Source organism: Perca flavescens, chromosome 1 (assembly GCF_004354835.1).
Source record: "Perca flavescens isolate YP-PL-M2 chromosome 1, PFLA_1.0, whole genome shotgun sequence".
Taxonomy (NCBI): Eukaryota; Metazoa; Chordata; class Actinopteri; order Perciformes; family Percidae; genus Perca; species Perca flavescens.
In genome coordinates, this window is record NC_041331.1 from 39158259 (window position 1) to 39293921 (window position 135663).

At 41.1% G+C, this 135663-nt stretch overlaps 3 protein-coding genes across 8 annotated transcripts in view; 1 reads left to right on the top strand and 2 right to left on the bottom strand.

The window, feature by feature from the left end:
• The window catches only part of crtc3 (CREB regulated transcription coactivator 3), a 46958-nt gene extending 26107 nt beyond the window's left edge, over positions 1–20851 (bottom strand). Inside the window, exons 1-5 of the mRNA XM_028577718.1 lie at positions 19650–20851; positions 15546–15653; positions 11948–12070; positions 6536–6597; positions 919–981 (exon numbers count right to left, since the gene is read on the bottom strand). Coding sequence (XP_028433519.1) covers positions 919–981; positions 6536–6597; positions 11948–12070; positions 15546–15653; positions 19650–19781 — 488 coding nt within the window. The 5' untranslated portion in view covers positions 19782–20851. The remainder of the gene's footprint in view (positions 1–918; positions 982–6535; positions 6598–11947; positions 12071–15545; positions 15654–19649) is intronic.
• Positions 20852–26117: 5266 nt separating this feature from the next.
• iqgap1 (IQ motif containing GTPase activating protein 1) lies at positions 26118–103711 on the bottom strand. The gene is made up of 37 exons (XM_028573165.1): positions 103428–103711; positions 100675–100777; positions 72195–72351; positions 71178–71255; positions 69654–69730; positions 66697–66764; positions 65297–65410; positions 64207–64385; positions 63129–63216; positions 62209–62366; positions 62015–62099; positions 61451–61614; positions 60146–60306; positions 59747–59871; positions 56620–56783; positions 51057–51147; positions 50747–50914; positions 49937–50079; positions 47128–47298; positions 46940–47023; positions 46772–46843; positions 46338–46407; positions 44618–44982; positions 42403–42566; positions 41954–42178; positions 39776–39916; positions 39559–39643; positions 36408–36640; positions 35302–35434; positions 35018–35120; positions 33479–33614; positions 32846–32933; positions 32192–32401; positions 29865–30031; positions 29230–29352; positions 27577–27685; positions 26118–27433 (listed from the first exon to the last, which is right to left on the bottom strand). Exons 1-37 carry the CDS (start codon positions 103471–103473, stop codon positions 27320–27322), a joined length of 4962 nt encoding a protein of 1653 aa, XP_028428966.1. The 5' UTR covers positions 103474–103711; the 3' UTR covers positions 26118–27319.
• Positions 102324–112767, top strand: cartl (cocaine- and amphetamine-regulated transcript-like). Of its 6 annotated transcripts, none has more exons than XM_028573197.1 (4): positions 102324–102399; positions 108443–108856; positions 110510–110587; positions 112373–112767. In XM_028573197.1, exons 2-4 carry the CDS (start codon positions 108713–108715, stop codon positions 112478–112480), a joined length of 330 nt encoding a protein of 109 aa, XP_028428998.1. In that variant the 5' UTR covers positions 102324–102399; positions 108443–108712; the 3' UTR covers positions 112481–112767. The 6 variants fall into 6 exon arrangements, with proteins under 6 accessions (XP_028428998.1, XP_028429006.1, XP_028429025.1 ...); XM_028573205.1 differs by having other exon boundaries at positions 102330–102399; positions 108513–108856; XM_028573224.1 differs by having other exon boundaries at positions 102351–102399; positions 108638–108856.
• Positions 112768–135663: the final 22896 nt, after the last annotated feature.

A 135663-nucleotide genomic window follows, 5' to 3' on the forward strand; every position in this document is an offset into this window, starting at 1 on the left:
ACACATTCGATTAGCATGAAAATGATTAACCCCTAGGTTCATTTTGGGCCGTAATTGTCCTTTAAGTGGGTCTTGACTACAGCACGGCTGCCAGCAGACAGTTTAATACAAAGCTAGTATAAACATGTTCTAGAGCTAACTCTGTATTGAACCCAGAGAGGTAACATATGCACATAACCCATTTTGATAATTTTCTCATCTAACTCTTGGTGAGACAGCAAATAAGCACATTCTCCACAATGTTAAAGTACACGCTTACAAATAAATTTCTCCAATAACCCATAGTGAAACTAATTCAATAAGCACTGTTGCTATTTCAAAACAAAATAAATACAATTTTGAACAATTAAGTTTGGGGATGTACTCTGAACTCCTCTCTGTGTTGGTCCCATAGCACTGCCCATGCCCTCTCAGTGATCAACACAAACTGGATTTGCATTGAATCCAGAAAACAGTAACTCAATTGGTTTCAAAAACAGTACTGAAATAAGGATGTAAAAAGGCTGAAAGTAAGAAAATGTGAATAATAAGCCTTGATGTTAAGAGTGCGAAGGAGACACGAGACCTAAAGCTGGGTTAGTAAGAGGAATTATTGATTAATGTTTCAGAAATACCAAACTGGAAACATGAGTGGAGAACTACAAGGAGAAAAATAAATAATAATGAATCAACCATAAGTCTTTAGTGGAGATTTGTGGCCTTCTATTTCAGTGCTTCAAAGGAAGAAAGGAGTGGATTATTCAGATGTTACAAATCAGGCGGAGATTTACAAAGGATTGAAACCAGGACGCAACGTAGCCAAGAGAGATTGCAAAAAGACAAAGAACAGAATTGTTGGTCTGTGTGAGCAAGGGATAAAGACAGACTGAGGGAATGAGAGAGAGAGAGAGAAAGAGAGAGAGAGGGGTCAAGGGTCACCTGTTGAGTTGTGATATTAATCTAAACCCAGGCCGTTTTTCCTCAGTCCATGGCTGCTGTTCCCTTCAAAAGAGAGACAGAGGAAAAAGATGAAAGAAATTTACTGGATGAAAGTAGAGACCCCTGGCTCCTGCCTTAAGGTTTGTGAAGAAGAGGAAATATACTGGTAAAAAGTATGATCAGCCTGTGCTGGCACATGTAAGGAAGGAAGAAAGACCCTGGAAAATACAGCGGAATCCACCCTACATGTGAGGAAAATGGAAAGACAAAATAACTTAAAAGCAAAGTGAAAACTCCAAGGTTTAATAAACCTGCGGCTGGGATTTAATGGGGAGAGAAAACAAGCTCTCTGGGAAATGGCTGCCCAAAGAAAGAAACAACATAAAACACTTGAAGTGAAGGGTCATTGTCAAAGCCTGATAAACGATGGAGTGGGAACAGTGACTAAGCGGATTTTTCTGAAGCATTCAGCAAAAAGGGGTCTTGACTCTTCCTTAGGCTGAAAGGACACAGAAGCAACCACTGCCCGCATACCAGAATGTATCAACAGACTTGTATTAATTGTCTTGTTTTTCAGCTTCAATTTAAGAAGTACATGCTGGTTTCTTTGTCTAAAAGGTTCTATGGCATTTAGGCTTAAAAGTATAATTTCAGTTTATTACAACTTGGGTTGTTATGTCATAGTTTGGGTCATTATTTCTTTTGGTTATGATAACACTGTACTCAAAACAATTGCAGAGATTTGGGAACACAATGACATTTCTAGAATGAAGTCAGATGGGGGAAAAAACACAAGAGGTCAGAAGTAGAGGAGAGCTTGTTGAAAAGCCAACAGTCCAGATTATCTAAAACACTTGATGTGTATGAAGATAAATAACAAAAATGTGAGAGCTTGTAGAACACGATGTGAGAACTTGCAGAACAAAAAAATCTGACCTTGTAGGTTAAAATTTGCACTTGTTAAAAATGATCACACACAGTCGTATTCTGAATGTGAAGTCACAGAAAAAATATTGACAAATGTGTAGATTGATATTTACATGAACACAATGACAGCTGCAAACTTATAATGCAACACTTACTCATATTAGTTTTTCTGTTGTTCAGGTCCACTTTCCATCACAACCACAACTCAGTGATTACGACCTCTCGAATCAGTCACTGCAACTTCACATATGTGCTTTCTCGTATCACAAAGTGGCAAATCTGCGCGCGTCTGATATTTTTTACAAGTGCAAATTTTAACGTACAAGTTCAGATTTTTTGTTCTGCCAGTTCTCACATCGTTTTCTACGCGCTCTCACATTTTGCACCATATTTACCTTCATAGATGTGGAGGGTAAACTTAAAGTGCGTGCAAGTTCTTCTAGTCGTGACACATTTTTTTTGTGATGTTCCCACATTACCAGATGCTATTATTACTAATAGGAATTTAGGACAACAAACTGGGGGCCCTGATGCAAAAATCTCTGTGCATATGCGCATATGTGTATGTATCCTGTTGCCTTTAATTACCCATAAGGTATATACAGCGCAATACGGATATGTGCGGCACCAGCACCACGGAACCAGCAGGGGGGCGCAACCTTATTTAATTTGCATTTTATTTCTAACACGCAGGAGTTGTGTGCTAAAACAACCCCCAGGTAGCACCTGTAAGCGAGGTGCAGCCAGTGCCAATTTGCGTCTTTGCATTGACTTTGTACGTAATTGCGCCGCCCTAAATTCACATCGCGTTTGGTGTGAACATACCTGCATACACTACATTTTACAATTTACCATTATTCCATTTTTGTCAGTTGTGGCCACGGTTGCGGTTTATCAGTAAAAGCTAAACAGTTTTGCTTTTCATAAACCTTTGAAACACTTTTGTAAACTGAGACATGCTGGATGGTCATTGGACATTTCATGAGCAGTAGACTAACTATACTACCTCCACATGTGTCACATCACCTGGTGTAGCCTCTAAGCTTGTCACTGTTGGGTGTGATAGCCCATACTTATATTTAGAGATATGGAATGCAGATGAGCTGTGGCACTCCTCCCATCCAACAACCCTCTGACACAATGACATGTTGATTTTGGCATCTGTTACTGTACATGTTTTCCTGCAGGAGTCTATCATGTTGAGAAAAGTGTAATTATGTTGAAATAAACACAAGAAATTAACTTAGGATATTGGCTACCAAGCACATAGTATAAATCTAGAAACAAGGCTTGGCTACTTTAACCAGGCAAAATAGTGCAGCGTTAAAGATGAAACAAACAGACCGACCAACGGTCTACTGAGGTAAACCAGCCTAACATTATGAAAGAATCAAAAATTTGTGATGTGATTTTAGAGTGAGAAAAAAGATGGTCTTGATGAGCAGTAACTTGGGCAGCGATCAGACCACCTATATGGATGTTAGAAGCCCTCGGCGAATCATCGCACCACATCTTCTAAAAACGGCCTTTTTAAGATCCCTCCTCTGGAGGGCCCTTCTACAGAGCAATCTCCAGGGAGCTCGGTCTGAGATTTCATCCCGAGAGAGGCTGGTGAAGGAATAGCAAGCCAAAGATGGGTGAATGGAAGAGGAGGAGGGCGTGGGACTGGATCGAGGCTCTGACCCTGAAACAGATGGTCTCCGAAGGGACACATACGGGGCTGTCCTCAGGTCTGATGCCTGAGGACTCCAGGAACCAATCCCCTTCGCTTCCCAGCGTACAGTCATATTCTTTGACGTGCCACATTTCCACACAAGCACTATACTTTGATTAAACTCTAGAGGACAGATGTTGAATATGTATATATAAAAAAAAAAAAAAAAGAAATCATGGTTTGACACACTGCAGATGGACAAAGTTGGGAAATCACCACTTCTTTTCCTGTAGAAAGAAAAAGAAAAAAAATGACTTCACAAAATCCAGAGTGATGATAAAATCTGTTGGCCAAGACTTCTGGTCATGGAGCGGTTAAAGGCTATGTGAACAGCTCTGTTCCCCTGCATTTCTGTCGTGCCTACGATCCCTGAGCACTGGCCTACTGCCTCCAAGTTGTGATCTATCAGAGGCTGGGAAGCTTGGCACTAGTCATCTCAATACAAACATGCAGCCGTAAAGTAAAAATATAATGTAATTGTAGTTGGTGCTTTTCAAAAAGATCCCTCTCTCGGTCCCCGTGTTCTCAGATGTTTGCTCTAAGGTGGTTGCTGGTTGGACAGCAGATCGCTGATCACTGTTGTGGTAATTAAAGGACTGTAAGAGCTCTGTGGCTTTTCTCCAGAGCGGACTGCCTGTAATGTAATGCAGATGTGGTTGGCATTGTAAACACTTACCGCCCCACTCTCCCCTGAGACGTACAAGCAGGAGGAACACCACAAGAGCCTACAGCATCCATGGATGGATATTAAGCTTAAGCACTGATCTGTGCTTTGGACAACAGGGAAAAAGAAAACATTTTCTTCAATGGGATTTCCCAGCAGGCTACTGGAAGAAGAGCCTCCCTAGACATCAGTCTAGAGTCTGATATATCATTTCCCCTCCGACAGTGCTTTACGTCTTTAATTTAAAAAAACTGTAGTCTCAGTAGTCTAAAAGTAAAAACACTGCTTGTGCAAAAGCAAGCTTATGTACTGTTCATTCATTTTTCCCACGTATACAGCTCACATGAACAAGGAAATTCTTGCAAAATATTTGTGTTGAAATGACATGAATCATGATAAAATTGTGAAATAAAGAAAAGCTGTATCCTACTACGTCTGTGCAACATTAATCTCCACCTTCTTTATCCATTCTACTCTTTCACATGCTCTGTGAAACTCAGTTTGTAAGTTTGTAAATCAACCATAAATCATAAAAGTGTAATTCACTCATGACATTCTGCCAGATCCCTAAATTTCAGGAGGGTTTAATGGCCAGTTTTTTTTTTTTTTTTTTTTTTTTTTTTTTGTACATAGCAGAATAACATTGAGCTACTAGAAATAAGAACGAGTAGCAAAGAGCACCCATGTTTGTCTTGGCTAAACCTTTAGGAAAAAGATGCAAGCAAAAAAGATCTAGATCAAATCAAAACGTTGTTTTAAAAGTGAGCTAGTCACACCCCTAAAGTAGGATCAATACATATTCAACACTCAGAATCAACGGAAAAGACAATAAAAACTAAAGCTTGTGTTAAATTCTCTTATGGTAAGATTGGTGGACATTCAGCGGCTCTCCAAGCATTCAGACTCTTGTCTGTTTGGACACAGCCAGCTTAATGTTGTATATCTCTGCCTGCGACAGTGAAGTGGGCCAAAATCCACTGCTGATATCCCTGTTTCACACTGTGACAACAATCTGCTGCAGGTTGAAGCAGGAGGCTAGGCTTGGCCTGCAGAGACTTGACAGAGCTGATGCCAATCACATATACAGTGTGGAATGGTTAAAAGACAAGAAACAATCAAAGGGGACAGATGAGTAGAATACAGTCGAGATAAATGCTGTGTGCCATTTCACAAGGTTACTTGGACATATTCTTTTCACAATTCTATGAAAAGCAGGGAGATTCTGATTGTAGCTGTTAAATCACAAACAGGGGAGGGCTGTCTACAGAGACCATGTATGGCAATCAATGGAAAACAATTGCCACAAATTGCTGTTGTCCATCACTTTACAGCATTTAACAAATAGGTTTACGCTACAGGCAGATTAGTTTCATCAATACAGAGGTACAAGCAGTTTGCGACAAAGCAGAATTAAAGATGAAAGTCTGCATTCGTTGCTTTGTGCCACATGGCTTTCCCAGAAACACACGTTCTGAGAACACTGACGTCTGGTTGCTCTGTGAGGACGTTTGTCAGCAAACCTGTTTTGTGCCGTCCACAATGATGAGAGGGTGTGGGCTTTATTCACTTCTACAGTACAAGCTGTTACAGTACGCTCCACACAGAGCCTGGCAAATGTCTGTGTCTGCGCTGTGGAAGAAGACGAGGCAGGGTGATTGGCAGCCGGCCCAAGCCAGCATACAAAACACAAGTGTGGAGACGGAGCAAGAGTGAAAGAGAGCGAGTGAGGGAGGAGCTTGGCTGAGCTTTTTATCACAGGGCCATAATTCACTCCCTCGTAAACACTGAAGGAAAAGCTGTCTACCGATACACTGACGGCTTTACGAAGTCACAACCAGAGCTCAAAAAAAATCAAGGCCAGCGAGTGTACCATTGTTTTCCTGCAGGTACGGCTATTGAATTCCTGCTGGAGATTCTTTACCATGGGGCAGTGGTACTGTAACAACATAAAATCCCTAAACAGTAGGACAACTGCTGTTGGGCATGACCTTTAAAAAGGAAAAGGCTATCTGTCAAACACCTTTAGGTAGACACAGCCTTCCCAGGGCTAACACAGCACTTGAAACATTTGTGCACAAACAATGAAGGTCAACAACTCCACCCGTCACCCTGCCTCAGTTCTGCCCTGGACACCCACTTAGTGCTGTATACATTTGTGATTTGTGTTTGATCGAGATGGCTGGTGCCTAGATATAGAAAGACTAAAGACTATAGAAAGACTAGTAGGCACGGAGAGGGTTGATACAGGAAACTCTGGTAGAAGAAGATGACAATAACCATTTTGTCAGCAGCTCAACAGATGTGCTACTCACCTTCTCCAGTTGTTGTCCAGAGGTGGGGACAGGTACACGGCTCCATACGGAGAGCTCTCTATGTAGGTTTTAGTCAAGGGAATTATTGGCAGAAACACAGAAACATCACTGTGATATTAAGTTCATTTTTTATAAAGATTGCATGCATGCATTTTGTTATTAGATTCACCACACAGAAAGAAATGGAAGTAGAATACAGCATAGTTACAATCTTAAAGCGGTTTTCTCATATGAACTCCGGACAGTGCCAGGAGAATCAGGTCCCGACATTGTCCCGAGTTTCTCTTTCACACAAGTAGCTCACAACAGGAGATTATCTGTGTCAGACGAGTTCTCGCTTACTGGAAATACTTTGTTTGGTTTGGACGAGAGGTAGCGCCTGGGTGGAGCGAGCACGAGGCAGGACATGGCGCCGTTTACACCGCGTCATAGCTAGTTCGTAACCTGGTTATAAACAACAGTCTCTTGCCGTTCCTTGAATCTGTCTGATGATTTCAGTGTCGGCCCTTACCGACAGAAGTTCCCAAACCTTTTTTTTTTTTTTTTTTTTTCTCCTTTCATTGGCATCTTTGTTTAAATCACCCTTCTTCTTCACCCTCAGATTTTAGTTTTCTTCCGGTTTTGCAAGCGCAAAATAGAAACGTCATAAACACGCCCACTCACTTGTCGTGAATACTCCGCACAAACACTTATTGGGCTCTGTTCACACATCGGCTCAATCGGAGATTACATACTCGTATTTGTACGAGGGAGCCGTCAAGGGTCAACTCTGTTTGATGTCCGATTAAACTAATTCAGACATTTGCGTTCTCGCGTACAGCTCCGCCGGCGTAATGTTGGGTAATTTCAGGTTTGCAGTACATGTGTGAAAGGGGCTTAAGTATAAAGTGTCCATGGTCCCTACTTCATCATGACCATGACTAACTATAGCTCTAAGCTCTAAATGCCTGACATTAAATCTTAAGAGGATGAGAGTTTAACAGGTTTTAAGACAAAATTCTCATTAAAGCCCTATAGCGGTGAAACACAAATGTGAACAATGGAGCTGCCTTTTTCAAATACGTAGTGAAACAATGACAGCATTATCTGATTTACTACTGAAGGCAGAGGCAAAGTTCCTGGCTTTGTCTGTGGAAGGGCAGGACTTCAGAAGGGTGGCATTTCGTCTTGCCGACAGTCACTACTTGCTACTAAGTGCAGCTCCTCTGCTATGGAAACAAGCTCCTCTCTGGGTAGTTGTTTAGGGAGGGAGGGGTGTTGAAAATGTTGACCGATCACCAAAATAAATTAAAGCAGAGAGTGGTTGCCAGACAAGGACAATCACTATTCTATACAGCATCTGTTTAGAACAAATGATTATGAGTGTGGGGACAGATTTACAGAGACTAGAGCCATGCTATGACCACTCACACAAAACACAGGATAAGCCCCTTTTCAAATATACACAAATACAACTAAATGAAAAGGACAACATTATGGTTCTCCAGATGCAGAGGAGGAACAATCCTGTCAAACTGGTTATTTGACAGCTTCATTTGCTCTTGCCTCACACCATTCATCAACTATAATAGTAAACTAAACTGTAGATGGCAAACTTAAGTTGTGTGTCCAGTATGAAGAAACTGCACATTACTACACAAGCACGGATTGTAAAATTGGGACTTAATTCAAAAATCCCTCCTCTATTTCTTTAACCAATCACAGGCAGAAACCACTTCTCCACTTTCAAAATATGGCATCATGATTGGATAAGCCAGAGCCACAGACCTACACATATTCATTTTCAAGATGCTGCGCCGCTTCCTGTTATCATCATTTAAACTGCAGATAATTGTCTAGTTTGCAGCTGCCAGACTAAATGAATTCTCAGTAGATGAAGCGAACTACAGAACTTACCTGCCAAGAATTCTGCTTTGATTATGTTGCTGCCTTGATCGGTTACCCACACTTTTCGCCTGAGGGAGCTAGGGTGGAGGTTTTTTTTTTTTTAACGTTTCTTCATTCGGATCCATTTGCGATCCATTCCATTCTGAATAAACAAACAACGCAGTTTACAAGCTTCGTCCTTGTTGCATTATTCATTAAAATAATTCACACAGATTTCTGTATTTCAAACAACTCGGAATTGTACGGCCAACGTATTAAAAACTTTTAGGGGTTACAAATCGGGCTCGGGCTCATAATTACAGTTAATGCATCGGGCTGGGCTCGGACACAACGTGCACGGGGTCGGGTAGGGTCAGGTTTGATTTTTTTTGGGCCCGATCTAAGCTCTAATACCCAGCTGTACTTAATAGCATTATTTTGGCGAAAGACAATTACAGCCTTAAGAGTGGGTTTGATTGTCGAAAATATGAGCAATGACTGGGGGATATAATCTCTCCACCTAGTCCTGGGTCTTGACAGTGACTTGAGACTTGATATTTGCAAAATATTTCAATCTGAATTTTTTGTCATGTGTCAGTCTCTGCAGGTTTTGTGTTTCTGATCTCGCTTTTAAAAAAATCATCAGCTATAGGTCGCTTCATAAATGGATTGTTTTCATTACTACGCCGCTACTTACACGCACATCACGCGCTGTGTGTAGGGCGCCAAGTGCCGACGGGGACACCGATGATAATGATCATCAAGCAGTCGCAAGAATACCACCACGTGAAATTTTAACTCGCACGCTCACAAAAAATGTTTGCATATGCAGGAACCCTGCCTAAAGTGGAGGCTGGCCCTCAGTGAATGTTGTCCTTGCACAATTTGTTGTTTGTTGTTCTGAGAACAGCAGAAACAGAGACCACTAGCATTGAAGTCTACTGGCTTCTGCAATCATTTCCCTACAGGCATTATTAAATAAATACAGTATCACATTGTTTTAACTGGGCAGCCTTGAAGTAAGTATTTATAGTTTGGAATGGGTTTTTAAATCCTCTTTCATACTTAGAGTATAGATAATGTCAAGAAAGACTTTAAGAACTCTGAAGCTGCTCGTTCACCTATTCCAATGTGAATATTTTAATACAGAACAGCTGATGTACAGAGCTGAGCTCATCCAAGATTTATTTTGACCAATTTATAAAGTATCTCAAAGTTGCTAAATATACTGTAGGCAAATACAGAGTCTATACAGCAAAAACTTTCATGAGTTTTTTTTTCTCTCTTCTGGAACAGAAAAGGTGACTAAGTAACCACCTTAGAACTCTTTGGGTCTTGTGTGGGCCTGGTTTTTCTGTGTAAATTTGACACTGGCTACTCCCACTACCATGACTTCTGACCTAATCTGTCACACACATGCCTGCTCTAGCAAATGCAAGTTTTCTCAAAGGATACAAACACAAACAATTAATTGCTCATTAGGGCTGGGCAATATATCATTGAGCAGACTTTTAAACAAGTGCCTCCACCCATGCTGTGTACATTACAGTGTGTTCTACATTACAACTAATATTCACAATAAACAGGAAAAGTAAGACAAACCACAGAGCTTGCTTATATTGACTACATTAGTTTAAATTACACTGTTAATCAATCAGGAACCCTTTGAAACAGTCAGGTATGTTTAGAGCTAGGCTATACCGGTTGAACTTTGTTAATGTAAACAGTCAAAACATCCTCCTCAATGTAGGTCACCCAAATATCTATATTACACATCAACCCTGCCCACACATGACAAACACGCATGACTCTATACAAACTTTAGAACAGGGGGTTTTCCTGCATAGAGATGTTTTGGCACCCCCAAAAGAGGTTTTAGTCAGCCCCAAAGGAAAATCACCAGCACTAAAATGTTAAGAACTGAGAATAAAAATAGCAATTCAAATCCTCTCCAAACAGGTTTAAGAGTAATTTACCCAACAAGCGTTGAACAAGCAGAACATACAGTAAACTTGAATATGAGAGTCAGGCTGTACCGGACTCTCCCGGTTATTTATTAAAATATTATAATCCTTTTTTTTGTTAACTGGGGTTTAACTTACTCAAGCATAATATACATTTGTGTTTATCATATTGTCAGACATAACCGGTACAGTAAATGCATAGATTTCTGTCTGATAAGGTAACACAGACTCATCCTTTACTGCAAGCAGACTGGAAATGCTGTACCTTTAAAAAAAGAAAAACTACATGTAATTCATATAGAACCGTTTCTAAACAATATTTACAAAATGTTTTACAGAATAAAATGACTAAGTAATACTATATATATCCCCTTCTCCCCCTCAGACAAGCATGTGTGGGGAGACTCGACTCCTGACCAGAGAGAAATCCTTTTTTTAAAGTCTCGGTGTTCAGCTCTCAGTACCTTTGAAGCTTCTTACTGGATCTCTGTGGTTTGAAGTTTAGTTTCTCTTCTGCGTCCCCGTTTGTTACTTCCAGATGTCTACTTTATCTTACTGTCTCACGATCGCTTTCAGCAGACGTAAACCCAACATTTCCTGATTTTGCGGCTTCGTAATAAAAGCTTTTAAAATAAAAGAATTTATAGAAAATGAAATGTGTGTATTTACAGCCGCTCCTTTGACCACTAGTCCAGGAGTTTTTTAAAGCCAAGGCCAGAACAATTCCAGGCACTTGAGTTGTGGGAAGACATCCGGGACCTTGTCTTCCAGCCCTACAAATCAAATCCGTAATGATTCCTGCTTAATAATTCAACTTCCTAAGTGCAGCTCAAACTACACGACTAATATGAAAGTAGTGCTTTGATTGTTATTTTTCCAAGACAGTATTTCCAAGCTACAACCCATTTAAAAAATCCATTATTTTATAACTTAAAATGGCTGCTAATCACTCTGCGTCTAAATTCATCCACTGATTAACGTGTCTCTATTTTGTGCTACATGAGATACCTACGCAGCTGTGATGAATTTTGACACACACACACACAGCGCCAGAAAAAGATTTCTTTGCTCTTACTCACTCCAACTTGGAGGAGACTCTGGGGAAATAATAATAAAGGGTGTAGCTGAGAGCTTATGTGCAAACACTAACCCTTATGTTCCTCACTCTGTGTTTTATCACCGTTACAATTAGACCCTTCTGCAACCTCATAAAAAAATCACATCTGCCGCTAAAATACACACATGCATACACAACCGGAGTATGCTGAGAATCCCCCTACTGTCGATGTCCATAACGCACAAGTAAAACGCACCGTCTCCGCGTCACATTTCAAATTAGCATAATGACTAATTCTGTTCCTGAGGGTGCAAAACAGCTGCCTGCACTGGTAAGTGTGGTCGCGCTTGAAACCAAAGACACACACACACACACACACACACACACACACACACACAAACGCCAACCACAATTTAAAAAGAAAACAATAAAGACTAACAACCTGGAAGCCACAACACCCACTGCCACACCGCTGATCACCCTTTGAGATCTCCCACGGTCAATGATTTAGGCTTGGAAGGATATCTGCCGTCCGTGCTTGTCGATGGGTCGTCGATGGGGGGAATTGATGCGGTTGCGGTGGACCCTCTCCACCAGCCCATGGTGGCGGGTCCCTCTCAACGAGTCCAATCCGGACGGTAAGCCGCCCTGAAAAGAGACACATCAGACACTGCAGTTTCACACACTTTGTCAAATTTTAGTTGCATTGCAGTTGTATCTGAATGCAGTACTGTGCTCCAATTTCACTCATTTAGCCAAAACCAATATTTCATTTGTATTCTTGCCTCAACTTAAGTCTACAGCCTCAGGGACAGATGTACGTACATTTGCGAATGTAGCGTTATCAGCGCCATGGCCAACCCGCACAAAGCACACGCTGGGATACTTTAGGTTACGTCGTATTTACCAAACCTGCAGTTCATCGGGTAATCAGCACCTTTCTCCGCCCACTATACCACAAATTGCGCTGTAGCAAAGCGTTAAGTACTGGTGCTATGATACGGCTGAGTGCAGACTGCGATATTCCAACTGCTGATGTTTGAAATGATCCCGATGCCAATATTTGTAATGTAGCGAGGAGTTTAACAACTGCTGGAACGGAATGTGAACGCTGAGTCAGAGATTCAATGTCATCTTTGATTTCTTCCAGGAACTGTAATATTGCACGGCTGCTTAACCTGTAACGCTTAATGATTTCATGTTCACTCAACTAAAAAAGTGTCATCCTTGAGGCAAAAATCCTTTCAGCTCGTCTCCTTGGCCTATGTCTTCTTGCTCGGATTACTGCTGCCATTTCACCAGGAGGTATATGCCAGGAAACCCTCCTCCAGGTTTACACCTGCTTTTAAGAGGCGGAGAATTTTCACCTCAAAATAAGAGGCGCGCTTTCACGGGCAGTTTTTGTACATACCGCGGAATACATAATTAGGCGTACTTTACGCTTCCCCTCCCATCTCTTTATGGGAAACTCCCACTTTCCCCTCGACCCTCCCGTGAATGCATATGCATGACACGCTTTTACGCGCACGTAGCAAAACAAACACGCCTGAAGTGGGCGCAAAAGCGTTCGTACATCTGGCCCTCAGGGTTTTATAAACCGTTTTACAACATCATATTGAAACAATCACCGACTATTATATTGGTCATGTAATGAAAAATGTGTTATTGGTCATGCTGGCTCTTCAAACACAAAAGGACTGCACAAAGGTGCTGTCTATTGTGTTTAGAAATAACAAACTATAGTACATGAGTCATGATCACATAAAGAGGTTTCACACTTTCAACACTTTCTTCAAAAATGCCAGCACTGAATACCACATTGGTGCATCATAGCTTTTTAGTCCCTTGCCTTTTATTGTAAAATAACTGAAATGGAAGCCCCAATCCTTTCTTGCCCTGTATGCACCAACTTTCAGAGACCACACAAATTTGACTATATGATCCACTTTTGATAACTGATCATGTGCACCCTGCACACCAATTGCAGACTGGGATTTCAAGTAAAATTGTTTCTGTGAGTTTTAGTAGGCTCAGCGCCGGCTACATTAAGTACTCTGCCTTCATTTAATTGAATTTAGGCTAACAAATGGTTATCATCAAGTGGCATCTTTCCGAGTTTTGTTCCCAGAAGTGAACGTGAATGGACTCCGTAAGTGAGAGTTTTCTCCCTCCATGTGGGGATTGATTTCCGGACGTGACCACAGTGTTGCAATTACTGCGCTCCCTCAAAGGGCCATTATTTCAAGTAACAAGGGCACTTTCACCTGGACCCTCCGTATCTAAGCATAGCCCAATCCTTGGGGAGCTGACACAGATACAGGCCTGGTGCTGCGGAGAAGCAGTTGGATCACAGACAGAACTGTTCTGCTTAAAGGGGTACTGAGAACGACTGCACTGATCTTTTATTCCATCTATTTTCCAGTCTGCAGCTGAATTATTTAACGCTCTCGAGAGAAGCTTGTTTGCACTACTGAAGGTGCAGTACAGTATTTAGCTGTTTTTTCCAGTTTAGGCCAGTGGTTTTCAACCCTGAGGACGGGTTAAGAGAGATGCAAGATTTATCATATCATTGTTCATTTATTTATGCATTTTAATAACCTTTCACCACATCTAAAAGAAAATCAGCGACATTAACATGACTTTTGTCATATATTATGTTATGATACACATTAAAACCGAAGAAAAAAAAGCAATAATAGATGTTACATATTAGCGTATTTAGATGTATTCATTATTTTTTGTTTCATATTTATCTGTAAAATCTGACTAAATAGGGATGATATAATATGGTTTGATATAACAATAATTACACAATTAATGTGATTATTGTGGGTTGGGTGGCTGAGGGTGCCATCACTTTGAAAAGGGTGCTGTGGCCTTAAAGGTTTGTGGACCACTGAACTAGACACCATTAGAACTGAGGGCTGTTGTGCTCAGGCCTTGAAAACCCCCTGAATGAGAACAAGACCTTGAATTTTGTAGCGCCCAAGGGAAGCACGGTTTTAAAAGAAAATATTCATGTTTAGTTTTTACATCAAACATCCTTTTGCTTGGAGTAGATTCACACTTACAGCACCACTAGTACACATACTACAGAGATGCAGAGCAAACTTTTGTTGCAACTCTACGGGACACCATGGATGCAAAGCGCAACCTGGTAACAAAGACAACTGTAATTGTTAGGGATGTTCCGATTAGAGATGATCCGATACCGATACCAGTATCGGTATTGGCTCCGATACTGCCTAAAACGCTGGTATCGGTATCGGGAAGTACTGGAGTTAATGCACGGATCCGATACCGCGTAATAAAGCCCTAAAGAAAATCTATGTTATAATAGATTATTTATGTTCTTTTTCGGTTATAACTGACTGTCAAAGTGGACAGTAAAAGAAAGTTCTGTGGCGTTCATGGTTTGTGTTTGTTCATGTTTCACAAAGATAGAAATCATATCACATCCATACAGGGATAGTAGTATACAGCTGTTAAAACATAATAAAATATATGACACACTGGTATCGGATCGGTACTCCGTATCGGGCAATATACAAGTTCAGGTATCGGAATCGGTATCGGGAAGCAAAAAATGGTATCGTGCCATCAGATTTTTTAAATATTGAATATCGGCAGATACAGAGCTCCGATCCGATACTTGTATAGACAATATAGACAACAGAGCTGCAGACTGTTTTTTGTTTTGTTTACAACAATAACAAAGTAACTAAAAGATCTTCAGCTTAATACATTTATCTGAGTGCCGCTAGCATTTTTGTAAAACTTGCATATAAAATCAACTTACGTTCTGCCGCAAATTGTGCTCAGCTGACGTAAATGATAGGAGTAAAAAGTGATCGGGGTGACTGTCGATCCCTGATGAGTTAAAAAATGCCCATACTCCTCCGATCTGGCCCTTTGATCGGGACATAGAACTTTAGCGACGGCATGATTTTCAACGGAAAGACGCAAATTCACCCGAGACGGTGCGAACTGACGCTAAGACGAGTTGAAAATGTTTCTACCGGGGTGAAGAATGTCTCTCTCGACTGTCAAAGAGAGGTGTTAACGCAGTTTGAATTCCTAGTATGCAGTGGCGCTGTGTATTTTGACTGTGATGAGCTCTCACTTGGAATTCGGTGCTGGTGTTGCCGATCTGATTGACGTTTGGCAGAGAGCCGTAGTACTGCGCCCGTGATTGAGTCAAACGAAGCTGCTGGACCTTCTGAAACTGCACCTGTCAGTCAAAAGGGGGACAAAAGAAACACAACTGTAAGCGCTTATGAATTCTGGACATGGAGCCTTTATGTCTAAAGAACATTTAGCTTTCGATGAAGGCTTTTCTTTCCCAATGTTGTCAATGTTTCTCAAATAAGAAAAACAAACTCAGATATATGCTTTGTGTCTAATATCTCACTACTGTTTTCAATTGTCAACGTATGCCTCTTCGAAGCATTCAAAGTAGAGGGTGGATACCCGAACCGAGCCGGGTCCGGACAGATATTTAGAAATGATGTTCGGGTCGGGCTCAGTCACATCAGCACGATAAGTTATACATTTAACAAAAGCTTATTATGTCGGTGTGCGCCTGTGTTAACGTGCGCTTGTTGCCCCGTGTGCGCTGATGAGCTCATCTGTTGGCATTTCTGAATGCCTTCCAACAGTTGCTTAATAAAGCTTTCCACACAAACAAACGTACATGTGTCATTAGTATGAGAAAAAAAAAATTTGATTTTAACTGTGTCGGACGCGGGCTGGGCTCGGACAGAAGAATGCAGCCCCCGATCCGCACACTAATTCAAAGCAACCTGAATGTACAGAATTCAAATGTTAAGTCATATTGTGAGGCAAGAGGCTACTATAGAGCCGACCTGTCAATCAATACGAGTACTACAGCGGTGTAACGGTACACAGAAGTCATGGCTCGGTTCATACCCTGGTTTAGGAGTCATGGTTTGGTGAAAAAAAAATGCATTGGGATAATGGTTCTTTGCATTTATCTTGAACAGACAGTGGTGCAAAGGTCAAAAACAGACAAAATCCTCTTGTTGGGGACTGAGGTAACATTTTGCCCAGTGGCAACTTCTGGAAACTATTTCCATTATAACATTACATGTCATTTATCGGACGCTTTCATCCAAAGTGACTTCCAATTAAGCTTGCTTTCAACCTTGAAGGTACAAACTCCAGACAACAAGAAGTAAGTGCAAGTGCATTAACTCTAAATAAGCCAAACTACAAAGAGCCAAAATAAAGTGCAACTCTAAGTTGTTGTTTTTTTATTAACCTAATTATGAAAATAAGGAACATTTCAAACACTAAACAAACACTTTTCCAAACAGGTCACAATAGGCTATAAAACTAAAAAGCATGTCCTCTGCTGTGAAATTGAAAATACCAAAATAACAAGAATGATAAAAAATAAAACTTTTGCATTAGAAGAACGAAGTCTTCCAATTAGTTCCATGCCAATTGCTTCTGTTATTGTTTTATCCCGTCATGCTTTTGCGTCTAAAGGCTGCTTAAAAAGCAGCAAGAAAAAGAATTTGGGCTCCGGATAGTTTTTTTTCCTCGCCCTGGTGATCGGCACATCTGATTGATGCCGTTGAATGTTGGATGTGGTTCCAATTTACACACACACACACACACACACACACACACACACACACACACACACACACACACACACACACACACACACACACACACACACACACACACACACACACACACACACACACACACACACAGTTTCTGGGTGGAACTCTTGCTTGTGAAATTTGGTTCCGAATTACATCAATCAATCTACATAAAGAATATTCTTTTTGGCCGTTACACTGTTACAGCCATACTATTCATGTACATTTAAGCCTGTATACCAGTGAATCAATGAATGAATCAAATGCTTTGCTGTAAGCAGACAAAAACAATTGATAAAAATGCAGCAACATTTGCAATGTAAGGGACACAAGTTAAAGGGACACATTCTAGGAAATGGGCAGCTTGGCTACACTCTACCAGGAGATGCCACAACGAAAACAGAAGGCGGCTTGTTCTACCAAAGTAAGGTAAACAGAGCTAATCATTAACGGTTATCAGGAAAAGGCAAACCAGAGGGGCATTTCTTCCTTAGACTTCTGAAAGGGCAAAATTTGAATCTCAAAGACTGACCTAACTGATTTTATCAATGGATTTCCAGCGAATGGACAGAGCTCTCTCAAAGAGATTGTGAAGAAAGACTTTAGGGATGGGCTTCAAAAGTGGGAGTAAAAACCTTATCCTTTGGTGCAACATTTGTCAGTTTACGTGTAGCAACTACAGACACATTCTGTTCCTTTATATAGCGGTGAGCGCATTTTTCTTGTTTGCTAGCAACTCATTTTTGTCTTTTTGTCTTTTCAATTCATCAGCACACATGGGCATCATAACCGGTAGACAGAAACAGACAAACAATCGTTTCTTGCCCTGAAGGAAGTAAAAGCAACCCTGACAGTCGTGCTGTGGGCATTTTCCCTCGTCTCTGCAATTACACCATGATGAGATCCTAGTAAAAATGTCTTACTGTGAGCGTCTCTAATTCTGAGTAAATACTTGAACCTTGAAAGCTGCACTCACACCTGACAACTGATAAGGAGGCACATTTCACACCTTCAAATACAAAATGTAGCAGGGACCCAAAATGCGTTAACTGTGGCCAATAAAAATCTGATTACAACTGTCACTGCTGCCCTAAACAGAGTGAGGGACATACAAACAAACATAATTTAAGACATTATTGTGATTCATTTTGATGTCCCACCAGCAACATTCAATTTTCCATCTAGGACAAATGAAAAAAATACAAACATATTTAAAAAAAAACGAATCCCCATTTAATCCCTTATTCCACTGGTGTTAGCTATTACGTAACAGACTTTACACATTCATGGTTCACAGGGATGCCCTCTCCATGCAGCAGAGCTGAGAGAAGGTTGAAGTCTGTTTGTGCACTCGGGTCCTACCGGTATGTACATTTATTCAGAGCCCTGCAGGGGCTTTACACTCTGTCCTTTGGTCACTGTAGTAAATGTTAAAGCAGCTACTTCTAATTCCAGCTGTTTGCTGGCAGTGTGTCCTGTACCCTGGCGTGCCTCAGCCTCGCTGAGTGGGCTGTTCTGTCTCACACGGGTCACTAACAGTTCATACCTTATGGCAAACTTCATTCACCGTCACCTCAAAACCACATCCTCTTTGGCTGGCCATTCATGACTCTCCCTTTCATAGAAAGGGCATATTATAAAGCCCATGGTATGAGAATAATTTAAAAAGGGCTTTTATGTCCTTCCAGGGGTTACCGTTTTTATACTTAGAATGTGTAGTGTATGTTTGAAATTGTCATGAGATGGAGAAATAAAATTTCAAAAGCTCCTTCGAAAAAGGATTTTGAATCTGTTAATTCTGAACGTGAAATTCAGGGAGCTGCTACAATTGCAGATTGAGATCCACATATATGTGACTGTAAAGGTTCTGAATCATCCAGGATATCTAGAGGCACTTGGTAAAAGGCAATTCTTAAAATATCAATGCAAGTCTACAAATGGGGCACCTAAGCATCTGTGCCGCAAATGAATAGTAGCACTGCCTAATACATGGGAGTGTATATGCCCAAATTATGAACCATCCTCTTGAGCTGATCCCACTCTCACTTGTCTGTACAGTCTGTCCACTGAGCCCAGGATGCAGGGGTGCACATCACGTCTTTTTTATTTTTGTAAATAGACTAACAAGGTGCAAACACAGTAGGGTCTGAAGACATGCATACAACAGACAACACTGCTTCCTTTGGGCATGCATCACAGTGCAAGCAGGGGAACTTTAGGCGGGTGGTTCTGATTCATATCCTGTTTCATTGCTGCTTGCAATTAAAAACAGGTATTGTACGGTTTATGTTAATTACTGCACTCCAAATGGACTGTTTTATAGTATACTGTTACCATTTTCACCGTTTGACAGTTTAAGCCGTGGTTCTTCAAGTGTTTGCTGTTGTGTTTTTTTAAATTGCCATCGATATGGTGTGCTGATTAAATGCATGAACAGAAACAATAAGTACAGGTTGAATACAGAAAACCTCAGTCATCAGACAGCTTACTCCAGCTGAGGCTGTGTAAAAGAGGGAGCTTTTTCCCTGAATGCATTAATGCCAAAAAAGGGCCAATAAATAAATGACAAGTACATGTAAATTAAGAGTATTTACCCTTGAAACGGTCAGGTCTGTCATCAGCTGTTCAAAGGCCCGCGTCTCCTCTGCTTGCTTCTGGTTGTGCAGCGCAATCTTTTCGCTGAATTTCCTGGGGTTTGAGCCACCTGTACCCGGGGAGCCGGACATTGTGCGGGCCGCAGTTTTACAACTTCAGCTACTTGGGGGTGAAAAAAGTGGTAGACGGTGCTGGGAGTCTATTGTCCAGAATCTTTCAGTGAGCCAGTCCGAGTTTTAAAACCATAACGAACATTACTGGTTGGACAAAGTTAATTCAGAGTCAACTCTGCTGGCTGCAGCAACTGAGTGTTATTGTAAGCCGAGCTAGTAGCTAACGTAGCTAAGCTCCCGTTAATAAAAGTTGCCTTACTATGCCAAGAGAGCAGAGTAAACAAAGCCTTTGCAAATTATGTGTGTACAATTCAACTCTTAAGAACTTCCATAAAGAATGACGTGCTAATTAAAAAAAGTTAATGTTACAATATGACTTCATATTTCCAGCGAACCACTTGTTTGAATGTAACGTTAACATAACGTTAGCTGTCATTGCTAACGGGAGAGCAGAGTAACAGCTGCAGCTAGCTACGTTAGCTAAGCTGCTGTCAGTGTCATCTCAACAATTTTAACAAACGCACTTTGACAACTTGCCGACACTCGGTCAACATCGAACAGGCACGTATGTGAAGGGATTTGTAGCAGATTTAGCGCTGGTGTTAGAGAAAGTTGTTAGCCTTGATAGCTTAATCTCGCTACTAACGTTAGCAAAGCTGCCGAGCAGTTGTAAATTGTATTTCAACAAGTGTCCGCTGCTGGTTTTGTCCAGATTTAAAACTGAATTTCGAGTCGATGTTACCGCCACAAAATGCAGAAACCTCCAAAACACAAATATTCACTAGTGAAGCAGGAACATAATCCACAATTTTACACTTATATTGCTATCACAGCGCTTCTTCTTTGGGTCTTCTTGAGCGTTAATCCACGGACAGCAGAGCTATTTCAGACAAACTCCAACCCAACGACTCCAATGAAAAATAAACAAACAACGCCAAAAGAAAAGCTCGTCTCCTTCGTCGCTGCTAAACCCGAATTCTTCTAGAGACAATGCTGCCAATGTTTTCAGCTTATTATAGCCGTCGGTTGGCAGGGCTGGTAACCGCAACTCTGATCCGCTGGCTTGTTATTCTACATACTACTGCGAGAAAAACATTACCTCGTTAAACGCCGTCAGTACCTGTGATGTCCACAGGGCGGCGACAAAGGGACTACATTATCCTGTGTCTCTATCTCTCTCTGTCTGTCTCTCTGCTAATACCATCATCATCAGAGCTGAGAGAAGTAAGCAGGTTATTTACCACACTGCCGTTTAAAAGTTTGGAATCATCTGTTATATTAGTTTCTTCTTCTTCCCATCCAATATTTTTTTTTGTAAATATGTTCTTTGTAAATTATAGAGTGTGGTCTAAGACCTACTTTATCTGTAAAGTGTCTCGAGATAACTCGTTATGATTTGATACTATAAATAAAATTGGATTCAATTCAATGTCTTGATATTATGTCTTATTTGTATTTTTGTATATTATGTTGATATGTTCCTATATGTATATTGTTGTCTGTATAGTACAGTATGTGTCTATATTACTATTTGTCTACTGAATATTACTATTACTTGAATGTATGTTTGAATGTTTAACACCTAGCAAAGTCAAATTCCTTGTGTATGTAAGTATACTTGGCCAATAAAACGGATTCTGATAATAACTTTTAACAGAGATAAAAAAAACTGCATAATTCAGACACCAGCTCTATTCTTTAGATTTGAAATGTATGTGTATACAAAATGAGATTTAAAAGTTCTTTAATGTCAAAAAGATTTTGAATCAAATAATCTGGATTTTGTCTTTTTTGCCATCATCTATAGCAGCATAAATCATACAAAAAATATGATAAGTAGCCTTCATGTGATTACCCAAGTCCATATTTATATCCAGAATTAACAAATCTGCACACTTTTCTTTCGTTTACCATTGACTGCTTAATTATTCTCTTCTTATTCAACTGTTGCTCAGAGGAATCTTTGTCTCTTTCTGCCCTTTCAATTAAACCATTGTACAACGTTTTGTCAACGTAAAAAAACAACTTTTCATTCAATCATACATCTATTTGTAGACCTAACCTAAAAGTATCAAAGATCATTCAAACATAAAGAGTAGTCTATCTAAAAGAAGAAATACCACAGTGTAAAAACCAGTAAACAAGTAAAAGTTCTGAATTCAAAATGTTACTTAAGTTAAACTACAGAGTTATTATCAGCAAAATGCACTCTAAAGTATCAAAAGTCAAAGTACAAATAATGAAAAATGGCTCCTTTCAGTTACATTATTATAGGATGTTATATTATTCTGTTTGTATCATGAACAAAAACGTATACTTCATCCACATGGAACCAATTTGAGATATTTGTGTATACTAGGTAGGTAGGTAGGTATTAGTAATATAGTACTGCATGATATCATATAAGTGTATCATTAATGTAAAAAGGATCTAGTAACCAAGTGTGTGGAGTAAAAAGTATACTATTTGCCTCTGGAATGTAGTGGAGTAGCAGTATGAAGTAGAACAAGATGGAAATACTCAGTAAAGTACATGTATGCACATTAAAGCAGTGTTTTACGGTTGGAGCTGTTGAGAGGGAGAGGATTGTAAGTGCGTTATACAATGTTGGATAAAGATGGACGAAGTACTCAAAGTCTTAAGTACTGCATTTAAAAACTTGCTTAAGTAAAAGTACAGTATAAAAATATAAAGTACCAGAAGTTGTTTTTAATTTTTTATTCTTCTCTATTAGAACTTTTTTATTGTTTATTCTCACTTATTGTTTAATCGTTGTGCGTGGTGCAAGCTGTCTTCACTGTGCATATGACAATACACATCTTGCATTTAGAATCTAAAAGTATTCATTGTGCAGAATGGCACATTTCAGAATATATATATATATATATATATATATATATATATATATATATATATATATATATGATTAGGGGACCACTAAGGCCTATATAAAAGAGACTTCAGATACAGTATTAGGGGACCACTAAGGTCTATATAAAAGAGACTTCAGATACAGTATTAGGGGACCACTAAGGTCTATATTAAATATACTTCAGATACAGTATTAAGGGACCACTAAGGTCTATATTAAATATACTTCAGATACAGTATTAGGGGACCACTAAGGTCTATATAAAAGAGACTTCAGATACAGTATTAGGGGACCACTAAGGTCTATATAAAAGAGACTTCAGATACAGTATTAGGGCACCACTAAGGCCTATATAAAAGAGACTTCAGATACAGTATTAGGGGACCACTAAGGTCTATATTAAATATACTTCAGATACAGTATTAGGGGACCACTAAGGTCTATATTAAATATACTTCAGATACAGTATTAGGGGACCACTAAGGTCTATATAAAAGAGACTTCAGATACAGTATTAGGGGACCACTAAGGTCTATATAAAAGAGACTTCAGATACAGTATTAGGGGACCACTAAGGCCTATATAAAAGAGACTTCAGATACAGTATTAGGGGACCACTAAGGCCTATATAAAAGAGACTTCAGATACAGTATTAAGGGACCACTAAGGTCTATATAAAAGAGACTTCAGATACAGTATTAGGGGACCACTAAGGCCTATATAAAAGAGACTTCAGATACAGTATTAAGGGACCACTAAGCATCCAAAGAGCACCATGTCACGGGACCTTTAAGTCGTAGTTCTCTCTCTCTCTCTCTCTCTCTCATAAATGAGGTAAACTTAAACCCCAGCACACTGCCTGCACAACAACTGGCAGATGAGGGAAGACACATTGCATCTGTAGACCTTTATTCTAAAACAGGTGAACTACATTTAATGGACTGTAAATGAGAGAACACGACCTCCTGCATTTCAAATAACAGTGTCAACGTTACATGAGACAGAAAATCTGTTCAACGTTCAACGAATCTCAATTCAAGGCTTCTAGAAATAAAGAAAAAAAAAAAGGTAAACTCTGATCCAATAAACTATAAATCAAATGTCGCAGAGTGACAACTGCTGGATCCAAGAGTTGAGTTACTGTAATACTACCATGGGCGTAAATTTCATCTAGCAGTTTAAAGCAGTTGAAATAAACATGACATTTCTCTAGAGCAATTTTTGAAGGGGACACAAATAATACAGCCAAAATTGCACTTGTACAGGATATGTCTATCGCTAGCTGTGGAACTCCAGTAAGAAGGCTGGCAAGTGATTTTATTCACTTTAAACATCGAATGAAGTGATTCTTTTCTCTAATACAGATTATGCTGAACTGAGAACTGAACCCCCTAGCAAGCAAGCTAACTAACTAACTAGCATTTCCTGTAACCAGTGAAAGCATGTTGGGTGGAATTAGCAAGCTAGCTAACGTCTTGTTGTTCTTATTGACGCTAAAAGTCTCCTTTAGTGCTTTAAGTAAACGCGTTTGGTCGGGACTATTGCCGTCGCTTTTCACGCCGTTATGTTAAGAAAAGGTTGTGGGTGGGCCTACGGTTCAGGGACACGCGGGAAGAACGGGTCGGTTAAAGAAAAAAAACGACTATAGCAAGCGTGACAAGCTGGACGCAAACCCCGGTCTCCTGGGTGAAAGTCCTGTGTTTGACCCATCCAAGGGACCACAATGGAAATAAGTCTTTGGGCTTTATTGTGTCATCCCTGACTATTTATGTATTTTTAATGTATGACACAGAGTGCTGTTTCATATATGTTTTTATATTTAAGTGGTCAAATAAAATCAATCAATCAACCTCGTTACGCGGAATTTCGCCCTTACATACTACCCTTCTTACATTCTTCCCGGTGCGTTATACAAACACACTGAAGGACGCCTTTTTCATCGCATCAGACGCTGACAGCCACTGTCCAAACGTCCTGTCTCTCTCTCTGACGCACAAACCCGATGGCCGACCATCGGCACAAAAGCACCGACTGCCTCCCCGAGTTGGTCCAAAAAGTGCCTCAGAACGCACCGAAGCGACGCAGACTTGAGCGTACGTCCTGCGCGTGCGCGAGACGTAATACATCTCCATAACAGCAGGCGCCGCTAATCTGTATTGTCACCCAAAAAATGAAAACCGGCAGCTGATTGGACGAACTAGTCACGTGGGTCTGGCTTCTCCCGAAATTTCAAAACCGACCATTAATGGCGGCTCGTTCGGAACACGAGCTTGTATTTTACAAAAATAGTTCACTGAAACGGGTTTCTGAAAACATTTTAAGCGAGAAATAGGCCGTGCAGTTGCTGAATCCGTCTTCATGTCAGATCGACAAAGGTCAGTTTAAAAGATTTTCGTCAGATTGAGAGGCGTTAGTCACGCTCACCCCGCTCGTCATTTCCGGGTTAGCACTCGACCAATCAGATTGGTCATCGACTGACTGCCCGCCCTCTGATTCAACAAGTCAAATCGGACGAAATTAAAGCAGACAGCTCCTCAGACTGACGACGGCACGGAACACACCAAACAGACTCAAGTCGATAATCGGGTTGGTGTTTCAGGGCCTTTAAAGGCCGGGACACACAGGGCCGAAATGGTGAGCGGAATGAGGTGACTAGAGTCTCTCAAAATCTGACAAAAATCTTTTAAACTGACCTTTGTTGAGCTGAAATGAAGGTAGATTCAGCAACTGCACGGCTTATTTCTCACTTAAAATGTTTTCAGAAACACGTTTCAGTGAACTATTTTAGTCCAATATGAGATCGTATTCTGAACGAGCCGCCATGACAGTCTGGCTTTGAATTTCCGGAGAAAACAAACCCATGTGACGAATTCGTCCAATCAGCTGCCGTGTTCATTTCTTGGGCAACAATACAGAGTAGCGCCGCCTGCTGTTATGGAGACGTATTACGTTTCTCAAGTCTGTGTCTCCTCAGTGTGTCCCGAGGCAGTTTTTTGGACCTCGGGGACCCGACTGATCATCTCGACTGGCTTTTCTGCCAAGGGTCGGCCGTCTGGCTGGTGTGTCCCGGCTATGACCAACGCAGCTCAAACCGAACGGACCAAACCACTGTGAGGTAAGGAAGGGGGGCTCCAGATGTTTTTAAATTTAAAAGGCAATTTTTGCTTACACGCTTATTTTAATTATATATATTATTAGATTTTTAGAATACACAGCATGCTTTTTAATGATTTTTTTTTTTAGGGGGACAACCCTCAGATTGGGTAGGTCCTGACCCCCCTGCGATTTACGCCTATACTGCACATCCTCAAGCTCACTTACGTGATCTGTTTAAGGGGTTTGCAAACCTCAACTACAGTAGAATGTGGACTGACAACATATAAAATATAAATAAGGGAAACTCTTGTCAAATTATTTTCCAACAAGACATTATAAAAATCTCTGTACTCAATGTCCATATTACACTTCTAGATCCCATCCTATGTTTTTCCAGATCAACAGACATGATGTTGTGTTTACTAAATGGATTCAGGAATGTAACAATCTTGTTTCAGTTGTACGACATAACCAGCCCATGAGAGATATTAAGAAAAAAATATATCGTTCCCAGTAAATCAACTGAGAAAGCCAATGATTGAGCACATCTGCACAGTGCCACGTCACATCCTGGTTATGAACGTCGGAGCCATAAGTGGCAGCTTAGTTCCGAGCACCAGGGCTGTAGTCATGGCCAGCTCAGTCCAGTCCAAAACAAACCAACTTCCGGAGCCAGATTAGTGCCAGGACAGACTGGACGTGGTGTAATGGGAATTCTTCATGCCCATGCAACAAATTAGAAGTTCGTTCTAGAAGTTTAAAAAAAAAACATCAAGTTTTGAGATTAACAGCTCAATATGAGCATGCCAATTATTTTTTTTTCAAATAGTATGTGTGATGCCACTTTCTCTTTGCGTAGATATGACATGTGTGTGTGTTAAGGATGGGTTGAGGTGGGTCCAATCAAAATCAAGAGAGAGTTGAATCTTATTCAAACCATAATATGTATACATTTAAAAAAAACAAAAACTTAGGACAGTGATTTTAAAATAAAATACGGCGAAGGAGAAAGAATGAATGTTGTTTTTGTGACTGTTTCAGTTTTTTTCTTTCCCATTTGTCTCAAGCAGCAACAGAAAATCCAACGCGAAAATGGTGAAAACTTTGGTATTTGCAGAGGAGATGTTTAACAGACCTTTTATCAGGTGAGCATATAAAACTAACCGCTAAGAAAGACACAAAACGTGATCTCTTTACATGTAACATACATCTTTTTTTATATTAACCAGGGCCCATGCAGAAGATATTCATATAATATTTAAAGCAAAACATACAAATCTTAAACCTCTGACCTAGCTGCAGTTACAGACAATAAAAGACAGTAAAAAAAAAAAAAAAAAAGACTCGAGCAAGCTTTCTGTGGTGTGATGGCTCGAGTCGCACAATGGAGTGTTCCATTAAGAATAAAGCACATATGGTGATCCACATAATAAAAAAATAATGCACATAAATTTGCATAGGCACTTAATAGAAGTGCAGTAGGGAATGTGTAGGAAAGCCAGGGGTGGGTCAGGTCAGGGCTTTCTGCAACCCTCAAAAGGAGGGTTTTGTGGTTTTAAATCAGAGTCTGTCGCCCCTTTTTCTTTTTCTATTTTCCATAAAATTTCTTGTTTAGCAGGAAAATGAGCAGGTTGACATTGATGGTGGCTTTATCAAAGAGCTTCATCACCGCCACGCCTTCGTACTGCAGCTGGAGGAGATCCTGAGAAACAAACACATGAAAGGGTCAGCCGCACGCAATAAATCAATCCCAGCTGACTGTCACCATAACGCACAAATATTCGCTGTCCGTCGACTGTAGGAAAAAAATAAATAAATAAAAAGATATGAAAAGAGAAATCGTACCTGATATTCTAACTGTAATGTCTCCAAGTGCACGCCCATGAACTTGGCCTTCACCTCAAAAACTCCGACAGTCTCTGCTGGGGAAATCTCAAAAATGGCATTCTTGAACCTGTGAAGAGAGAAGAGTAAACCCAGAGGGAAGACTCGTTAATGTGGTGAAAGGAGTAACCATGTGACAAAAAACTGATCAATAACAGCCCGTTGGTTAAAGGAACATGCCGACTTATTGGGAGTTTCTTATTCCCTGTATCCCCCAGAGTTAGAGAAGTCCATACATACCCTTCTCATCTCTGTGCGTGTTCTAACTCTGTCTGACGCCCCCACCGCTAGCCTAGCTTAGCACAGATCCTGGAGGTAACCGGCTCCATCTAGCCTAGCTTAGCACAGATCCTGGAGGTAATCGGCTCCATCTAGCCTAGCTTAGCACAGATCCTGGAGGTAACCGGTTCCATCTAGGCTAGCTTAGCACAGATCCTGGAGGTAACTGGCTCCATCTAGCCTAGTTTAGCACAGATCCTGGAGGTAACCGGCTCCATCTAGCCTAGCTTAGCACAGATCCTGGAGGTAACCGGCTCCATCTAGCCTAGCTTAGAACAGATCCTGGAGGTAACCGGCTCCATCTAGCCTAGCTTAGCACAGATCCTGGAGGTAACCGGCTCCATCTAGCCTAGCTTAGCACAGATCCTGGAGGTAATCGGCTCCATCTAGCCTATTGCTCCCAATAAGTGACAAAATAACACCAACATGTTCCTATTTACATGTTGTGATTTGTATAGTCACAGGGTGTACAAATAACAAGGTCACATGAGACACAGCCATCTTCTAACCGTATTAGGGCTTTGACTCCAAACTTTGTTATTCAAATTTAATTTGAATATTTAAAAAAATAACGATATTCCAACGAATATTAGGCAGCCCTTAATATTCGAACCGGTTATGGGCATTATTTTTTGTAAATGGGTTTGCTTGTAAACGTTTTCAATTCAGATTCTGAGACTTTTTCACGCATTTCAAAATGTAACTACACGTTGCGGCGACACACGTCGCTCGGCCGTGGCTTGCATCTCCCCCCGACTAATTTCCTGGATCTCCTTCTCCATAAAAAATGGGAAACCAAGGAAGGGGTTAACTTTTCCTGCCACAGATGTCTCACCGTGATCAGAAAGAACAGGAGAGACACTTTGTTCCTTTCGCTATGACAGCCCTAGTCCCCACAGCATTCCAGGGATGTGAGAAAAAAAAACGTGCTCTGCTTTTTATTGGCATTTCTTTAAACCAATCACAATCGTCTTGGGTGGTGCTAAGCTCCGGACGGAGCCCTGGTGCCTCTGCCAAATAGCCTCTGGAAGGAACTTGTTTTGGTGGAACATGTGTAGGTTCAAAAGTTGTTTTAGTCATGCAACAGAAAACTAGGTTGGACAGATAGTCTAGCTCGCTGTCTGGATTTCCCCTGCAGAGATCTGAGGAGCAGTTAACCATAGTCCTCACAAATCCACCGGAGGTTAGAACGCCAACACAAAGGAAGAGGAAGGTAAGGTATATCTGGCCGTAAAGAGTGACATTCGGCGGAATTTCCGGCGGCAACGAACCAATCCCGGAAGTGGAACGCTGTGGATATAACCTACGTTGCACCACTAAACAAGCAGGACTCACTGGTTGGGCTGCAGATCCTCTATGGCGATCAGCACGCCCTTCTCATGGAGGCGAGAGGCGGTGTATTTCTGCGAAACCTGTTTACTCTTCTTGGTCTTGTTGTCGCCTGGTTTCTTTGACAACCTGAGGAGAGACAGAAAGACAGCGTACAGTACAGAATGACAGCTCTCAGATCGCTTCTGCTGTTTGGAAAATCAGAGGTCAGGAGGTTGGTTGTCGAGAATGGGGTTTGTATTTGACACTAAAAAAGGAAAATGACCAAACCATGTATTCTGGCCTTCATCGGCTATTCATCTTCGCGGTCTGCTGATACACGCCATAGTTTTTTGATAAATACACTGACTTGATGCCAGTCAGCGATATGTATTAGAGATGTTACAATTCCAAGTGTTGCTGTACAATTAATTGTCTCAGAAATTATGGCGATTAACATTACAACTGTCTCTTTCAGTCAAATTTTTTTATATTTATTCATTACTTTTTTAAAGTTTTGAATGAATTCCAGGATACATTTTTTGGCTATATATCACTGTTATGTGACCCAGATAATGTAATAACAGTGTTGTAATGTAACAAATACTTTGTTACTGTATACGACAGCTGTGAACTGTTAAATCAAATGAAAGATCACTTACTTCCCCTTGCTGGCCAGGTTGTCCATGCACGTCTTGATGTACTGATTGTACGAATCGATCTGAACTTCGTAGAAATTGGTCTTTGAATTCAGGGCGGTGTTGGTCTGCTGAAGTCTCACCAGCTCAGCTTTCCTACGCTGACGATACCGCCTCTGATTTCTGATGTCCTGTAATACACAACCACATTGTATTTAAATCAGACACTGCTTGTTTTAACGGTCCACTTTAGCCCTATTGCACGGGATCAGCATTACCTGGGGACCTCTCGTAAGTTGTAATAATTGCAGAGTACGTCTGTGATCTTAGTCCCGTGTGAATCTGCCATGTCAAGATAGCCTGGTTGACACCAGAACCTTCTCAGCTGTAACTGAGAGTGGGTCTGGGAAAGGTTCATTGACAATTCATTTCCAGAGGGGCGTCACCAACGGACGCCACTCAAATGCCTCTGGGCTCATTGGATAGTCCTTCAACCAATCAGAGCAACGATCCGGGTGACGCTTTTCACATCCACTAAAAAAAAAAATGTGATTTTGGTTTTTGGTGTCGTCCCTCCAAACCCTACTGTCTCCTTGCAGGTGTTGCATATTGCTAACTTGTTATCTTCTGCACACGCGCTGAAGAATTCCCAAACAGCTGACGTGTTGCAGGTTAATTCACGACGTTCCCGACATGTGGGAGAATCGGGGGAGAATAGCGCGGAGACGCGATTCACACCGCGAGCGGGTACGCGCCACACACGGCGGAAAAGTTGAGAGAAAGGAAAAAGAGACTGTGCTGTGTGCGTGCGTCTTTGAAAATTGTAACTCGTATAACTTATGGTGTCAGTTAATTGTAGAGTTGACCGGCATGAAATCGGCATATGTCACACTGACCTGCAGTTCGCTGAGCACGTGAAGCACGGCTTCGGTAGCCGTCATGTTGAATGTAAACAAAAAGCTGCTCGCCGTCGCTGCGCTATCGTCGTCACGTAAAGCCCGCCTCAGCGGTTGTGATTGGTGTAAAGCCCGTCTCAGCGGTTGTGATTGGTGTAAAGCCCGCCTCAGCGGTTGTGATTGGTGTAAAGCCCGCCTCAGCGGTTGTGATTGGTGTAAAGCCCGCCTCAGCGGTTGTGATTGGTGCCTCAATTGTGAGGACATTGGAAATGGGTTTGAATGGGCTCTTCACCAGACTGACTTGCAGAGCAAATCTCAAATTTGCCGGAAGTTCGTCAGGGTTTACCCAGGCTAATGTCAAGAGTTTGTCAACTCAAATGTCTAACGCGAATGACCTGCCGTATTTCACCAAACACATATGTGGTGTGATATTTGTCCTGTGTGAAAAGGCATCCCTGTGATTTGGCGTCATTATTGGCTGCGTTGCCAATTATAAATGAAAATTTTGACATCATGCGTGGGGGATAACGTCAGAAAATCTGAGTAAAATACAGACTTAAAATGTGCTCTAAGCGATGTTGGGTGACGTCACGTCTAGTTGACATTCAAAGTATTTTCAAACAAAACTGAGGCTATCTCGCCCCTCCCTCCTCCTCATCCCTTCCCCTCTCCCTCCTTTCCGTGCACTATCCCCCCCAACGCCCACCCCCAAATCCTTCTTGTCGGTAATTGGCTGGAACACGGTTTGTTATGTTTGGTGGTGCAGGTTGGCACAGTTTGTTTTTGTTGCCGTTTGTGGAGCCTGGGCTGTCTACAGAGACCGCATTTTTTTACAGTGTGTTCAGGGGACAGGCAGCTGGCGGATAGTGAGGAGATCTTCGCTAAAAAAAATTTTGTAGCCTAAAAAAGTGTGACATCAATCATCAGAGTACCTTTAACTTATCCTGCGTGATTGCGCCGCGCGCAACACAGACGTTGGGAGGGGGGGTATTTAAGGGCGTAAATCACACGTTTTATCACGATACATTATATCAATCCTTTGGACGATACATTTACTGATATCACAAAGTCTGCCACTATACACTTCGATTCAACTCAACAGATATGAGACAATACATAAGCCTATTTAACACAATCAGTTACAGTTACAGTATATATAGTTACAAAAAGCAACTTAAATATTATTTGACAGTTTTATTTCTAAGCTTTTCCAGACATTTCAATTAAAAACAACTACTCTTTTTAATAAAAAGAACAAATATAAAGTGGGAATTTCAAAATAAAGCATCTTAAAGATGTTGACATGTATCAATATTTTCACTTTGTATCGATTATATTTCTCCGTTAAGGATTGAATCAATATATATTAACACCCCAAGTAGTTTCTAAATCGCATGATGTCCTCTGGTAATACCAGTCCCGTGCCAATAGGGCTTTTCAGACATTTTTATTTACCTTGGCTATGTCGTTGATGAGGTCCTGGAAGCGGTTCTCGGGGTGAACCTTCCCCAGCTCTGCCAGCCTCTGAAGGTTGCTCTTGATCTTGTCCTTCTTGCCCTGCAGCGTCAGGCTGTCGTCCACCACCGGTTTTACCTGCTTCATCTTCTCGGGAGTCTTGGCGTCTCGGATGGCTCTCCTCTGCATGGCCCGCTGGTACTCGGCTTCCTGTCACGCAGGGAAACAAGAGGATCATAGTTACAAGTGTCAGTTAAACAATGTTTCTATGGACCACTTCACAGTTGTAAACATAAACATTCTAAAAAGGCCCCAAGATTATTTCCTTTATACATTATTTAATGTATGTAGTCTCGCTTTGCCAGACCTTCCTCCACAGCGCTGCGGAGGAGGGTCTGCCTAGTCCACAAAGCATCCCCGGATGGGAGAAAAACACGCTCTGGTTTTTATTGGCATTTCTTTAAACCAATCACCATCGTCACACTACATTAACACTGTGAGATAGGTCATGCCTTGGCGGAGGTCTGCGCGCTCATAGTGCCCTTCTAGGATACATAGTAGCAGAACGTTCTTTTTTTTATTTGTTAAATTGTAGGTCCATGACATCAGCGGTGTACTGTAGTGGCTGTGTTGGCCCTAAATCTTATTTCTGACCTGTTCTGTGCTTGCTGATGAGTCCAGGATCTCAGTCAGAGTCTCCCCGGGTTGGAACCTGATCACATCCACAATGAGCCTCTTGGTGCTGAAAAAAACAAACATTTAAGAAACCACTGAGTTTTTGGAAACAACCATATGAATCTACTTTGTTAGCCATGAACTAGGGCTGGGCTATATATTTATATTATATTAACATGGATATATGAGGCTAGATATCGTCTTAAATTGTGTGTCCTTATATCGTGATATGACACTGTTGTTGTCTTCTCCTGGTTTTAAAGCCTGCATTACAGTAAAGTGATGTCATTTTCTGAACTTACCAGACTTACTAGCTGTTCGATTTGCCCTTACCCACTTAGTCATATGCACCACCTGTCTATATTTGAATATCAAATTGCATTTTTCTGCTTTTTTTGCAATTAGCATTTTGTAGTCTTTGTACTCTGCACAATGACAATCAAGTTGAATCTAATCTAAAAAGATTTTTTATCAAAACTCTCATTGTGTTAATATTTTGTGAAAGCATCAATTGTCAACCCTACAATATCGCCTCAATATCGACATTGATTTATTTGGTTAATTCTCTCCATTATCGCCCAGTTGTACCACGAAACTACAGAATGAACTCACTTGAGCAGGAGAGTCCGGGCATCCATCTCAGCATTGGCCTCACCAGGGACATCAAATTTGTTAGTGAGTGTGAGTGAAACCTCGGTCTTCCCCATCAGCTCTTTGTTGGGGTCGTCAGGAGGAAGAGGATTTTCACCTGAAAGAGACCGATGAAGGTAATCAGATGAAGGGACAGTGGGCTCAAAAGGATCAGATGATAATATACTGGGTGCTTAATAATTGTTAATGATTGCTTGGCCTCCGGTATTGACGTTTTTTCAGCTTTCTCAAGAACTGCTCATCCGAACAACTTCACACTCGACTATTCATCAATACATCTGCCATGACGCACTTGTGTCCCTCGTAATGCTTGCTAACAGCTGGCTATTTGGGACTAGGGGTGGGAAAAAATATCGATACGCCAATGTACCGTTATCCTTCGTGCGACACCATAATCGATACGCTGGCGCCACATATCCATATTTTAATTAATAAAATAAGGCGCTATGGAATAGATTTCCCTGCTTCCATCGTCGCTGATTCATGGCTCCTCGAGGTGGCGCTCAACACAAACGAGGGAAAGAGGTTTTCAACGGGACACAAGAAGAACAGGACAGCAATTTGAGGAAAATATCAGATACCCCAGCCACGTTTAAGTCCAAAGTTCTTTTATTTTAACTTACAGACTGAAAAATGTGTGGTGCAGAATTGTGCCGTTTGCAGTTTGGACTGAAAAGAGAAAACCTGCACTTAACCTTTTCACGGGCATTTTGTATTAATAGTTAGACCGGTATCATGATGTATCATTATAGGATTGTCTAGCAATGTATTGATTATTGCAGAATTGCTGTATCGTGATATTATCGGTATCGTGAGCCATGTATGGTGTATCGTATCGAATTGCGAGGTACCCTGTGATTCCCACCCCTATTTGGGACCGGGCTATTTCTGGAAACAAAAGCGTTCATTTGGAAAGTTACATTGCTGATGTTTGAAAGGTTTGAGTTTGCTACAACGTAACATCGTTCCTGAATGTACTGTAGCGAGCGACAAAGAGCGAGTTGTACCCAGCATGCCGTTTGACGCTATAATAGTAAATAGTGGTCCCCTCTTAATACACTATACAGTGTGTACATAGAGCACTACTAATACATATCAAGAGCTCGCACTCGACACTGCATTTCCTCGGGTCCTCCGCAAAACACCGAACACGTGTGAAGTCGATAGGATGTCGGAGAAAATGGACCGACCGACCGACCGACCGACCGACCGACCGACCGACCGACCGACCCTCCCACTATTTTAGTTTAGTTCTTGTATAGCTATTTTTTTGTTTGTTTAGTCTAATTCGCACTCGACACTGCACTTGCTCGGGTCCTCTGCAAAACACCCAGCAAGTGTGAAGTCGATCAGATGTCGAAATAAAATGGACTGACCGACCGAACGACTGACCGAACGACCGACCCTCCTATTTTAGTTTAGTTCTTGTATAGTATGTATTTTTTTTTGCTGGACTGGAACCACACAGACAAAGAAAGCCTTCTGCTTCACTCCACTCACCGATGAGGGACTCTACGGTGGGAACCTCGCCCAGGTCCTCCAGCAGCTCGTGGATGGGGTCATTGTGCTCTGGAGCAATGGCGTCCTGGTGGTCCAGCAGCAGCTAACAGGACAGAAGAGCCCAGGCAGTGTGTGTTAGTCATACTGTAGAAGACAAAATCTCTCAAAAACATCTGGAAATCAACAATTTAGGTACAGACCGACAGGAATACATGTGTGGCAGTGGGAATGATATTGAGGCAGAAAAGAGCGAGAGTGTGGGGAGGGGTGGGGTCCAAACTCACTGTGTGAGTGTTGATAATCTCTCCAATGGAGATGTAGATGACAGGTTTGGTGACGGTGACCAAGTCAGAGTACTGATCCACGTTGAACTTCTCTTCAAGTGAGGGAACGTCACACGCCGCCAGGAAGAAACGCCTTTTGATGGAAGAAGAAGGGATAAAGTCAGAATACGAAAAAACAAAGAGACAGCATGAGAGCATCACTGAGGAGAAACTACACATTTACTAACATCATCCTGAAGTAACTGAATTCCCCCCTTTTTTTGTTATTGAGTTTTATTGACATACAAGAAAGTACGTTCATACATCCCAAGTTTCTAACACATTTCAATATCAAACCCCCTCCCCTCCACCCTCCAGCAGGTTGTTAATACATACACAGACAGAGCATCCCTATCTCAACAAAAGATCTTTTAAATCAACTTCTCCCATATTAAAATTGTATGTGGCTGAGCATCATTTATTCTTGCTGAAGACAATTCTAGGTAAGAAATATCCAAAAACGACCGGAGCCAGTGAACCCTAGAGATATCATGAGATTTCCAGCGCTGAACTACTATCTTCTTAGCTGCAGTTAAGCCTGTTAGTCAAACTTTTCCGAATTTTCTCAGGAAGACCAAGACGGGAATCATCGTTTAAGAGATGCACAGCAGGATCCATTGGGAACTGAACCCCTGTTAAGTCGGCAATACCGATCACCTCCCTCCACAAACTAGATACCCCTGGACATTCCCACATAACATGCATAAAGGAGCCAGTTGTTCTCCGGGGGCAGAATGAACGATATGGATCAGAGACCAGATCCATTTGGTGTCTTATTCTCGGTGTTAGGCAGAATTTAAAATGTATATATATGTGGTTTGGGTTTTTTGAGGCACCAGCCACATTACCCCAAATAGCCTCCCAGTCTAAGTCCTGTCCCACTTCTGATGTATCCCTATCCCAGGCTTTCATTCCTGGCGTGGGCATATATTTCTGGGAATTTAATTTATCATATTAGATCCCTTTTTGAAAAGTTGTAGCTTCCACACACCCTATAAAAAAACACTGCTAGTTATTGCTAGTTATAGCATATCTGCCTCAGCTTTCTATAACGATAAACATCTGACCTGAACTTCTGGTGGGAGGAACTGAGATATTCATTGATGGGATTGAGATGGGCGTTGTCTCCCAGGAACATCTTATTGGAGGCGGCGTGCTGCAGCATCTTGGCGACAGAGCCCAGGTTTCGCCGCTGCTCGGTGGTCAGCTGGCCACCCGCCGACACCTCGATGATGTCAAAGGCATCGGGTGCCACGATGGCCGGGTTCATGTAGCGGTAATACAAGAGGTTCCCCACAATCTGAAACGTCAAAATCAAATGACTCAGTTAGTCAAAATTATTATCATGGGAAAAGGTGACATTTTTTTTTTGTAATGGCATATAAAAAGCTCTTAAAATTGGAATACTTAGCAAAACACATATGACTTTTTGTATGACCATTGATCAAACTCTTCAGAAATACATGTTAGTGAAGTTCTATTCAAGGTGTGCTGCGTGATCAGCCATCAACAGAAATACTAGTATTCACAGTACAGAATTAAATCAGCATACAGAAAAATAACAAGCAGGCATTAACCTAGGATTGTTTTCATTTAACATAAAGGAGCAGTGTGTAGGATTTAGGGGGATCTATCGGATAAATCTAATATAATATTGTACTGTATTGTATTGTGTATAACTATGTTTTCATTAGTGTAAATCACTAATGAATCTAAGAATCATTGTGTTTTCGTTAGCTTAGAATGATCCCTTCATATCTACACGGAGTTTTTGTTTTATTATACAGAGCCCACCATGTCGCCCGCCATGTTTTTACCAGGGGCTGATGCATGGACTGTAAAAGTGAAGCCAAAGCATCTGGATTGCCCCCTGGTGGCTGGCAGCAGTATAGGTTATAAATCCTCCATGTTAGCAATTAGGACATGGCCAAACCAAAAATTTAAGATTCTGTCATTTAAGGTAGTTCTTATCACACTGAAGTTGTTCAAGTGTTCATTTTTCTGATAAGTCTTGTTTTTATTAGTTATTTGATGATGATGGGGGGGGACGTCATGAATGACCGCTGTAAATGACTCGCGATTGGCCAGGAGGGTGTATGGGCGGGACTTTGATACCTCCACCGCCCCGATCACTAATGCGCAGACTCTGGCTCCGAAATCACAAGATGTCAGCGCTCGAATCCTGGGTATTTTGGCTTCACTTTTGTGCCCTAGAGAGGGTCTATCACGTTTTTAAGTTACCTGAAGGCCACCATAGGTTCTACTTCACACTTGGAAAGGCAGAGGTGAGAGGTATTCAGATGGTTGCAATCTGCAACCTCACCGCTAGATGGCACTAAATCCTACACTCTGCTAGTTTAAGCTATTTAGGGACTGCATTCGTTGTCATACCAAAAAAGCTGCAATTTACTAGGGATGCACCGAATCCAGATTTTTGGGGGGCAAATACCGAATCCACTGGTTAAGATTCTGCCGAATCCGAATCCTACTCCCATCCTCAGTCCATTAACACAGTACACACATTAATGTATGTAATGTACCTGAAGTTGCTGCATTGTGGCTGCTGTCTGTAGATTCCTTCATGCACATCTCGTATTCTTTCGGATGTTGTTGGTTGTGTATTGTTTAGGGTCCTCGCCACCACGAGACAAATCGGCATTGCAAATTGAACATGTAGCTGGACTTGAATCACCTTTTTTTGACTGAAAGTACTGCCAAACTACACTTTTTCTGCTCACGAGTTCCATTTTCACTTTCTCACAGCCTACTGCACTGAACGCTCCACCTACGTAAAACACCTTCCCGTAATCAACGGCGGCGTCATTAGATGAAAAACATTCTAAGGTTTGGCAGAAACCGAACCCCTTCAAAAAGCCCAATATTCGGCCGAATCCGAACCCAAATCCTGGATTCAGTGCATCCCTGCAAATTACATCCTTGTTGCCATCTTTCTATTTTTAGGACTATTCAGATTAACCATGAGGGGAATGAGTTGAGAGCCGAGGGTTTGGTAGGTGCTAGTGCAAAAAGAGGAAAAGGCTCTTGACCCTGTCAGCGTGTGCAGGTAGAGGAGGAGAGCCAGAAGAGGGTCACGGGCCACCTTAATGTCAGCAGACAGAGAGAGGGAGGACACCACCACCCCGACACAGAGGCTGCAGCTGGTCGGCAAGGCGAGGAAGAGCAGAGCAACAGCAGGAAAAGAAGAAGAAAAGAAAATGGAAAGAAACATGTAAGAAACGGGGAAGAGAGAGCCAGGCAGAAGACGATCACTGAAGAGGCCAGAGAAGAGGAGCTATGGTGGTCAGTTCACCCAGTTTTCAAAAGAGCTTTCTATCTCACAATGACTGCAAACTATCTGTATGCAGAAGGAGGGGGTGGTGGTCAAATCTGTCTGTGTGACCTGCTTCGGAATTTAATTTTTAGTAGGGCTGTCCTCGACTAAAGAAATTCTTAGTCGACTAACACTTATACGATTTTGTCGACTAATCGATTAGTTGATTTAATTGACAGAGTTCTGCGCTTTGAGATGTGGTTAAGACTAGAAAAGCACAATATAAATGTAGTTAATTAACCATCTGTAAAACTGAGTTTCTCCACAATTAATCCTGAAAAAGCACCACTTTAAATCTTGTGTTTACCATAAATGTGCTCAGAAGTTTCTTGGAAATAAGTAATTAAGCATGAATAAGCATAAAAAATGACTAATCGACTACCACAGTTGTTTTAGGTTTGTAACATAACCCCCATTTTCCCACCAGGCGCGTCTCCGCTGCGTTCCAGAGGTGCCGCGACACCCGTGAAACGACGCCAGAAAAGAGAAGGCATGGAGTTTAACTGTAGGAGTGCCTGGCGTGGATGGTAGATACTAGCTAAATGAACACGTGATTGTTCTTTCAAGTACTTGTAGAGAAAATAAAAACTGCGAGTCGGGCTGCAAGACGCTCCGCTTCTGAGACGCTCCCGGTGTGGTACGGCGTGTGGCGCGGGACGGAACAAAACCGGAACGCCGCACAGATGCGCCTGGTATAATATCAGTGTCAGAGACCTCACACTCATTTGCTCCATCATACTGAAGTGATCTGCATGGTTAGAGAAAACTGTGGTAAGTGGGAACCGGGGAAATATATTTTGCTTTTGTGGTTTGGTAGAACTGACCCTTTAAAAAGACTGGGAAGCACAGAGTGACAAACATTACGCTTACAAATTAAAGATGCAAACCTTGAGCAGCTCATCCTCCGTAGCATCTGGGAACTTCTCATGGAGGGTGTCCTTCAGCACCTTGGAGATGAAACGCATCCCATATCTGACGGACAAAAAGCCACGCAGACAGCGTGAGACAGGCAGCGGAAACTATTTCACTATTAATTGTTGGTTCGAAGCAGCGGACTTGTGTCTGTAAAAATGCAGACAGCGGTGCTGTGAGTGAGGAACGTACGGGATTTTATCCACCGAGACGATGATGGCGGACAGGAATTTGTCAGTGATGGTCTTCATGTTCTTGATGGAGGCTTCCAGTCTCGTCCTCACCTCCTCGTGGGACATGGCCTGCTCTGGAGTCACGTCATAAGGCAGCTTACTGTTGAGGACGGGACAGAAAGAGACGGAGAAAAGGAACAACCGTTAAGTTCATATCATATCCTCCTAAAGCCTTTTTTAGCTTCACTAGTGTGCAGTACTGTAGCCATGCTTTCATCACTGCAATTCTTCTGTAATTCAAAAAATTGTGCTAATACCAACAAAGAAATCTGTCAATGGGGTAAGCAATAACGAATTTATAAGATTTCTTAAACTAGCATAAACATCAGGCCACTATAAAACCCCATCTGATCTTAAAACCAAAATGAAAAAGACAGCTTATATTTTTTATATATTTATAACTGTACTTAGTTACCCCATAACTCTTTTTTTACTACATTCTATAGTATAGTGTCTATCCAGTGGCACTACAAACTAAAAATGTCCTGGCTCCCATAAAGTTAGGCTTAAAAGTCTGGAATTGTAGACAGTTGTGGCTGACAATATGTAGAATGAATGTGGTGATTTTCATAGTTCTGGCATTGTTATTCAAATATGACTTTTTACAGACGAGTACCAAAAATACTTTGTCCTGATGTAGTTTAGGCTGGGCTTTAGGCGCATGCTAAAGCCCATTTCCAGAAACTAGAAGATGTTACCGTTCAAATGATGCCTCACATATTGTACATGGATTTTGCCCCTACAATTCTACTGTTATAAGCTTTTCCATTTGGGTATGCCAAATAGACAAAAATGTAAAAACATAATTATGCTAACATTATGTAGGCCTTAGTGGTCCCCTAATACTGTATCTGAAGTCTCTTTTATGTAGGCCTTAGTGGTCCCCTAATACTGTATCTGAAGTCTCTTTTATATAGACCTTAGTGGTCCTCTAATACTGTATCTGAAGTCTCTTTTATGTAGGCCTTAGTGGTCCCCTAATACTGTATCTGAAGTCTCTTTTATATAGACCTTAGTGGTCCCCTAATACTGTATCTGAAGTCTCTTTTATATAGACCTCAGTGGTCCCCTAATACTGTATCTGAAGTCTCTTTTATGTAGGCCTTAGTGGTCCCCTAATACTGTATCTGAAGTCTCTTTTATATAGACCTTAGTGGTCCCCTAATACTGTATCTGAAGTCTCTTTTATATAGACCTTAGTGGTCCCCTAATACTGTATCTGAAGTCTCTTTTATATAGACCTTAGTGGTCCCCTAATACTGTCTCTTTTATATAGACCTTGGGGGGGTGGCCTTGACCAACTGCCATGCTTTGCTTATTTGAAAGCCAAGCTGTCTCTCTCTCACTCATGGGTGGGCCAAATTCTCTGGGCGGGCAAAGCAGAGAAAGGGGAGGTAACCTTGCTTGTTATGACTTCATATCAAGCAGATTTCAAAACGGCCCATCTGAGCTTTCATTTTCTCAAAGGCAGAGCAGGATACCCAGGGCTCGGTTTACACCTATCACCATTTCTAGCCACTGGGGGACTATAGGCAGGCTGGGGGAACTCATATTAATGTTAAAAAAAAAACTCATAAAATTAAATTTTCATGACATGGGACCTTTAATAATAGTGTGCGATATACAGTAAGTGGGATTATCATGCAATTTGGTTTTTTTAAATAGATATTTTACTTGTCAAGCCTAGCAGAATAAGAAATTAAATTTCTTACTCAGAATTATTTTTAATGGTAAATGAACGAATTTAAATGGTGATTGACCAAAGTATTTAACATTGATACATAGAAATATTAAGTTTTAATTGGCCGTAAAATAAGTGATATGACTTTCTTGGTTTGCCGTTTTTGCAGTGATGTTGCATTATGATTTTGCTGTATAAGAAAAAATGTGGACAGCCACCCTCTTGTCAAGTAGCCGAGACACACTTAACCGATTATCATCTGTTAGACGGTCAGTGACACGAGTCTGTTCAGTGTGTCCTGTGCTGTCATCAGTCTGGGGGGCTGTCGGCGTTCATTTTGGCCGACCTGACATGTTCAGTCGGAGGCAGGGCATTCGGGACTCACCCGGAAATGGGGAACGGGATGAGGTGACTAGAGTCTCTCAAAATCTGACAAAAATCTTCTAAACTGCTCACCTGGCCTCTCCAGTCTGCGTCTCCATCTGGTTGACCCAGCCCTTGTAGATGTCCACCGGGTCGGTCTTGATGTTTAGCGATTTGTCATCCATGATCTCCTTGACGACCGGAGCCAGGATCTGCCGCAGCGCGTTCTGTCCCCGCGCACCGCGGTGGAAGCTCACCACCATCTTGATGACTGTCGGGTTTCCTGTGACGATCTCCTTCATCTGGTCCACTTTTGACCTGCGGACAGTTGTTGGAACATTTTCTGAACTGTGTATTTATGGACATCGGATATCTTATGTCTGTATGTATGTATGTCTAGGTCCACTTTTTTATATGAGCTACCCAGGGACGCAAAGAGAATTTGAGCCCTGGCTGACAATAAAGTTGTATAGTATCATATTGTCTCGTATCGCATCTTAAAACTGTGCTCATAAATGATTGTTGCCGTGTCTGGTTCTCACTTGATCTCCTCCTGCAGGGCCGTTTTGAAGAGCTTGGCCAGCAGGTACTCCTCTCTCTGGTTGGACGCGTAGTTGTACAGCGTGAAGATGACAGAGTCCATGAACTTTGTGGATTTATTCTGTGGCATCTGGAAGATCAGCTTGGCCAGATACGTGGGGTTGGTCTATAAAAGATGAAGCAGACATTGGGTTAATTATTATTAGAGAGATGCAAGTAAGTAAGTCAGTTACATTTATTCATAGAGCGCTTATCATGGATAAACAAATCACTAGTGTTTTACATAAAAACATACAAGATGATACATGTTACAAACACAAGGCACAATTCAAATTATAAAGTAATAGAAAAGAAATAAAGTGAATATAGGTCAACCAGATCCCTGTTTAATAAGGGTAGGTCTTCATCTGATTTTTTTAAAGAGTCTACAGAAACAGCAGACCGTAAGGGTGGAGGCAGCTGCTATGGACTCAAAAGATCGATGACCAAGGGTCTTAAGCCAGGAGCATGGAACATACAGTAAATATGACATATTAGACATAAGAGAGCAGAGCAGACAAATATTGTTGAAGTAGCTCGGCCATGTGTGCAGGTTTATCATCCTTGTTCACTGACATCAACATTTTCCAGCTAAATATTTGTACGTTTTCTCCCTCTTTTACTCACCCACGTACCTGTGTGTTCCTCTTGGTATATGTGTTTACTGGCGTCTGTGTTGCATTTCAAATTGTATTTTATGTCATTAAATTGTATGTATTTCTAATGACTTGCCTGACAAAATAAAGGTGAAATAAAACAAAAATAAAAAGGTGCCTGACTGTACAACACTCTTAGCCTAGAAATCTAGACCCCCCTAGCGGCAGCAAATGTAATTTGCAGCCAAGGGGGTCTAGGCACTCTCCGTTGGTATGCGAGCTGGAAAAGCCAAACTCTAACTGAGCCAATCACATTGTGTATAGAGTCGGTGGGCGGGCTTAACATAATGAAGGCAGAGTAGCAACGGTTCCGCGCGAATTCCCTGCTACTTGAAAACAAGATGGCTGCTGCTGCTGGCGAACAGCTGTCTTTGGAATCAGCTTTTGGCCGCGACTCTGGAAGACTCGGAGTTCAGCTTTTCTTTGAGAAAAGAACAAAGAACGGCACTGAAGTCATTCTTAATAAAGGAAGATATATTCAGAGTTTTGCCGACCGGATACGGCAAAAGTTTAATCTATCAACTAGCTCTGCTACCTTCTTCGTTGCTCTGCCTGGTTGTAGCGCTATCCTATCGCGTGCAGAGGGAATTTGAAAGACAACCGTTTATCCCGCCCCTCGGATTGAGCCCCGTCAATGGTGAGTTCCCAGACCCAACCTCTGGATGTGGGTCTGGCTTGTCAGGCTACGACACTCTGTATTGATCACGTTAAAAAAAAAAAAAAAAAGTAGGCAAGGTCTTTATAAAGCTACTCATTTGTTAAAGTCTTACGCAAGAAGGAGGCCTCTTTTTTTTCTTAAATCACGTGTGTCAGGAGGAACCGGAGCAAACCACTGGATCCTCGACAGGAAGCAGTGACAGCGGAGGGAAAAAAAAGGTGCCTTAAGCCTCTTTCCGACCAAGTAGTTACAGGAACGTAGTTATAGGAACAGTCCACTTCTAAACAGTTCTACTAACTACTCTCCCCCAAAACTGGTTTTGCCATGTGCATTCACACTGGCCAAGTGGCCATAGGAACTGACCTTTTGTTATTACAACACAGCCATCTAACCACCACTATGCGGAAAAGGGAAAAGACCCTGCCCTGAAGTAGAAGCTGAAAGAGTTACAGGAACTGTGGCCAGAGGAACTTCATAATCCCCAAATTGGTCCAGTCGGAACACGTCATGTTCAAAGAACTGCAAAAATCCCTCCGGTCGGAAAGCGGATTAAATAAGAGTGAGAACTTATCCTCTCTGCAACAGGGAGCCAGTGAAGAGACTTAAGAACAGGGGTGATGTGAGACCATCTTTTAGTCCCACTCACACAAGTCCACACATCCTCATATCTATATTGTTTTCATTTATTTTATGCCTTTGTTGTTTCGTGTAGCCAACCTTATGCTAGGGCAATCATATTTTAGGGGGGGCGGTGCCACCCCGTGCCCCCCTTGTAGCCCCCGCCCCTGATGAGTAGCCTTGAGGCAGACGCCGTTTATCAGCATTTAGAGACAAAGCAATCAAAGAGCAGAGCTGTAACGTCACCTGTAACAGGTAGAAGAGGTACTGGTAGGCTTCCAGTTTGACCCTCTTCTCCTTGCTGAGGGCCTTCAGGCCCCCCCGCTGCTTGTTCATCATCATCATGTCGGACAGCTGGCCCTTGTTCTTCTTGGTCAGCTTCTTGCTATGCGACACCACCTCCTGCAGCGTGATCTTGTTCTTGACCAGCAGGCCGATCTTGATGTCCATCAGGTTCAGGTCGTTCTCCAGCTGCTGGTTGGAGCGGATGTTGGTGACCACCTCCTCGCGGAGCTGCATCAGTTCCAGCTCCTCCTGGAAGTCCTGGTCGCTGTGGTCCAGCAGGTGGACAAACTTCCTCACCACCGCCATCGGGGGATCGTCTGCGCTGACTGGGGGGGACATGTTGACAGTCAAGTAGGGGCGGGGGAAAAAATGGATACAGCATAGTGTGGATAAATTCTCCGTGGCATGAATGAATCGATACACGGATGCCAAATATCGTTCTTTTAACTTTTCGGTATTAGAATAATAAAATCAATCCCATTTTGCAGGTTATGCTCTACCACACACTCCCCACGCACCCACGCATGCCTGCCCTGCTATTCTGTTAAAAAGGAACACACCGACTTATTGGGAATTTAGCTTATTCACCGTAACCCCCAGAGTTAGACAAGTCCATACATACCCTTCTCATCTCCGTGCGTGCTGTAATGCTGTCGGACGGCTCCAGCGGCATCAGGCCAGCACAGAACATGCCGGTGAATGGTTCCAGTAATCGTACTGCTCCGAATAAGTGACAAAATAACGCCAACATGTTCCTATTTACATGTTGTGATTTGTAGAGTCACAGCGTGTACAAAAAACAAAGTAACATGAGACACAGCCATCTTCGAACTCTAAACAAACCGGGAACTATATTCTCAGGCGGAAGAATATAGTACTTGGGCGGAATGATTTGATTTGCAGCAACCTGCCTGAGAATATAGTTCCCGGTTTGTTTTACTGTTAGAAGATGGCTGTGTCTCATGTTACGTGGTTTTTTTGTACACACTGTGACTATACAAATCACAACATGTAAATAGGAACACGTTGGTGTCATATTTTGTCACTTATTTCACAATTCGGAGCAGTAGGCTAGTTGGAACCATTCACCTGCATGTTCTGTGCTGGGCTAAGCTACCGGTGGAGCCGTCAGACAGCATTACAGCACGCACAGAGATGAGAAGGGTATGTATGGACTTATCTAACTCTGGGGGTTACGGTGAATAAGCTAAATTCCCAATAAGTCGGCGTGTTCCTTTAAAGAGATTGACGCACACATAGGGTTAGGTACCCAAACCCGGTTCCACTATGGAACAGATAGGAATTGGACCGGATCAGAACGCAAATTTCGGTTCCTCACTTCGGTTCCACTTAATGCGTCAACTGGTATATTTTTCCTCTGTCGCTCCGAAACAAACGTAAATATAATCACACTTTTTCTTTCTTATTATATATTTAAGTACTTTACGTTAATATATTGTTAAATTTAAATAATTTTCTATTTAAAAAACAAAACAAAAAAAACATACCCAAAACATACATTTCTGTTTTATACCCAACCCTACGCACACACCAATGCACAAGTGTAAACATCAGGCCACCTATGTAGTCTACAGCAAAAGCTCTGCGCGGAAGCCCCCCCGCGGGACCATGAATCAGCCTTTATTTATAGCAATCAAAGTTGGTTTGGGATCCTACTCACTCAGCGTCTTGTAGTCATCTCTGGCCTTGTTGGCTCGAATGAAAGCCTGAATCTTCACCACTTGATTGATCTGCAGTGGAAAACAGCAATCACTTGTCTGACCTTTTATTATTATTATTTTAAACAGTACCACAGGAATCCACCGTGAGCTGAAGTGGAAATGACACTCGCGTCAGAGTGATAATGATCCGTCTGCCTCCCTCAAAGCCCACAGGACACCGACTAAATGTCAGCGATGTGTCACAGGAAATGAACGCACAGTGATTTTAATTAGAAGCTTTTATTAGACAACACTGCAATCTGTCTACTTAAAACCCTCACTTCTGTGACAGACCATTTACAACCCCATTGTCTTGGTTCTTACTTCAAATTGTCTCAAAAACTCAATTTTCGGCTAATTTTATTCAACGAGGTTTGAGGCTATGAACACTCACGTGATCATGGAAGTACTTTAGACGATCCTTGTATTTTTTACGCGCTTGGTGCATCCGAACCATGGATTGGATCTGAGGAAGACAAAAAAAAAAAATCCTTTCAGTCTTAACTGTATTCGTACGTCCGATAAGAATATTTAGTTTACGGACAATGCATAATAACGTTACCTTGACGGCCTCTTCACTGTGGTCTTTCAGATACTGCTTACGGTCTTTGAACTTCTTCCTCTGCTGGTGGCCTTTCCAGTGGGCCTGAGAACGAAACGATAGTCAGTAAAGCAACAAGTCTTCACAGCAGACCGCCATTTCCAATGCGTGCCCTCAGGAGGCTAGCTGTGGTTTCAGGTGTATCTCACCTGTATGCATGACACCGCTGGGTCTTGGGACTTCAGGAAGCTCATCCGCTCCTTTTGCCTTTTTCTCACCAGGAAGCCGCGGCAACGAGCTTGCAGCTTGGCGATCAGAGACTCATTGGCCAGCCACAGCTGCTCTCGATTGTAGGCTGTGGTTACCCCGGACACCACCGACTGACAGGAAGCATAATCAATCAATCAATCAATCAATCAATCAACATTTATTTATATAGCACTTTACAGTAACCAGCAGGTATCCAAAGTGCTTTGCATCAGAAACCAAGAATAAAACACATATCATACAACATATACAATAAAAAAGAATGAAAGGAAAAGGTTACATAGAAACAGGAGAGGGAAATTGTCACACCACTACTACGTATTCAAAGCCATTCTAAACAGGTTTTGAGTTTAGATCTAAAAATAGCTACATCTGTAATCGTCCGAATATCTGGGGGTAACTTGTTCCAGAGTCTCGAGGCAGCAACTACAAAAGCCTGATCACCCCCACCGTTTATACCTTGACCTCGGGACTTCTAAAACCAGATGATTTGAGGGCCGCAAGGACCGGTTGTGCTCCCGCAGGGTTAAGATCTCCAGACCGTTTAAGGCCTTGAAAACAAACAATAAAATCTTAAAATTCTAAAAACGCACAATGTAGGGTGTAGAGAATGATGTGTGCACGTCTAGATGTATTTGTCAAAAAGCGAGCAGCAGCATTTTGTACGAGTTGAAGTCGTGAGATTGAGGTCTGATTCAGACCAACATGAAGAGCATTACAGTAATCCAACCTTGAACTAATAAAAAGCATGAATCGTCTTTACCTGTTAAGAAAAGGCTTAGCTTTAGCCAGGAGACGAAGCTGGAAAAAGCTCATTTTAACAACATTTATCAAATTTCAGGTCGCAATCATAAAGCAACCAGTTTAACGCAGTGTTAAAGGTCCCATGACACGGTGCTCTTTGGATGCTTTTATATAGGCCTTAGTGGTCCCCTAATACTGTATCTGAAGTCTCTTTTATATAGACCTTAGTGGTTCCCTAATACTGTATCTGAAGTCTCTTTTATATAGACCTTAGTGGTCCCCTAATACTGTATCTGAAGTCTCTTTTATATAGACCTTAGTGGTCCCCTAATACTGTATCTGAAGTCTCTTTTATATAGACCTTAGTGGTCCCCTAATACTGTATCTGAAGTCTCTTTTATATAGACCTTAGTGGTCCCCTAATACTGTATCTGAAGTCTCTATCCCAAAATTCAGCCGTGGTGCAGAGGAGCACCAAGAGCAGCCACTAGAGCCAGTCCCGCAATGAGCTTTCCTTAGGATGTGCCATTTCTGTGTCTTTAGCTATTGAGGAAGAGAGAGGGGGGGCAAGGTGGAGGGTGGGGGTGTGGCCTTGACCAACTGCCACTTTTCTCGTTTGAAAGCCATGATGTCTCTCTCTCATGGGTGGGCCAAATTCTCTGGGCGGGCAAAGCAGAGAAAGGGGAGGTAACCTTGCTTGTTATGACTTCATAACAAGCAGATTTCAAAACGGCTCATCTGAGCTTTCATTTTCTCAAAGGCAGAGCAGGATACCCAGGGCTCGGTTTACACCTATCACCATTTCTAGCCACTGGGGGACCATAGACAGGTCATAAAGTGACATTTTCATGCCATGGGACCTTTAAAAAATAGCTACGGCCATGCAGTGCTGCACGAGCACAGTTGTCCGAATCAACGGTAGTTCTGTGTGTTGCCGTTCTCAAAATCCCGTCGCTTCGGGAAACAAAAATAAACCTTGAGCATGTGAAAAAGGCAAGTTTTGAAGGATATTTGGATCGTGCAACAAGTAGGCCTGCTTGGTTCTTTAGGGGAAATGACTGTAAAGATTTACAAAGAATACGTTTACGGCATTTTGTCCCTAACTGGGACTTTTTGGGAACGATTGGTGGGATTGCTGTGGACAAAGTGCACACGGCTATTAGCCTGGATGCCAGCCGAACTTAGCCCCGCCCACAACATTTGAGGTCTGGAAGTTCGGTCTGGACTTGATCCGTTGTGGAGCAACTATGCTCCAACCAGAGCTGTTCGGACCAATCAAATCGTCAGGGCGGGCTTTATACGATGATGGACAGATGATCAACAGTAACGGAATCAACCACCGCGCCAAAGAGCGCTTGGGTTGAATTTGTTTACAACAAAGATGGCTGCCGATGGAGAACTGAGACGTGTAGATTCCGCCATCGCGTCTGTTATAGAAGATATCGACAGCGCGTTCATTTTAAAAAGAGGAACAGAGAACCACGATCAAGGCAAAGATGTTTTTGCCGTCCTTCCTACAGGATTCGTCAACGTCACATACTCCGTTGCTCTGATTGGTTGTTGGTCTATCCAATTGAGTGCAGAGGCAATTTTCTTTGAAACACGCCCCCCTAATCGCAGCCCAATGGAGCAGTATCAGACTCATATTCTGACTAGAACCGGAGTATGACCACGTCAGGCTACACGGCTATATACTGGTAAGAGCAAATTATGTTTAACCGTGTATCTAGCTAATTTAAATAGCTCATGTTACTGTACTGTGTCAACAGTTCATTTCACTTAATATTGTAGGTTTTCTTTTGCGGGGTGCAAATGTTCCACCAAAACAAGTTCCTTCCTGAGACTATTTTGCCAAGCCACCGTGCTGCATTCGGTTTAAAGAAAACAGACCCGGAGCAATTTTTCCTTCTATCCTGGAATGTATGTGTGGTGAAGCCAGACCTTACTCCTTACACAGCGCTGTGGAGATAGGTCCAGTAATGGGAGACTACAGGCACAGTGACCCACCTGGATGTCCTCCTTGTTGAGCTGGGTGTTGTTCTGTACGAAGCCCTCCGGCTCCACCCAGGTGCCCTCGTTGGTCCCCAGGTTATAATAGTAGTTGTGTCCTCCCTTCACCCAGTGCTTCACCCAGTCACTGCCATTATCACCTGGACAGACAGCATTACAGAACCCAAGTGAACAAGATGGAGGCAATGGAGCTAATTAGCAAGTAGCCTCATCCCTCCATTTTACATTTATTTCAGTAATGCAGTGCAGCAGTCAAAAGTCTTCATAGCTTGAAATATGATTTTTAATTACAATGTTAGACCATTCAAAGTCCCCTCATCATGCACTAGTCCATACAGCCCTATTTTTTTTTTTTTTAACCTTTATTTATCCAGGTAAGTTGATTGAGAACAACTTCTCATTTACAACGACAACCTGTCACATTCACACAGTTCCTCATTCATACCTGGAAGCTGCCCGGTACAACCACAGTCTGATCTGCTGGCCACTGAGCAGCTCCACTGGAGCCGTTGGGGGGGGTTAAGGGCCTTGCTCAAGGGCACCTCAGTGGTGGTAATGAGGGAGGGACAAGCGCTGCTCTTTCACTTTCCCCACCCAGATTTTTATCCTGTCGGTCTGGGGATTGAACCGGCGACCTCCAGGGTCACAAGCTCGCTTCACTAACCTTTTAAGTGCCCATTTAAAAACACTGGAAACCACTGAAAACATGCATCATTCCTCCAAATGTAATCAGAATTGTAGTTTTTTTTTTTTCGACACATACAGTGGCTGTCCTTCGCCACATTCATCCCAACATTTTCTCCTCACCTTCTGCCTTTTTCTCATCTCTTATCTTGGACAGGTCATCCTGGTAGGTCTGAGCGCACTCGGAGGTGACTCCGTACAGTCCTGACCCGGGGTTACGCAGAGCAGCGAGAGTCTGAGCTGGATCGCCGGTGTCCACCGCCTCGTTGACAGCCTGGATGGAGCGCGAGACTGCAAACACAAACGCAAAGCATCAGCCCTTCGCTGCTCTTCACGCTGTCCTAACGTCAAGAACTCTCGGCAGAATGCGGGTAGTCAATGTTCTACGGTCTCATATAGGACACAGGTTCAGTGACATGAAGTGTGCGCTTACACTGCAAGGCCTCCTGTGTGTCCTGGTTTGCCTTCAGAATGGAATCCTGGATCTCATCCAGCCACAGCACAGCAGAGGGGTCCTGGGTCTCCTGGAAGGACACGGCAACATAAGTTCAGAAACTAACATAAAAAAAAAAGTGTAAACTAGACACCGACTGTAGCAAAAGGCTTATAACTCTAAATTAGGGCTGCAAGTAACGTCTATTTTCATTGTCGATTGATCTGTCGATTATTTTCTCGATTAATTAATTTGTTCCTTGATCTATAAAATGTCAGAAAATGGTGGAAAAAAATGTGGATCAGTGTTTCCCCAAAGCCCAAGATGACGTCCTCAAATGTCTTATTTTGTCCACAACTCAAATATGTTCAGTTTACTGTCACAGAGGAGAGAAGAAACTAGAAAAATATAGAGATAGAGATACTTTATTTATCCCAAAGGAAATTAAGGTGTCCGATAGCTTAGACACAATATGCGTACACAACTGCACACAGACATATGATATCCACACACACATGCTACAAAAATGCAAAAGGAAGATATCAATAGTGTGCCCTTACAGTAAAGTTTGCATGTAGCGTGTTTAAAGGAGCGGTGTGGGAAAAAAAATGCAGAAAGGCGAAATGGTATCATAGTGCAAGATACTGTCAGTGCAAATTCTATATTTACAACTACAACTCATCGATTAATCTTTGCAGCTCTACTAAATTCAACACTCATTATGGACTGTAGTTAAAGCTAACTGCATCCAGATGGCGCACTCTGTCTCTGTAGAAGGCATGAGGCAGCTGTTTGCTCCTTGTGCTTGTTGAAACAGGCAACTCATTTGGTTTTGGTTTCAGCCTCCCCCTCCATGTGTCCCGCCCCTTCACGTTGTGCTTTAGGGTAGATGAGAGGAGGTGTGTGTGTGTGCGCGTGTGTGTGTGTGTGTGTGTGCGCAGGGACGTAGCACAACATTCTGGGCCCTGTAGAAAGGCATTTTCTATGGGCCGCACACAGCTATTCATTCTAGAATCTTTTTGGGCCCTGTCCTCACATGAGGGCTCTGGGTACTCAGTCCCCTTTTCCCCCCCCAGTCCGACGCCCCATGTGTGTGTGTGTGTGTGTGTGTGTGTGTGTGTCTGTTTGTGTGTGTGTGTAAGGAGGAGGGCAGGTCTGACTGACCTATATCAGATCTTGGGGGGAAGATTTCTGTTGCAAAGGGAGAGGAGTTGGCATGTGCAGCAGCATGCACCAGAAGGACTGGAATGAGTGCATCTTTACAGTAAACAGCGCGCTACCTGGGCGAGCGCTTGATTAGCGCTTGTGTGTTTGCACTCGGCGCGGTAATAGGCATTTGTGTGCGGGTGATGATGAGTCCCTGCAGCTGGCGGGAGACAGGGTGCGGTGCCAGAGTGGGCGGAGGGACTGGAGGAGAACTTGGGCGTAGCCTGATGTAGTTCATCACACGTTTCAAGCCCATCGTGCAAATAAGTAAGGAAGTGAAAGCTGAGCGGGTTGGGTAGATTATTATTCATCTTTCTAAACTTCTGTGCATTTTTTTTTTTTTTTTGTACTTCCTTTGAAACCATGAGGTCATTCATGTGACACACACACACACACACACACACACACACACACACACACACACACACACACACACACACACACACACACACACACACACACACACGACTAGACTTCGACTTATACATTCGCAGTTGTGATTGTTGCAGTTACAAAGTGAGGAGATAACCATCTGAAGAGGCGTACAGTAGTAGACTATATTGGGCTTGTTAGTCAGAGTCTGGGCAGGACTTCCTGCTGTTTGTCTAGGCACAGCCCTCAGCCCAGTCAAAGCTTAACTTCTGCCTGACTGTCTCTGACTAACCGTTCTAATACTGCGGAGTTAATGAGACGCGACACAAAGAAGCCAGTCACAAACTGAACCGCAGGAGAAAAATTTCTTTTTTTTAAAAAGCTTTGCTGTTCGCTTCTTATCCAAACTTTTTTTTTTTAAATGGAAAAAAAGGTTAACATTCTCTGATGTCAGCTTCTTAAATGTGAATATTTTCTGGTTTCTTCTCTCCTCTGTGACAGTCAACGGAATATCTTTTGAGTTGTGAATAAAAAAACAAGACCTTTGCGGACATCATCTTGGGCTTTGGGAAACACTGATAGATGTTTCACCATTTTCTGACATTACACACACACACACACACACACACACACACACAGAGTATATATTTAACCTTTCTTTATACAGGTAATCTCATTGAAAGACAGAGTCTCATTCACAAGAGAGACCTAATTGGGACAATACACAACATCAGTTATTTATTTTATTAGTTTATTTGTTCGGGACCATGCACAGTTCAGGCCCTGTACCAGAGTTAGCTATACATCTAATTTACATATGTGGTCCCTGACAGACAAACAGACTACAACAGTATTAATTAGTGCTGTCAGTTCAATGCGTTATTAACAGCGTTAATGCAAACCCATTTTAACGGCGTACATTTTTTTTTTTTTTTTTTTTTTTAATCGCGAGATTAACGTTCTTTTCGGCCTAGCAAACTTTGTAGTTCTTTTCACATGCTGTTGCAACAACTAGTAACGTTAGAAAAACTACAACACCACACCGGATCTAGCTAGACCAGAAACTAAACAACAGGCACGCCGCACACACTTGTTTGGGTTCGCAGAGTAGTAGGCTAACGTTACGTTTTGAGTGGATGGCGAGCGCGAGACGCCGAAATGGATGCCAATAAGATTCTGAATGGAAAGTTTACTTTTTAAAAAGTCGCCAAATGGTTCCATTGACAAGACCAAAGTGATCTGTGTGTTTTGTGGTTGTGAACTGAGCTATCATCGCAACACGTCCAGTCTGAAATACCACTTGATGGCCGAGCACACAGCTGATGGCCGAGCACACAGCTGATGGCCGAGCACACAGCTGATGGCCGAGCACACAGCTGATGGCCGAGCACACAGCTGATGGCCGAGCACACAGCTGATGGCCGAGCACACAGCTGATGCCAATTCACCGCCCCCTCGTCAAAGCCAGGCGACAAAAGCACAAAGCAAGCCGATTCACTTTTCCATGCTGATAAGAGCATTAAAATGAAGAGAAAAAAAAATCAAGGGACATTTAGAATAGATAAAAAGAGATTAATTGCGAGTTAACTATGACATTAATGCGATTAAATATTGTAAGCACTAGCATTAATATGATTTCCTAAATGGTACATACAATATTTAGACAAAAGTACCAAGCAGACTTAAAACACTAAAGTACTAAAAACAACAACAAGATTCCAAAGATCAAACAACTAATCAATTGATAATCGATAATGAAAACAATCATTAGTTTCAGCCCTACATATAGGCCACGTCTCGTTAGTCAACCCCCGCCACCTAAGATCTTTCCCTCTCAGCTGGGGGAACATTTCGTTGCCACCTATCCTTTGAAACCCAACAGGAAGCTCACACTGCTCTAACTACTTCCTCCGTCTTCAGCTAATCGCCTCAAACAGCCACAGCCACATTCACCAATCAACAACCAGAGGATGTGTGTGTGTGTGTGTGTGTGTGTGTGCCCGTGAGTCCGGCCCATTTAATATAGTGGTCAGCTTTCTGCCCTTTTATGGAAGCAAAACACGACTGAGGCCTGCCTTGTTATTTCCTATGCCTGTGAAATCGGCAGGAAAATAGTTTGCTTTTTTTTCCCCTCTCCTGTTTTGTCGCTTGTAATTTTTTTTCTGGTTCCCGTTATGAACGTGTGACGAGTTCCCACACGATGTAGTCAAGGGTTTCGATGTTGACATTTGAAACAGTGTGGGCAGCGGCCAAGTATTTTGGAGTCTAAGCTTGATAAGGGACTTCATTTATCTGTATTTAAAAACAGACTCTGTACTAAAATGGATACACTGATGGTTGTTCTATTTACAGACCTTCTTCTTAAGAAACCGAGAGCGGACATGTAGCTCTTTTGTGGTAACCCTTTGCTTCTCCTACGACAGGAAAAAAAACAAAAAACATGTCTTTCCTGTGACATCACATGCAAATGTGCTGCACAAACGCACACACGTACAAAAACCACATTCATCAGCTCGCCTCACATGAAGATAGCAGGCAAATGAGTGCGAGAGAGCAGCAGAAAGACCAAAGTCCAATGTGTGTCCTTCTCTGGACTCAGAGATGCACGAGTCAAAGTCCAACGAGTGGTTATGAAAACGGAGAAGATGGGTCAAAGTGAGGGACACAGAGAGCAAGGAGGCAGACCGAGATACGACAGGAAGTGAGTGGGCGGGGAGGGGGGGGATAGATGATCACATCATGACATCAGCAGTCCGAGTGTGTCATGTGGGGCCCAGAGACCTGAGTCACATGGAGCCATGTGCAAACACAAGGGGTCTGGGATCCCATTGAGCTTTGGGTATTAGGGTGACTTAACATATGAAATACTGCATTTTGTCTTTAAACGTTTGAGGCTTTCAGGTGATGTAATGCACCCTGCCTAGACCTCTTTGGCATTGGTGGATGAATGAATGGCTCCCCCAAAATGTTCAAGTTAAACTGGTCCAAACAACTAAGAAAATAATGAGAAAATAAATTGACAGATTAATCGACAATGAATATAACACCACCACTAAGCTTTATGCATGTGACTCGTGATGACGTCGACATCTGGCCACTTTTAGTGACTTTTGGAGCTAGTGCTAGCTATTTACATTGAAAAACCAGCAGCCTGCATAGAATGAACATGTGCTACTTAGGGACATAGGGTCCCACAATTTGAGCGTATGAAAGACTACTTTGTAATACAAAATCCTGAATGTAATTCCGGTGCATTGCCCTGATACCTTGCTGGGCAGCATTTTGGGAGACAGAAGCAGACATCTGAGCTCTTATCCGACAGGTTGCTGCCTGAACTAAACCAAATATTGAACCTCAAACAGCTGCACATTTGTTGCGCCTCACAGCTAGTTTAAGCAGGAAACTGGCCTCTTTTTACATTTACAACAATTAAGTTCATTGGAATCGTTAAAAATACACCTAAAGGGGCGCCCGGGTAGCTCAGTTGGTAGAGCGGGCGCCCATATGTAGGAGGTTTACTCCTCGACGCAGCGGGCCCCGGTTCGACTCCGACCTGCGGCCCTTTGCTGCAAGTCATTCCCCCCCTCTCTCTCCCCTTTCATTTCTTCAGCTGTCCTGTCAATAAAGGCCTAAAAATGCCCCAAAAATTATCTTTAAAAACACCAATATGTGTCATACTTTATATAGCTCACACAGCTTCCAACTGTATGTATGAGCTGCAGTAAAATGCTTGTCAAAAGTCTGGATGTAACTGTGGCCAGGTTGTTTGCATGGAGAGTTTGCATAATGCTCACCTGAATACAAGACACAAACGATGCGACAGGACACCCTCTCATGACATGGTAGCCGTGGTGAAGTTCATAATCATCCAAAACCTCATACTTATCTACGGACGATAACCTGAACATCTATTTTCTACACCCACCTCTCTACAACCAGAAAGGCTCTTCCCAGAAAGCTGTGCATGTTGCGTTTTGTGTCTTACGTGAGCCTTCTCTCTGCGGGCCTCCAACAGTTTGTCATGGTAGTGCTGAGCCACAGACGGGTCCACGTCTGTGAGCTTGGCGGAGGGGTTCTGCAGCATGGCCAGGGTCTTCGTGGGTTCCCCTTCATCCAGGGCCTCATTGATCAGTCCGATGGCGGCAATACCTGCACAAATTAGGGATGTTTTTTAGTTTTTCTTTTTTTAAAGAGGGCGGTTTAGGCCTTTATTTGGGACAAGACAGCTTAGATATGAAAGGGGTGAGAGAGACAGGGGTACCGAGGACCGAGCCTCTGCACGCCTTACTGGGTGAGCTACCCAGGAGCCCACAAATTAGGGATGTTAATGATTAACCGTTTAACCAATTACCGGTTTAACCAATTCATCAGTCGCAATAAAAATTGCGACAGATTAATATTATTACAGTTAAACTGTTACAATTGAGTAGAATACATGTTTTTTTTTTTGCTTTGTAAAAGAAAAGTGTTAGCGTTAACTTTCCACTAACAAGCTGCGTCATAAGCTCTTTTCGTCTGTTAACAGTTAATGATCAAGGGTCGGCTATCGGTCAGGAAAAAAAAAAAAAAAAAATCAAATTAACATCCCTGGCACATATACACAAGCAGACCTACAGAAAACTCTGTGATCACAAAATGACATGAGAGAATGAGTTGGAAGATATGACGTCTGTAATATCAGTCAAGACCTGGCATCGTCTGACAATTACAGGCTTTCTGCAGGTTTCACCAAGTCAAATTTAAGACTTTTTAAGACCTTTTTAAGACCTTTATAAGACCTTTTTAGGACCATAATGAATGAAATTTAATGGTGCTTTCTTTTTGTCCACCGAAGTCGATTTACGAGTTGTTTTCCGGAGTTACGAATCGGAAGTTGCAAAAAGAACGCCACCGAGGTTGTATATATACGACTCGTCAAGTCGTCTGAACTCAGAGGACCCCGAGTTCACTTTCAAAGATGGCTACGTTGTGCATCACACGTAGTAAACATTGTGGTTTTCTACAATTTTAAGCACTTTTGTCTTTGTTGTAACCAAATGAAGAAGTGGTACACATAGCACTGTATACTGCTACCTATAGACATGTCTCTACAGTCTTATTAGGAGTTAAACATAGTGCTGTATACTGCTACCTATAGACATGTCTCTACAGTCTTATTAGGAGTTAAACATAGTGCTGTATACTGCTACCTATAGGCATGTCTCTACAGTCTTATTAGGAGTTAAACATAGTGCTGTATACTGCTACCTATAGGCATGTCTCTACAGTCTTATTAGGAGTTAAACATAGTGCTGTATACTGCTACCTATAGGCATGTCTCTACAGTCTTATTAGGAGTTAAACATAGTGCTGTATACTGCTACCTATAGGCATGTCTCTACAGTCTTATTAGGAGTTAAACATAGTGCTGTATACTGCTACCTATAGACATGTCTCTACAGTCTTATTAGGAGTTAAACATAGTCTTATTAGACATGTCTCTACAGTCTTATTAGGAGTTAAACATAGTGCTGTATACTGCTACCTATAGACATGTCTCTACAGTCTTATTAGGAGTTAAACATAGTGCTGTATACTGCTACCTATAGGCATGTCTCTACAGTCTTATTAGGAGTTAAATACCGCCTGATTAGTTATTTTGTAGCTTGTGCAGCTGAAATTGGCTAGAGACGCTCGGTTGCTATATGACAACAACGGCTTCGAGCCTTGAGCAGAAAGCAGAGCAGTAGCCGAACGTTAATGTTAATCAAAACGTAATTTTCATGTATCAAACTGTGTAATATGTCAATAACTGGGTCATCTTTTCTCCGACTCGTAGTATTGTGTGACAAAAAGAACGCAACAACCCCGCGGTTATTCGTTTTTCGACACGGATGTGACGTCACACTCAAGCTACTAGTCGCGATTACAAGACAAAAAGAACACACCATAAGACCTATATCACGACATCAAAAAAGTCCGATGTCAGAGTGGGGAAACATATGGTGCGTTCTTTTTGTCCACCGAAGTTGATCTACGAGTCGTTTTTCGGAGTTAAGAACCGGAAGCTGCAAAAAGAACGCCACCGAGGTCGTATGTACGACTCGTCAAGTCGTCTGAACTCAGAGGACCCCGAGTTCGTTTCTCGTTTTTCGACACGGATGTGACGTCACACTCGAGCTACTAGTCGCAGCTACAAGACAAAAAGAACTGAAGTCTGGATCAATTCTAGGGCTGCAACAACGAATCGATAAAATCGATAAAATTTGATTACTAAAAAAGTTGGCAACGAATTTAATTATCGATTCGTTGTGTCGCGCAACTATTAGGCCACCTAGTCGCGGGGATAAAAAAAAAAAATTGAGTTGAGCGCAGAGGAGCAGCGTGGAGCGGAGCAGCGTGGAGCGGAGCAGCGCGGAGCGGAGCAGCGTGGAGCGGAGCAGCGCGGAGCGGAGCAGCTTGAGGTTCAGCTCTTCTGGTGCTGCGGTTTACTCGTTATCCAGCTGACTAGCATGACAAGCTAGCGTTAGCTCGGTAATAACAGTAATAAAGCAGGGGTGGTATACTTTGCAAGACTAAAGACACTGTTTTATTCACTCGCCTTTTTTGGCCCATTAATTTTTTTATCTGTTATGTATATATTATGTGCTTTGTCCCATATCAGTTATTGTTGACAAATATAACAGTGTGAATAAACGAACTTAACTTGCACTTACTACAATGATGGTAATAATTTAATGAATAATGTGTGTGTGTGTGTGTGTGTGTCTGTCTTTCTGTCTGTCTGTCTGTATCTGCTATTTGGGTTACTTACCTTTACACAACTATTAACTAAAACAATAAGTATGCATGTATTGAGTTGATGTAAATGAATGCTTTTTTTTAACAGATTCATCGATTAATCGAAAAAATAATCGACAGATTAATCAATTATTAAAATAATCGTTAGTTGCAGCCCTAAACAATTCCTTGCTTTCCTCATTGGGATTATAGGACTGGTGTCTGGATTGGCTTTTTTGGACTTTTTGAGACCCGGTGGAAACTCTGAATTAAGGATTACATTTAACTAAAAACAAAGCAGCGTAAAATTTCTTTGCGAGTTTGACACATTTGGGTGCGAGTGGGTCTCTTACGTTCATGTTCCTCATGCACAGTCTGGTTGACTTGGTCGATGCAGGCTTGAATGTCGTTCCAGGTCAGATATTTGGAGCCCTCATCTCTGGCTGCTGCTTTAAGACGCAGCAGTTCGTCCATGTACCTGAGGAGCGCGCACACACACACACACACACACACACACACACACACACACACACACACACACACACACACACACACACACACACACACACACACACACACACACACACACACACACACACACACACACACACACATCAACAGCCTGCCTCAGTCCGTTCAAGAAACACACAAAAACCTCAAAACCACACTAAGACGTGTCACTGACTCCTGGTTGTGTGTGTGTGTGTGTGTGTGTGTGTGTGTGTGTGTGTGTGTGTGTGTCGTGTGTGTACCTCTGTGCGTATTCATTCTCCACATTACTGAGTCCAGTGACAATGCTGGACAGTTGTTTCCAGAGGGCGTCGCGGTTTCCAGCGTCCATCGCCTCGTTCATCAACACCACCGATGACAGCATCTCCACGGCAACCAGCAGCTCGGGGTGGGACAGCGAGCCCTGTGGGACACGGGACACAAATTGACCTCATCTGTCAAACTGCCAACGAAGACTACCAGAGGCAATCAGCACGTTGATGGGGTCTTGATTTGTTCTTCCAGAGTTAAATTGGATATTAGGTACGAGAAATAAAGAGACGTCACGGTTTTAAAAGTGGAAATGTTATGTACTGTATGGATTACAGGCAGACTGTGTAGTATGTTCTTACTACTACTACTACTACTACTACTACTACTACTACTACTACTACTACTACTACTACTACTACTACTACTACTACTACTACTACTACTGTGCTGCCTTCCAAGAAGTAAAATAATGTCCTTGTGCTGCAACTAACATTTATTTGCCTCGAGAGGCCGTTAAGACTAGAACAGCGCTATATAAATGCAAATTTGCAAGCCATGATGTCCAAAGTCTCTGGGACGGCAAAGCAGAGAAACGGGAGGTAACCTTCCCTCTTATGACGTCATAAAGGGAAGATTCCTGATCGGCCCATCTGAGCTTTCATTTTCTCAAAGGCAGAGCAGGATACCCAGGGCTCGGTTTACACCTATCACCATTTCTAGCCACTGGGGGACCATAGGCAGGCTGGGGGAACTCATATTAATGTTAAAAAAACCTCAAAGTGAAATTTTCATCCCATGGGACCTTAAAACCTCATCTTTACCAGGGGTGTGCTCATAATGTTCTTGGAAATAAATCATTCAGCATGAAAAAGCATTTTAAAAAATGACATGATAGACTAAAGAAATCTTAGTTGACTAAGACAACTTTAGGGCTGCCCCGTCCTAGTCGATTAGTCGTGAAAACAACCGATTTCAGGACGGGGCAGCCCTAAAGTTATCATTATCAGGAAGGAGGTAAATTAGGTTTTATTTATCAGTTTATCAAATAAAATCTGCTATCAACAGCGAGGGCTAGATAACCCTACCACACCTGTCGTAGTATAAACTGTATGAACGCCCGTGTGGTACCGACTGATGGCGAGGTAGGTCATTTCTATTTTCAGGTCAATTCATCCTGTAAGTTAGCCTCAAAAGCTACATGTCTTCTGTAAATAATATGTGATGGGTTCTACGTATGTACATCTGTGTATTTCACTTTGTGTGTGTGTGTGTGTGTGTGTCTCTCTGTTGGGTACCTCTGGGCTTTGCTGCTGCAGGCTGACTAACTCTCTCTGGTAGAGGTCTGCAGCGCTGGGGTAGACTTCAGGCAGCTGAGCGTCGGGGCTCATCAGCTCTTCCACCGTCTTCTCTGGAACCCCCGCCCGAATGGCACTGTTGATGCGTTCCACTGCCTTCAACACTAAACACACACACACACACACACACACACACACACACACACACACACACACACACACACACACACACACACACACACACACACACACACACACACACACACACACACACACACACACACACACACACACACACAATCAACAATCGTGAGTGAATTACAAGAACTATTGCAGCAAAGACTAAAGGATTAGTTGTCCAACCATTAAATGAAATCGTCAACTATTTTGATAATGAAATAATAGGTTTGATTCTAAAGGAAAAATTCAGATTCCAGCTTCTTAAATGTGAATATTTTGTAGCGTCACAGTGACAGATTTATCGACAATGAGAGTAATAGTTATTTGCAGCTGTAGATACAGATGTAGAAAGGGGGAAGATAGATGTATGAGTTATGTGCATACTCTTTAGGTAGCCTTCTGCAATCTCATTGGCCACGTGTACGCCGCTCTGCAACTCATCCTTAGTCAGGGCTTCTCCCGGAGACACCTAATAAGGAAGAGATCAAGTTGAGGTTACACTTAGGAGACAGAGAAGCAGACTGTTCGACTGCTTTCTTGACATAAATGCACAGCTTGGTTTGCACACTGCTCCCTACCTGGTCTTTGTTCTCCCGGTCAGCCTGCAGCTGTTTGAGATACCAGCCTTTGTTCTGGGCCTGCAGGTTCTGAGTGCCCACGGCTTTAAGGGCCTCATATAACTTTGCCTCGTCGCCACTCAGTAGCGCCTGCTCAGCCGCACTCAGGGCTTTGCTCACTGTAGGAGAAAGGTTGACATGTCACTGCGGCAACAGTGTGTTTGTTTGCGTGTGTGTGTGTGTGTGTGTGTGTGTGTGTTCTCGTTTAAATATATTCGTGTAATACAGTATACTTGTGGGGTCCGGACACCCCACAACTTTAAAGGGCTGTTTAATGGTTGGTTTCAGGACTAGGGTTAGAATTAGGTTATGGTTAGGGTGAGGGTGAGGGTAAGGGTTAAGGTTAGGCATTTAGTTGTGATGGTTAAGGTTAGGGTAATGGGCTAGGGAATGCAATATGTCAATGACGGGTCCCCACAAAGATAGTGAAACGCACTGTGTGTGTGTTTGTGTGTGTGTGTGTGTGTGTGTGTGTGTGTGTTCTTGTTTAACTATATTCGTGTAATACAGTATGGTAGTGTGTAGGTAAAGTTTATTTATATAGCCCTTATCACAGACAGAGTCACAAAGTGCTTCACAGTACAACTAAATAGTACATTAAAACAAACCAATAATCATAAAAAAAAAACAATAAATCGTAGTAAAACACAAAAGCATAAATACAAAAATAATAAAGTCAACAATGAGGCTAAATGAAAGCCTGACTAAAGAGATGTGTCTTTAGCTGCTTTTTAAAGATTTCAACAGATGCAGTCCCTCTTAAAACATGTGGCAAAGTGTTCCACAGTCTAGGAGTGATTGTTTCAAAAGCTGTAACGTACTGTGTGTGTGTGTGTGTGTGTGTGTGTGTGTGTGTGTGTGTGTGTGTGTGTGTGTCTCACCATTGACTTGGTTGACGTTGCCCTGGATTTCAGCCTGGGTGAGGAGCTCGTCGTAGATATCTCTCTCTGCTTCGGCGTTCTCCATTTGCTGTTAAACATAACAGCATTACACATTAGCAACACTTATTACACCTACACCCCCCCCTGCAGTAGGTAAGTAAGATAGATATAGAGCACTTATTACAGATACAAATCATAAAGTGCTTTCCATAAAAAAATCGCAGGCATGGAACAGACAAATTGAACATATTAGACCTAAAAAGAGCAAGCTCACAAATATGGTTGAAGATGCAACAAGGGAGCCAGTGAAGAGACTTCAGAACAGGGGTGATGTGAGAGACCGTCTATTTACTAGTGAGTAGGACATCAAAGTAAAACCAAAGTCAAATGTATTTATTATAATTATTTATTTTGGTGTATTTCTGGTGTTTAATTCTGGGTGGTGATGGCGCAGTGGATATGACACATGCCTTTGGCGTGGGGAGATCAGGGTTCAATTCCCACTGCGATACATCAACCAATGTGTCCCTGAACAAGACCCTTAACCCCTAGTTGCTCCAGAGTGCGTGGGACCACTGACATATATGGCAATTGTAAGTCGCTTTGGATGAAAGCGTCAGCTAAATTACATGTAATGTAAAGTATTTGCTTAGCCTATTGGCAAAACAAACCTTTTATATTTCTAGAACATAAATCTGACATGTATCTCTCACTGCAAGAAACTGCTGGTAAATCTGTCAAGAGGCGAGAGGATTTTATCCCTCTCTCTCTGTCCCAAGTCCATCTTCCAGCCGCCATTCTTGACTATATTGGCTGTTTTCGTTTCTGTTGCCCGAGTGGTTTGAAGCCTCAGCATTTCATTCTGTCTGATGTCCAAATTTTCTTCTGCTTCGGGCTGTATGTTTAATTACGTCCTAATCAAAAAGTGGATAAATGGCTTGCCACAGTTTTTATTACAGGGCCATTTTATGGCCTCTTAGGGATAATTCACCCAGGGCCACCATTCGTCTCTGGCCATCTGAGAACTGGGCACACTACAGCATTCATCTGTGATCCTCGTGGTTTAAAAACTGCGTACCCGTTTGCGCGAGTTGGCCACCTTCTTTCCCTTGGCCTGGTACAGTGTGTCGTGGTACTGGTGGGCGGACTGGGCGTCCAGGTTGACCAGCATGGCGTTGGGGTTCTGCATGGCTGCCACCGTGCCCTCTGGTACGCCGTGGTCGATGGCCTCGTTGATGGCGATCACAGCAGCGTGTACTGAGGAGGGAAGAGGAGATGGGGGGACGTTATCTGGATGTTTTACCTTATAGTAGGGCTGGGTGATATATCGATATTTGAGACTAGATATGGTCTTAAACTCTGGATATCGTATTATCGTGATAGGACATAAATGTTGGTCTTTTCCTGGTTTTAAAGGCTGCATTACACCAACGTGATGTCATTTTCAGACTGTTCTAGCTGTTCTATTATTTGCCCATACCCACTTAGTCACTGTCTCCACATTATTGATGATTACTTATCAAAAATCTCATTGTGTAAATCAATGTTAATTCAAAGTCATTAGAGAAATCAGTAAGTAAGTAAAGCCATTATCTTGGACATTTGTAGAAAATTTGTGTTCAACATCTTGGATCATTTTAGTAATTGTGTCTTGTCACCGACATGGAAATATATAATAAGCCTTTTATTTGTAGACTTTCGACTAGGGTTCAAAATAGGCACCACCTAGCAGCCAAATGCTGGTAAAATATGCAAGTGGCTGGTAGATTTGCTTCACTCAGCAGCCAAAAAATAAGCCAATGGTAATCTATTGAGTGGCTGGTCAGATTTGAACATTCACTAGCCATTTGGCTGGTGGACAAAAAAGTTAATTTTGAACCCTGCTTTCGACTGATTCAGAAAACACAACAATGATTGATTAGAATTGGAACTATGTCGAGAAAAACAGACCTTTAGTTGAATGTGTGCTTAAAAACCTGCTGCAGTAAAATAGAGCCGAAAGGGTTTCTTAGGTAAACAACTGACAGATCCAAAAAATGTCTGAATGACAGAAGTTCGAGGAGATTAGTATTTGTTTCATTATGAGAGTCTGAATCGACTGAACTCTATGTAGTCTGCAGCATTGCAGTTCCCGCCCCCTCTACCCATGACACCCAAGCCCCTCTCACATGCAGCTTCATCCACCGAGAGCTCATTGGCCAGGATGCCCCCAATCTTGCTGAAGGCGGGCATCTGGATTCCGTACTTTTCCAGCTCACTCTTCATGTTGTTGATCTCCTCCTCTGGGAGAGAAAGACAGAGCAGAAGGAACAGATGAATGGACGGAGGGAAGTGAGAGGCTGTGGACACAGGGTTACAGACTGTTCCTGGCTCATGTTGCTTAATCAGATTTCGGACTCTGGCTTTGGGACAGGGGGGCCAATCGGGAAGTCAACGGACAGGAAAAGCTCTCACAATTACTAATGACTTTCACATTTCCTGCAGCTCCTGAACACTGCGGCCTGCTGCTGTGCTACCCTTCTCAGGCTACATCTACACAACTTACTTGGTTTGAAAACGAGTAGGGCTGGCTACCGAATTTGATACTTTGCAGGCACCGACCGAATTGCCTCCTTAGTATTGAGTATCAAAAAATGCCTCGTCATTCAATACCAAATTCCAATACCTACTGTAAGTAATTCTCATCACCGTCAGTGAGCCAATAAGTATGCAGCATGCCTCTACCGAAATCTAATAATGCTGCTAACTGGCTGTCTAGCGTTACACGTTGTAGATACACGCAGGAAAAACTCTACGTTACGCACAGAGATGGGGGCTCACGTAGTAGGAGCTGAAATATAAATAAATAGATTGGGCAGTAATGTGTAATGTTGTAATTTCTTTTGGTGAAAATGGATTTGGAATTGGTTTTGAAAAAAGTATCGTTCAGGAACCGATATCAAAGTCACGGTATCGGTATGGGATTTTTTTAACAATATCCAGCCCTAAAATTTTGTTTCTTTTGGTATGCTTACGACACGCGTTTCCGAGGCATTTGGAAACACTGCTGCCCCCATTTTGGTTTGAAAACTCTGGGAGTGCTCCGTGGTACCCTTGGCATTGCGTACCGTACGGCCGCCGTGAGCTTGTTCGCCATTGTTGTTCTTTCTTTTAAACTATATTCAACTATACTACATACATACGTCCTTGACTTTCAACCGCAGAGTAACCTCATACAATCCACTTCCTGTTTACCCCGGCATGTGCGTGCCCAGCGTATGTGAATATGTGAATGGTCATGTGAGATGCCTTGTCAGACATGTTAACCTGGACAAAGATCAGTTCTGCTACTGGAGCTCGAACTCTTGTGTGGACATGGATCGTTTTTGTCTCAAAGCCGCCACTTCAAAACGAAAATGTACAGCCTCAGTGCTGCTTTCAGGGTGCAGAGAACTTCAACACATTTTAAACGTTACGTTCACTTTGGCAACATGGTGACATTTGTAATGCTCTGGATTTGATATGTCATAATTGGGAAAACAGGTACAGAATGAGGAAAACAGACGTACGGACTCGTGTTCAGGCTTACCAGTGAAATCTACTTTTCCATACAGATCCTGGATCTGGGGGGCCAGGCCGAGCTTAAACAGGTACAGGCTGTACAAGAGGACAGGGACATAATAAATAAAGAAACATGACAGAGTACACATTAGCAGAGGTGAAATGTCACACAAGAACAGGAACAATACAGAACTAAGTACACGGAAAGCCATTTCATGCTTGCTCACAACTTCAGTACAACCTAACTGCCACAGCAAACCGAGGGGAGTAAAGGGGGTTCAAAGACAGACAGTCGGACACAGAAAATACCAGAACACTGCCCTATCGTTTTAGGGCAAGGAAACAGATGTTTGAACACCCCACCTCTGCCACTCGTGTCACTTTGAGAAGCTGTGAAATCAATGTGATTCAACCATATGCAGATGATTCTTTTCTAACATAACAGACAGTACAATGTTGCTGTTTTTATTGATATGGACAACAGATAGCAAAGTTAACTTCAGATTGAAGAAGATGATGAAGACAAAGGAGGAGGATAAGAGGGAGAAGTAGAAAAAAGTAGAAGAGGAGGACAAGGAAGAACTCGAGCAGGGACAAGGAAGAGAAAATGAAGTAGAAGATGAGGAAGAGGAAGAAGAAGAGTAGGGACAAGGAAGAGAAAAAGTACAAGAAGAGGAAGTGGAAGTGGAAGAAGAAGAAGCAGCAGGAGAAGAATGAGAAGAAAACAAAGAGGAAGATGAAGGAAAAGGATAAAGAAGAAGAAACAGGAGAAAAAGGAGAGGGAGAAGGAGGAGAAAAATAAAAAGAGGAATAAGAAGCAAAAGGACAAGAAGAACGAGAGGGAGAAGAAAAAGAATAGCAAGATGATGAATAAGAAGCAAGAGAAGGATAAAGAAGAAAAAGGACAAGAAGGAGAGGGAGAAGAAAAAGAATAGGAAGATGAAGAAGGAAGAGAAGAAGAAGAGGATAAAGAAGAAAAAGGACAAGAAGAACGAGAAGAAGAGGGCAGAGGAGGACAAGAAGAAAAAGGAGGAATCATGTTTGCTTCTATGCTGTGTCTTGTGCCAAGTTTGGCTCTGCTTGTGTTGCCTTTCTTTATTGTTTCTTTGTATTTTAAAAAGCCTTTAACATCGAGGCCAGGGGACTACAGACAAAAATAGCCTTTTAGCTAAACCTGGCATTCATAATTCATGTAAAATCATGGGATTTATTAGTTTGCGCTGTCCACCCTCTTAAATAAACTGAATGGAATTGAAAGATTTAGTCTGGCTCTTGATATCAGAACATCATGTCTGGACCTGTGTTGTTCTTGATACACTGTCATCAAGTCATCCGTGCTCTATGCTGCTACACAGCCCCCCCAAGATAAACTATTTGTTGTAGTTCTGCAGTAGATTTAAATTTTTTAGAGCTAAAACGTGATCCTGTCAAATTTGAGCATCAATATCGACAGCAGTTGAACCAACGGTGTCAGCGTTGTAGTACTTGAGATAGGTTTTAAGACCACATTTAGAAGGTCTTGTCTCGGAATTGGCCACATTTTTTTACTTGGTCTTGTCTCAGTCTTGGATGAGGAATAATTGGGATTTGATTTCAAGACCACAACTGCCTTTTGATTATTTGATCAAGGCATTTCTCATGATACACCTCTGGCAATAAAAGAGATGAATTAAGAAGGATCTTAATTTTTTTTCTGTGGGTGTTTATTTATTTATTTATAATTTTTTTTAAATGGCAATGTGGCTCTTTTAGACCATTTTGAGGAGTGGGTGGTTAGCATTTTCCACATGTTATCACGGCATGCAGTGTGGGACTCGCACTGGTCTGGTCTTCACTCGGTCTCAACCCCTCAAAGTCTTGGTCTTGACTCTGTCTCAACCCCCTCAAAGTCTTGGTCTTGACTCTGTCTCAACCCCCTCAAAGTCTTGGTCTTGACTTGTCTCAACCCCCTCAAAGTCTTGGTCTTGACTCTGTCTCAACCCCTCAAAGTCTTGGTCTTGACTCGGTCTCAACCCCTCAAAGTCTTGGTCTTGACTCGGTCTCAACCCCTCAAAGTCTTGGTCTTGACTCTGTCTCAACCCCCTCAAAGTCTTGGTCTTGACTCTGTCTCAACCCCTCAAAGTCTTGGACTTGACTCGTCTCAACCCCCTCAAAGTCTTGGTCTTGACTCGTCTCAACCCCTCAAAGTCTTGGACTTCACTCGTCTCAACCCCTCAAAGTCTTGGTCTTGACTCGTCTCAACCCCCTCAAAGTCTTGGTCTTGACTCTGTCTCAACCCCCTCAAAGTCTTGGTCTTGACTCTGTCTCAACCCCTCAAAGTCTTGGACTTGACTCGTCTCAACCCCTCAAAGTCTTGGTCTTGACTCGTCTCAACCCCCTCAAAGTATTGGTCTTGACTCGTCTCAACCCCTCAAAGTCTTGGTCTTAACTCGTCTCAACCCCTCAAAGTCTTGGTCTTGACTTGGTCTCGATACACTCTGGTCTTGCCGATGACTTGGTCTCAGGTCAGGTGGTCTTGACTACAACACTGCTGTGTTTGGGCCAGTCATAGAACCTGCAGCGTGCACACATACACCAACAGCGTGCCTCTGCTGCGTTGGTTTGCTTCCTGACTCCCCTGCATCCTCTTTACCTTTGGTGGAATGCTCTATTAAAACAAACCGCTCCACAGCTTGTACCACTGAATGCCTTTTGGCTGAGAAACGGCCCCGTTCACCTCGTAAAAATGTCACAGGCTTGAAACATGCTCAGACCACAGGGAACACACAGCTTGTCGAGGAAGCCGGAATTGTTTGAGCACCTGCAATCCAATAAATGAAAAACACACAATTTCTACAGAACAATATCTGATTGTTGACCTCGAAAAGGTGTGTTTCTTTGTGGTTTCCTGATCCAATTGTGTTTGACTTCAGCCCTTCACCACTGAAACGTCATGCTGCAAAGCCCCCACAGACAAAGAAAGTGAGACACAAACTGAGAGAGTACCTGAGTGCGTGTATACAGTAGATGCAGCGTGGCATGTTCTTTCTGTCATAGATGTCTGTAGTTTCAGGGTAGAAGATCTGAAACACAGGACGGGGACAATATGAGTCGACCAGAGCGGCACTTTCAGCACAGTCCATGAAAGCATGCCAGCGTGTCGCAGCATGTGTGCAGGAGTGATGAGGAGATTACACAACGTAGATGTGCATTCACACGCCCTGGCATCGTCTTTGTGACGCAACTGAAATAGAAGTTTTGAAGGCAGCTACTTGTATTTTCTGTTGAAGCTGCCAATCGGTGATATTCTGGGCCGTTTCTCAATTTTCTGTTCTTGCCAACATAATGACAAATATTCAAGAGTTTCCACAGAGTTGACCGAGCAGAAACTTCTCAGAAAATCACTTTGAATATAACAGGCAACAGGCAAAATCATTTCAACCGACTAACTACAAAACTCAGTTTACAAATCTACTGACATTTCTCCTCTCCAGTGAGTTCATTTCACTACAGTATAAGTAAGTAAAAGATAGATTATAATGGCCGTGCAACCAGTAACATAGCTCAACCACGGCGTTCGTCGTTCGACTGGTCATGACTGTTTTCCTAAGATGTGCCCTGCCTGTATACGCGAACGCTACGGTCTTTATAAACTATCTTTTTAATAAACTGTCTGTACACTTACAAAGTTCTCAATGCTTGTGTTTCCATGTAGGGACCCTCATTATGCTACAGTGGAAGTGTGGTGCTATTTTGAGCCTTGTTAGTGGTATAGAAATAGCGGTATCTTTTTACTTTACCCGTGCCCCGACAACTAGCTTTATAAGCGAATTAGCGGTTTGTGCTAAAACTGGTCACATTTGATTAGCATGAAAACATATCCCAGAGAAGTGTTGACTCGGTACACATGTGTTATTAACCCCTAGGTTCATTTTGCGACGGATTTGTCCTTTAAGACTAACTGGATGTAGACTGTGTGGGTATAAGCCTGCCAATGGCTGCAGAATGCAATTCATGTACTGCAGATTTCATAGTTAGGGTTCAGACATATTGAAAATCTCACATACTGTTGCAGTTTACTAAATAGCTTGTTAGTATGGAATTTCAGACGCAAGCAGAGTCTTCAAAACATTTCTTCATCACAGCTACATTATTACGTGACAACCATTTACTGCATCTCGAGCAATATTCTACTTTCTACAAGTTGATTTTCACACGGCGTTGAAAATAACGGGCACCAACTGATGCCTTGAAGGCAGGAAACAGTCAGTTAAACTGTGTATGAACTGCAGTCAATGACCTAAATCATGCAAAACTGATAAAGTCCTTCCAGGCAGGGACACCTGTACCACATAAATTTAGTGGCTGGAATTAAATACAAAAAAACATTTTTACACAGAATCTTAATTGAAGGGTTTACTGACTGGTCCGGGAGAAACCCCTTGCTATAAAATAAAGTTAAACAACCACTCAATTGTAGGAACATTTGCATGTGAGAGATAGTATTGGAAGGATGCGAGCCATGCTGACCTTTGGCAGGCCCTTCTCGGCCATGGCGTTGAGCCACTGGATGACATTGTCTGTGTGTCTGAAATGGAGACCCGTCGCCTGTAAGAGAGAAACCAAACTTCAGGACACAAGAAACTCAGATCCCAGCCTCATTCACACTGGCAACAAGAGCTAGGAACTGAAGTCCCATTCATCCAACAGCAACCGCTTCAGCCGGGTTACAACACAAAGCAGCGAAATACAATTAACTATACTTACAAACAATATCATGTCGGTAAAGACTCAACGGAGGTTTGTATGACCTCAAATATCTCACAGTTAGATGATGAAAATGATGGAGAGTAACATGTTCCTTCTTTACACACATGAAACCAGTTTTTTGGTCAAACGACAGCAACGTGGTTCCAAAGCTAAGTTCAAAACACTTTGGTGTAATTTACAAAAGCTATAAAAAAAATGACAAGCTCTGGTAGCATCCCCAGGCAAGAAGATAGTAGGACTAGCAGCACAGAGGGGCATGCTGTTCCTTTTTTTAACCATCCATTTAAAAAAGGCCAACACGCTCCATTTTATTGTTACCTTTTGATCCATCATGTATTTTTTTTTATTATTGGTGATTCTTGTTGTATTTATTGTGATTTTATCTTGATTCTTTTGCATTTTAGAGAACCAGCCGTGACAGTTTTTGACCTGCTAATGGAAATATCAAAAAGAATTGCAGGTAGGTGTGACACTTTAATACTCATCGATGGTTTCAAGAGGAGGATCTTTTCAACAGCATAACCATCAGCTTTGGTCTTTTACTTTAGGACTTGCTGCCCTGGAAGATTAGACTTAACTACGTCAGACTCCAAGCAGGTGATGTTTTTAACAGGATTTGAAATCTTTCCAGTTTAATCTCCTTAACAAGTTCTTTTAAAAGCACATTACTTGGCCCTAGAAATGCATGCAACTATATTGTTCATACCTCTGACTGCCATCCTCAATGGCTGACATTTATCTCTCTCTGATGGATAAATACATTATATATGTTTTCACCTTGTAACGCGTCTGCTCGCGGTCGTAGATCTTCTTTATGGAAACGGTTTTTGGGGCGAAGAAGTTGCCCAGTTTGGCCAGATAGACGCCGTTCCTCAGCCCCTCCTCCAGCTCCGTGGTAGGAGGCAACTCCTCGTCCAGACAGGCCTCCATCCATCTGTGATGAGAGGGGGGGAAAAAAAGCAGAGGGGGGGGGATGTTTTTTGATCATGCACAACAAAACATGCAAGAATTAAATCCTCAATTGCAATTCCATGGTTATACAGTAGTGGCACTCGGCAAGGCATATCAAACACTTAAATATGAACTTCAATATTTAATGGAAAAAACAGCGCTTTCAAGCCAGAGAGTTCACTTTGCAGCGAAAAAAAAATGATTTCACCCAGGAAGCTCATTCGTTCCTCGGGAACGCCTTGATCCAAACCACAATCTTTTTCTTAAACCTGACTAGTCCTTTTGGTGCCTGAACTTAATAGTCATTGCCGCATGACGCTCGCCTTTTCTGGCTAAACTCCACTAGCACGGCCCCTGAAAGGACCGGCTCACAGTCACCTGTTGGCGGCTAAACAACTACTACAACGGCGAACGCCGTGCAACCAGTAACCAGCAACGTAGCTCAAGCACGGCGTTCGCCGTTCGACTGGTCGTGACTGTTTTCCCAAGATGGCGCGTGCCTGTATACGTGAACGCTACTATCTTTTTAATAAACTGTCTGTACACTTACTAAGTTCTCAATGCTTCGGTTTACATGTAGTATGCTACCGTGGAAGTGTGGTGCTATTTTGAGCCTTGTTAAGCGTTGAGCCTTTTGACTAGCGTTACAAGCTAATTAGCGGTTTTTGATAAAACTTGGTCACATTCGATTAGCATGAAAACATATCTCAGAGAACGGTCGACTCAGTACACATGTGTTATTAACCCCTAGGTTCATTTTGTGCCGGATTTGGCCTTTAAATAAACAGCTTAGCTTCCCTACCGGGATAATTACTGTTGTTGAGACTTTTTCATCTTTTATCAAAGCCACGAGGCAATCAAGAAGCACTTCAAACTGTTTTTTTATTTAAACAAGTGTGTCTTCTTGGCACTTGAAATAGAAAGCGATTTTCAATAAAAATGTCCTCTTATAGTTGATAGTACCCAGGGCTGTGCAATTAATCGAACTTTGATCGCAATTTAGATTTTGGCTCCTAACGATCACAACAACAGAGTAATCGAGAAAAAACGATTATTTTGCACATTACGTTTTGCAAGTAAACTAATTATTTTGTCTTGTTCTGAATGAAAAAAAAAGTTCCAAATGGGAAAAGCATAAAGGCAAATTTCACAGTTCAAGGTGTTTTCACTGTTGACTTGTTGAACTGTTTCACCGTTGTTGAAGTTCAATAAATGCAACATCTTTCAAAAAGTCAATGAGTAATTGTGTTAAATAATCGTGATCAGGATTTTTTTCCATAACCGAGCTGCCTTAATAGTAACTGAGGAAAGATACTGCACAAAGACTCACGGAAGTGTAGTCAAATAGAAACAGCAGTGGCTGTATGACCGCTGTATGAAACTGAAAATGAAAATACTGTTTTGAATTGTGGTATAATTTCAGTTACATGAGGAGCAAAAAGAGTCTGTATGTTGAGGTGTGCTCAAGTTACATAAAACATTTTTTTATATTATAGCTGAACAATTTTGGGGGAAAAAAACTAATTGCAATTTTACCAGCCAGATTGTGATTTATTTATTTTTTATGTTAAATAAAGTAATAAAAAATAAATTAAAAAGCCATTGAAAATAAGACATTTCTGTAAACAATCTGTGATATGTAATATTATTCCAGCATTTATCTTATGAAAAAACAGTCAATATAATAATGAAAAGAGAAATAAAAAATGTTAAACCAAATATTACACCAAACTTTCAACTACATATTTCACAGTCGATTGATCGCGGTCTTCCCGATTAGCTAATTGCATTCTTTCAAATCGCGATTTCGAAAACGATTTATCGTTCAGCCCTACTTGATATTCATTCAAAGTGATGCATGCTTAGATTAACAATATCCTATTGAAGAAGCACCTCCCTTAATTAAGTCAACTGATTGCCTGTTAATGAGTTCATGCATCTTGTTGGTCAAACGTCAACGAGATGTGCAAAAAGTGGGGGAAAAAACGTATGTGAAGTCTCTCCCAAGCAATTGTCTTTATCATTTGAATCCTAATTACTTTTGTGATACACTGACTTTTCATCCAGCCAACCCACAGGTTTAAATTTCCACTTGTCCAACACTTCAGTTCATGACAGGATATCTTTAAACGTAATGCCCAAATTCCTGTAAGCCTCCGCTGTACGCTGAGATCAATGCTAGTATACTAAACATTAAACATGATCTTTCAAATATACAGTATGATGCATGCTACTGTTGGCAAGTACAGCCAAGACTAAAAAAGTGTAGTTTAGACTGATGAAAGTTGAACCAGGTCTGACAATGTAGAGCCGAGCCTGAGATGAAATATTCTTAGAGGCTTAGGCCTGGTGGGGGGGGGGAACTTAGGCCCGGTGGGCCACCGCGTTTGCAATACAATGGGGGAAACACTGACGCAGAACTATCTCTTAAAAGTTTGGATTGCAGACATACATAACAACTCCTACACAGTCCCTCCTGTTTTTTTTCTCCATAAAACACAGTGGCATCTCATGAATTTCTCTGCACCGATGCAGAACTAGTCTGGCTGAGGGCTGACGGCTCTGCAGCCCCAAGACAACACACACCCAACCTGGCCTGTGGTAACCTCTCCTCCTGAACACAGAGTTCCCAGCATTCCTCACGTGTGACATTTCATTTCTTTTAGGTCATATTGTGGAGTCACATTCCTGCTGTGTGCCCGTGTCAGCTCGGAGCCACATGAGGAGACATGCTGAGCTCCCATACTGGGACGGCCCTGGTGGACTGGATTCCACCATCTCATGTCATCGCTGCCCAGTAACATACGGAGACACCAGTCCAAGTCAATGCAAAAGAGTTGCCTCGGCAAGTACTAACTGAGAAGTGCGGAAAATGTACATCTTTATCTACAACTTTATTTGTTCTTTATTTTACTTTGTTTTAGGGCTGCAACTAGGGCTGGGCGATATATCGATATTATATTGATATCGTTATATGAGACTAGATATCGTCTTAGATCTTGGATATAGTAATATCGTAATATGGTAAGGGTTGTCATTTCCTGGTTTTAAAGGCTACATTACAGTAAAGTGATGATATTTTCTTAACTTACCAGACTGTTCTAGGCCTTTACCCACTTAGTCATTTTATCCACATTACTGATGATTATTTATCTAATTTTATTTTAATTCTTTTATCTAGTATTTTGTAAAAGCACCAATTGCCAACCCTACCATATTGTTGCAATATCGATATCGAGGTATTTGGTCAAGAATATCACAATATCGGATTTTCTCCATATCGCCCAGCACTAGCTGCAACGATTATTTTCATTATTGATTAATCTGTTGATTATTTTCTCGATTAGTTGTTTGGTCTATAAAATGGTGAAAAATGTTGATCAGGGTTTTCCAAAACCCAAAATTATTTTTAGATTATTATGTCTTGTTTTGTCCACAACTCAAATATATTCAGTTTATGGTCACAGTGGAGTGAAGAAACCAGAAAATATTCACATTGATTTTTTATTTCATGAAAAAATGTCTCAAACCGATTAAATCGATTATCAAAATAGTTAATAGTTGCCAAATAATCGAATCATCTTTGCAGCTCTACTTTATTTTATTACAGAGAAAAGATCTGAAATTAATTAAGTATGTGGCCCTGCTCTTCTCTATTTGAACCAACTGTTAAATGTATAGTACTGCAGTTGCCTTCCCCACCTCAAAGTAATACATCTTTTATTACAGATTACGCATCGTTTCCTCCCCAGTAACGGCCCAATGGTGTCTGCCCTGCTTTCTTAAGAATTTCAAATATCAGCTCCTATTATAAAAACCTTGAGTTTATCATCGGCTGTGAGGAATTTCACAGAGTGAGGCCAAACCCGGCCTTTTCAAAATGCAAACACTCCCACTCGTCTGTAACTAAGGTCTTTGTCATGCAGCAACAAGGTTAACTTTATCCTGAATGAGATTAAAAGATTCATTTCCTCCTACAGACAACAACCCCTCCCACCCCATCCCCCCCCACCACACACACACACGGCCCTCAAACAAACACATAAAAGTGCACTCACTCACACCCACACACTGCAGAGCACAGGCCAGCTAACAAGCAGCTGAAACAACTTCCCTCCCAGAAAGTCCTGACATTGGGTCTCCACACAGGCCTGCTATTGAGGCAGAGGTGGCCGACCCATGGCGCAAGGCCTGGGCCTGCCAGCCGGGAACAACCCCCTTCTGTCACTCCCCGCTGGAGCAGTGAAAGGCTCCATAAAGACTGCTAACTAATGGCTCTTTTATCAGGGCTAAACACACCCTTTCCAGGCGAGCACAAACACAGACACACCCCTCCACTTCACCAGTAAGAACAGCAGCTATGAAAGGGATTCATGCATGTCGACAACTGGATTCCTGCTGCAAGGGGAGCCAAAATATGTCATGCTGTGATTATTGTTATTATCAAAAGGCATGTCTACAATCACAAATATAACCACAAATATGAGAAAATGCCCCGAAACCGAATCCAGAGGCATTATCAAGAGCAGTTAAAGCTTTAGTGCGTAACTCTTTTATAATAATGAACATCCGTTACATTCAAGCCATTGCCAAATTGTAGTTGCTACAAAGATAATTAAGACTCCTCACAACTCTCTCTGGATTTTTCAGCGTGGCTGTGTTTAGAAATTGGTGGCGTCTGGCGACTTTCGCTCGCAGAAACTCGAGTCGAGTGAAGACATTGACCTCTTCTGAAGAGTCCATGTTTTTTTAATCCTCCGTGTCCTCCTTGGCTACTAGCAACTGCGTGGAGGAGGGGTGGGGGGTAGTGAAGCGCAATCACGGAAGGCTTGTATCATGTGAACGCACCGACAGTGTTTATGTCATTACTTAGAATTCCTCATGGGGGAGACAGAAACTACGCACTATAGCTTTAATCTTAGAATTAATGAAGCCAATGAAAAGGGTAACTGTTTAGCCATCACAGTTCATTCATATCTGGTGTAACTTGTTAATGAACTGCTACAAATATGTAATATAAAAAAAAAAAAAATAGCGAGTTTATGATACATTTCCATGTGTGTAGTGTGACTAAGGCGCTAATGGGGTTAACAGTCTTTGAAAAAAATGTGTGAACGTTCCTAAATTGCAACAATGGAGCATTTACCCCACTCTGTGAAAGAAGAATAAGGGAATTTTATTATTTTTTTATATTATTTTAAATCTGGTCGGAAATCAATAAACGTCTGTGTGAAATAGTGGGCTGTTGTTCAGAAATGGATGATTTCAGAAGGCTTTTGGTCAATTATACTGTATGAAACCAAAATGAAACAAAAAGGTGTGGAATATAACATGATCACAATCTGGAAAATAATAGCACATTTTGTGTCAGTAGAAGCCAGGGCGCAGCACCCAAGCCGTTTTGGGCACCACTGAAGCCAAATGAATGTTAAGTCAAGGTGAGCATCAAAACTTTCTAAATTACTTTGGTAACCAGTCCCTCCAGAAAAACGTGATTATGCGATCGCATAATTCAATGCATAAGCAGCCAAAGGGGGGCCGCATTCTTTCAAATACGCCGCACTTTCGCCGCATTAATTGCTGATTTCCGCGCAAAATATGCGGGATTTCATAATCCCCGCATTTTCGTTGCAAAAAATTATCTATATCCATATATCTTAGCAGAAAGTTGAAAAATGTTGAGTTAACTTCACACAAGAGCAGACATTTTCCCCTGTTGCCATGGGAATGTTATTAAGTGACATAATTATGCGACGTGAACATCATCGATAAGCAGGGTGTTGGGGAAATCACTTCAGTCTGCAGTTTTTGCAAGTTCCCTCAATTTTATAGCATAAAATTGCATAAATATCACGCATATTCCATTGCATTCTTTAAGAAAACATGCCGCATAATCAAGGATTTTTGCCAGCAACAATCACAAAAAAACTCCGCATTTTTCTGGAAAGATGGGGTAACACTTTATTTGAAGGTATCTACATAAGAGTGACATGACACATGAACCCTAACCCTAAAAATAACCCTAACTTGTCATGAAAAAAAAAAGAATGACCCTTACTAAAAGAAGCATTAGGTCATAAACGTTTATGACTTGTTTATAATATTTATGACACGTTCATGACAGTGTCACTCTTATGTAGATACTTTCAAGTGAAGTGTAACATGGTCAAAAAAATGATGTAAAATTGCATATTGTTTTTATATATTGTCTGCAGACTAAACTAATAGGCTAGATATTTAGCCTCTGTTACATTCCGTCTCTGGATCAGTAACAATTTGTTTTAATAACAGATATCACACAGCAGCACGAGAGTATACAGGAAAACGTGGAAACACCACAAATCTTTATCTCATCCCTCCTGTGAGCCGGCAGGAAGCTGAAGTCAGCGGCGCGTTCAGAGGTCAGTCTCATAGGAAGAGCTCGGTTACTGACCACTGTCTCTCCAGGAAGACACTGCATCCTCTGTTCTAACCGCACACTGGGAATCCTAAAACCTCCGACTGGCTGTTGGGGGGGTCCGTTATTAAAGTTTAGTCCATGGCAGAAATCTTCAACAGGGGGTCAGGGACCCCTAAGGGATCCTCAGAGTTACTGCATGTGGGCCACCAAATTATTGATATCAAAAACTGAAATGTCTTGAAGGGTGACTACCGTTTATTTTTCAAACTGGCTCTCTATTTTCCTCTGTTTCTTTGTCTAAGTGACTGATGGGAACAACAATCTTTGACATCGGTCCAGTATTAGGTGAGATCGGCAGCAGAGAAACAAGCTACAATGTAAGTTAATAGAGCAATTGTCCAGCTTGTATTTACCTTAACAAAATTGCTCGCTGTGTGTGTCTGACAACATTATGGAAAGGATCCCTTCAGAGATGGACCTTTAAAACCTCTTTGAGACCTTTCTGTTTAACCAAGAACAGCTCTGAAGTCTCTAGCGCTAAACCCACCAGACTCAATTTAAAAAAGCAATAATTTTAGCGTGTATATGTTCACATGTAGAGATGTTCCGATACTGCCTAAAACGCCGGTATCGGGAAGTACTGGAGTTTATGCACCGATCAGATACCACGTAATAAAGCCCTAAAGAAAATCTTCGTTGAAGTAGTTTATTCATGTTCTGTTTCCGTTATAACTGACGGTCAAACTGGAGAATAAAAGAAAGTTCTGGGGCATTCATTGTTTTTTTGCTCACGTTTCACAAGAGTTTAACCTGAGCCAGACTGACAACAAAGATAGAAATCATACCACATCCATACAGGGATAGTAGTATACAGCTGTTATATATCATATCACATCCATACAGAGATAGTAGTATACAGCTGTTATACATCATACCACATCCATACAGGGATAGTAGTATACAGCTGTTATACATCATATCACATCCACACAGAGATAGTAGTATACAGCTGTTATACATCATATCACATCCATACAGGGATAGTAGTATACAGCTGTTATATATCATATCACATCCATACAGGGATAGTAGTATACAGCTGTTATACATCATATCACATCCATACAGAGATAGTAGTATACAGCTGTTATATATATCATATCACATCCATACAGGGATAGTAGTATACAGCTGTTATACATCATATCACATCCATACAGGGATAGTAGTATACAGCTGTTATATATCATATCACATCCATACAGAGATAGTAGTATACAGCTGTTATATATATCATATCACATCCATACAGAGATAGTAGTATACAGCTGTTATATATCATATCACATCCATACAGGGATAGTAGTATACAGCTGTTATATATCATATCACATCCATACAGGGATAGTAGTATACAGCTGTTATATATCATATCACATCCATACAGGGATAGTAGTATACAGTTGTTAAAACATAATAAAATATGACACACTGGTATCGTATCGGTAATGTGCATCGGCCAGTACGCAAGTTCAGGTATCAGAATCGGTATCGAGCCTTCTCTATTCACATGGAAATCTGTCAACTGTTTTTATTTCAACCAAAACTAGAGTACGGATGGTTGGAAAAGTGGAAAGACAACCCAAAGTAGCTTTCATAGTTTTATTTTGTTTGTTTCTGTCGACTTTGAATGAAGTGTATTTTACAATGCTAAAATTACTGTTTATTTACTTAAATTCCTGGTAATCCTAAGGATTGACAGTGCCACATGTATGTTTAACATTAAAACATGATTAATAAGACATTCCAACAATTACTATTTTAATAGCTTAGTACTCCATTTACTAGAAAGGCATGTAAGGCAGCCCTACACGTCATTGTATGCCCAATTTAACATGCAACTTAATTTGATACAATATACAGTATGTAGTGAGGGGTCCCTGCTCCGTCTCTCTTTCAGTTGAAGGGTCCTTGGCTTTAAAAATCGTTGAAGACCCCTGGTCTGTGGAGGCGAAGACACTTTGGACTTCAGTTACATTCTTCCTTTTTCCCAGGTTTCCGTCTGAGTCACAGGCGCAGTGCTTCCGCCGCAGTTAATGTTTAATAACTGCTTATACTAACAGACCACAAGCCTGGTTATTGTAACGCTAAGAGCTATTTGTTCTTCAGTCCGTCTCAGGGAGTGGCCTAATAGGTTTTACGGACTCATAATTTAGAAACGGAAAGTTTTCAACAGCATTTACATGACTAAATGTCAACATGGAGCAAGTCCTACATCGTTAAATAGTATAGTATGGTCATGGAAATGCTAATAATAGTTACATTTGACCTAAGATGCCCAAAACCAAATGTAGCCAGATTTCATGTCTTTTGTTAAGTCACCTTCTCAGTCAGATGATCTTAAATCACATGAAGTGCATAATTGTCCTTAACATACTAATAATATAACAACTACACACAGAGACTCGCCTCAGTAACGCAACTTATTTAGAGACAGAATTAACCATCAGAGACATCCCAGAAAGCGGATACAAGTGTCACAAACACACCATTGTAATTTAAAATTCTGCAGCGTGAAAATTGACGTTAACACACTTCCTAAATTTTCCAGTTATTATTTTGTGGCACTAAAAACAAGAATGTTGCAGGCTATGCCTCATCCTGCTGGACTCGAACAAGAAAAAAAAACATTAATTTAGGTTATTGGGTAAATGAGGACACAAAGAAACATAAAAGCTTTAATTAATGATTACCACTAAAATGTTTACCCTGACTGAGACAAAGTGCTGCTGTGGTAGATGTTGATATTACGGTCGTAAACTCAACACTTCTCGTTGCCGTTTCACAATAAAAACCAAACAAAATAAACCTTGCTGCAGCAAAAGATAAGAGTAAATTGAACTAGATAAGCTTTGGGAAGTTGTGATAACTATTTTTCCACTTCGTTGAGAGTTAACAAAAGACAAAATCTACTTTTTCAACTGTAATGAAAATAATCGGCTTCTTATATCCACACCTTTCATTCAGAAATCAGTCTTACATGGTGAACTGTAAGGTGTCGTGACCTTAACCTTTAACCAAGGATTAGCCAACGCATGAGCCACACCCACCACTGAAGCCTTCAGCTAAGGCCAGGAAGCCCCATGTGTACATGCAAACATTCTCAACATAACACATAAAACAGGCATTGCAGGGCCAAACAATATGCTCAGTTTAGTGAATCCTGTTCTGTGCCGTCCTTGCATGGCATTATGAAAAAGAAGGCAATGCTGTGTATTTACAGAATAGCTGGAAAGGCAAATCATGTGTGGTGAGCCTTATCACAAGGTCAAGGTACACATACCATTATCACACATACAACCCCCCCACCCCCCATGTCCTGCTTTCCGTTTCTTGCTAACCACCCACCTCCTCCATTGTGATGATAAACTGGAGTCTAATTAAAGTCTGTGCACATTCTCTCCTACAATCCAGAGGGACATCCCAACCTCGGTATGAACTACATGCAGGGCTGCGCAATAAATCTGTTCTTTTTTTTAATAATAGCTTCTACAATAAACACATAAAAATCGCAAAAGGCTGCGGCATATTGGAAAGACATTTAGGGATTTTTTGTGTTAGTTGAAAGAAAATATCAGCAGAACATTGCACTTAAAAATGTAACTCATTCTCTTTTTTTAGTGCTGCCTTTTATGTTCAATTCAACGTTCAATTTGTTCAATAAAAGAATGTTGAAACTGCTTTCCTTGCATTTGTTTTAAATTCAACAAACAATTTCTTGTATTTTAGCAGAATACTGAAGGCAGCAGAGATGCAGATCTGAGTACACTTTAATATCTGTTCATTTATTGCAAGTAATATCGTTATCGCGGTATTCAACAAAGTTATCGCATAGTTTTCCTCATATCCTGCCGCCCTAGTACAAACCATAGTCTAAAAGGTGTAAACCATGGAGCGGTTTCACAAGGACAAAGCACAAAGGAAGGGATGGAAGAAAAAATAAAAAAGGAGAAAAATGACAAGAGGCAACACACACACACACACACACACAAAAGATGAGTGAGAGCCAAGTTGTCCATTACATGCTTTGCTGCAACGCTGGAATCTGTGCACCAACTGACCTCGTCCTCTCAGCGCTCACACTCAAACAACCCGACAGCAACACCGTGCACACTGAGTCACTGTGTGAAATCAGTGCTTAGTGTGTTAAAGTGGGGGAACTAATCAACCAGGCCCCGGCTGTACACCGTAACACATTTCGCAGGCCGTGACGCTGAAAAAAACCTACAAATCTGGTTCATTTACAGCCTCTTACCGTGCGTCTAACTAATTATTCTGTTATACTAACATTTCCTAGGACGGTAAGAATGAATGTATGTTACAGCTTAAACAATTAGCTGATTATGGATTGGATGACTGAAGGAAATTCATTCATTTTTGCAAATCAATTTTTATGTCAGTAATTCCCAACTGGGGGGTTGGGCCCTCTTAAAAAGGTGCAGTAAGCGATGCTGTAAAGACTCTTGATATTTAAACTCAACTGCCAAACAATTACCCCCTCCCTCAGAAGCTCCCCCACGATTTTCAACCCATCTGAGGCGCGTCATCCAACGGGAGATTTACCCATGCTTAAACGCAGACCTCAGGGTACTGCCGCTATTTATGTGCGTGTATGGCAGCACAGAAAATCTGCAAACTTTCTCTAATAGGCAGGACACACCAGCCAGACGGCCGACCCTCGGCAGAAAAGCCAGTCGAGATGATCAGTCGGGTCCCCGAGGTCCAAAAAACTGCCTCGGGACACACTGAGGAGACACCGACTTGAGAAACGTAATACGTCTCCATAGCAGCAGGCAGCGCTACTCTGTATTGTTGAAATGAAATGAACACGGCAGCTGATTGGACGAACGCGTCACGTGGGTTTGTTTTCTCCGGAAATTCAAAGCCAGACTGTCATGGCGGCTTGTTCAGAATACGATCTCATATTGGACTAAAATAGTTCACCGAAACATGTTTCTGAAAACATTTTAAGCGAGAAATAGGCCATGCAGTTGCGGAATCTACCTTCATTTCAGCTCAACAAAGGTCAGTTTAAAAGATTTTCGTCAGATTTTGAGAGACTCTAGTCACGCTCATTCCGCTCGCCATTTCCGGGTGAGTCCCGACTGCCCTGCCTCCGACTGAACAGGTCAGGTCGGCCAAAATGAACGCCGACAGCCCCCCAGACGGACGACGGCACAGGACACACCGAACAGACTCGAGTCACTGACCTCGCCAGACTGTCCCACGGCCGATTATCGGCCCCTGTGTGTCCCGGCCTTTAACGCTAGCGGTAGCTAGCTAGCTTGGTTAAATCTTTCAAAACAAATCTAGTTCTAGTCTTGCAATGCGCGACCCTGCAAGATCCCCAGTCTTTACATGTTATGACAGTCTTTAGAGAGGATTGTCTTTAGATGTGGGATGGTGTCAGACTTTAGTCTTTTCAAAGTCTGTTCAACGTCTGACAGTGTATGGTAGGTATAAGCTGAATCAGGCGGATTCCTTTCACTGACGAGGATCGACGAGCAGTGACGGTGAAAACTAGGGCACCCGACCGTCTCCTTGGTGTGTCAGCAGCTCGACCTAGTCTCAGGTTTCACACACACACACACACACACACACACACACACACACACACACACACACACACACACACACACACACACACACACACACACACACACACACACACACACACACACACACACACACACACACACACACACACACACACACACACACACACACACACACACACACACACACACACACACACACACACACACACACACACACACACACACACACACACACACACACACACACACACACGGCAGGCCAGGTGAGAGGCAGTGGAGGAGGGGCGGGACCCGGGACAGTACCCGCAGGGCTTTTATGGAGCACTGATCCCTCTTTCTTTCATTCCCTTTTCATTGCCACATTATTAACTGTGGACTTTGTGACTCAGGCCTGTGTTCTTCTGGGAAAGCCTTGGCAGGTAACATTTACACAGCAACCCAAATACACCCTCCAGCAGTGAAGAAGTAGACCTCAAACTGGCACATTCAAAGCTAAACTCTGTCAATTTTTTTTGTTTTCCTAGGTTTGAACCTCTTAGTATTTATGGCTGTGTTGTGATCTGTCGGTGTGGACAAAAATCTGACATTTAGTCTACTTTATAGCTGTGCTAACATTGTGGCTCTGGGGACAACTGCATCAGTCGGTTGGCCCAGAAACATCTTTACAAAGTGGATGAAAAGTCATTTAGTTCAGACATGCACGGTCACTAGGGGTGGGAATCACAGGCTACCTCACAATACGATACACAATAAGATACCGATAATATCACGATACAGCAATTCTGTGATAATATACAGTACAGGCCAAAAGTTTGGACACACCTTCTCATTCAATGCTTTTCCTTTTTATTTTCATGACTAATTTACATTGTAGATTCTCACTGAAGGCATCAAAACTATGAATGAACACGTGGAATTATGTACTTAACAAAAAAGTGTGAAATAACTGAAAACATGTCTTATATTTTAGATTCTTCAAAGTAGCCACCCTTTGCTTTTTTTATTAATAAGGGAAAAAAATTCCACTAATTAACCCTGACAAAGCACACCTGTGAAATGAAAAACATTTCAGGTGACTACCTCATGAAGCTCATTGAGAGAACACCAAGGGTTTGCAGAGTTATCAAAAAAAAGCAAAGGGTGGCTACTTTGAAGAATCTAAAATATAAGACATGTTTTCAGTTATTTCACACTTTTTTGTTAAGTACATAATTCCATATGTGTTCATTCATAGTTGCGATGCCTTCAGTGAGAATCTACAATGTAAATAGTCATGAAAATAAAGAAACCGCATTGAATGAGAAGGTGTGTCCAAACTTTTGGCCTGTACTGTATGTTGCTTGACAATCCTATAATGATACGGCACGGTATTGGTCTAACTATGAATACAAAATGCTGTGAAAAGTTTAAGTGCAAGTTTTCTCTCTTTACCTACCGCAAGTCCAAATTGTTAAAAAAAAAAAAAAAAAAAAAAAAAAAATTCTGCAGCACAAGTTTTTCAGTCTGTGAATTAAATTTACAGAACTATTATTTGGACTTCAACATGGCTGGGACATCGGTTAGTTTCCTCTGCCATCCCGATGAAAACCTCTTCCTCTTCGGCTAGTTAAGATATCTTCAAGTTCCCCTCGTTCACGTGTTGAGCTCCACCTCGAGGAGCAGGTAAATCTATTCAGAGTACCCTATTTAATCAATTAAAATATTGATATTTGGCGCCAGCGTATCGATTATTGTATTGCACGAAGAAGGACAACGGTATATTGCCGTATCAATACTTTGTCCCACCCCTTATGGTCACCAAATGGCTTTATGATAACCCTGACCGTTCATGCAGTGCCACCAACCAGTCAAAACTCCCACGTCATCCGGCTCAGTCGCCTGAGGACAGATGCTATCACTATGAAAAGGTTTGAACATATCGCTCTTGTGTCATTGTTCTCCTCATATCAACACAATGCCGGGGCCCTGACATTACATAATAGTCATTGCAGTAGTGGCGGCCATACACAAGAGTGCTTCGAAACGGTTTGAAAACAGGAAATTACAGGCAAATGGCTTTAGGAGGAACTGGGCTAATCTCGCAGTGAAGGGTGACATCAAGAACACAGAGTTTGAAACTCACTCACACCATAAAAACAGCTCTGATCCAACTTTAACAATCTTTTATTTGTAAAATAACAAGAGAGTAGAGTAGAGCTATAATTGTTAGTTGCAGCCCTAATTTAGAGTTATACGCCTTTTTGCTACAGTCGGTGTCTCCTTTACACCGCCCTGTCATTGTGCAAGGCATAAAAAAGGGAATACCGTAATCATTTTCTTAAATGTATATATTTCGCAACATTTTACAACACACATCTGCTGGCAAGCTATCAGCGACAAAAAACAGACGTGAATGTGACAGTAAAGTTAGTAAAGTAACGATTATTTCTTAGATATTTTATTATCGTGGGTGGAAGAGTGTGACGACACTCGACTCGGCATGATGGATTACAGATAAAAACAGATCATCTTTCTGTTTACTGTGAAGAATGATCTCGCTCTGTCAAAGACAAGATAATCTCGATCTTAAAGTCATCTTGAAAAAAAGTAGTGAAGTTAAGTGGCGACATGGCGTGTTGAAACGTTGGTGTGCAGCTGACAGAACAGGCAGAAACTGCCGCAGTTGAGGAGTTGATCCACTTGTATTACTGTTAAACAGCATGTTAAGGTCGCATAACAGTATTTAGCTATGATAGAAGTATGGTGAATGAATGAGGTTTGGAGAAGCTGTCTTATAAGATGTATAGTAGTCTCCAACACATAAGCACACGTGTTTGCAGTCAGGGCCCTGAGCCTAGGGTTGGGTACCGTATGGATTTTTACGATTCAGATGCCAAACTGGTAATTTTAAAACGATTCCTAAACCGATCCTTAAAAAAAACTGAAAAATGTCATCGAAGAAAGGCTCTTTTATAGTTTTCTTTTTATATTATAATAACAATATATTAACGTTTTAAAGTACTTAAATATATAATAAGATCACAAGCAGTGAATGGTTAATATGCTTTTACGTCCGTTTTGGTGAGCCAAGAGGGAATATATGGCATTTTAAAAGTAGCCTACATTTGCGGTAGCTAGCTAACGGTAGACTACAGAGAAAGTGTGATATTTTTACGTCCGTTTCGGAGCAACAGAGGGGAAAATATTTCAATCGACACATTAAGTGGAACTGAAATTTGCGTTCTAATCCGGTCTGATTCCATAGTGGAACCGGGTTTCGGTACCCAACCCTACCTGAGGCTCTGGAACGATCTGCCTAAGGATATCAGGTCAGCTGAGTCAGTGATCTCCTTTAAGTCCCTTCTTAAAAAAACGCTTTTATCGTAGAGCCTTTCCCGATTTTATTTGAGCTTGAACCTACCTTGAACTGTCTTTTGTTCTTTGGAAGTTGTGTTTTTCTTTTCTTTTCTTACCTACACTGTACAGGGTGTTACACCAAATAGTTTTTATTTGTTGAAGAACGGAAGAACTGGAGAGCTTCTTCTCTCTAACTAGGGTTAGTGAACAAAAGACGGTGGCTCTTTGGTAGGGGGCAAGAATAAATTCAATAAACGTCAAGTAAAATCCCAAGGCACTCGTCTTATGAAAAGAAATTTAAAATGCCTTTATTTCATCTTGCATATTGTCAATAGAATAAGTATAAAAACCAACTTCAATGAGTTTCGGCGTCCAGTTTTGAGAATATGCCAGATGAATTAAAGGCTTTTTTTTTTTTTATTCTTAAAACGAGTGCCTTGGGGTTTTCCTTGATGTCTATTGTTTTTTTATGGTTGTTTTAATGATCTGGTCCATTTCATTGTTTTGTGAAGCACAACGTAGCGTTCAAAAAAGTGCTCTATAAATAAAGATTATTATATAAATGACATGGTAGAAGCAAATTCAATTTAACCAGATTTAAAAGGCAAGTGCATCACTGCATTTTGGATTTTAAAAAACAAATGTAACCAAGAAATAAAATAACTCCAAAAGACTTCCACCCTGAGATAGAAACAAAACAGGAGCAATATGTTGGTTTGATGGGGTTTTAAGCCCCCCAACGTCTCCTTGCAGGCAGCGCTGCAACCGTTTACTTCAAGGCACCTAGCCCTAACCATAACCATAGCCTAATCCTAGTGCCTTCCAGGCAACTCCGTTGGGGGCTTAAAACACAGATAAACAATACGTTGCCTCACTGTCAACTGTCAGTGACATAACCCAATGAAAATACCACTGTGGTATTTGAACCACTTGTCCCAACAGTAACCACCCAGTCTCAGGGTAAAAGCTGATCATTCTTCAGTGTCACTTACTTTGACACAAATGGCAGATGTTTTGAAATTCAGCTACTTGTCAACATTCACTCAAAAAGTGGGTATATTTATCAGAGGCGAGCATCTTTACGGACACGGACACACACACGGACACACACACGGACACACACACACAGACACACACACACACACGGACACACACACACACACACACACACAGTAAATAGGACCTAACCAGAATGGACAGCCTGAGCCAACCAGAGCAGACAGAGTCAATAAAACACCAATGTGTTGAAAACCACAGGTAAACCCTGCTGTCACTAGGCAACCCTCACCACTACATGACTCATATGTTGTTTTACAGAAACCTGTCATGTTAACAGTATTGTTCTGTTAACTTTAAACCAAATAAGGTAAGAGTCAGAAAAAAATCAAATATAGATGCAGTGGATTCCCATTTATGTCACATTACTGAAAATTATTTCAGACTAGGGATGCACAATGTAAAGTTTTCTTATCGTTATCACAATGTCAACTGGCCCAACAAACATATCGCAAAAGATACTCCTGAATTTTTTTGTGTTAGTTGAAAGAAAATATCAGCAGAAAACTGCACTTTAAAATGTAACTGTCATTCTTTTTTTAGTGGTGCCTGTTATATTCAATTCAATGTTCAATAAAACAGTCCTTCCAGAAAAATGCTGAGTTTTGTGATTGTTGCGGTCAAAAATCCTTGATTATGCGGCACATTTTCTTAAAGAATGCAATGGAATATGCGGTATATTTATGCAATTTTATGCAATGAAATGTGCAAAAATTGCAAAAATTGCAGGAACTTGCAAAAATTGCAGTTTGATGAAAAAGAGATTCCCTCAACACCCTGCTTATCGATTATGTTCACGTCACTTCATAACGTCACTTCATAACGTCACTTCATAACGTCACTTCATAACGTCACTTCATAACGTTCAAAAAAACAAAATGGCTGCTCTTGTGTGACGTAAACGCAACATTTTTCAACTTTGTGCTAAGATATATGGGACTTTATTGCAACGAAAATGCGGGGATTATGAAATCATGCAAGCCCTGCATATTTTGCACAGAAATCAGCAATTTATGCAACGAAAGTGCGGCCTATTTGAAAAAATGCGGCCCCCTCATAAATATGCGGACTTTGGCCGCATTGAATTATGCGTTCGCATAATCACGTTTTTCTGGAGGGACTGATAAAAGGATGTTGGAAATTATGTAATTTGTTTTAAATTTAACAAGCATTTTTGGTGCATTTTAGTAGAAAACTGAAAGCAGCAGAAATGCAGAACTGAGTACACTTTAATATCTTTTTATTTATCGCGTGTAATATCGTTATCGCGATATTCAACGTTATCGTACATTTTCAACATATTGTGCTATTTCAGACATTTACACACTTTGAAGAACCCCTTTTTTGTGCACAAGACTCAGAATGAAATACTCAAACTAAAATGGTTACTGTTCCTGAACCATTTTGATCATAGTGATGATCCCTGGCTGCTATTTTAAGCAAACGATTTGCAGTTCATTATCACAAAATCACAAGACGTCTATAAGATCCTGAACCAAATATACCAAGGGCACGTGTTAAATACAAGTTTTTTTTTCCTCACATTTTAACTGTGCTATTTTGTATGCACTGCTGTTACATGATAAGTAACTGAATGCCAAAGTCTACAATGCATTTCCTTCTTCATCAAACTGCAAGTCTGCTCGAGTAATTTTCCACACACAAAGAAACCCAAAGGTTTGCTGGTGCAGGCTTAATCTTTCTCCGTGTACACATGTGAAAATATCAAGTCAAAGCGCAGTGTCTCTGAAAAACTGGCACAAAGGCGTTGTCCACAAACACACCACAGCTCCAACATGACAGAGTGATCAGGCTCGAGGTTGAATCCTGGAAGGAAACAGACACTGTAAAAGGAGCGCTCCCAGTTATTTATCTGCATGCAAATAAGAAATTTGACTGAAAGTATTCTGTGAAAGATCTTACTACAGTTTTATTTAGAATAGTCAAATTAGTCTGACTCACACCTAGGGATGGGTCTCGAGACCCGGTTCTCTTAGGACCCGGTTCCAAAATTCTCTAAACTTTTTTCCGAGCACAGTGTGTGCGTAAAGACCATAGGTAAAGACTAGCCTCCCCACCGCAAATCATTCAAAACATAGTAGGACTGGCATTTTGATAATTTTGTTTAAAAAAAGTCAAGTACCTTCAAGACCATTCATTTTCACAAGTGCATACTTTTCTTTGAAAGCCTTAAACTTTCATGAAATGTCATGGTTATAGTGAACCCTGTCATTTAGAGAAATTACACAAAACACTAATTAGACGCCCTCTCAGGAAAAAAAAAAAAAAAAAAAAAAAAAAAGACACTGCTCTGTATTTCTTCTCACCACAGCGATGGAGGGAGGATGGAGGCCACAGAAGGCAGCTCGGGACCATCAGTGATGAGCAGTGACGTCGTCAAGGAGGAGTTTTTGGGTAGTTAAGGTAGCACGGGAGGGAGGTGTCCAGGACTGGGCAATAGATCAATATTATATTATTATCGATATATATATATAAGGCTATATATCATCTTAGATTTTGGATATCGTAATATGACAAAAGTGTTGTCTTTTCCTGGTTTTAAAGGCTGCATTACAGAAAAGTGATGTCATTTTCTGCCCTGACCGGGACCTTTATGGGGGTCCTTAGGGGCATCTGACGGGGACCTTTATGGGGGTCCTTAGGGGCATCTGACCGGGACCTTTAGGGGGGTCCTTAGGGGCATCTGACCGGGACCTTTATGGGGGTCCTTAGGGGCATCTGACCAGGACCTTTAGGGGGGTCCTTAGGTGTATCTGACCGGGACCTTTAGGGGGGTCCTCAGAGTTATTGCATGGGGGCCAACAAATTACTAATTGTTTTTTAGAAGTTTTTTCAAAATTGAAAATGTCTTAACATGAATCCAACATATTATTAGCAAATATAAAGCAGCCTATTTGTTAAGGTAGTCACTATCCACAGATAAAGTTAATCCCAAGGATTCACTGTGCCACATGTTTGTTTAACATTACAACATGATTTATACAATCATGCCAACAATTATTATTTTACTCTCTTAGTATTGTATGCACTAAAAATGTATGTATAAAGCCTTTAGGCCGCCCTACATGATATTGTAAGCACAGGCACCTATTTTCAACCCCTACTACATTGTCGCAATATTGACATCGACGTATTTGGTGAAGAACATCGTGGTATCTGATTTGGCGTCTGAGACAGACTCTACTTATCAGGCAGGCTGACACGTGTGCTGGAGTAAATGCTGTTGGTTTACCATTCAACGCATTGTTTAGGCCTGTCTAAACAAGGACTTCTACAGAGTCACTGCCGTGGGCAGGACAGAGGAGGGAAACCCAAACACACTCAAATTTCTTTCTAAAAAGGTCAATGTTTTCATGTTTAAGTTCATCGGCTATAAAAAAGCAGCTCAGAATGGGACCAGAGTTATTTTTTCTGCTGATATTTATTGCGCTACTGGAGTATGTCAATGTACTATTATTTACTATAAGTATTTTATTTGTAGTGTACTTCATATTGTTTTTGTTTACATGTTCTCAAGCTGTGTTTTTGTTATGTTGACCTACCACTCTGGTGGAATATGCAGTTCTATTCTAAGTAAGGAACAAGGGGTTTAGCTTGAATCATGTTTGAATCTAAAGGTCAGCTTACAGCCAAATGTAGTCTTTTTTTTTTTTTTTTTTTTTTTTTTAATTGATCTTGAGAGATTAATCAAACGTCTTTAATTAAAACGAATGAGATTGTTCCATAAATGTATAAATGTGTGCATGGCATACAGTTTGTTGCCATTTGGGTCTGATATTCAAAGTTATGGTAATCCTTCCAGTCAGTTTTGACACCATGTTAATGCATGCACTAGTTAATTGCTGCGATTAAAAAAAAAAAAAAAAAAGGAGGAACCAGTAGGTCCTAGGGTTGGGCATTGTTTGGATTTTAACGATTCGGATTCCAACTGCGATTCTTCCTTTCGATTCCGGTTCTAATCCATTCTCGGTTCCGATTCTTTGAGGGGTGGAGTTTAAACGGGTCACATGCTTTTTCAATGTAAAATAAAGCCACACTAGAGCGCTGCTTACTGTGCTCCAAGGCTGCAACACAACAAGCGCCAGGCCGCAACGGAAACCAAAACTTGTGCTTGTTAAATTTGGAAACGATGATCAGATTTGAAACCGAATCCTCCAAACGATTCCAATAAAGAAACCGTTCCGCTGGAATCGTAATTTTTGCAACGATTCCAAGTAGGAATCGGTTCTCGATGCCCAACCGTAGAAGGTCCAGTTAGGCAGCAACACGAGACAGACAAGGTCAAACAATCACACACTGGCTGTAAACACACTTCCATTTAACATCATAAGCACCTGGAAGGGACAATGAGCACATCCTAAATATCTGTTACAATCCTCCGCAGCACAGAACGCTACTGTAGGAAAGTACAAAATACAGACAGACGCGGCAATAATTATATCAGTTTACGGCTGCAACTAACAATTATTTTCATTGTTGATTAATCTGTCAATTATTTTCTCGATTACTCCATTGTATGGTTCATAAAATGTCTGAAAATGAAAAGAAAAAAAAAAAAAAAAAAAAAAAAAAAAGTTGATCAGCGTTTCCCAAAGCCCAAGATGTCCACAACTCAAAAGATATTCAGTTTACTGTTACATAGGAGAGAAGAAACTAGAACAATATTCACATTTAACAAGTTGGAATCAGAGTTTTTTTTTTACTTTTCATAAAAAAAATGATTCAAACTGATTTATCGATAACTGAAATAGTTGGTGATTAATTTAATAGTTGACGACTAATCGATTAATAGATTGATCTTTGCAGCTTTACACCAGTTGTCTTTTATTAGTCTGGTAAAACTAGGGGTTTCTTTGCAACCTGTCTGATCAAGCTACAAAAATAAGAATTCATTTGTGCAAAAAAACACCAAGGTACAGCTAAACGGACAAAGAAAAAATATGGCTGCAGGTTTTCGATATTTGCTTAAGGAGGTGACAGATATCGGATATATATTGGTTAAATATCAACCTGAAATCTATCTCCACTGTTATCATAGACACTCTCTCCTCTCTTCCCCTAAAAGACTAATCAAACGCTCCTGTTCACTTTCACTCTGCTGTCAGATCTGAGAGGAATCTGGTTCACCTGTGGAATCGGAACCTTCCAGCTATACTCCAAAAAAATAATAACTACGTCAGCCGCTGAAAAGTGATTTACAACCAGCTTTACTTCCCCGCACGCAGCGCAGGCAGGGTGACAGGAAACGAGGAAGAGACAAAACGTAGATGACAAGCAACAGAGGTGCAGAAGCGGTCACGTCATCCTGACTTCAAACGTTACTGCATGTGTCATTTATCGTCAGTGAATCCACGCTGAAGCTAGCTGAAACGGTTTGCTGTGCACTGAGGCCACGAGGAGTGAATGTGCAGTTTGCACCCTGCACAGACCAAGAAACACAAGTACTGAAAACATGTCCGACTGCATAAACAGACCACGCTTGACCAGGCTAGGCTTTGTATGTCAGTTCTCTTGTTGATCATTTCTGATAATCAATGAGTCATTTATCAAGTAAAAAAAAAAAAAAAATCGCCAAAATGTGGGGCGTCTGGGTAGCTCACCTAGTAGAGCATGTGCCCCATGTACAGAGCTCAGTCCCTGTCGCGTCGGCCGCGGGTTCAATTCCGACCTGCAGCCCTTTACTGCATGTCATTCCCCATCTGGTCTCCCCTTTCATATCTTCACCTATCCTATCAAATAAAAGGTCTAAAATACCCCAAAAATTATCCAAAAAAAACAAACGTGTAGGGATCGACTGATACTGTTTTTTAAGGGCCAATACCGATAGCGATTATTAGTAGTTAATGAAATGGATAACAGATATTTAGAACCGATATGCATTTAAAGTGAAACTGAGAATCTTCAAGTGAAAATGTTATTTATTTTTCAAGTCAAAATTAAGATTTTGGAATGTTACAAACTCCAACACAAAACTTTGTTTAAATGCTTTAAGCAATTATTTAATAAATTAGAAACTTTCAACATAATACCCAGTAAAAGAGAGTCAGATAGCGTTGTGGGCGGGACCCTTAAAGAGTTTCTTTATCTTGGGGGATACAGTCATTTAACAGGCTGTAGGGGGATGAGCTATGGGGGGGGGGGCATTATGTGGTTGCAGTTGATGAGAAACACTGATCGGGTAATCAGGTCATGTGACTTTATGCCAACATTCCAAACATTTGTATCAAAATCCAAAATGGCAGCATATGTGGACAAAGACACTGGCCATGAGGTAAGTGTGGTTATATTTTTCACGATTATGATATTTTAGAGTTATTTTGTTTTAGAAAATAGTTTTTTTAAGGACAGTTTTACATGTTCTTGTGGATATTTTTTAAAAGTATCTTCTCACAACTTTGATAATCAGGCACTGAATGCCTGTATCCTGGGGGATACATTGCCCATATAAGGGTATTTAACAGGGCTGATCACTCGCAACATTGAACTCCTCTCTGACAGTAAACTAAATATCTTTGAGTTTTGGACAAACAAGACATTTGAGGACGTTCATCTTGGGTTTTTGGGAAACAATGATGGACATTTTCCCCCATTTTATAGACCAAACAATCGATTAATCGGGAAAATAATCGACAGCTTAATCGACTATGAAAATGATCGTTAGGTCGATCAGACAACTTACGTTTGAAATGTTTATTATGACAAACGAACATTGTGTTTGTTTCTGACCTCATCACTCCCCGCAGTATGGCTTTACATGAGATATTGGGGAGTGATGATAAAGTAGCTTCCCTCTGGCCGGAGCCTGCAGTGAGGCATGTCACGTGTGTGTAGGTAGTGCAGCTGGAGTTGGCGGCCTGAACTAGCTCGCAGGCATCGCCCCATTTGCAGCCCCTAGTTGTAGCCGTGCAGAAAATCTTAGTACACAACATCTAGTGTTTGAGAAGCCAAAAGAGATGAACAGGTCATGAGAATTCAAATATGCCAGGTGGCATCAGCCTCAGGCGGTTCCTCTGCATTTGATGGGTACATGAAAATAAGAGCGATGATAACGCATTTGCATCCCTCTGCTGAGAGAGCATACGTTCAGGCTGTACCCAAATCCAGACAGGCCTTCTCCGCTCAAACACACACCTGACAGTAGTAGTGTTAGAACAGTGACTGAGCCACATTACGTTTCTGCAGCCAGACACACAGGTGGCTCACACACCCTGCTGTGCACCTGTCAGACGCATTCCCATCATACCACTCAGCATCGACACGCAATCCCGGCATTCTCCCCCGCAGCGCTCCGCTGCAGGCTGCAAACTGCCTGATGTAAACAAGACAGCTCAGGGACAAGCATCGGCCAATCAGAAGGCTCACACTGTAGAGGTGTAGCAGCGACACATTCAAACGGTTAACATGATTGCCACATGCATCTCTCACGTTGTTCAAACATTCTTAGTACTCATATGGATTACGTTCCAGTCGTAAAGGTCAAGTGTGTCTAGTCTCGCATTGCCGGACCTTCCTCCACAGCGCTGCAGAGGAGGGTCTGGCTAGTCCACACAGCATTCCGGGATGGGAGACGAACGTGCTCTGGTTTCTTGGCATTTCTTTAAACCAATCACAATCGTCTTGGGTGACGCTAAGCACCGGGCGGAGCCACGGTGCCTCTGCAAAATATTCTCGGGAAGGAACTAGTTTTGGTGGAACGTGTACGTTAAAAAGTTGTTTTAGTCGGCAGCACAGGAACAATCCCGGAAGTGAAAGGTCGTGGATATAGACCAAGTGGTCAAATAAAGATATAAAAACTAAACTTAGTCCAGAATAAAGACTCTCTCTGAACTGTATCAGAAGTAGAGCTGCAAAGATTAATCGTTCAGCTCTCAACGATGAAATTAATCAGCGACTATTTTGATACTCCATTAAATCGGTTAGAGTCTTTTTTTAATTGGAAAAAAAAAGTAAAAATTCTCTGACTGCAGCTTGTTAAATGTGAATATTGTTCTAGTTTCTTCTCTCCTCTGGGTCAGTAAACTGAATATCTTTGAGTTGGGGACAAAGCGAGACATTTGAGGACGTCATCTTGGGCTTTGGGAAACACTGATCGACAATCATCATTTTCTGACATTTTAGTAGACCGAACAACTAATCGATTAATCGAGAAGATAATCAGATTAATCGACTATGAAAGTCATCGTGTGTTGCAGCCCTAGATTTAACATTATGTTGAGCCCAGGAAGAGTAGATGCTACCTAAGTGGTTGCTAATGGGGATCCAAATAAACCAATTAATTAAATTGTGATAAAAGACCACACCAAAAACTACACCCCCTTCTACCCAGACATTGCATGTCTGGGTGGGGGGGGGGAAACCCTGAAAACACTGTCCGCCTCCGATGAGGTGGCGGGTTTAGGAAGAAACAGCTGAGTCATGAACAGGAAGAACCTAGTAGGAAGCTTGCTTGACATTTCTCTTCATTAGTGTATTTTTCTGAGATATTCCAACACAATACTGCCACAAAAACTACCACAAAACTGCTAATACACTGCACACAATTATATTTAATATATATTACTCTAAATATTACTCTAAACCACCTCCTGTAAACCAACTGTATACTACTGTCTACACTGCACTATATTTCTTGTCCTGCCTGTGCACCACCTGTCTATACTTTGTATATCACATTGCACTTTTCTGCTGTTTTACACTTCTGGTTGGACGCAAACTGCATTTTGTTGTCTTTGTACTCTGCACAATGACAATAAAGTTGAATTTAATCTAAATCACAAACCGTGATAGCCTACATTTTCTTTTCTTTTTTAAATGGTTATTCACAGTTACCGGTTTTTCATCTTCTTTTGCCATAGATATTTAAATTCAGTGTTATTTCTGTATTTTTTTGTGATATTTTTGTGTTTTAAAAAAAAAAAAAAACTGGAATAAGTTTGTAAAGTAAACCCTGAATAATTTCATAAAATTGCAGATTTTGTTTTACAGTGTTAGGGGAGTAAAGAAGAGCCCAAAGTGAGGTAGTGTCAGGTGGAGGAAAAACAGACAAACCAGAAATCATTCCAGGAATTTCCTGAAGATCTCAGACGGCCGAGAGCAGGTGTGAGATGTAGGACAGCCAACAACCGTACAACCACTCAGTGTCTTTCTGGCTTTTTCTTAAATCGGTGCGTACACCATTGCAGTAGCACGGACTCTGTCACTCACACCGGAACCTGTTGCTATGACAACTGTGGGTTTCTGTGGCAACAGTGGGAAATACTAAAATCAACAGTGACTGAGTCACTTCCTGTCTCGCACAATCCTTCCTCTTTTGAAACCTGCGAGCCCGCAGCGGGGTCGACACAGAGTCACAGAAAGCAATCAAACGCGGCTGTTAACACGCTCAGGCAACCAGCCAGACACACGTGTGCACATGTGTGTGCACGTGTGTGTGCTAAGTAACACACCTTAACCACTACCTCATAAATTACAAGTATGAAATGATTGCAGATGAAAAGTTAAGTTAGCTAAATATAAATGTATGTTCTATAATCATTTTCTTCACTTCCATTTCTGCCGTTACACACATCACCAACGTCTTCACACACCATGACAATCGGTTTATGTTATTAAATCTTATCTCAAAGAAACCTTTCAGGAAACCATTTACTTTGTAGCTTCTGCAGTATGTACTGGGTTACTTCATATTTGTCGACACAATCCTTGATTTCACTTACAAAAGAAGCCAAAAGTTCTCACATGTCAAACTGTGTCTAAACACAAGCAGCTATGAGATGACTTGGACAAAAATATCTTTTTTTAAATATCAGTTCACAGAATAATTAACCGAGATAAACTAACCAGAATTTCAATGTCAACTTTCTTTACTTGACAGTTTTTTTTTTATCTCTGTATTGCACTTAGTTGCCTGGTACCAAGACAGTAGTGAGATTTGAGAGCCAGCTTGATCCCAGAAGAGCAGCTAAAGCCTGAGTGGGGGTGAAATAATTACAGATGCACCAATTACAACTTTCTAGTCCGATTCCGATTTTCTTTGAGTTAGGCCAGCCGATTCCGATTTCATTTTTTCTAACCACTAATGTTTTTGGACATATTATACTTTCATTCTTGTGGAATTGTTGGTATTATGATGATGATGGTTAAATTGGCTAACCTTTTGCACAGAACATAGAACATGTTTTGAACAGATAATGGATCACTATGAAATAGAACTATATACACATTACTCCTGGCGTGGGAAATTCACACACATCTAAAAGTGCAATGTCGGAACCATTTCCTTCTTTTCACATCCAATATCCAACTAAAAAAAAATGAAGCTGAATTTGACCCAGCAGCCTGCTGTAACTGGATGAATGTTGATAGAAGTAACACTGAATTGACAAAGAATGTGTGTTTTGGTTAAACTGGGTGAACCCAGCCCGATCTGCCGGCGATATGATTTCGCTCTGCAGCTCAGGCGGGAAACCTGTACATTTATCTATCCTGCTTCAGTTACAAATCTGCGGGAACCAATCACAAACTGCCTTATCCACCTGGCACGCTATTGGTGGGTTTAACACGATGACGATAGAGAAGCGACCAAGCAGCTTCTTGTTTACATTCAACATGGCGGCCACCGAAGCGCCGAAGCCCGTTGATGCCGCTGTCGCTGCTACATCACTCAGATCAGTGGTCTGATTGGTTGAAGGACTATCCAATTGCGTACAGAGTCATTTGAACTATGCCCGTTGATCACGCCACATCAAAATCCAGAGCAGACTCTCCAGACTAATGTTCAATCTTAAAAGACTGAGCCTGGTCTGGTGATAGCCAGACTATGTTTTGGTCTCATCATGGCCAACGCTCAATTTCTAAAATAAGGTCAGTATCGGTGCTACCAATGCGGTGCGCCGGCTCAGTGCATCCGTTTCTAAAATTGGCAAAACATGTTATTATAATGTCCACAGGGGAGCTAGTTATTAATAGATTTCAGTTGTCATCCATTCACCAAACTGCATGACAGCTGGCGTAGAAGCGATCATTCGACGGAGTCATTTTTCAAACAAAAAATGCCCAAAACTCATAGTTCCAGCATCTTCTTTCTTGAGGACTTCCTTTCTTTCTTTGTCTTTTTTTGATAGTAAAACTGCTTATCTTTGGGTTTTGGGACTTCGGACAAAAAAAGCAATTGGCAGACTTCTCATTGGCTTCTAGGAATCTAGGATTGCTGTGTTTCACTATCTTTTTGTCCCTTTTGTGGACTTTTAATGGAGAAAATTATCTGCAGACAAACTCATAACCGTTAAGGTGCGATTTATGCTTCTGCGTTAAATCTATGCTGGAGGCACGGACCCTACGCCGTAGCCTGACGTGCACCTCTCGGAAAATGTAACTACACGTCACGGCGACGCACGTCTCTCGGCCGTGGCTTTGTAGCATTGCATCCCCCCCGACTCATTTCCTGGTTCTCCTTCTCCATAAACAACAGGGAATCGAGGAGAGAGTTAACTTTTCCTGCTCCAGATTTCTCACCGTGATCAGAAAGAACAGGGGAGACACTTTGTTTCTCTCACTATGACTCTAGAGTCGCTACTCGCTCCGAAGCTAATCGCTAAACTCTCTCTCTCACTCTACCACTCACTCCCCACGCGCACACACACATGCTATTCTCTTAAAGAGATCGACTCACACACCAACGCATAAGTATAAACTTCAGGCCACTTACGCAGGCTACGGTGAAAGCTCTGCGTGGAGCCTCTGCAGGACCATAAATCAGCCTCAATGACAGATCCGGATGACTTTCCTACACTATGTAAAAGCTGAGCCCCGGTGTGAGAGACAATCTGTTTAAGCGGCCTGCAGAAGTTCAGGTAAACTATCCCCCAGCTCTTACCTTTTGGCTTCCTCCAGGTGACACAGGTACTCATAGGCCATGTTTTGCTGCCGCTGCTCATCCATCTCCTCCGCTGTGAGCCGCTCCACGCCATCCAGGACGGCTGCAGCAGCCCAAAACACAAAGTGAGACTTTCAAACAGCAGCAAAAACCCAAACGAATGTCCTTCCCCAAAGCAATATCACGAGAAAACGCTGGATCTCTTGCTGAATTTACACCAAAAGAGCAAAAAAAGGAAATCGATGAATGGATTGCCCTTTACATTTTGGCTGATTTATTAACAAATTAGAGCTGTGCAATCAATCGCGGTTACAATTTCGGCTCCTAACGATCACAAAAACAGTGTAATCGAGAAAAGCGATTATTTTGCATATTGCGTTTAGCAAGTCATTCATTATTTTGAATGAATGCTTTATTTCAAACATTGAAAAATAATAATAAAAAAATAAAAATAAAAAAAACAGAAACAAACTAAATATTACTAAACATTTCCAAAAAGGAATAGGAAGAAGCAAAATCTGATTTAATCCTATCCCCCCTTTCCACTATTATTTAATAATAATTATCATGATTATCTAAAAGTTTACATTATAAAGTATTTGTATCATATCTAACACGTTCTTTAGAATTTCCTACATATGTATATTTACACGCCACAAGGTAAAGATATTTTTCATATGTTTATATTGACCATAAAAATAAATAAATAAATTATGTAATTAAACAGATCAATGAATCTGATGGTCAAAACCCTTCCTCCTCCCTGCATTTAGTGAAAACCATATTTTTGTTCTTCTTTTTAAACTGGGTCATACTCGGACGTTGCTTTAACGATGGACTCAATCAGTTCCGCAATTTCACTCCACATAAAAATACAAAAAGTCTTTAACGTTGTACAAACACAAAGACGTTTCATAAAGAACTCCCCCCTTAAAGTATATCCCCCATCTCTATTCAAAAATCATTTTTGAATATTGCCGCGGAGTATGTTGTTTATTGCTTTATACATTATTTGTGCAGTTTGGAAACGAACCAGATCATAGAATATTAGTGTATTTTGTCTTGTGTTCTGAATGAAAAAGAAAAGTTCCAACGGGAAAAGTAAGAAGGGAAATCTCACAGTTGAAGGGGTTTCCACTAGGGCTGCACCATATAAGGAAAATATGCAATTGCGATTATTTTGACTGATATTGCAATGTGATTCACGATATTGAAGGGAATGATCATGTTTGTATCATTATTCTCATTTTCATTGACTAATATAAAAAAAATGTAAATGATGATGATTTATGCGTGGATCTGTACCAAACTACCGGTAATTGTTTTTTCTTTAGTCTGTAGGATACTTTAAAAAATATCGCGCCCCTCTGCGATTTGGATATTGCACTAGTCCGTATTGCGATTTCGATAAAATTGCGATTAATTGTGCAGCCCTAGTTCCCACTGTTGATTTGTTTAACTGTTTCGCTGCTTTGTAAGTTCAATAATTGCAACATCTTTCCAAAAGTCAACGAATGGTAATAACAAGTGGTAAATAATCTAGGATTTCTACATCGACCAAAATGATCGTGATTACGATTTTTTTTTTTCCATAATCGTGCAACCCTGTCACAAATAGGTGTTTAAGAACGGGTTTCCTGGTTGCGTAATGAGGACAAAGTTTCCATCCAGCTTGGCCTCTCCACAGCTCCATACACTGGAGGGGTTTTACATTCACATTGGCCGGTAAGCACATGAGCTTAATGTGGCCCAGGGCTGTGGGACTGTATGATGAGGGCATGCCTTTGTCTTTCAATTGCAGCTTATTCATATACTGAAAACAAAAAACAATGCAGGGGAGGGTTATGGGGCGATTCCCGTGAGAAAACACAGAGTGGAGCCGTGATTCCTGCCTGCAGAGAAATGTTCCCCCACACACAAGTTTTCTCCCAAATTATAGAGAGGGGGGGGATGGGGCACGGGAGGTCGCGCGATACAAAGAGGCCCCATTTTAGCCTCCTGTCAAAGTCTGAGGTGGGAGAGAGTTCAGCCTGGGCATCCCGGGCAACATCAACAGGTAAATCCGGATTTCACCAAAAACTCAGCACTCCATGCCATGAGAACTCGACCACCAGTTTCTGAGTTAGTTTCACCACTGATGTGTATTCCAAAATAAAATGAAATATTTGGATATGCCAGCTAAGCAAACTACTTCTTGTTTTCCATATTTGATGGATAAAGGAGTGTAACGTTACTCTGCGCAATACGAATGAAAGCTGGAGGACTGATTAGCACATGCTCTTCAAACTTTGCCCCCTAAATGGTTTAGAAATTAATTTGATGGGCGGTGGTTATATTGTGCAAGTCCCGGTCTTTGAAAAACTCAGACACAAAACTTCTAAAGACTTCTACATTTAGGAATATTCTGTCCAGTTTTCTACATTTGGCACAAGTACATGTATAGGTAATAACTTGGGAGCGTAAAAACTAACGCGTAAGTGGAAAAAGTTGGGTAAACTGAAAGCGGGCCTCCCTCCCTATCCACTCTCCGATGAGTTATTATAAAAACGCGGAAGTCATAATTAGGCTGCATCCATGCTGTCAGAAATAAAAACCCAATCCGACTGTGAGCGCTTTACAAATCCAACTTTTCTGGAAGTTTTGGGGGGGCGTTTGCGTAAAGCAGAGCGGTGATCCGAGCTGCTTCTCCCCCCTTGCAGAGGGCCGCCTGCCTTGCATCCTATAAGGTGGGCAGAAAAAGAGTGTGAACTTACAGCCATATCTCGGCCGGAGCCCGTCTGTCTCGTCAGAAGTTGACATCCTCCTCTCTTGAGAAACGCGACTTTCTGCGCCCCGGTAGAAAGTTTACGCACAGTTGTGGTTCCCAAACTCTCCGGAGCTCCCCCCAAAAAAAAAACACTCAACACGGATAGAAAACCTGGGAAGGACCTTTCGGCCCTCTTGTTCCTCCTCTGCACACTTTGACTGGAGACTTTTTTTCTTCTTCTTCTTCTTCAAACCTCACTGATGTCACTGGGTGTGTTCTTCCTAATCCTGAAGTATGCGTTTCAGGAAACGGAGTTCAGCAGCCTGCAGGCGGGCAAGCTGCTGGCGCAGCGCCCCCTGCTGTCCGCTGCAGGCACAAAAACTCCTCATGGTCAGGAAACTGACTTCTAATGAAAAAAACATTTAAATATCTGCAAATATGCACGTTAGGGCTGCAACTAATGATTATTTAAAAATCATAGCTTAAAGGTCCTATTACATGCTGCTTTTTGGATGCTTTTATATAGGCCTTAGTGGTCCCCTAATACTGTATCTGAAGTCTCTTTTATATAGGCCTTAGTGGTCCCCTAATACTGTATCTGAAGTCTCTTTTATATAGACCTTAGTGGTCCCCTAATACTGTATCTGAAGTCTCTTTTATATAGACCTTAGTGGTCCCCTAATACTGTATCTGAAGTCTCTTTTATATAGACCTTAGTGGTCCCCTAATACTGTATCTGAAGTCTCTTTTATATAGACCTTAGTGGTCCCCTAATACTGTATCTGAAGTCTCTTTTATATAGGCCTTAGTGGTCCCCTAATACTGTATCTGAAGTCTCTTTTATATAGACCTCAGTGGTCCCCTAATACTGTATCTGAAGTCTCTTTTATATAGACCTTAGTGGTCCCCTAATACTGTATCTGAAGTCTCTTTTATATAGACCTTAGTGGTCCCCTAATACTGTATCTGAAGTCTCTTTTATATAGACCTTAGTGGTCCCCTAATACTGTATCTGAAGTCTCTTTTATATAGGCCTTAGTGGTCCCCTAATACTGTATCTGAAGTCTCCTTCCCAAAATTCAGCCTTGGTGCAGAATTACAGCCACTAGAGCCAGTCCCACAATGAGCTTTCCTTAGGATGTGCCATTTCTGTGTCTGTAGCTATTGAGGAGGAGAGAGGGGGGGCAAGGTGGAGGGTGGGGGTGTGGCCTTGACCAACTGCCACTTTGCTCGTTTGAAAGCCATGATGTCTCTCTCTCTCTCATGGGTGGGCCAAATTCTCTGGGCGGGCAAAGCAGAGAAAGGGGAGGTAACCTTGCTCCTTATGACCTCATAAGGAGAAGATTCCTAATTGGCCCATCTGAGCTTTCATTTTCTCAAAGGCAGAGCAGGATACCCAAGGCTCGGTTTACACCTGTCACCATTTCTAGCCACTGGGGGACCATATGTATGCTGGGGGAACTCATATTAACGTTAAAAAACCTCATAAAGTGAAATTAAATTTTCATGCCATTTTTACTTTAAGTAAAAGTATGTAGGGGAGACCAGGGATAGTTGTAACATCTTTTTGACATTTCTGTCTACTATCTTGGAGCTCTTTTAAACCAGTGGGTTCAAAATGTGATACAAACTAATTACATGTGTCTGCTAATAAATGGTGTAATTATCTATGCAACCCAAACAGAAAATGCATGGATTACTCTCAAACACAAGGAGTAAAATGGAACAATTTACCCCATATCCGGGTTAGTTGTACCATGCCCTGGGGTGAAATGTAACATCATGAAATTAAGATTATGACAAAAACTTGATATTGCAACTTTTATTCAACACTTAAATTACTTTTTAACATAATATTTGTGTGTGTATGTGTTGAGAGGCACTCCTCAGTCTGTCTTTCTTTTCCAAAACTGACATTTAAAGAAAAAACATTAATGCAACCAAAAGATTGCTTGCAGTAGGTTATAAGGCAAGACAAGGCAGCTTTATTTATATAGCACATTTCAGCAACAGGGCAATCCAAAGTGCTTTACATAAAACATTAAAGATGTTGCAGTTAAAAATGATTAAAAGGTTAAAAACAGATAAAATACGAGAATAACATTTACTGTGCAGTATAAGAAATTAACAATTATATAAAGAAAGGCAGCATCAAAAAGAAAGGTCTTCAGCCTTTATTTAAAGTAACTGAGAGTTGCTGCAGACCTGCAGTTTATAATATCTGTTCCAGATATGTGGAGCATAGAAACTGACCACTGCTTCCCCCTGTTTAGTTCTGACTCTGATGACAGAAAAAAGACTTGTCCCAGATGACCTGAGAGATCTGGGTGGCTCATAGTGTAGTAGCAGATCAGAAATGTATTTTGGCCCTAAACCGTTTAGTGACTTATAAACCAGCAAAAGTATTTTGAAATCAATTCTTTGAGGGACAGGAAGCCAGTGTAAAGACTTCAGAACTGGAGTGATGTGATCCACTTTCTTGGTTTTAGTGAGGACTCGAGCAGCAGCTTTCTGAATCATCTGTTACCTATAGATACAAAGTAGTCCCTATTCTTTAAGTAGGATTCAAAGGAGTTTAGTACTGAGCCAGAAAGGCCAACCCAGTTTTCCAATCGGTTTAGTAATATGTCATGGTCGACCATATCAAATGCAGCACTGAGATTAAGTAATACTAAGACTGAAGTTTTGCCACTATCTGTGTTTAAGTGGCTGTCATTAAAGACTTTAACAAGAGCTGTCTCAGTGCTGTGGTGTGGTCCAAACAACAAGAAAAGGTTAAGTTGTTGAAAAAATGCTTTTTCAAATATTTTACTCAAAAATGGAAGGTTGGATATCGGTCTATAGTTGCTCATTAGTGTCTAGATTGTTCTTTTTTAAGAGTGGCTTGATGACTGCAGTTTTCAGGGCCTGTGGGAAGATATCTGAAAGAAAAGACATGTTAACAATCTGTAGGATATCTGAAGCCAAACAATTTGAAACATTTTTGAAAACACACGTTGGTAGAATATCAAGGCAACAGGAGGAGGTTTTCAGATGTAGTATAATGTCCTCCAGGTCTTTATGGTTGATCATATGAAATTGCGTCATATTGGAATTTGTTACTGTACTTGATATGGAGGCAGTAATCTCATTTTCTGAATTTTGTCTCTGAAGAAGATGGCAAATTCATTGCAGGCCTTGGTAGATAGAATTCCAGATGCTACTGGTACTGGAGGGTTTGTTAACCTATCGACAGTAGCAAACAAAGCACATGAATTATTATTGTTTCTGGCGATAACGTCAGAGAAGAAGGCCTGCCTTGCATTCCTCAGTTCCAAATGATAAATGCGAAGTCTCTCTTTATAAGTGTCGTAATGGACCTGGAGATTAGTTTTTCGCCACCTGCATTCAGCTTTTAGACACTCTCTTTTTTCTGTTCTTACCAGTGTGGCATTTCTCCACGGAGATCTTTTCTTACCGGAGACAGCTTTGACCTTAGTGGGAGCAATGGCATCACTAACATTTGCAATTTTACAATTGAAATGATCAACAAGCTCATTGACTGAGACCTAAGAGAGGGCAAGTGTGGAGGAGAAAAGCTGAATGGATGTTTCACTGGTGTTTTCAGTGATATAGCGTTTTCTGATTACTTTTGTTTGGACACGTTTTGTGCACAAAGATAGTGACGTTAAAGAAAACACAGGAATGATCAGAGAGAGCAGCATCAGTCACCACAACCTTGGAAATGTTCAGACCTTTAGAGATAATCAAGTCCAGAGTGTGCCCCTTATTGTGTTTGGGCTCCGTCACATGCTGAGTCAGTCCATAGTTCTCACAGAACACAGTTCTTTGGTCCCTCTGTCCTGGGGGTTGTCAACATGAGTGGTAAAATCACCAGCAATAATACACGGTCAAAGTTAATACAGATTATAGACAGCAGTTCGGTGAAGTCATTGAAGAAGGTTGCACAGTATTTAGGTGGCCTGTAGACATGTAGAAATATAGCTCAAGGGGAAGCCACATATTCAAAACAAGCATAATTTCCATAAGAAATGTGTGTACATTGGAATGAGTCATTAACCAAAATTGCTACTCCACCTCACTCATAAAACTGAAGTTAGGAGGAGCGGACTCGATAAGAACAGCACCACTGCTATTATGGTCCAACCAGGTTTCAGTTAAAAACATAAAATCAAGATTGTTTTTAATAATAAAATCATTGATTCAAAATGATTTTCCTGCCAGACCTGACATTTAGTAAGGCTAGCGTTAGTGTGTTAAAAGAATTAGCTGCCTAATTATTTGGGACAGGCTGTGGCTGACGAGGAATGGATGCTAAATTTGCTAAGTTAAGTGCTTCTTCTTATTTAGCGGAATCACCATTATTTTTCTGTTATGTATGACAACAGTTATTTGAATTATATATTGTTAAATTTTTTAAATACACAGCATGCTTTTTAATGATTTTTGCGCATACGGTAAAACAGAAAAACGTCAACTTTCCATGAAGTTACCAGCTAACGTTAGCGCTAGCTAGCTAGCTTGGTTGGTTGGTTGCTTGACCATAAACTCATATGAAAATGTTTACTGACTTCTTTTTGGAGCCAGTGGAGTCGCCCCATGCTGGAAATCAGATAGAATGCCGGTTCAAGGCACTGTTTTCACTTCTCTATTGATAAGCTCTATTATTTTTACAGTCTATGTTTTTATATAAAGATGTGGCGAGTTTCCACTGGATCTATTCATCTATTCTAACAGCAAATGGAATTTAACTACATTTATAGCTCTAGTAGTTCATTCTGATGGATAGGCTATGTCCTACTGACAGAATGAGCTACCTACTGCAAACTACATTTATAGAGGAAGTAGTCCATTCTGATAGATATTTCCAACCTGACAGAATGAGCTTCCTTACTTTAGCTGCATACAGGAAGAAGTCCATCCTGATAGATATTTCCTTCCTCACAGAATGAGCTACCTTACTTTAGCTGCATTTATAGTAAGTAATCGAGTCCATTCTTATAGATAATTTCTACTTGACAGAATGAGCTACCCTACTTTCAAGAAACTGAGTGTTGTTGGGTTTATCCACCCGTGACATCCGTGCCCACAGCCGTTCCCCCCCTGCAGTGGTCTCTCGGGCGGGGCTATACGAGTCAATATAAGAGAGGAGTGGGTCCGGTGGGTGGAGGTAGAATCTCCTGTGGACCTGCTGCGACCCCTCTGCTCCTCCTATAGTCCTGATCTGCTGCCTCCTGCCGGGACCTCCGCCCTCCTTGCTCCTCCTCCAGCACCAGCGCTGGGACCAGCACCATGGATAGCTCCGGGACCGGGATGCTCCGCGGACTGCTGTTTGTCGGCCTGCTGTCCGTCATCTGTCACGGCCAGGCGTCCCAGGAAGTCTCCGCAGAGGACTTCGGAGTGGACAAACCCGAGCCAGCCGCAGACAGAGACCTGGTCAGTATGTGAAGCTGCTCCACACATATGTTAATTTATGGAAGAATGTCAAAAATTAACTTTCGCCAAGTCGGCTGGTGAATGTTCAAATTTCACCAGCCACTCAATAGATTAGTAAGTAAGTAGAGCGCATTTAAACACACCGTGAGCTGACCAAATTGCTGTACAAAGAAACACCAAGGTGCTGATAAAAACATTGAAATGTAAAATAAAAAGTAGATACAAAACACACACACACACACACACACACACACACACACACACACACATATATATATATATATATATATATATATATATATATATATATATATATATATATATATATATAAAAGCATCCCAACAGCAACAACAACAAGCAGCAATTTAGAAATACATAATTATAGACATGACAGAATAATCCATCAGTGTAAAAATGTGTCTTTAGCCTAGATTTAAATACAGAAATGGAGGGAGCACATCTGATATATTATAGGCAGATGGTTCCACAATCGTAGAGCAGCAGCAGCAAAGGCTCTGGCACCTTTTAGTTTAAGTCGAAATCGGGGGAGACATATGTCCTCAGATCTAAGAGACCTCATTGTTTTTATGGCTGGTGAGTGAAGCAAATCTACTAGACACTATCTACCAGCATTTGGCTGGTAGATATTATATTAATTTTATTAATTATATTATATTTATTATAATTTTGAACCCTGAATGTTAGTAATCGTGCGTCAAAAGATTAATATCCCTGATGGGGATCCCAGTGGTCACATTTCTTAAACCTTTTAGAATTAATAACCAGTTTAGGATTGTAATTCGATCCAAGTAACAGTAAATTCAGTTCAAATAACTCTATTCATCCCCTGGAGGCAATTTAAAAGCACGAGGAGTAGTTCTGACGGATAAGTAAATTAATATAATTTTAAAAAGTCAGAATCTGTAGCTACATCCCAACAAGTGTTGGGGTTGTACTGTACAGGCCTAAGGCTACACATCCTCATTTTCTTTTATTTGGATTTCGTAGAATTAACAAATTTATAATTTCTTTTAGTTCAGCTTAATAGGAAACAGGTAGAAACTTGCAGGAAACATTTCAAATCATTTTGTGTTTTGTTACTCAGCCATTTCAAGAGATGCACTAAAACTTTTGCATGTAAATGTTTGGCTTTGTTCGGTCTTAACAATGAGGATACACGTCGACATTTTCTGAAAATATTCCTAATTGCTGATTGCATGATTGTTAAAGGGTGTTAATTTATTCACTTAATTTTCAACTGCTCCTAAACTCTGCCAACCCTTCACGCTGTGCAGCTAATCCCTGTCAAACCCCACAGAGCAGGACTCTGACTTCTAGTAGAGAACTTTCCAACTACACCAAATATATCTGGCTGAATTCTGAGGAAATGTGTGTAAAATGATGCACAAGGCATCTCAAATATTTCCATATGATTGTATGCAGCTCTAAAAAACACATCATCCTGAGTTTAGAAGAGTCTTATAGCCTCAATGAAGACTTACAGATACAGAATATTGTATATATATATATATATATATATATATATATATATATATATATATATATATATATATATATATATATACATGATACTGTCTTTGACACATTCTCCTGATGTTTTTTGTTTCTGCGATCCGATCTCTGCTGAGCAGGTTGACGCGCTGGAGGCTCTGCTGGGCAGGATGCACAATCGGATTACCTCCACTGAGAAAAGAGGAAGCATCCCTCTGGTAACTTCACTTTATTCACTATGTTTATGCATAATGCACCTTTACATTATTCCCTGTAATTAAAAACACCGGTGTATAATGTAGTGATTTGTTTAAGTCCTTCCTGTATGTTTTGTATATCATGCCACTGCTGTTTAATTAAGACAGTTAGCAAGAGATACATGCCAGTAATTAAAAGATAACCAGAAAATGCCAACAACAAGTCTTTTACTCGGTGCAATTACAGACTAATTTAGATCGCTGACCAGCTGAAAGAGTGGGACTGGAAAAAGCTACAAAAACCTTTTTCAATCCTCCTGAAATTAGACAGAACCAACTAATGAACAGGATGTAATTATTTCACTGGAAAAAGCTGGACTGATTACCATCTCACCCTCACTCTCTGGCGTCAAATAAATCAGAAGAATGAACTGAAAGTGGAAACAACTAATCAAAGCGAATTCAATAATGAATAGAACAGGCCTGGGTAGGGCTGGGCAATATGTGGAAAATCAGTCATCACAATATTCTTGACCAAATATATCAATGTCAATATTGCAACAATATTGTAGGGTGGAGCAATTTAGAATAGGGCTGCACGATATGAGGAAAATATGCGATAACTTTGTAGAATATCGCGATAACGATGTTACTTGCGATAAATAAACATATTTTAAAGTGTAAGGCAAGGCAGCTTTATTTGTATAGCACATTTCAGCAACAGGGCAATTCAAAGTGCTATAAATAAAAACAGATAGAAAAATTAAAAACAGATAAAATACGAGAATAAAAGTTACAGTACAGTATAAGAAATTAAACATTAAAGAGCAGTTAAAAGTTAATTATTGGAAAATGTATAAGCACTCAGTTCTGCATTTCTGCTGCTTTCAGTATTCTGCTAAAATACAACACATTGTTGAATTTAGAACAAATGAAATGTGTCGCAGCCTTTGGCGATGTGTATATTGCACCGGTTGGTATTGCGATGACGATAAAAAAACAATATATTGTGCAGCCCTATTTAGCAAAATATCTTCACAATTAGATTTGTGATAAAAAATCATCAGTACCATGGATAAAATGACTACGACAGTCTGGTAAGTTCAGAAAATGACATCACTTTACTGGAATGCAGCCTTTTAAACCAGGAGAAGACAACACTTGTGTCATATCACGATATTACAATCTAAGCCAAAATCTAAGACGATATTTAGCCTCATATCTTGATATTGATATAATATTTATATTGCCCAGCTCTAAGCCTGTGCTAGTATTTGCTCCACACATTAAAATTAAGGAAATTGAGGACAAAAGACGCACCGGCGAGTCCCAGCGATGTTTGACAACACTCCTATTCCAAAAGACACTTATTTACTATTTTATTCAAATATTACGCTACTTTTGTGAACCCAAGACATTTGTACACTCATTTTAAGCGCCAAAACCGTTGGGTTTAGGTTTATTTTCGCAAGAGATTTGAGAAATTTCAAAAAGCGAACTTCAGCTTTTCAGCTTTAGTGCCAAATTATCTCTTTACCACATTGCTCTGGAACAAATTTGGGCCTCAAGCTGAGTTTGTTTTGAACATTTTGATATGAAACACATTGGGGGGATCCGGTTCTATGGAAATATCCTTGAAATGTGAATTTTAAATGAAAATTTTAAAACGCCCTTAAGACCTCAGAGGGCCTTGCTGCCAGTGATGACGTTGCCAAACATCATTGTAATTTTGGAGAACTTTTACAACCGTATCGCATAGTAATCTGAACGCTGTGAGTACCTTTTCTCTCTCTCTCCTCCCGGCAGTGTGTGATGGGCGACCGGTGTGCCATGAAGTACGGGCCTCGCATCGGGAAGCTCTGCGACTGCGGCAGAGGAGCCAACTGCAACTCCTACCTGCTCAAATGCCTCTGAAGCACTGAGGGGTTTTTTTTCTTCTTTTTTTGCAAACACAGCATCACTTCTGCAGGAACAAACTTCCTTCCACAACCTCAGCAGGCTTCCAGAAACTGGCACAATAACCCAGACTATCTAAATCTTAATATCAGGCTCTAATAGCATCATTTATATTATATGTTCTGCATCGGTGTTGTTTTGGCAGCTGTTGCCTGAGGATGAGCATGCGTTATGTATTGCTAAAAGTCCTGAATATTTACTGTAGCATGTGAATGTTTTATGTTCGATAAACCCATTTATCAACACTTCTTCTTGTTATTTTATTTACTCAAAGTTCACTCATAGTTCGGTAGGATTTCTTGCTCCATGTTCCCGTCATTTGTGTTAGATTTCAGGGATGAAACGAGTTTTAATTGCAATAACACTTTGGAATTTTGCAACTGTATATGCACATAAATGAATTCATGTATCAACACATGCTGCCAGTTGTTAACTGTAACTTTATTGTAACTTCTTGTCCTTGTTGGGGCTTTTTTGGCTGTCTGTCTTGGAGGGGGATCCTTTCTTAAAGGAACACGCCAACTTATTGGGACTTTATCTTATTCCCTGTATCCCACAGATAGGGGTGCTGTAGCTACCCCTAGGATTGCCATAGCACCCCCTTAGCACCCCCAAGAAATTGCTGTGGTTGATTTATAAATAAATAAAAAATCGTTAATGTGTAAATAGTATAATTTATATTTAAAAAATGAATAAATACATTAATAAAACAAACCGATTATTTTTAGGCTAAAAAACACAGGTGATCGTATTCGGCCAAAGGATGCAGCACACATTGAACTTTTGACCTTACTTCTGCAGTAACGTTTTCACACAGAAGAAGAAGAGCTCAATATTTGGAGGTGTTTGGATTAGAGAAGTGAGTCTAGGACATTGGTTTATTTTTAGCCCAGAAAACATGTTCGCCGTCAGTGGCTTATTCAGATATATTAAGTCACTACAGATATGACTACATTATTTTGACCATATGTGCAAGTGTGAAAACTTTGTGAGGATACATGCAACTGTGTTTTTATGTGTGTGCTTGGCTATGTGTGGTGTATTTGGCCTGCTGCACTACTCTTCTAAGCCAATGTATGAGAGCTGCAGTAATGGTTGTTTGAACCCGGCTTGTTGGCTGGTATTTGAAATATGTTTGGTGGGCTAATCAGAGTTCTATGGTGCTGTTGTATCGGCAACTTTAAATCAATCTCTCTCGTTCGCTCGCTTAGTAAACCGCGGTGGAGGTGGGTGGGCATCTGCGCGAGTGTGTGTAATTTTAGGCTATTTGTGTCAAGGGAAAATCCAAATTCCAGAGCACCCTCACTGAAACGTCCAGCAACCCCAAAGCACCAGCAAAAAAACATCTCTGGCGCCGCCACTGAGTCACAGCGTGTACAAATAACAAGGTCACATGACACACAGCCATCTTCTAACCGTATACATACTGGGAACTATATTCTCAGAAGGCGAAGCACTGTTACTTGGGCGGAGTGAATAGCACAACACTTGAAAAGCACCGTTGTTGTTCCCTGCTCCTCACCACGGGGCTTCTCAGGTGGTGCGAGCAAATCACTCGCCCAAGTAGAGAATATAGTTCCCAGTTTATATACGGTTAGAAGTTGCCTGTGTGTCATGTGACCTTGTTATTAGTACACCCTGTGACTATACAAATCACAACATGTAAATAGGAACATGTTGGCGTTATTTTGTCACTTATTGGGAGCAGTAGGCTAGATGGAGCCGGTTACCTCCAGGATCTGTGCTAAGCTAGGCTAGATGGAGCCGGTTACCTCCAGGATCTGTGCTAAGCTAGGCTAGTGGCGGGGGCGTGAGAAGAGAAGGGTATGTATGGACTCATCTAACTCTGTGGGATACGGTGAATAAGATAAAGTCCCAATCAGTTGGCGTGTAACAACATTAAAAACACTTTCATCACATTCACATTTCCACCTGCTGAAAACAATATTTCACTTGTTAAAATGCAATTTCACATTTAAGCACACAATCAAAATGCAATTTTTTTAATATGTACCCTTTGACTTCATGCAAAGGTTTTTCCAACCACATGACAGTAGACATAAAGTGGACTCACAGCAGCCGTGTAAAATTAAAACTTCAGAGCAACTGGAATCTGTCAGTACTCCTGCACACGTCTGTCATGCAGCAGTCATCATTTTTCTTCTTCAAAGTCAGCTGGCGTGGTCCCAGATGACTGTCAGGCCTACTGCGGTCACTTGAAGATGTTCACTTTCACAATGAATACACATTGAAGGCGTGTGAACTTGTTTTTATCATGACATGCATGATTATTTTTTGGATGAACGTTTTTAACCCTTGTGTTGTCTTAAGGTCAAATTTGACCAGTTTTCTAAATTTCTATAGCAGAAATATGGGTTTCTTTTTAACTACCCAATTGTAATTACCCCAAAATAACATGGATGGTTTCATACAACAAAAGATCGGATCTCTACTTACAGTGAATTTTAGGGTGTTTGATTGAATTTTTTAGCATTTGAAAAAAATGTATCCTGACTGAACTTTGACATATACCTTTCTGTGATGATCCTTCCTTTAATAATAGTCTAAATTATTGCTTTTTTAACTCAACAATTATGTATAATTTCCTATAAATTACATTTATTGACCATGAATTCCAAAAATAGGTGTAAAAGTAGTAATACGTTTATGTTTTGGTGTTTATACTGTACATGGGAATAAAAAAAAGTGTTAAACGTCAAAAAATGCGCCAAAAACATTGAAAAAAGTGGCAAAAGTGTCGAAAAAAAAGAGACAAAAAGGTCAGAAAAAGTATTGGTGTTCAGTTTTGACCCAGCAAGTGCATGATCTACTGGAAGCGACAACACAAGGGTTAAAGGTGCAGTAGGAAAGACTTATAAAATTAACTTTCTGTCATATTTGCTGAAACTGACCCTATGTTTGAGTGGAACTACATGAAGCAATTTTTAAAAAAAATATCTGGCTCCTCTGGCACCACCTACAGCCTGTAGTGCGATTTGCAAAAATCCACCGCTCCCTGTTCAGATGCACCAATCAGGGCCAGGGAGGATGTCTAACTGCATGCCAATCACTGCTCATGCACACGCATTCATTCTCCCTTGTGGGGGGGAGGGGCTTAGGAGACCGTTTTTTGGCTTTAGCAGAAAGGGGGGAGGGACTGAGAAGTTGTCGATGTTCAAAAATTTTATAATGTTTTTTTTTAGCTGTTTACCTCAGAAGACGTCAGATAATATCCCTTCGTCACTGTTTAAATATGTGTAAAAACCCACAGACAGACGTAAATGGGGACCAATAGCATTGATTCATGAGAGCAGTCATTCATTCAGGTGAAGAAACTGCAGCAATTGTGAGGGATGGACACTACATCAATAAGCAGCTTTGGGCCTTGGAACATAAATAAAACTCCACATTTCATTCATCTAATTTTGACACTTTGTACTGTGCAGCAACATTTAGTATCAGGATCTTTGAGGAAAGCCCTTACTTTCCTCTGCAGTAACTTTCTTTATCTCAGCAGCTTGTTGTTAGTTCCTGGCCTTTTGAATCGCTAATCTCAGATTTCTTCAGCGATTCAAACAGTAAAACCAAATTAAAACAATATGGCAACTTTTAGGCTACTTTTGTGCAGCTTTACCTAAACAATCTTTGAGGAAAATGAGTCTAAAGAAATGTCGTCCCCCATCTCTTTCCCACCTTTCCTGTCTATCCACTGTCACTATAAATAAAGGGAAAAAAGCCCCGACAAATAATCTTAAAAAAAAAGAAAGCATAATTTCTTTTAGTGTCTGGGAAATTGAAACGACTTGGTTCCTGTAAAGGGAAACAACGTCAGTGGGTCTCGTTTAAAGCCGCATTCATTGATTTTGGCCGACACCACAACAATCAGACAGACTTACAGCTGCGTATTTACACATCCAACAGTTACGGAGCAACATGACGATTCACTGGGGGTTTGCACCTGATAAATGATGAGTCCAATATTCTCTCTCTTTCAATTCTGTTTTTGGTCTCTACCAACTCCTGAGGGAAATATCTGTCTCTTAAGCTGCTAAATGCTCCACTATGGGGGAGGCCTTTAGCTCACCCAATAAGAGTGTGCGTCCCATGTACACACCATTGCACACACTCTACCATAGCACCTTATCATGGTCATTGCATGGTCATGCATACATGGTCAGTCCATATCAGACCTTTGTAATCACCTCACAAATTGTTAACTCTTTACATTTATTTGAGTGATTTTTATGTATGTGAGATATATGTGTGTATGTGTGTTTGTTGTGTTATGGTTGTCTAGGCTACTGGATGCCTAAAATTTCCCTTGGGATGAATAAAGTATTTATCTATCTATCTATCTATCTATCTATCTATCTATCTATCTATCTATCTATCTATCTATCTATCTATCTATCTATCTATCTATCACCTCTACGGCGTGTTGTGTTACATGTGTGTAAAATGTGTTACGTAGGGACTGTTCTGGTTTTAAATAGCCCTCTTAGTCGCCTACATTAGTGATTCTCATTTGTTTCTATTGTTTATATGTACCGTCATTTTGTGATTGTTTCCTTCATTCATGTTTTTTTTCACATATTGTAATCTGGGTATTGTTTTTATGATCATATTATTTATTTGTACTGTACTTTAGACTGTTTTTATTTCTTTTCATTTGTGCTGCTATCAGGACGTCATTGGAAAAGAGAGCTTGCTCTCAATGGCCCTACCCTGAACAAATAAAGGTTATAATAAATGTTACACAGTGGGAATTGATCTTTTTTAAAGGCAAAACATACAAACGTACCAAACACTCAGCATGAGAGCTAAGCCTTTCGGAAGCCACGATGTTGCATGAAAAGGTTTTGCACTTAAGACAAACCCTAACCCTTGGGTGTCTGGCTAGCTCACCTGCTAGAACGCACGGCCATGTACAGAGTCTTCTTCGCAGCAGCCGCGGATTCGGTTTCGACCTGCCCCCTTTGCTGCATGTCATTCCCCCTCTCTCCCCTTTTGTGTCTAAAACTCTCCTTTCAGAAACAAAGGCCTGAAAATGCCAAAGAAACAATCTTTAAAAAAAAGTAAAACCATGCTTGAATTATTGAAGGAACTCTTTTAGAAACTGACCTTTCTTAAAGTTTTACTCCTGCCTCCCTCAGAGCCTGTGGTGCCCACTGCTGCACACATTAAACCACAGCCTGTTCATTCACAGTGTTTTTGCTGTACTTCACCACAATCTGAGACAAATTAAAGCCAAGCATCCAGCTGTGACAAAAGCCACGCGTCTTCCAAATAATTACAAAATGCTGAGCAGATCCGGCTCGCCGACACATGTGGCCTGGAGCCAGCAGATACGTGCTTTTCATTTGTCCAAGCCGGAAGTCTTAATCCGCAGAGCCATAAAAGACTGAAGAGCTCATTTAAAGGTCCTTTGGCTTGTTTTGGCTTCGGGGACAAGATAGGAGACAAACTGCAGTGTAATGTTTCCCTCGTTCAATGCCTGAAGCGATTTAGCCTGTAATAAAAACAAAGTCAATAGTGAATGAAAAATGTCTTCATTGTTGAATTCTGCTTGGCTCGAGCTTTTTCTCTTCTTGCCTGTAGAACAAAAGGCAGTGTGGTATTATATCCAATAAGTCATCATATTCCACGCACTGATGAGCACATAATGACAATCTTCCTGTTCCTTAAATAATACCTAGTGGATTACATTAGAGCCGCAGTTCTCTCATACATTACAATATGTGTATTTAATAACGGCAATATTTAAATACAACAGGAGCAAAGATGTGGCTCAGTTTATAGAAAATGTGACCTAAATACAGTAGGTAACACTTAAACACTAAACAATCTAATAAAAAAAACAAAAACATTATTTAATAGAATTAAAAGTATTAAAGGAGTTCTTCACCAATTTAGCAGAGAGCCAAAGTCATGCCCTTCTACTTCCGGCCAATGGGACGTATCTTTCGAAAAAATATGAACGAGAGTCAATGAAGAGATAGTATTTATTTTTTTTATCCCGTTTGAATTGAGCCATGGATTACAAATATCATGTTCGTCAATTTAGAAGATAATTTTTCAACCGAAGAAAGTCTCGGTTTGTTGTTAAACTGTTGAAGTATAATAGGCCATACACACCGGGACGAATATCGGCGCACGTTATTCGCCAGCGTTTTTCAACGTGTTTTTTGTGTTCACACCCAAGCGATTTTCGCTGACGATAAGCCGAGTAAACATGCAAATTCATTCCCTGACATTAGATGGCGCTTAATGTAAAACAGAAATACCCCGGTACACAAGGTGGCGCTGCGCAACTTTACGCTTCTGACACTCTCTTGTCACTCAGAAGAAGAGAGCAAGTATTTACACGCTTGTCAAAATCATACAAAGAAAACATGGATATTTCAAGCACCAGTAGCTCCATCTCCAGCTCCAGCAATGAAGAAATTATTGTTCTGTTGAATGAGGAAATGTGGGAAAAAGTTACAAGCCTATGTACATGAAAGACAATTAAGTGAAATGAAACTCACCATCAAGGCCCATTTGCTCTGCAATACCACTCCATAGCAGTTCTCTTTTTTCAAGATTTTTGTAGTCGCTGTCGCGTTTGTCATAAAGTTCTTTATGTTCCGACACCAACGAGACCAGCAGCTCTGCATTCATCTTGCCTTGCATCTTCCTCGTCTTATTTCTTCCCGGCAGTGTAGACGCTACTTGGCGTATATCTTCTTCGCCGTTATGTATGTGTGCTCGGCGAGACCGTTTTGTGTTTGAGTGCCCCAAGTTGTGTTTTACTGTAACTTCAGAAGCTCCAGACATGTGAGCAAAAGCGGCAATCTCATTGGTCGGATAGTTTTTGACGCGGCGCCTCAAACCAAAAAAGCAAACCTGAGGCGTTTTTTAAAAAAATGACGCTATTATGTGTGCCGTTTTTCACGTTGGTGTGCACACTCACATTGGCGCCCTTTGTTTAGTCACGAGGCGTTAAACGTCAGAATATCTCAGGCGAAATTCGTCCCGGTGTGAACAGGCCTTAAGACTGTGAAAATACGTAATAACAAAGACTACACACTTAAATGTCTTATGGATGACATCTCGCTGCAGCTACGATGTCTGTGTGTATCGTACCGGGGATGTAACGTTACTCAAATGAGCAGGGGATCTCGCTTGTTCTTTTGCTAATCCGCTGAAAACACTTGACTGGATAAAACACAGCAGTTAAGATAACGTTACAAGTGTTGTGGAACAGAGCTAAGTTAGCTAGCTAGCTAGCGAGCAAGTTGAGCATCAAGCTAGGTGATGTAAATTGTGTGAGATGAGAGATGTAGTTCACTGAGCGGTTTCACACAAAACTAAGTGGTCATATGACAAACCTACGACTAACTGAGACTTTCATTCTTCCTCGTTGCCAAAATCTGGCGCCTACATTACCCAGAATGCAACTCATCCGTCAACAGTTTGATATTGTGGGGTGGTGTACATTTATCCTGGAGCCTCTAGCCTGCAGCTGCGATGTGCAGCAGGCTAACAGAGGTCTGGTACCTCAATTATTTTTTATCTCCAGACCTCCACCGATTTGTTTCCTTTTCAAACTTGTAGTCTTCAGCCCCAACCGACGCTGACTCAAGTGACATCACTTGAGGCAATTTATCACAACACAGCACCCTTTTGAGACATTTAAGGCTTTAAACAACATTTTTGTAACACATGTAGTAGTACTTTACAACATCTGGAAACACAATTTGATGTGTAAAGGTTCCTCTTAAAGCCAACTACTAACCTGAACAATAACCTACAATGTTTGTAACTTTCATTACAACTTAAATTTTATTAAAGTGAGACGAATGAAAACTTTGAAAACAAGTGACAATTACAGGGTAATGCTGAAACGTTGTGTAACAGGTGGTGAAGTGGGATGAAGTCAGGAAACTGACTAAGCAATGTCAGTTACACAGTTACACAATTTCTATGTAAAGTTTGCTAACGCTAGCTAAGCTTCCAGTCAGACCAGACCAAGCGAGGCTGTATCAGCAAAACCCCTGACTGTATTGAATGGATTAATGCTGCATTTTATTGCTTATGAATTCAACTTTAAAGAGGAAGAATGTGTTTTCTTCCTCCTTCAGAAGTTACATAGTTTCGTTATAATGTGGGGAGTGAAAGTCATGTTTTGGTTAGCATTTCGGAACAAATCTTTTCACATCTCAATTCTCTGTTAGAAACATTATACAGTCAGTGGTGGAAGACGTCTTCATATCCTTTACTTAAGTAAAAGTACTAATACCACACTGTAAAAAATACTCCTTTACAACTTAAAGTCTTGCATTGAAAATATGACTTGAGTAAAAGAATATAATATCATCAGGAACACGTACTTAACGGATTAAAAGTATAAGTACTCAAATGCATGTGCAAAATGCGTTAAATCATGTAATCATTTCAGTTGGACTTGTAGGCCGTTATATTGTTGGGTAGTTTACTTTATGATAAAAGATGTATTTGATAAACTACATGTGTTTTGAGTTCAAAAATCTTAATTTGTCAAGTGACTAGTAAATAAAGCTGTCAGATGAATGTAGTGGAGTAAAAAGTACAATATTTCTCTCTGAAATGTAGCGGAGTAGAAGTAGAAAGTGGCATGAAAAGAAAAGACTCAAGTAAAGTACAAGCACATCGAATTTGTACGTAAGTACAGTACTTGAGTAAATGTACTTAGTTACATTCCACCACTGTATACAGTCATATATTATAAGTTTTTTTCTATACTTCTGCCTCTGCTTTCCTGCTCAACAGAAAACCAGTAAAGCTTTCCATCCGCAGTATTTTATTGCCAAAAGCCATGTAAAGTCTAAATCTTTGAAACCAAATGGAATCTTTCCTGTTTGTTCTCAGTCTTTTGCCATATCATGCAGCCGTGGTGGCTCACCTGAGCTCTCTGCGTTCGTTGTTGCCAGCTGGCTGAAAGCAACAATGAGCTCCTGTGTTTATACAGGCTGCTCTGTTTAGACAGCTGAGACTTGCTGTTGTTTCCTGGGGACACTCAGGTAATGTGATCTAGCTGCAAGGACGACGTGCCAAAACCCGATGCCAGATGGCCTTAAAAGATAGAAAACTAGTAGCCATGAAGAAAATGAACGAGAAATGTCATCGCAGTCTTTAGACCAAGAGATAAATACATGTTTAGGTGGAACTGGACTATGTCTGAACTTAATAGTTACACTGTGGATAGTCTATAGCCTCAGCATTACGGAAATTCGACTGGAGGTCCTTTTTTTCTGGCAGGATGGCCGGATGTCCTTACCTAAGAAGCAATAACACTCCGTAAAAATGTACGTACATGTTCCTGATGATATTACATACTTTTACTCAAGATTTCACTTAAAGGGGCGCCTGGTCACCTCACCTGGTTGAGCGTTGTAATGGCAAAATTGCATATAAGCATAATTCCTTATATTTTTATGTTTCATTTCTACTTTAATTCTCTTACAAATGCTGAAAGAGTTTATCTCATTTCCCACATGTAGATTTTGATTCTAACTTTGTGCTCACATTATGTCTGGAACATAATGTGAGCACTGTTTGTCTGAACAGATAGGGGCTACAAGGTCACTCTAAAACTATCTCTAGTTTTAGTCTCTAAGATGTAACTGGTGGGGGGGGGGGGGAGTCGTACAGGGAGGAGGAGGAGGTGAGATGGCTCCAAGATGTCTCTTGTATTTCTTTGATTGTCTTCATGTGTATCAGATTGCCTGTAAAAATTGTAGCATCATAATAATCCAAGTGCGTGTGTGCTGTCACTCTGAAGACGCATATAAGCCTAGTGTTCTTGTTCACTCATTTGAGGGACTGACTACAATGAAATCATGTTGCTCCTATATTTGCAAATATATATTTTTAATAAAATACAAAAAAACAACTTGGTTTAGTCTCCTACTGTCTTATTTGTTTCACTTTACTAAACTCTAAAACTTTACCCCTGCTGCAAAGGAACAGCGTGCGCCCCATTTACAGAGGCTCAGTCCTTGTCTCAGTCAGGTTAGGTTCCGACCTGCAGCCCTTTGCAGCATGTCATCCCACTCATTCTCTCACTTTCTTTACTTATTAATCTGTCATATGAATAAAGGCATCAAAAGCCAAAAAAATATATTAAAAAAAGAAAAAAGATTTCTCTTAAAGGTGGGGTTGGTAATTTTTCCATATATAATATACAGTATACTTTATTTATTTAAATATTACTTGAAATGGTAACTAAAGCATTAACAGCTAACTGTACTTGTATTAAGGTAAAAGTAATTGTTGGGCAGAAAATTATATTAAATATATCATATTATTAATGACGCTTTAACATTTAAGCAGCATTTTAATATTACAGTTGGTGGAGGTGGAGCCCATTTGAACTACTTTATATATTGGATAGTTTAATCTATAGAGCAGCTGCATATTTTCTAAATTGATTGTGTTCTTTGTTTGTAAAATCCTATTCTTTTAAGTAACTACTGACTATAGCGCTCAGATAAATGAATAAAAAGTACATTATTTCCCTGTAAAATGTAATGGAGTAGAAACTTATGAACTTGCATAAATTGAAATAATAAAATTAAGTAAAAGTAGCTCAAAATTTAACTTAATTACAGTAAATGTTTATGATCACCCTGCAGGCTACAGTGCTCTCAAAGCTTTAGCGCGTAACATTTTGTTGGAAGTCCGTTACATTCAAGCCATTGCCAAATGAGTTGCTACAAAGCTAATTAAGACCATCAGCTCCACACAACTCTCTCTGGATTTCTCAGTATGGCTATGTTCAGAAGACTTTCCTGCACAGAAGCTTGAATGAAGATGATTACCTCTTCTGAAGAGTCCGTCATGTTTTTTTAATCCTCCATGTCCTCCTTGGCTACTAGCAACTGCGTGGAAGAGGGGTGTGCGATCACGGAAGGCTTCTATCATGTGGATGCACCGACAGTGTTGTTGCCATTACTTAGAATTCCTCATGGGGGTGACAAACTACGCACTATAGCTTTAAATAAACCAAAAAAAGCAGCTAGTGTCAGCAGAAATAAGATTGCAAATTGAAAAATGTTTCTGAAGCTTAACATTCTGTATGGAACATAACTCTAAAAATCACCCTCTTTCCAAATGCGGATAATAATAAAACGCTCTAAATGCTGAGCTTCTCGCATACTGCTGAATATTTGAGTTTTATTGATTCGGAGGGATTCCTTCTGATCACGTTTGAAGTGGTTATTGTCCATTGGAGGTTTCCTTTGACACTGTTCCAGACAGACAGAACATCTTTATGTTTCCCAAGAGATATAGAGATTTGTGTGGAGCATTACCGTTACAGACCTTCAATTACTTCAATCGGACGAACAGACACAGACAGATAGAAAGAGAGTCGTTAAGATAGCCCCAGGGGTAATGTTTGAAGCATCAGCTGTTAACCTTTAACCCTCTGATGAAATGGAACGATATGACATAATACGATCCCTGCTGCTGCCCTGCATTCTCACTGTATTACCTCACACTCAGTATTGAGCGTGACAAATGAGCTGCACAGTCACGTTAACAGAGTGGCGTCAAACTCAATTTCACTAATGGCCACACTGGAACATGAGAATCCCATCTAGGGCCGGGCATTTATAGTTTATTGACATGTTTTGATTTCATTTAAAAAAAGTAAAATAAATTTTGACTGTATGATTGCATGTCCCGTATATTTTCACTTACAGTTTGGTCGACATAAAGTCTTTAAAAAGTCAGCAGAAATCAAGCAAAACAATCATTCTGATTACATTTTTAAAAGTAGGCAACCACACAGCCGACTCACAGAAACCTGCTTCACAGCCTGAGTATGAAAACTCTCCGCTTCTGTGGGAATTCCAGAGTCTCAAAGTCGACAAATCTGCCAAATTCTGCTTTGAATGTTTGAACAGGTTTCCATCTTTTGGGTTTGGCACACAACTAGGCAGGCCAACATTTATTGTGAACCTAAATTGATAAGCAGGCCGCATCAAAGCGGGCGATGGGGCCGGATTTGGCCCGCGGGCCTTGCGTTTGACACGTGTGTTAACAGTTAACACAACAATCAACCCTCTTACCTGATGATGAGAAGCAAACAGTGAGCCACAGCTGTGTGAATATTGGTTTAAAAGATTTGATTATTTATCAGGAAACAAATACGAGTGTGCTCCAAATGATTATGTTTACTTTTGATTAATCTTCCAAGAGATCTGCGTGTTTAATATCTATATCTATATTTATATCCATTTTACCAGTAAAGGTGCCCTGCCACACAAAACCGTTTTTACTTGTATTTTTTTGAAATATGTTAGGTCCATATGTGTTTGTGTTATGTCGAAATCAGGCCAAATTACAAAAGCTGGTCAGTCTGACGTGGTGTTGCCTGAGCTCATTACTATTCATGAGCTCGCCCAGTTGCGCTGGGTAAAGGATGCTGATAGCCAGGCTCTCATTGGCTAACTGTTAGCCAATTAGAGTCAAGCAGCTTAGCTCGTTGAATATTAATGAGAACTGGCACAAATCGAGCTGAGTCTTCCAGCAGGCTTTCTGCACCACGCCAGAATGGCTTGAAACAAGGTAACCAAGGCATTTTTTTACTCCACAAAAAATGTTACAGAGTCCATGGTAGAACTTCAGACATTACCACAAAGTAATGAAATACGTGTGGCGGGGTACCTTTAATGTTAAAATTGGACAGTGTTAGTCTTAAAGTAGAAGAGTGGTGTTGTTCAATGTGCCGTCTCTTTTAATGGGAACCATTTGATAAGATGTTCTTTAGCAAACAGCTGTGTATTTACACAGAGACACGGAGCAACAGTTCATTTAGAGTCATGTTTGTGTCCACCTGATGAATGTAGATCCAATACATTGTGAAATTGTAACATAATTTCGGTTGAGGCTTTAAATACACCCTTGGGGTTTTCTGCCTCTGCCCTATATTTCTTATCTTGCTTTAATTTTAAATTCTGAAAATAAACCAAAAAACGTTTCTTTGTTCTTTCTTTTTGGTCTTTACCAACTCCGGAGGGAAATATCTGTCTCTTTAGCTGCTAAATGCTCCACCATGTTTACCAGCTCGTCTCTTACAATACGTCGTCTGTCTGCTGTATGCTGCTGGTGAAATGTACAGTCAGAGCTTTTAGTGAAAACAGCTGGAAACAAGGTTGATGAGAGGGAACCAAACAGTAAAGTTGCAAGATGCTGAAAAAATCTCTATCTCACTGTGAGTGACCCCTCTCACATTATCTGCAGTCATTTGATTAATTGTTAATAAGACATATTGATTTGTGCAGCTTTAGGTTAGATTGCAGTTAGTCTCGCTTTGCCAGACCATCCACACACTGCGGAGCCGAGGAGGGTCTGGCTAGTCCACACAGCATTCTGGGATGGGATAAAAACGTTTTTGGTTTATTGGCATTTCTTTGAACCAATCACAATCGTCATGGGCGGCGCTAAGCTCTGCACAGAGCCACTGTAAAATAGTTGTTTGAGAGAAAACTCAGATAGAACAGATAGTCTAGCTAGCTGTCTGGATTTACCCTGCAGAGATCTGGCACCGGAGCAATCCCGGAAGTGGAACGTCAAAGATATAGACAATGTTGCATTACTTGGAAAAAGCTTGAGAGCTTCTGAATTCTTTTTTTGTCCCTCGAGGGGAAATTTGATTTGCAGTTGGAGGTACAAAAAAACAACAACACATCAACAGACAACCAACAGATTGATTAAGAACAATGTCATCACTTAAAAATTGTCAAATAAAATCCCTTTAAATTGTCTGGAAAAGTGATTTCTAAAAGTGTCACTGAGAAGGCCCAAGCGACACTAATAAAAAACTGTTAACAAAAGAAAATGTGTATTTGTTTGTGTTTCTAGCGAGCGTATATCTCCGCCCAGAGGGAAGAGGAATGAATTCCTCAAATAGAGGGTGGTCAGAGCTTGATTGACCGTGCCTTCAGCAAAACGTGTCTGTCTAAGATGGTGAGGAGGAATACAGTCCTTTATAAGGATAAAAATTAGGGTTGTAGAAAAGCAGTCTCTACTGCACAACTGATTTGTATGTACTGAATAAACAGTGTTATGTTTTCTTTTGGCTCATCAGAATGTGTCTTTAATGTATCAATGACATAGAGCAATGTCTGACCACAGTTTCTTTCTTTGTAGGATCCCATAAACTGTATAATAATGTCCAGTGCATGGAATGATATTATTACACTGAGCTACCAATTACCACACATTATGGTAAGGTTCTCCTTTTGTCAATTAGTGATGCACCAGCGCACAAAACTAATTATTGGTCTATTTCTCCCCAGTGAAAGGAGTTGTCCAATACTATGGACCCTCTTTGATGGGGGTGAATGGTAATCACACAGACAGATGGTACTTTTACAATGAAAGTGGTTTTCCCCCATTGTTCATCAGCTCTCATGTCACAATCAAACTACACAAATGTTATAGCAGATATTTTATTGAAAAATCTAGAACAAACCAAGCTTTAAAGGTGCCGGTTGAGGGTATGATGAACAGTGGCAATAACAGTCACAATAAGGATGAAGGAACAGTGACTAAAAATGATAGTCAGAGCAGTTCATGTCATAGCAGGGCGCTGCAGGGCGTTACAGGATGTAGCATGGCACAGCACAGCAGATAGCTGGACGTAGCAGGACGCAGCAGGGCACCGCAGAGCGTAGCAGGGTGTAGTGAAGCAGGACCACGGCGACATGGCATCATGACTTTGCGTAAATATACACGCCACTTTCATAAAGCCAAATAGCGTGTTATTGTACGCATTTTCAGCTATCCACGTGTATGCCTATGCTGTATACAGCTGATGTAAACATACCCACCACGTGGCCTCACCACGTTGCGTGTTATCGCGAGAACGCAACGTACTATCGCGAGAACAACGTCACGCGCCTGTTAAAAAAAAAAAAAAAAAAAAAAAGGTTGGGTTTAGGAAAAGAACACAGGGAAAGGCTTTAGTAACAAAACAGTGACAAAAACACGGAAAATAACGACAAAAACATGCTTACGAAAACAATAAATGGTTGGGTTTAGGAAAGAAACATTGGTTAAGGCTTATTAAAAAAAAGAAATAAAAAAAACAAACAGCTGAAACGGCTGAAAAATCGCCACACACGGGACGCAAACCCGGCTCTCCCGGGTGAAAGTCCTGAAAGTCCTGTGTTTTACCCATCCGCCACCCCAACCTTACCTCCTTTATACTACTCGCTACGGTGGAAATTGACTCGCAATGTAGGTCAATAGCGGCCGATTTGCGTTGATATACACGCAAAAATGCGATTATGCGTCTTGATAACACGCAAAAACGGAATACAAATTGGCGTGTCTTACATACGCCAATTCATGAGATCAGTCTGACCACGGTGACAGCTGCAACCAAGATCTTAGTGCCATCCTAATCCAAGGACAAATGCGGGGAAAAAAGAAACATAAGGACTCCGGGGAGTAAACTCCCCAGAGCTAGGTTAGTAAAAAGCATTGCTGGATCTCCTCACTCCCTAACTATATGCTTTCTCAAAGAGGAGGTTTTTATGTAGTTCTACTCGATCATAGGGTCAGTTTCAGCAAATATGACAGAAAGTTAGTTTTATGTTTTAAGTCTTACCTACTGCACCTTTAAATACAGCATAACATATCAGCAACTCTGAATTTCTTCAGATGAATAGAATGGACCAGAATGGACAAATAAAAGTGGGACATCTGGGTGTCTTCCCCCAGGGAAATTTTGAGCATCCAAGACTTAATTTCCTGCATTCTGATACACTTTAACGCACCAATATATGATGGAAATACCTTTATTTAGCATATGCAAAGGAAAACACAGATTCAAAATATATGGAAAGTACCACTGCATAGAAGAATCCATTCATGAAAGAGGTCCATTGAACACTGAACCTTAAAATGTGTAAACTTTTGGCTGTTTGTAAATCACATTAATGCTCCAGACATTGGGAAAAACTCACAGTGATTCCATTCAGATTCTGCGAACTATAAAGCTTATGAAAAGGATCCATCATGCATATCTCTGGGCAAAACATGTAATTGGGTTCTGTATTCGCAAAATGAATGGTTCCCGTGTTGAGCTTACACAATGGCATGAATGAAAATCCATTAGATTGAGATGTAATTCAAATATAACTCAAGGCAACCTTCATCTTTGAGTCTTAACGAATACAATTTGGTTGTGCGTTTTTATGGATGGATGCACACTGCATCCGAGCTCTGAACAAGAATGAAGATGCAATTACTCCTCTACGTTCCCGAGTGCACTTCTCAGATTGCAAATAATTTTATTGGGGTGCCAATAACCTGCAGGGATAGGAAAACACAATCTGTGTCCGCCACCGGCAGCACTGTATGAGCCTGATGTTAATGAGATTCCTCTAGACTAGATTACTTACTACTTACAGAATATAAAGTAAGAGACAGAACATAAATGGCTGTCTGGACTCATAGTAGTAATGATAATGATAATCTTTAAAGGGTCAGTTCACCCAAAGTACAAAAGAAAGATATTGTATTCCTACATAGGCACTAGCATACATATTCCATATGTACTGAGGATCATTCCTGTACATGGAATATGTAATGGTGGAGAGATAGTCTCGATACGATAGAGAACTCCTTTTCCAGCCTGCAACTGGAACAGTCTGACCTTTTTAAGGCCATTGTCTCTGCCCTTAGGACAGGCAGTGCATGGCACAAATGTTCTCTATTTCACCCATATGGCAAATTATTTTTAGATGTTTTTAAGGCAATGTCTGCTGACAGGGAAACTACACAGTGCTACTATCACCATTTTCAAGGCATGCTTATTTAGGCTCAACTTTGTCAGAATCTATGTGCCTGTTTTTGTAAAACTCCATGGTTGCTCATCAGTCTTATGTTCTCAACATATCAGACTGATGTAACACACATGATAATCTGTGTGGCTTCTCCTCCACACATCTTTTTGACCTACGAATATCCAAATGTAGAATTTTTTCTATTACTTCACTTTTCTGTTCTTGGCAATCGGCCGATCGCTTCCCGAGCTTTTCTCCACTGTCTGCTGTGATGAAAATTTGATGTAGGCACATTTCTTGCAATACTACAATGTGGCTATTTTGAAATATGGTACCACATTTTGATGATACGGATCAGATGTTAGAATTTGTGCGGTAAGAAGCTATTGATTCAGCCCATGGCCTTCTCCCCCCAGCAGTGCTTGTGCAGACTGGCTTATCTGCAAAGATGCTAACTAACTAATTGTATTTGTTTCATGAAACAAGTGCCTTCGCTAGTTTTCTTAAGTCAGCCAGACACAGTAGAAACCAAACTGAATGTAAATAAACTGTGTATGAAGTGTGATGTAGAACAAGAATTCCTCTTTTTCTACCACTTTACAGTATGCTGTCACTGTCACCAGAAGATGGTGCTGATTCTTCATAAATACCAACTGAAACCTGTGTTCACTCCTGCTGTGTGTAGTGGTGGCTCTGGTCCTGCTGGTTTCCCCTCTATCTTATCTACTCAGAGAGTGGTAGCTGAGAGTAACGCAGCACAGAAAACCAGCAGGATTCTGGACGACAACCATCACGTACCAGGAGGTTTTTCACTTCAGTCCAGCACTTCAGCGGGTGTTTGCACTAATTAGTTCGTCCTCTGAAATCACACGATGTAGTGTTTGAAATAAAACATGCAGCTTGTCAGCAGTTATGGCACACGGTACTTTAAAGACTTCTCATTAAAAGATCAGAAAAAAACTAAAATGTCTCGTCAGTAAAAGGAAGAAGAAAACACACAGTATAAATCAACTAACTCCTTTGTTCTGTAGGATTATCAATGTCACATCACAAACTGTTATATTTCAGAAAAAAAGAGACCCAGAGTGTCTTTTTATACCTTTAAGTGAAGTATCATTAGGCAAAACATTATAATATTTTCAATAATAGTTTACTTTTCTGTTCAGCATCTCATTTCTAATTAACGTCTTTTTTACTTATTACTTGTTAGTGTATCAATTTACACAAATCAACATTCACACAAATGTAAATGTACCCGAGTTAGCTGAAAGGGTGTGTTTTTTATCGTCAGTCTCTTCGCCTGGTGTTGTAAGGCATCATGGAATAATACAAATAATGGATTTACATTACAGGTAAACAACATGAGAATATCCAAATAGCAGATGATACGGATTCAGTATGAGTACATTACTGTTGAAGGTGGATAAAAATAGCATCAGTGTTGACATTGTTCTCAATTAGCCATTTCTTAACATTCAACTTACATTAATAATATAATGAGCACTCTGTGATTGATTGGGGTACTGAATTTCATTGATGTGACGCTCCGAGGGGAAAAGACGGCCTGGCTAAATGCAGTTTTTCTGAGTGGGATTGTGCAGTCCCCCTAGCTGCTCCTCGAGTAGCTCTGTTTGTGATTTGAAATTAATGAAACCAGACAGAGGAAGAGGAGCTAAAGCATGCGTACCCTTATGAACTAGGCAGACATATTTGTATTTGATGTGGTTTTTCCAGCTAAGAAGATTATATTTCTTCAGAATATGGCAATAATAAAAAAACGGAATGGCTTATTGTCTAAAGTTTAAGGTGCTTTAAAGGTATAATATGCAGTATTTTACTAAAAAAATCAATGTTCAGACTAATACAAAAGTAATTCCTCTCAATCATCATTTATGACCCACTAGAAGTGTGTGGTGGTGTCTGTATCTGCAGAGACCCTGCCGTCTGCCTGGAGCTTCTCCTATATTATTAGTTTTTATTTTGCTGTATGCATGACGTTTCTGGGCGTCAACAAAGAGCCTTTGGGCCTCACGTGGGTGTGTAACCCCCAGCCAATAACAACCACAGGTTCTGCAGCCCGTTCTCATTTCCAACCATCGCTTAGTCACGCCCAGCGGCTTCTGATACCGACAAACACAAAATCCAGCAATGGGTCTACTTCCCAAGGAGATGAGTGTGTGTGTTTGTGTGTGTTTATTTTTGCTTTAGAACGTAACAGCCATGAAACAATCAGTAAATAACGTCTTATTTTTCTGATCCACTGCTGCTCACTCGACCATCTCTCTCTTGTTCTCTCTCATTCTCTCTCTCTCTCAATCTCTCTCTCTCTCTCTCTCTCCCTCTCTCTGTGACCGATAGCATTGATTTATGGAAAAAAACAAAATGACAAAATATGGACATTTAAGGTTTCTGTCGACAGCAATGACATTAGACCTTTAAAGGCAAACAGAAAACAAAAAGTACACTGGATTGTTTGATAAACTAATTCAGACTGCAATATACGTAAAGCTTAGAGCAATATTGTAATTTTAACAATGATTGACAGTATGAATAATGATTTTTCATTTTTCTCATGGTTTGGATTTTACTTTAATCTATGTAAATATATATTTCTGCATTTTTGCACTGATCATACTGTGTTTTTTACTTTTTTGATGATATCAACCAGTTGAGGTGGAAGAAACATTTTGAAATTGAGAAACAATGGAAACATGGACAAAATAGACATTGTACTATGGTGACATTATTTTTTCAATTAGTGGCTCCAAGGTCAAGAATGAACTTTGATCCTTAGCAGTTCTAACTATCTAAAAGATCTAAAAACAAAAAAGTTGTACATATGTGATGACTGGTGAGAAGAAAAAGGTTTTTAAAGTGCACAATTTTGATAAATGCCAAAGTTAAGCTTTTCTTTAATGTCATATGATGTGTTAGTGACTATGAAAACAATCATTACATAAAAAGAAAAGCGTCAAATCTGTTTCCAAAAGTAAAGTAGTGGCACATTGACATTTCACAAAAGCCTTTCTCATATGAAGCGCTGCGTTCATCATCACTTAAAGTGATGGTTCGGAGTAATTTCACCCTAAGCTGCTTTGCACCTTGACTTCGAGCCAAACAACCCCCCATATGCTTTTTTCCCTTGTTATAACATTGGTCGAGTTAGCGTTATTAGCCAGTTAGCTTAATGCAGGCGCTAATGGATCCACATTTGTATCTCATAAATTACCCCACTAATAATGCCCGGAATGATAACAAACTTCTACAGTAGTACTAATAGTTTCTGTACTTATAAAGTGAGGCATTATAAAGTTTCTAACTACCCCAGAAGTATATCTAAACAACACTTGCCTGATGGATACTCCTCTCGTCTGCTACTGCGCTAACGCGCGAGATCCTGCGAGATCACGCACAGAGCACAACACCTATTGTTGGTAGAGACTACCAAGCAAGAAGCGAGAGAACAGCAGAATAGATCAAGAAAATGGCAGAGTCAGAGGTGAGCATCAAATGCGACGATGAGTGGCTCAATTTCGAAGGTCGCCCGTACCTATTCGTGCGTGAATACATGGACGAGGAGCTACAACTAATGGAGGAGAATCGGAGAGCTAGCTAGCTTAGATTTGAGGCTTATTCTGAACCTCCCCACGAGATCTAATCTTGATAATTCTCATTTTGAGCCTATTGGGTGGTTAAAAGTTGAAGACTGAGTCTCTCAGATTCACCTGTGCATGGTACATAGTACCCCAAATATTTAATCAATTACTTTAACAGAGTAAGAGATGTTCACAGCCACTCCACCAGGGGAAGCTCTACTGATTTTGTACCTCCTAGCATTAAGAGTAATTTAGGTAAGGAGTCCTTTTTGTATGTAGCAACAAGCCTATGGAACAGGTTGCCAGGAAATCTAAAGATGGTCAGACGTTTAGTAGGTTTTACGCAAGCACTGAAAAAATGGCTCAGATGCCAATCGTAGTATGAGGATTTATTACTGTATTGTCTTAATGGATCTATTTAATATATGTATGGTTTGTGATGATTGATGCTTGATCTGCTGCCACTTGCTTGAAGTGTTGCATCTCTTTTTCTTTGTTCTGTGTGTCTTCTCATGTTGTTCCAGGAGAAACATTCTGACATGAATGATGTTTTATCACTGAAGAACAGGGGATTAAAGCTGGTCACTTCTGACCTTTGGGCCTGGAGTAATTTCCCCCAACTGAGACATTACTCTAGTTTGACAGTCAAACAGAAGGACATTATTGTGATCCACCAGCAAAGAGAGTAAACCTCAGTGACTAATGTGAGTCATTACAACAACTCTAATAACAGCTGCTCTCTACCATTCATTATTAAGGAACTCTAATTAGTTTTGGATGCTTGTTGGACAGCAGCTTTTTCTGTTTTTATGTGTCACTGTAAATGATAGGAGGAAAATAATAAAAACATCACAGCTAATGTTAGATGACTTATGGGAAAAAGGGAAAGCTGTCCTATCAGATGTTTAGTGGTTGGTAATGACGTGAGCACATCACCTGCCATGGATTGGTTTTGTAGTGAATTATTTGATTAATTAAAATCAATAACTATGTAACACAGTATCCAACATAAGTCCTGTATGAGGTTTAATTGGACTCGAACAGATACAGCTACGAACATGGGCGGTTGTGTCTCAGGTGTTGAACGGGTGAGTCGGAAGGTCGCTGGTTCGATCCCTGGCCCCTGCAGTAAACTGGGAAACCAATTTCTATACGGAGCTGGCTTTGTGCACAGAGGCATGTTGGAATAAATTGTTGCCACAAAGTTGGAAGAACACGGTTGTCTAAAATCCATTGTATGCCGTAGCATTAATATTTCCTTTCCTGGGAACGAAGAGGTCCAAACCATCACAAACAACCCCAGAACAAAAGTACGCAAACTTATGTGGACTGACCAAATAGCCTATATGTAGGATTTTGGGGATGATGTACAGCCTGGCTAGCCTGGCTCCGCGCTCCTACGTACTTCCGCTCAATTTTCATTTTCCTTCAGTACTATGTCTGGGTTTGCGGTATATTCTTGGGTTTTCTCCGGCCAAATATTTGGCAGTCCAATCAGCGAACAGAGGGAGTGGCTGAGAACGATGACGTTGAGGTTGTGCGCTAGTTTGAGTTGTAGTTTTGTAATGGCAGCGGAGAAAGATGCGAGCGAAGCCATTTGGTCCGTTGTGGCAACGCTGCCGAATAACCAGAAGTTAAAGCCCGAGCAAGAACAATCTTTGCTGAGTTGTGTTGGTGGCCATGATGTTGTGGTCCTCCTCCCCACAGGGTTCGGAAAAAGTTTGATTTTCAAGCTTGCTTCATTAGTGGTGAAGGAGTTGGCTAAGGCTAACTTTAGCGCTGCTAAGCCGACGTCACGACCAAACGTTAGCGATTGTTTATGGCAGATCCAGAGTGGCTCTGGGCAGATCCAATAGTTTTAAACTTCAACAGAGTACCCGCCTTCAAGGAAGTTAACACTTGTCAATGGAGAGTGGCCAGCAACGTGAATTTTTGGATCACAGCTGGCTGAATTGGCCTGATTGCAGATGATGGTCGGCACTCTTGGAGATGTATGGGACTGAGTGTGAACTGACATTATACCAAAGATTGCTGCCAGTTTTGTTTTTCATTTCACATTTACTAAATGTATTAACAAAACATGGATGTGTTGTCCCATAAAAATGGATGCTGCATTAAGGAGAAAGAAAACGAAACAAACGCACACAAAGATCATCGGACTGTTGGACCAAATTATGTGATTGCTTTCTGCTGAAGACGGAAATCAATGACCTACACCACATTTTATTAATAAAAATACATCTTTATGGCACTGGTCACTTTATGGCTGGCACATTTGAATAGGTTTTAATTTGCAGACCGTAGATGATTTGAGTTCCAAATAGCTTTGGTCCAGACCTTGCACGAAGAAATGGATCAGTGTATATGGGCTAACTGTGGTGCATCATAGAGCTTATCCAGCTACCCAGACATTTTGGGTATCTGGGAGGAAGAAATGTGAAGAGTTTTCTGGAGCACTGATCCCTAGGCTTTTTCCACCCTGCCCTTCTCTGAGGTAACATGATGATGAATCCATGTTAGCAGGGTTTTTTTCAGCGGTTAAACCTCTCAGGATCAACAAAAGTACCTTTCGGAGAGCCATTTAGAATGAGGAACAAGCTAAAAGCATGAGTAGAAAAGTGAACTACTTGCAAAGTCTGTATTTCCATTATTAAGAGTCAGAACTAAGCGTCAGCATATTTAGTTTTACATGTTTCCTGAGCTGAGATTACAGTTTGAAGAG

Bases quoted from the DNA above. Each gene is read 5' to 3' on its own strand.
- iqgap1 (XM_028573165.1), bottom strand. From the start codon at position 103,473: ATGTCAACTTCTGACGAGACAGACGGGCTCCGGCCGAGATATGGCT. The intron at 71,256-72,194 runs GTGAAAACATAT...TCTCTCTTACAG, and splicing joins GCGAGCAGACGCGTTACAAG to GCGACGGGTCTCCATTTCAG. The intron at 51,148-56,619 runs GTAAGACACAAA...GTGTCCTTCCAG, and splicing joins CCCGCAGAGAGAAGGCTCAC to GAGACCCAGGACCCCTCTGC.
- cartl (XM_028573197.1), top strand. From the start codon at position 108,713: ATGGATAGCTCCGGGACCGGGATGCTCCGCGGACTGCTGTTTGTCGGC. The intron at 108,857-110,509 runs GTCAGTATGTGA...TCTGCTGAGCAG, and splicing joins CAGCCGCAGACAGAGACCTG to GTTGACGCGCTGGAGGCTCT. The intron at 110,588-112,372 runs GTAACTTCACTT...TCCTCCCGGCAG, and splicing joins AAAGAGGAAGCATCCCTCTG to TGTGTGATGGGCGACCGGTG.